Source organism: Acomys russatus, chromosome 14, assembly GCF_903995435.1.
Source record: "Acomys russatus chromosome 14, mAcoRus1.1, whole genome shotgun sequence".
NCBI lineage: Eukaryota > Metazoa > Chordata > Mammalia > Rodentia > Muridae > Acomys > Acomys russatus.
Genome location: NC_067150.1, coordinates 35,903,428 through 36,038,253, shown reverse-complemented (window position 1 = coordinate 36,038,253; position 134,826 = coordinate 35,903,428). Strand labels below are relative to the sequence as shown.

General features: G+C 48.5%; 12 protein-coding genes across 18 annotated transcripts in view; 6 read left to right on the top strand and 6 right to left on the bottom strand.

Moving 5' to 3' along the window:
• The window catches only part of Foxr1 (forkhead box R1), an 8,605-nt gene extending 8,426 nt beyond the window's left edge, over nt 1–179 (bottom strand). The window contains exon 1 of the mRNA XM_051155719.1: nt 104–179. Coding sequence (XP_051011676.1) covers nt 104–164 — 61 coding nt within the window. The 5' untranslated portion in view covers nt 165–179. The remainder of the gene's footprint in view (nt 1–103) is intronic.
• A 14,167-nt stretch (nt 180–14,346) lies between these two features.
• On the top strand, nt 14,347–23,442 carry Cenatac (centrosomal AT-AC splicing factor). Its single transcript, XM_051156296.1, has 11 exons — nt 14,347–14,539; nt 14,615–14,778; nt 15,223–15,321; nt 19,495–19,561; nt 19,633–19,695; nt 19,979–20,043; nt 20,165–20,270; nt 20,720–20,750; nt 22,755–22,844; nt 22,995–23,127; nt 23,295–23,442. The coding sequence occupies exons 1-11, from the start codon at nt 14,420–14,422 to the stop codon at nt 23,353–23,355; spliced, it is 999 nt and encodes a 332-aa protein (XP_051012253.1). The 5' UTR covers nt 14,347–14,419; the 3' UTR covers nt 23,356–23,442.
• On the bottom strand, nt 23,362–26,425 carry Rps25 (ribosomal protein S25). The gene is made up of 5 exons (XM_051156295.1): nt 26,305–26,425; nt 25,977–26,072; nt 25,223–25,406; nt 23,601–23,699; nt 23,362–23,506 (listed from the first exon to the last, which is right to left on the bottom strand). Exons 1-4 carry the CDS (start codon nt 26,305–26,307, stop codon nt 23,605–23,607), a joined length of 378 nt encoding a protein of 125 aa, XP_051012252.1. The 5' UTR covers nt 26,308–26,425; the 3' UTR covers nt 23,362–23,506; nt 23,601–23,604.
• A 279-nt stretch (nt 26,426–26,704) lies between these two features.
• Trappc4 (trafficking protein particle complex subunit 4) lies at nt 26,705–30,488 on the top strand. Of its 2 annotated transcripts, none has more exons than XM_051156294.1 (5): nt 26,705–26,948; nt 27,114–27,285; nt 29,050–29,153; nt 29,759–29,885; nt 30,118–30,488. In XM_051156294.1, the coding sequence occupies exons 1-5, from the start codon at nt 26,774–26,776 to the stop codon at nt 30,194–30,196; spliced, it is 657 nt and encodes a 218-aa protein (XP_051012251.1). In that variant the 5' UTR covers nt 26,705–26,773; the 3' UTR covers nt 30,197–30,488. The 2 variants fall into 2 exon arrangements, with proteins under 2 accessions (XP_051012251.1, XP_051012250.1); XM_051156293.1 differs by having other exon boundaries at nt 26,707–26,948; nt 27,111–27,285; nt 30,118–30,485.
• A 1,001-nt stretch (nt 30,489–31,489) lies between these two features.
• Nucleotides 31,490–37,912, bottom strand: Slc37a4 (solute carrier family 37 member 4). Of its 3 annotated transcripts, none has more exons than XM_051156291.1 (10): nt 37,824–37,912; nt 36,080–36,422; nt 35,128–35,360; nt 34,600–34,843; nt 34,020–34,178; nt 33,755–33,840; nt 32,770–32,883; nt 32,535–32,597; nt 32,101–32,239; nt 31,490–31,973 (listed from the first exon to the last, which is right to left on the bottom strand). In XM_051156291.1, the coding sequence occupies exons 2-10, from the start codon at nt 36,225–36,227 to the stop codon at nt 31,807–31,809; spliced, it is 1,353 nt and encodes a 450-aa protein (XP_051012248.1). In that variant the 5' UTR covers nt 36,228–36,422; nt 37,824–37,912; the 3' UTR covers nt 31,490–31,806. The 3 variants fall into 3 exon arrangements, with proteins under 3 accessions (XP_051012248.1, XP_051012247.1, XP_051012249.1); XM_051156290.1 differs by lacking the exon at nt 37,824–37,912 and adding an exon at nt 37,384–37,762; XM_051156292.1 differs by lacking the exons at nt 32,535–32,597; nt 37,824–37,912 and adding an exon at nt 37,384–37,760.
• Nucleotides 37,913–41,972: 4,060 nt separating this feature from the next.
• Hyou1 (hypoxia up-regulated 1) lies at nt 41,973–54,194 on the bottom strand. Its single transcript, XM_051156289.1, has 26 exons — nt 54,120–54,194; nt 53,127–53,224; nt 52,830–52,923; nt 52,621–52,699; nt 52,345–52,499; nt 52,171–52,247; nt 51,493–51,674; nt 50,943–51,058; nt 48,983–49,175; nt 48,698–48,832; nt 48,510–48,592; nt 48,268–48,400; nt 47,918–48,105; nt 47,536–47,674; nt 46,470–46,530; nt 46,236–46,315; nt 45,676–45,861; nt 45,380–45,552; nt 45,208–45,295; nt 44,983–45,105; nt 44,694–44,827; nt 44,493–44,577; nt 44,093–44,333; nt 43,944–43,994; nt 42,473–42,523; nt 41,973–42,359 (listed from the first exon to the last, which is right to left on the bottom strand). Exons 2-26 carry the CDS (start codon nt 53,215–53,217, stop codon nt 42,295–42,297), a joined length of 3,003 nt encoding a protein of 1,000 aa, XP_051012246.1. The 5' UTR covers nt 53,218–53,224; nt 54,120–54,194; the 3' UTR covers nt 41,973–42,294.
• Nucleotides 54,195–62,426: 8,232 nt separating this feature from the next.
• Vps11 (VPS11 core subunit of CORVET and HOPS complexes) lies at nt 62,427–79,112 on the top strand. 2 transcript variants are annotated; one of them, XM_051156287.1, is made up of 15 exons: nt 62,427–62,659; nt 65,193–65,337; nt 65,429–65,564; nt 66,785–66,948; nt 67,562–67,809; nt 69,036–69,237; nt 69,587–69,738; nt 70,710–70,896; nt 71,307–71,453; nt 71,568–71,756; nt 71,858–72,019; nt 72,883–73,225; nt 73,322–73,493; nt 78,110–78,332; nt 78,614–79,112. In XM_051156287.1, the coding sequence occupies exons 1-15, from the start codon at nt 62,469–62,471 to the stop codon at nt 78,776–78,778; spliced, it is 2,826 nt and encodes a 941-aa protein (XP_051012244.1). In that variant the 5' UTR covers nt 62,427–62,468; the 3' UTR covers nt 78,779–79,112. The 2 variants fall into 2 exon arrangements, with proteins under 2 accessions (XP_051012244.1, XP_051012245.1); XM_051156288.1 differs by lacking the exons at nt 62,427–62,659; nt 65,193–65,337; nt 65,429–65,564; nt 66,785–66,948; nt 67,562–67,809 and having other exon boundaries at nt 69,052–69,250.
• A 4,857-nt stretch (nt 79,113–83,969) lies between these two features.
• On the top strand, nt 83,970–91,902 carry Hmbs (hydroxymethylbilane synthase). Its single transcript, XM_051156286.1, has 14 exons — nt 83,970–84,165; nt 86,085–86,138; nt 86,461–86,533; nt 86,824–86,873; nt 86,962–87,017; nt 87,320–87,397; nt 87,834–87,911; nt 88,002–88,077; nt 90,438–90,551; nt 90,761–90,799; nt 90,980–91,099; nt 91,337–91,390; nt 91,491–91,577; nt 91,656–91,902. The coding sequence occupies exons 1-14, from the start codon at nt 84,133–84,135 to the stop codon at nt 91,827–91,829; spliced, it is 1,086 nt and encodes a 361-aa protein (XP_051012243.1). The 5' UTR covers nt 83,970–84,132; the 3' UTR covers nt 91,830–91,902.
• A 1,328-nt stretch (nt 91,903–93,230) lies between these two features.
• On the bottom strand, nt 93,231–93,841 carry LOC127198036 (histone H2AX). Its single transcript, XM_051155838.1, has one exon. It carries the CDS (start codon nt 93,781–93,783, stop codon nt 93,352–93,354), a length of 432 nt encoding a protein of 143 aa, XP_051011795.1. The 5' UTR covers nt 93,784–93,841; the 3' UTR covers nt 93,231–93,351.
• Nucleotides 93,842–95,985: 2,144 nt separating this feature from the next.
• Nucleotides 95,986–102,020, bottom strand: Dpagt1 (dolichyl-phosphate N-acetylglucosaminephosphotransferase 1). Of its 2 annotated transcripts, XM_051156285.1 has the most exons (9): nt 101,705–102,020; nt 101,064–101,184; nt 100,588–100,801; nt 99,773–99,919; nt 97,457–97,541; nt 96,971–97,159; nt 96,583–96,670; nt 96,261–96,416; nt 95,986–96,180 (listed from the first exon to the last, which is right to left on the bottom strand). In XM_051156285.1, the coding sequence occupies exons 1-9, from the start codon at nt 101,863–101,865 to the stop codon at nt 96,115–96,117; spliced, it is 1,227 nt and encodes a 408-aa protein (XP_051012242.1). In that variant the 5' UTR covers nt 101,866–102,020; the 3' UTR covers nt 95,986–96,114. The 2 variants fall into 2 exon arrangements, with proteins under 2 accessions (XP_051012242.1, XP_051012240.1); XM_051156283.1 differs by lacking the exon at nt 95,986–96,180 and having other exon boundaries at nt 96,269–96,416; nt 96,564–96,670; nt 101,705–102,019.
• Nucleotides 102,021–110,446: 8,426 nt separating this feature from the next.
• On the top strand, nt 110,447–120,990 carry C2cd2l (C2CD2 like). Of its 2 annotated transcripts, none has more exons than XM_051156282.1 (14): nt 110,447–111,208; nt 113,061–113,156; nt 113,991–114,110; nt 114,271–114,378; nt 114,475–114,591; nt 114,686–114,797; nt 114,928–115,036; nt 115,653–115,717; nt 115,981–116,108; nt 116,205–116,379; nt 117,047–117,148; nt 117,295–117,428; nt 117,514–117,799; nt 120,145–120,990. In XM_051156282.1, the coding sequence occupies exons 1-14, from the start codon at nt 110,855–110,857 to the stop codon at nt 120,354–120,356; spliced, it is 2,118 nt and encodes a 705-aa protein (XP_051012239.1). In that variant the 5' UTR covers nt 110,447–110,854; the 3' UTR covers nt 120,357–120,990. The 2 variants fall into 2 exon arrangements, with proteins under 2 accessions (XP_051012239.1, XP_051012238.1); XM_051156281.1 differs by having other exon boundaries at nt 117,292–117,428.
• Nucleotides 120,991–126,468: 5,478 nt separating this feature from the next.
• The window catches only part of Hinfp (histone H4 transcription factor), a 12,421-nt gene continuing 4,063 nt past the window's right edge, over nt 126,469–134,826 (top strand). The window contains exons 1-2 of the mRNA XM_051156280.1: nt 126,469–126,558; nt 131,311–131,645. Coding sequence (XP_051012237.1) covers nt 131,474–131,645 — 172 coding nt within the window. The 5' untranslated portion in view covers nt 126,469–126,558; nt 131,311–131,473. The remainder of the gene's footprint in view (nt 126,559–131,310; nt 131,646–134,826) is intronic.

The window sequence follows — 134,826 nt, the reverse complement described above, 5'->3', positions numbered from 1 at the left end:
CCCAGTGAGGTGGTGAGCGTGGGAAGCCACGGGTGGCCAGGCCACTCGACAACGCCGCCGCCGCCGCCACCCACGCGCCCCTCTCCCCCACAGCCCCACTCACGTTTCTGCGTGGACAAGGACAGGTGTGATGTGGTAAAGGACAGGAAGCACTCGTTACCCATGTCCCAGTCCAGCAATCCCGGGACCTGGCCATGGAGGCTGGCCCAGAAATCCCGGTCCTGAAGTTTGAGGTCCACTTTCAAGGATGGAGGACTCCCGAGGAGTCCCAGAGGCGGAGAGGCTCGCGTTCGTGGAAGGTGCTTCCACAAATCCCTCGCGCAACCGAGCGGTCAGGTGTGCCAGCACCCTGCAGAGACTCCTGATGACCTCAGCATCCACCCCGCGCGCGCTCGCCCCGATCACCCGGCTTTCCTCAGCCTGAGGATGTGGCACAGCTGGTAGAGTGCCTGCCTGGCAAATTCGAAGCCCCACACCGCCCAAAACCAGATTTCGTGCTACACGCCTGCAATCACACTGCTGTAGAAGCTCAAATTCGAGGTTACCCTAAGCTAAGGAACCCAGTCTAAAAAACCCTGGCCTCCCAGGCGTGGGTGTCTTCTGGGTGGGTGGGCTAGGGAGTGGAGGGGGGTGGAGCGTGAGTGAAATGCGGGGGCGTGGTGGTGCAGGCTCGTGGTGCGAGACTAGCCTGTCTTTAAAAAACAAAAAAAAACCAAAAAAAAAAAAAAAAAAAAAAAAAAAAAAAAGGAAAGAAAAGAAAAAAAGAAAGCAGGGTGTGGTTCCGCTCTTCAGGCCTGAAGATTCCAGCACTCCGGAGGCAGAGGCAGGCAGATCTCCGAATTAAAAGACAGCTAAAGCCACACAAACTAGACCTCGTCTAGGAAAAACAAAAAAGATCGTGGGTGGCTATGTGTGGGCGGAGGAGTAGGGAGGGGGCGGAGGGCGGTGGAGGAGGGAAGAGTGGACGAGGGGGTGTGGGGTGGGGGGTTTGTGAGGGGCGGTGGTGGAGTATACCTTTAACCAGAGCACTCTGGAAGAAGAGACCTGAATCTTGACTTTGAGGCCGTCCTGGTCTCCAGATCTTGTTTCAGGAATCGAGGCCCCCCACACAGAAACTCTGTCTTGAAAGAAACTAAGAAAAAACTAAATAAAAAAATAAAAGAAAGACCCGGGCGAGGGTGGCAAACGCCTTTAATCCCAGCACTTGGGAGGCAGAGGCAGGTGGATCGCTCCTGAGTTCGAAGTCAGCCTGGTCTACAGAGCGAATCCAGGACAGCCAAGGCTACACAGAGAAACCCTGTCTCGAAAAACCAAAAAGAAAGAAAGAAAGAAAGAAAGAAAGAAAGAAAGAAAGAAAGAAAGAAAGAAAGAAAGAAAGAAAGACCGAGCAGGCCACGGTGGTGTACACTTGTTTGTTTGTTTTTTGGTTTTCGAGACAGGGTTTCTCTGTGTGGCCTTGGCTGTCCTGCACTCACTCTGTAGACCAGGCTGGCCTCGAACTCACAGAGATCCTCCTGCTTCTGCCTCCCAAGTGCTAGAATTAAAGGCGTGAGCCAGATTTCTTTGTTTTGTTTTGTTTTTTAATTTTTTGGGTTTGGTTTTTTTCGAGGCAGGGTTTCTCTGTATATCCCTGGCTGTCCTGGACTGGAGGCTGGCCTCGTACTCAAAGAGATCTACCTGCCTCTGCCTCCCCAAGTACTGGGAAAAAAAAAAAAAGAAAGAAAGAAAGAAAAGAAAAAAAAAGAGAAAGGTTTTTAAAGCTTATCTAGAATTTTACAAATTTTATTTAGTTAATTCATTAACTAAGTTTTACTCTTTTTTTTTTTTTTTTTTTTTTTTTTTTTGTTTTGTTTTGGAGCCGGTTTTGCTGTGTATCCTTGGTTGTCCTGGTCTTGATCTGTAAACCCGGCTGGCCTTAAAAACTCACAGAGATCCGCCTGCCTCTGCTTCCCTGAGTGCTGGGATTACAGGGTTGCTCCACCATGCCCGGCTTTAATTACGTTTCTGGAGACAGGATTTCTGTCTGTGTTAGCCCTGGCTGTCCTGGAACTTTCTCTGCAGCCCAGGCTGGTTTTGAACTCATAGAGATATGCCTGCCTCTGCCTCCAGAGTGATGTACCACCACTGTCCAGCTATATTTTCTTTTTTCTTTTTTCTATTTTTTATTTTTTATTTTGAGACGCAAGTTTAGCCTTGCATCTAAACTTGTTTTGTAGACCAGGCAGGCCTCGAACTCACATTGGTCCTCCTGGCTCTGCCTCCCGAGTGCTAGGATTAAAGGTGTGCACCACCACGCCCAGCACTTGGCTTTATATTTTATTTTTCAATACATTTATATTTCAGCCGGGCGTGGTGGCACACACCATGTCTCAAAAACCACCACCAACAACAATTAATTTATATCTCAAAATTTTAAACAGTTTATCTCAGATTACAACATTAGTGGGTGGTAGAGCTGAAATTAAATAGCAATTTGATTGAAAAAAAATTTTTTTAATTTAAAATTTACAGAAAAATTCTATATGCTTTAGAAATTTCTTTACATCCTTATTAACTTTTATTCATTTGTCTCAGTGCTGGGAACGGCGAACCTTGCACACGCTAGACAAGCACTCTACCATGAGCCATATGTGAATATGTATACACTGTATACACACCCATTTTTCCTTTTTAGTTGTTTTTCTGTTTTTGTTTCTGTTTGTTTTCGTTTTCATTTTCTTGAGACAGGGTTTCTCTGTGTAGTCTTGGCTGTCCTGGACTCACTTTGTTGACCAGGCTGGCCTCAAACTCACAGCCATCTGCCTGCCTCTGCCTCCTGAGTGCGCCACCACGCCCGGCTCTTTTCAGTTTTTCTTAAATTTATTTATTTATCATATATACACAGTGTTTTGCTTGTATATACACCAGAAGAGGGCACCAGATCAAAGGTGTGCGCCCAGGTCAGAGTGAGACTCTTGACTCAAAAAGAAAAAGGGTGGTGGTGGTATGGGGTGAGGGAGGGGACAGGGTGTGGCTTAGTTGGTGAGCCATTCACAAAGTCCTGAGTTTGATTTGCAGCACCGCATAAAACTGGTCCGTACCTGTAATCTCAGCCTTCTGGAGGTGGAGGCAGGAGTACCTGAAGTTCAGGGTCATCAGCTGAGTGAGTTGAAGGCCAGCTGAAATACATGACTCTGACTGTAAATAAGAACATAATCCAGGCTCAGTGGTGCACACCTGCAATCCCAACACTCGGGGAGGCAGATGCAGGAGGATCGTTGTGGGTTCGAGGCCAGCCTGGTCTACAAAGTGAGTCCAGGACAGCCAAGGCTACATAGAGAAACCCTGTCTCCAAAAACAAAAACACACACACACACAAATATAAAAAATTTTAAAAAAATAAAAAATAAATAATAATAAAAGGAATGTGTGGAGTTTATGGCTTATCAGGCTCTCCCAGATACTGAGTGTGCATTCAAAAGCCCTATCTCCCCTAGACTGATCTGAACATCCTGTTCGGCATTTCCCCACTCAAGGCGGGGCTCCAGGTCCCGCAGCTGCACTAAAGGGTCGCCTTCCTCTCTCAGCGCAGGCAGTCCACTGCAGTAGCTCCTACTTCCTCCTTCCAGAGCCTGCCTTGGATAAGGCCTTAGATCAGGAAATGGAAGCGTTCTCAGACTGAAAGGAATGGGCCGAGGAGCTGTGTCTGGTACAGAGTCTGGCTGTTAGTGGGACCTAAATGAAAGGCAGATGTTTTAGTTAGTTAGTTTTTCGAGACGAGGGTCTCTCTGTGTATCCTTCACTGTCCTAGACTCTCTTTGTAGACCATGCTGGCCTCGAACTCACAGCAATCCACCTACCTCTGCCTCCCAAGTGTTGGGATCAAAGGCATGCACCACCACTGCCCAGCCTGTTTTACTCTTTGTTTTATTTTTGGTTTTTGTTTTTTTGAGACAGGGTTTCTCTGTGTAGCCTTGGCTGTCCTGGACTCACTTTGTAGACCAGGCTGGCCTCGAACTCACAGAGATCAGCCTGCCTCTGCCTCTGAGTGCTGGGATTACAGGTGTGCGCCACCACCACTTGGCTATTTGACTCTTCCTCACTGTGATTTCTCCTCCTTCCAGGAGGCTGATGGACTAATCATGCCCTGGATCTGCTTTTAGTCCAGATGATTCCTATTGATAACTTGGACCTACATGTTGCTTAGCAACATTTTTAGTTTTGTCTTTGACACCCCTGTTGGCTGTCTGAGTAAATGACCTGCCCGGAGGTGAGCTATGCCTTTGGCACATGTTTTCACAACACTTTAAAGCCTGTTTCCTAAAAGCTGGGCGTGGTGGCGCACGCCTTTAATCCCAGCACTTGGGAGGCAGAGGCAGGCGGATCGCTGTGAGTTCGAGGCCAGCCTGGTCTACAAAGTGAGTCCAGGACAGCCAAGGCTACACAGAGAGACCCTGTCTCGAAAAACCAAAAAAAAATAAAAATAAAAAATAAAGCCTGTTTCCTCAACATGTAAAGTGGGGATAATGAAATAAAGGGATTTGAGAACTAAGTAGGAAGATCATGGGAAGGGTGTAGTGTGGTGCACTAAGGAGAAGAAGGCTTCCTCAGCCCAGATGTCATTCTGTGTGTGCTGTTGGACATCATGAACCCCAACACCTTAACGAGCAGGGGCTGCTCTCGGTCCCTCTTTGCTGGCTTGTTTGTGTATGTGTGTGTGTTTAGGAGACTGGCCGAGTGCACGTGAGTGTGTACACACACCACACCACACCGTGCAGGTGGAGGCTAAAGGACAGCATTTAGGGGCAGAGGCTCCCCTTCCACCATGTGGCTTTCAGAGATTGAACTCAGGTCTCCAGGTTTGGCAGCAAGTGACTTTATCCACTGAGCCTTTAATCCCAGCACTCGGGAGGCAGAGGCAGGCGGATTGCTGTGAGTTTGAGGCCAGCCTGGTCTACAAAGCAAGTCCAGGACAGCCAAAGTTACACAGAGACACTCTGACAGGAAAAATAATAAATAAGCAAATAAACAAATTTGGGTCTGGAGAGATGGCTCAGAGGTTAAGAGCATTGGCTGCTCTTCCAGCGGTCCTAAGTTCTATTCCCAGCCATCACATGATGGCTCACAACCATCTATAGTAAGATCTGGTGCCCTCTTCTGGTGTGCAGACATACATGCAGGCTGAAAACTGCATATGTAATATGTAATAAATCTTTTAAAAATAAATAATGTTTTTTTTTTGGTTTTTCGAGACAGGGTTTCTCTGTGTAGCCTTGGCCATCCTGGACTCACTTTGTAGACCAGGCTGGCCTCAAACTCACAGCGATCCGCCTGCCTCTGCCTCCTGAGTGCTGGGATTAAAGGCGTGGGCCACCGCGCCCGGCTATAAATAATTTTTCAAAAAAGCAAATACAATCTACATTCTGGTTCAAATTTTATTATCAAATAAACTTATTTCTTCATTTAATTTCTAATTATATGTGTGGGAATATGCATATTCATGGTGCTAGGTAGAGCTGGGGTTACAGGCATACACCTGAAGTGGATGTTGGGAACAGAACTGGGGTTCTCTTGGAGAACACAAATGTTCTTAACCACTGAGCCATCTCTTCAGTCTTTAAACAGATTTTTTAAAGTTAGTATTGGGGAGCCTGCCATGGTGGCACAAGCCTGTAATCCCAGCACTTGGAAAGCAGAGGCACATTGATCTCTGTGAGTTCAAGGCCAGCCTGGTTTACAAAGTAAGTCCACAGCCTGGTCTACAAAGTGAGTCCAGGATGGCCAAGGCTACACAGAGAGACCCTGTCTCGAAAAACCAAAAAACCAAAAACCAAAAAACAAAACAAAACAAAAAACAAAAACAAAGTGAGTCCAGGACAGCCAGTATACACAGAGAAACCATCCTGGGAAAAGGGGAAAAGGTCAGTATTGAGAATATAGATGACAAAAAAAGATAGTTAAACCGGGCTGTGGTGGAGCACACCTTAAATCCCAGCACTTGGGAGATAGAGGCAGGTGGATCCCTGTGACTTCCAGGCCTGCCTGGTCTACAATGCAAGTGTAGGACAGCCAAGGCTACACAGAGAAACCCTGTCTTGAAAAAATAAACAAAAGCCGGGTGTGGTGGCGCACGCCTTTAATCCCAGCACTCGGGAGGCAGAGGCAGGCGGATCGCTATGTGTTCAAAGCCATCCTGGTCTACAAAGCGAGTCCAGGATGGCCAAGGCTACACAGAGAGACCCTGTCTCAAAAAAAAAAAAAAAAAAAAAAAGAGAAAAGAAAAAAAAAGAAAGAAAAAAAACAAACAAAAGATAGTTAATACAACAAAAATAATTTCTGTTTACTTGAATATCATCTTTGTTTTAGTTTATTTACATGCACAAGTCTAAGCAGCTCATACATGTGTTTTTCCCCCCATACATGTTTTGTATTGTTTTATTTCTTTTTTTTCTTTTTTCTTCCTTTTTTTTTTTTTTTTTTTTTTTGTTTTTCGAGACAGGGTTTCTCTGTGTAGCCTTGGCCATCCTGGACTCACTTTGTAGACCAGGCTGGCGTCGAACTCACAGCGATCCGCCTGCCTCTGCCTCCCAAGTGCTGGGATTAAAGGCATACGCCACCATGCCTGGCCCCCATCTCATATTTTCTTTCTTTTTTTTTTTTTTTTAAATAAGATTTATTTATTATTTATACAGTATTCTGCATGCCTGTACACTTGCATACCAGAAGGCACCAGATTTCATTACAGATGGCTGTGACCCACCATGTGTTTGCTGGGAATTGAACTCAGCACCCCTGGAAGAGCAGACAGTGCTCTTAACTACTGTGCCATCTCTCTAGCGCCCATCTTAAATTTTCTTTCTTTTTTGTTTTTTGTTTTTTCCAAGACAAGGTCTCTCTGTGTAGCCTTTACTGTCCTGAACTCCCTTTGTAGACCAGGCTGGCCTCGAATTCACAGTGATCTGCCTGCCTCTGCCACCCAAGTGCTGTGATTAAAGGCATGCGCCACCACTTCCCGGCTTCCATCTCATATTTTCAAGTATTATGAAAGTAATTTTAGGGCTGAAGAGATGGCTCAGAGATTAAGAGCAACGTCTGTTCTTCCAAAGGTCCTAAGTTCAATTCCCAGCAACCACATGGTGGCTCACAACCATCTGTAATGAGAGATCTGGTACCTTCTTGTGGCAGGCAGGCGTATATGCTGGCAGTATAAATAATAAATAAATCCTTTTTTTAAAAAGTAATTTTATTCTTCAGGCTCAATTGTTATCTGGGAGGCTCACTACCTCTTTGTACTAGCCTGGGCCTAGTCTTGGAAGCTTCTAGCCTCTGTACAATCAAACCTAGGCCTAGAATGTTTTAGCCTCTGAGACTTATTGCTGAATAAGCTCACCCTTACTTGTTCTTTCTGAGCTCTGGGCTGGCTGCTTCAACTCAGCTGCTCTGGTTCAAACTCCTCTCCCAGCAAATTTATTTAATCTAGCCTCTCTCAGTCCAGAATTGCTCTGCTTGGCCTCAAACTAACTCAGCCATCTACTCTAATCTTCTGGCTGCTTCTCATTTTCTCACTCATTCTGTCTTCACCTGGGTTCTCTCTCTGCAACCCAATCTCTCTATACTGTCTTGGTAAAACTCCTTCTTCTCTCTGAAAAACTGCCTCTTAAGTAGACTCTTCTCATGAGAGTTGGGCGTATATTCTGTCAAATCTTCCCTGATTCATCACTTTCTGCCACTCAGACATCATTTTCAAACGGAGGTGCTTCCTTTTACAAACTACCTTTGTTTGAGATTAAAGGAATGTACCATCATGCCTGGACCTAAGCTTTTCTCTACCTGATATTTGCTCTAAACCAGGCTGGCCTTGAACTCAGATCTGTTGGCCTCTGTCTCCTGGATTAAAGGTATGTCTGTATTCCATCCGGCCACCACACAGACTTAGAAGGTTTTGGATGTGATCTCTTGCCAAAACAGCCATGTTCTGAATTAACATTTGTCTACAAAGTACAGTTGTCTACCATTGCAATGTCTTTCATTAATTTTCCTCCCTTTGTTTTTTTGTTTTGTTTTGTTTTTTGTTTGTTTGTTTGTTTGTTTGTTTGAGTTAATTCAACTAGGGAATTAGAGTGAGACTGGCTTTGCTTTCCTCTTATTGAGATGTCCAAGTGCTAGCAGTGCAGGCATGAAGCCGCACACTTGGCTCTATAATAAGGCTTTAAAGGCTACGTGTGTGGTAGGTTACTCTGTCAGTAACAGTCATTTCAGAGAGGTATTTGCTCTGGCCTTGGCCTAAGGCTAATGGCGTAGAGCCACTGAGCTAAGTGGAATAGAATATACAGCTCTACCCGAGAGGGGCTCCTTTTCAGTGCCCTGGCAACCAGGGAAGACAACACAAAGGAATAAGTGATGTTCAGGTCCGAGTCCTCAGAGCCTAGCATGGAGTCTGCTAGGTTTCAAGGCCTCACCATTGGCTGTGACTAGGTACATCTGTAACAGACGTAAAGGCTGAGGAGTGAAGAGCAGAGATGGGAGGGGCAAACATGGAGTTTACAGATGTTTACTGGCTGTGTCCAGATAAAAGGGTTTCCCCCACTGTAAATCGGAAATGCACTGAATGCTTCTCACACAGAGGACTTCCTGATTCACCTCAGAGCATGGGTTGTCTCTCTCTTGGTGCCAGGGCTAACTGGAGCTGTGGCTCGTGCTGCTGCCCACTATCAAAAGAAAAAAAGATGGCGGCTGGAGGAATGACTTAGTGGTTAAGAGTACTTCTAGGTGTTCTTTCAGAGGACTTGGGTTCAATTCCCAGAACCCACATATATGGCTCACATCTGTAACTTACTCCAGTCCCAGGAGAATTGATGCCCTCTTGTGGCCTCCAGGGGCACTAGCTTGCATGTAGTACAGAGACATACATACACATAAAAGAAAAATTAGAAATTAAAAAGCTGAACATGGTGGCTTACATTTAGAATTCCAGCACTCAGAGGCTGAAGCAGGAGGATCACTGTGAGTTAAGAAGCCAACCTAGAAATCAGGAGGTGGTGTTGCATGCCTTTATTTTATTTCCTCTTATTGAGACGCCCAGCACTCAGGAGGCACTGTGCGTTCGAGGCCAGCCTGGCCTACCAAGCAAGTCCAGGAGAGCCAGGACTACACAGAGAAGCCCTGTCTCGAAAAAACAAAACAAAACCAAAAAGAAGCCAACCTAGGTTACATAGCAAAATCTTGGTGAAAGAGAAGGGGAGAGACAGAGACAGAGAAAATGAGAGAGAATGAAAAGGCACTCATGGGCGCTAGAGAGATGGCTCAGAGGTTAAGAGCACTGCCTGCTCTTCCAGAGGTTCTGAGTTCAGTTCCCAGCCACCACATGGTGGCTCACAACCATCTATAATGTTATCTGATGCCCTCCTCTGCAGATAAAGCACTCATAAAAATAAATAAATAAATAAATAAATCTTAAGGAAAAAAAAAGGCGCTCATGCTGGACAGATGGTTCAGTGGTGAACAGCATCTGCCGCTCTTGCAGAAGATCCATGTTCAGTTCTCAGAACCCTCAGTAGCTCACAACCCTCTCTCTGCAACTCCAGTTCCAGGGAATCCAAACATCCTCTTCTGGCCTCTGAGAGCACCAGGCAGAAGTGGCCCATAATCTATGCATGCAGGTAAGATATTCATATGCATAAAATCAATAAATATTTTAGAAGAAAGAGAAACTAGACATAGTGGCACATGCCTATAATTCCGGGGGAAGTTTTTTGTTGTTTTGTTTTGTTTTTTGGAGACAGGGTGTCTCTGTGTGGCCCTGGGTGTCCTGGACTGGCTTTGTAGACCAGGGTAGCCTTGAACTCACAGCGGTCGGCCTGCCTCTGAGTGCTGGGATTACAGGTGCAGGCCACCACGCCCGGCAGGAGGGAGTTGAAGTATTTGAGGCCATCCTGATATTTTCTTTCTCTTTCTTTCTTTCTTTTCTTCTTTCTTTTTTTCTTTTTCTTTTCTTTTTTTTTTTTTCTTTTCTTTTTTTTTTTTTGAGACAGGGTTCCCCTGTGTAGCCTTGGCTGTCCTGGACTTGCTTTGTAGACCAAGTTGGCCTTGAGCTCACAGGGATCCACCTGCCTCTGTCTGGACAGAGTGCTGGAATTACTGGTGAGCCACCACTCCTGACCCATTTTGAGTTTCTTTTTTCTTTCTTTTCTCTCTTTCTTTCTTTCTTTTCTTTTATTTTTTTTTAAGATTTATTTATTTATTAAGTAAACAGTGTTCTGCCTCTGTATATGCCTGAATACCAGAAGAGGGCACCAGATCTCGTTTTAGATGGTTGTGAGCCACCATGTGTTTGCTGGGAATTGAACTCAGGACATCTGGAAAAGCAACCAGTATTCCTAACCTCTGAGCCATGTCTCCAGCCCCCCATCCTGATTTTCTTTTTTCTTTTTTTGGTTTTTTGAGACAGGGTTTCTCCGTGTAGCTTTGGCTATCCTGAACTCACTTTGTAGACCAGGCTGGCCTCGAACTCACAGCGATCCACCTGCCTCTGTCTCCCGAGTGCTGGGATTAAAGGCGTGCGCCACCACGCCCAGCTCATCCTGATTTTCTTAAAGGAATGAGAGACTAGGGTGTCATGTGACAGACAAGACTTTTTCTGGGAGACACAACACACATGTAGTGTATTAATCTCTGTTGGGGGGCCCACGACAGTGCAGATATCACCGAAGTCCAACTTAGTGAACCCTAATGAGCTTTATTGGGGTTACATACAGGAATATGGGTGACGGTTACTTACAGGAGCAGAAATCACTCAAAGACAGCCTCATCACCAAAGACACCAAAGGGAGAGGAAAGAATAATTAATTCTGGAGTTGGTGATGTCTCTCAGCAGTGGGGTCCTGGTTTGGTTTAGTGAGGCCTTGAATTCCATTCCCAGCACCATAAATGGATGAATTCACATACACAGCTACAGAAGGCTCACAACATGGTTGGCATTAATTTAGTAAACATTTAGAGCTTCCTGTGTGCCTCATAAAGCCCCTTCATTGCAATTACACTCCAGATCAGAGTTCAGAGCTTTATAGAAGAGAGAATGTGTGACATAGGTTTGGGAAAAGGTCAACTCCAGGCATAGGAAACAGAGGGCTAGAGATGCTATAGTCCATTGGCGAAATAGGACTATTGAATACAGCCGGGCGTGATGGTGTAGGCCTGTAATCCCAGCACTCAGGAAGCAGAGGCTGGCGGATCTCTGTGAGTTCGAGGCCAGCCTGGTCTACAGAGTCAGTCCAGGACAGTCCAGATAACCCAGAGAAACTCTCTGTCTACAAAAACTTAAGAGAGAGAGACAGACAGACAGACAGACAGACAGACAGACTGACGGACTATTGTCTGGAAGAAAGGTGGAGGCCAGTGGAGGGGAAGGGGTGAACCAAAGAAGTTGAGAATCATCTGGTAGGAGGTTTTGAATGACATGCAGGGGAGGATGAGGCTTAGTCTGGAGGCAATTTAGTTATTAGTTACTAAACTAATCAGGAAAATGGATTTGCAGAGGATAAGTGAACTGGGAAGCAACCAAATACTTGGAAACCAGTTAGACTGTGGGAAGGAGTAAGCTTTGTCACAGGTGGGAGCAGTCTTGGTGGGCTTTACCCTTGGGCACCCCATGAATACCTTGTGACAGACTGAGTGGAGCCATTCTGGGTTTGGAATTCTGGAAGCAGACCTGGGAACCCCACCTGGTCTATTGTCTTTCTAATGGACCCTCACCGGGAGAAGGAGCCGGTCCTCCCCACGTGACTGAGGGAGTTGGGGAAAAGAGAAAAACAAAGTCGGCTGCAGGGAGAGGGTGCAGGAGCAGTGGACAAGCTGGATCAGCACGCCGGCCAGAGAGACACCTAAGGATCCGTCCCGTGGAACGGCTACCGGAAGGTTCACTCTTTCGTCCCTTTAACCTTTTTCCTTCTTTTATAAGCTAGTTGGGTTGCATAATAAAGTTTAATTGCTAAGAAACAGAGTCAACATTAGACCTTACATGACTGGTGAGCCCAGGGATATACACAGCTATAAATCCAGCACTTGGGAGTGGAGGCTGGACAGTCAGGAGCTGAAGGTCATTTTCAGCAAAATAGAAAGATCGAGATCATCCTAGGCTACATGAGACTCTTGTCTCAAAAAAATAAACACAAGAAAGATGGTCTCTCTTTGCCTCTACTGAACTGGCCATCTGCAGTCACGCTCAGGACACCATCAAGGGTGTCACACTGGACTTACGTTACAAGACAGGTCTGTGTATGTTCACTTCCCATCAATGTTGTCACTCAGGAGAATGGGTCTTTGGTTGAAATCTGAAGTTTCTTGGGTGAAAAATATATCTACAGGGTTCAGAGGAGGACAGGTGTTGCTTGTTCTGTCTTTCAAGCCCAGAAGGATGAATTAATCCTGGTTTTTGTTTGGTTTGGTTTTTCGAGACAGGGTTTCTCTCTGTAGCCTTGGCTGTCCTAGACTCACTTTGTAGAACAGGCTGGCCTCGAACTCACAGCGATCCTCCTGCCTCTGCCTCCAGAGTGCTGGGATTAAAGGCGTGCACCCTCCCCCACCCCATGAATTAATCAATCCTGGAAGGAAATTATGCTGAACTTGTTTCAAATTCAGCTGCTCTGATCCAGCAAGCCACAATAGTTAAAACCACGGATATGAGAAAGTTTTTGGATGTTATCTATGTGTCTGAAAAGGGAACAGTGCAGCAGGCTGATGAATAAGACAGAAGTTACCCAGTTCCAGAAACAAGATCCAGAATTCTAAGTACCATTTGTGTGTCTTTGGGAACAATAAAAGATTTATATTGAAAACACACACACACACACACACACACACACACACACACACACACACACACACAAAACAAAAGATTTTACCTGAATCCAAGGAAGAAAAGAAAGGAAGTGAAAGAGATGGTGTACAATTTAAAATGGAGGATGGGGGCTAGAGAGATGGCTCAGAGGTTAAGAGTACTGACTGCTCTTCCAGAGTTTATGAGTTCAATTCCCAGCAACCACATGGTGGCTCACAACCATCTATGATTTGATCTGATGCCCTCTTCTGGCCTGCAGGTGTACATGCAGGCAGAGCATTCTATATATAATAAATAAATCTTTAAATAAATAAAATGGAGGATGGTTTTAGAACACTCAAGAGGGCTGGGCCAAGAGTGCAGCCAAGAGCTGGGCAATGGTAGTGCATGCCTTTAATACCAGCACTTGAGAAGCAGAGACAGGTGGATCTCTGTGAGTTTGAGGGCAACCTGTTCTACAAAGCGAGTCCAGGACAGCTAAGGCCAACACAGAGAGATTCTGTCTCAAAACAAAAGAAAACCCGAAACAAACAAACAAACAAACAAACCACAAAAGAACACTTCAGGAGTCCAGTGACTAAGAAAGAGTGGCTGTGGGACTGAGCATAAGCGCTACAGCTCTGAGGGGAAAAGTTACCCAATACACAAACTGCCCCAATTTATATGTTGCAGTTCTAAAGGAGAGAGGTTTACTGGGAAAGAGGTAAGAGGCAGGCATTATATAGGGTTTCTGTGGTGAGCAGCGATTTCTAGGATGGTCTGGGATTGGTGGGATTTTGTGGCCTGATCTTGGGGCTAGGTCAGGGATTGGTGGGATTCTGTGGCCAGATCTCGGGGCAAACTCTGGGATTGGTAGGATTTTGAGGCCTAATCTTGTTTGTTTATTTTCCTGTAGGGCGCCGCTTCAGTTCTCAGAGGCTGGAAAACTCCTACAGTTCTTAGCGTTGTCTCCTTCGGAGACCCACACAATCCCAGTTCAGGTGAGAAGTGAGCACTTGGTGGAGGAGACTGGAAGGGAAATACTTTTTTGTTTGTTTGTTTTTGGTTTCTCACAGAGACAGAGTTTCTCTGTGTAGCGCTGGCTGTCCTGGGCTCGCTTTGTAGACCAGGCTGGCCTCGAACTCACGGAGATCTGCCTGCCTTCTGAATCCTGGGATTAAAGGCGTGCACCACCACGCCCAGCCTGTGGAGCACTTTTAAAGATTAAGGCTATTACAATCACTTAGGCCACGTGTCCTTTCCCTCGTGTAAAAAGCCAACAGTGCCACACCACAAAGCGTCATTGCAAGGATTCAGTGAGGTCGTTAATACAAAGCTCGGGCACACAACGTGGGCCCTATAATTGCCAGCTCTGATTTGTTACGCTGTCTCCTTTGGGTCTTCATCAACGCAAATAGTCTGAGGTCCTTTTTCTCCGGCGCGTGGGAGGGGCAAGGGAAGATAAGCGTCTGCGCAGCCGCAGAACGGATTGCAATAGCGCTGACTGCCTCTAGGGGAGCCCGGGAGCTCCAGTGTTCGCCCCGCCCCGCCCCGCCCTGAGAGGTCAGGGGTCAGTGGGTGGTGACAAGCCGGCTGCTGGTGGCGGTCATCGGTGGTCTCGGGTCTATGGCGCCACCGCAGCGCTGTCCTCTGTGTCGCCAAACCTTCTTCTGTGGTCGCGGACACGTCTACAGCCACAAGCACCAGCGGCAGTTGAAGGGAGCTCTGGAGCGGCTTCTACCGCAGGTGCGGACGCGGCGCTGGGGGAGGCCCGGGATGTGGGCTGTGGTTTCAGGATCCGAGCTGACTTGTGTCCCGCAGGTGGAGGCCGCCCGCAAGGCCGTCCGTGCTGCCCAGGTGGAGCGCTACGTCCCCGAGCACGATCAGTGCTGTTGGTGCCCGTGCTGTGGCTGCGAAGTGCGAAAACATCTGAGCCATGGGAACCTGACAGTGCTGCACGGGGGTCTGCTGGAACACCTGGCCAGGTGACAGCCGGGGAACGCCACCTCCCCCTGCACACACACACACACACACACACACACACACACACACACACACAGACAGATCGACGCCTGTGTGGGATTGGAAAGTTGGAATTGGGGAGAGGAGGGTCGCTTTTGTGACTTAATTGGGGTATGGATTGAGTTACCTGGGCAACCTTGGAGCGTAGTGTGTTTTAGCCCTCCCGTGGTCCCAGTGGTGTAGGAGGTTTTGCTAGGAAAGCCAGCCCTTCCCACCACCTCATACTTTATTGGGAAAAAAAAAAGGAGTCCTGAGATGGAGATCTCGAAGAGGTTGGTAATAAATAATACTCCTCTCTCTGCCTTCTCCATGGAAACAACCCTGAGGCCAATCTGTATTACTTACTTAGCGCCTTGATACCGTGTTACTGTCTTAATATCTTGCTAAGATTATTCTTTCATTCTCAGCCCAGAGCATAAGAAAGCCACCAACAAATTCTGGTGGGAGAATAAGGCCGATGCCCAAATGAAAGAGAAGTTTCTCATCTCCCCCCAGGATTACGCAAGGTAAGTTACCTGGAAAAGACGATATAGGGCTGGTGAGATGGCTCAGAGGTTAAGAGCACTGGCTGCTCTTCCAAAGGTCCCGAGTTCAATTCCCAGCAACCACATGGTGGCTCACACCATCTATAATGAGATCCAGCGCCTTCTCGTGGTGGGCAGTTGCCGGCTGACTACTGTATAAATAATAAATCTTTTCAAGAAATAAAGGGGCTGGAGAGATGGCCCAGCGGTTAAGAGCACTGGTTGCTCTTCCAGAGATCCTGAGTTCAATTCCCAGCAACCACATGGTAGCTTACAACCATCTATAATGTGATCTGATGCCCTCTTCTGACATGCAGGTGTACATGTACGCAGAGAACTGTATACATAATGATAAATAAATATTGAAAAAAAAATAAAGAAAAAAAGAAAAGAGGAGGTAGCAGAGTGAACTCTCCAGATCTTTGTCAGGCACAAAAGCTTCTATCAGTTGGACAGTTCTGAGTGAGTGTCTGTAATCCCAGCATGAAGGAGGCTGAGAGAACATTCTTGAGAGTTCAGAGCCAGCCTGGGCTGCAGAATGAGGCCTTATCTCAAAACAAGAGCAAATTGGGGGAGTTCAAGTTAAGTACCTGAATTAGGAAGATCCAGGGCAGCCCAAGCTATGTCTCAAAATACCAAAAATAAGCAAATGTATTGCAAAGTCTAGTGAGGATTTCATTATTATTTAGTGTTTTCATAGCACTTTTTATTAGTATACGTTTCAAGTTCTATATTAGACACACATACACACTAAAGATGTGATGACTGGGTATGCTGGCTGGCAGGAAGTCCAGCCTTATTCTGTCCCCTGCTCTTTGATTGGCTGTAAGCTGCCTTATTGACATATCAGGGGGACAGTTGGAGAACAGAATTAGTACAACATTTAGACAGGAAATTCTCAGAACAAGGATTGCAACCAGAAATGGGTGCGTGTGTGTGCTCGTGCGTGTGTGCATGCAGAAATCAGCCTTTGAATTACACAATAACTTTATGCCTACAGAGCCTTATGCCTACAGTTCCAGGTGTTTGGAAAGCTGAGACAAGAGGGTTGCTAGTCTCAGAGGTGGAAGAGGGCATCTGATCCCCTGGAACTGGAATCACAGATGGTTGTGAGCTGCTGTGTGGGTGCTTTAAACTTGGGTCTCTATAAAGCAGATAGTACCCTTAACCTCTGAGCTATTTCTCCAGCCTCCAGCGTATGGTGAATGAAGACATTTATTTATTTATTTATTTAGTTTTTGAGATAGGGTCTTTATGTAGCCCTGTCTATCTTGGAACTCACTGTGTAGATCAGGTTGTCCTTGAACTCACAGAGATCTGCCTGCCTCTGCCTCTTGAGTGCTGGAACTAAAGGCATGCACCACCACATTTGACTCACCCTTCTAAGTAAAAAAAGGAAGAAAAAAAAAAAAATCAAGGTGTAAAAGAGCATAGGAATACATGTCTACACCAAGGGGGCAAAGACAAGAGGATTGCCTAACAGTGTTTTGAGACAGGATGCCACTATGTAATCCATGCTGGCCTCAAACACAGGATCTTCCCGTATCCACTTCCTCAATGGTGGTATTAGTTAAGATTTCTTTTTCTTTTTCTTTTTTTTTTTTTTTTAATCTGATTTTTTTTTTCTTTTCTTTAATTATTTATTATTATGTATACAGAGCTCTGCCTGCATGTACACCTGCAGGCCAGAAGAGGGCATCAGATCACATTATAGATGGTTGTAAGCCACCATGTGGTTGCTGGGAATTGAACTCAGGACCTCTGGAAGACCAGGCAATGAGTGCTCTTAACCACTGAGCCATCTCTCCAGCCCTGATTTTATTTTCTTAATCAAAAATAAGTATACTTGTGTTAAATTTAGAATATTTAGCTTTCTATTGATCTCTCAATACCTGCCAGATAGATACAGTGCTCAGAACTGTGAGAGTTAATGCCCAATACCACATTTTCTAATAAGTCCCCCAAGGCATTCGTAATTTTAATTTAAAAGTACAAGAACTTTAATTAGCATTTTTGTTTGTTTGTTTGTTTGTTTTTGGGACAGGGTTTCTCTGTGTAGCCTTGACTGTCCTGGGCTCACTTTGTAGACCAGGCTGGCCTTGAACTCACAAAGATCCACCTGCCTAGCCGGGCGTGGTGGCGCATGCCTTGAATCCCAGCACTCGGGAGGCAGAGGCAGGCGGATCGCTTAATCTCCAAGCCAGCTGTGGTATTTTGTTTTTGTTTTTTGGTTGTTTTTGTTGTTGTTTTTGGAGACAGGTTTCTCTGAGTGGCCTTGGTTGTCCTAGACTTGCATTGTAGACCAGGCTGGCCTCAAACTCATAGAGATCTGCCTGCCTCCGCCTCCCGAGTGCTGGGATTGAAGGCGAGTGTCACCACTGCCCAGCTTTTTTTTTTTTTTAAAGAATATTTTATGTGTGTATATGTGAGCGTATGTATGTATGTATGTATGTATGTATTTATTTGGGTTTTTCGAGACTGGGTTTCTCTGTGTAATAGCCCTGGCTGTCCTAGACTCACTTTGTAGACTGGGCTGGCCTCAAACTCAGAGAGATCTGCCTGCCTCTGCCTCCCAAGTGCTGGGATTAAAGGTGTGCGCCACCACTGCCTGACCAAGATTGACTATTTTTTGTGTGTATATATATGTGTGTGTCTGTGACTGTATTTTTAAGGTTGACTGTTTTGTGTGTGTGTGTATATATCTGTGTGTGTGACTGTATTTTTAAGGTTGACTGTTTTGTGTGTATATATGCGTGTGCCTGTATCTGTGTTGGGTATATGCACGTGAGTGCTGCTGTGCAAGGAGGCCAGAAGCATCAAATCCCCCTGAGCTGGAGTTACAGGTTGTTGTCAGCTGCCCAACATGTGTGCTGAGAACTGAATTTGATCCATTGGAAGAGTAGTATGTACTTTTTTAAAAAAATGGGTGGTTTTATGTGGATTTTGTTGTTGTCTGTTCTTCTTTTCTTTCTTTCTTTTTTTTTTTTTTTGAGACAGGGTTTCTCTGTGTAGCCTTGGCAGTCCTGGGCTCTCTTTGTAGACCAGGTTGTCCTCGAACTCACATCAGTCCTCCTGCCTCTGCCTCTAGAGTTCTGGGATTAAAGGCGTGTGCCACCATGCCCAGCTTGTGTACGGTTTTCTACCAGCATGTTTATTTGCATAGTATTTGTGTGCCTGGGGCCCTCTAAAGCTAGAAGAGGGCATTAGATCACCAGAACTGAGTAGTCTCCATGAGCCACCATGTGGGTGCTGGGAATCAATTCTGAGCTCTCTAGAGGAGCAGCCGGTGCTTGTAAGCTATCACTGAGCTATCTCTCCAGCCTTTCTAAGTACTGCAGTATAAAACAAATACTAATAATATATTGTTGGGAACCAGAGTTTGCACTGTGGCCAAAGGAGATACATTTAAGGAATGGTGGGATTTAAATAGAAAATATCCTACAAATTCATTAGATATAAATGTTAAGTGGGCCAGGCAGTGGTGGCGTACGCCTTTAACTCCACTCAGGATCCAGAGGCAAGGGGATCTCTGAGTTCAAGGCCAGCCTGGTCTACAGAGTGAGGAGTTCCAGAACAGCCAGGGCTACACAGAGAAACCCTGTCTCACAAAAAAAGGGGGTTGTGGTGTGAGGGAGGGAGTGGTGGCACACACCTTTATTTAATCCTAGGACTTGAGAGGCAGAGGCAGGGGGATTTTTGTGAGTTCAAGGCTAACCTTGTGAGTTCAAGGCTAACCTGGTCTACAAAGTGAGTCCAGGACAGCCAGGACTTATGAGAAAGCCTGTCTTAAAAAATCCAAAATAAATAAATAAATAAAATTTTAAATAGAAAGTAAATGAAGAATAGTGGCCCTGTGTAACAGTGTTGCCAGTACCCTGGTGAAAGGCATAGGTGCCCACTGCTCACTTTACCAGTTTTGTTTTTGTGAGTTGAAAATTCTCAGAATTAAGCTGAGCATGGTGGTTCATCTCTGTATTGTCAGCACTCACATGGCTGAGGTGGGAGTTCTATGCTAGTCTAAACTATAATCAGGCCCTGTCAGTTTTTCCCTCAGAATTAAAAACTCTCCTGGAGTGTTCTATACAACCGGTGGGGCTGAAGTTCTGGGCTGATTTCTCTGTCTTCATTATTTCTATATAATTCTTACACCTTTAGGTTTAAGAAATCCATGGTGAAAGGCTTGGATTCCTATGAGGAAAAGGAGGATGAGGTGATTAAAGAGGTAGGAAGAAAGGCTTCTGGAGGCCCTCTCCCTGTGGTCCTGAGCCGACCTAAGCATTCTCTCTCCCACAGATGGCAGCTCAGATCCGTGAGGTAGAAGAAAGTCGACAGGAAGTGGTCCGAACTGCCTTAGAGGTTGGTTTCCCTCGGAGGACCCAGAGCAGTATCCAAACCCACTGATGCCCGGATTTCCAGTCCAGCGTTTCAACTCAAGAGAGCTAATGGGTCACAAGTTCATATGCCTCAGTTCCCTTCCCTGTCCACTGGGGCAGACCACTTGAGTGGAGCTGTGGGCAGAGCTGGGAGTTGGCATATGGGCAGTATCCTCCATAAGTCACTGCTGTGGGGGTGGGGGGGCATGGCCCAGGCAGGCTCCTAAGCACTTTAGACACATTTATTTTTCCTGAATCAAACTCAGCCTCAGGCAGAGCTAGATCCAGAGGAGGGCTCTTCAGCTGCTGGGAGCTGGAAAGCAGCCAATGGGTAAGTTACCAGGGAACGTCGTGAGGTGGAGGTGGGGCGGGGGGCATGGGAGCAGATCTGACGCCTGCCACCCTCACTGCTCAAGGACCTCATCTGCCAGCCTGTCTTCCCTGTCTTCCAGCCACATAGCCTCCAGCTCACAGCAGGTATCACATGTGGACCTGCAACCTGTTCCTGAGCTTGACTGGATGGAGACGGGACAGCACCTAACATTCATTGGCCATCAGGTACAATGGACAAGCAAACCAGGAGAGGGCCGCTGACCCCTCAGGTCCCATTCTAGCCATCTCCCATCTTCTCTGTGGGGTTTCCAGTACTGCACCCTTCTCTGGCAGTGTTCCTAGACTCTTGCAACTGTTCGTAACTGCTGCCACTCAGGAGTATCAGCATCTCAGCCTACTCTTGGTACAGGGAATCCACACTTGGGTACTCACAGGGATTTGAGACCATTGAGTCCGAGCACCTCCTTCCATTTCCTGTGTTGCCGTATAGCTGAGGTATTTACAGACCAATACCTCAGTTCCAACTTGGGATTGTTCTCAGTGATAGGTGAATTCTTCAGAAGTAGCGCTGTCAGAAGTTGTGTTCCTCTTCCTTAAAGTTTACTGTCTCTGGCTATGAGTATTCGATCCCATGAATTTCTTAGATCTTACTTTCCTCCCCCTTTTCACCACAGGACACACCTGCAGCTGGTAACGTCCACTCAGGTAAGTTTTTGAGCATTGTTTCTGTGTCTGCAAGACTTTCTGGTTTTTGGTCTTGTTTAGACAGGGTCTTACTGCTAGGGATGGCCTGCAGCTCTGCCTATCTCCTTAGTGCTGGGATTAAAGGTGTGCATCACCACAAATAGCTATTTTCATAGTTTAACCCTTAGCTCATGTTGGCTTTGAACTCCTAAAGTGTTAGAATCAGACAGATGCCATATCTCATTAGTTTGCTGTTTTCTTTTTATTTTGGTTTTTCAAGACAGGATTTCTCCGTGTAGGCTTGGCTGTCCTGGACTCGCTTTGTAGACCACGCTGGCCTTGAACTCAGAGATTCGTCTGCCTCTGCCTCCCCAGTGCTGGGCTTAAAGGCGTGTACCACCATGCCCTTCTCCGTTTTCTTTTTAAAGCCTTAAAAAAATTATCCAAAATAGACCAAAACTTGCAAGAGCTGAGGAAATGGCTCAGTTAGAGTTCTTGCTGTGTAAGCATGAAGACCCAGCCTCCAGCCCTCAGAACCAGAAAAGCAGCCAGGTATGACCTTAACCCTAGCATTGTGGGATGGAGACAAAAGAATCCCTGCTGCACAGAGACCCTAGCTGAAGCCAAGTTTGTTTTAGTTACTGGCATCTCATCGCAGCAAGACAGACAGCAACAGAAAAGCCCCTATGTCCAGTCCTTGGGAGGCTGGGGCAGGAGGATCTTGATTTTGAAGCCAGGTTGAGATATGTCCTCAAACCGGGCATGGTGTTCCATACCTTTAATCCAAGCACTGGGGAGGCAGAGGCAGGCAGATCTCTGAGTTGGAGGCCAGCCTGGTCTACAAAGAGTCCAGGACAGTCAAAGCTACACAGAGAACCCCTGTCTCGAAAAAACCAGACAGAGAGCTGGGCGTGGTGGCGCATGCCTTTAATCCCAGCACTCGGGAGGCAGAGGCAGGCGGATCGCTGTGAGTTCGAGGCCAGCCTGGTCTACATAGTGAGTCCAGGATGGCCAAGGCTACACAGAGAAACCCTGTCTTGAAAAACCAAAAAACAAAACCCAGACAGACAAGGCAAAGGGAGGCTGGGCATAATGATACAAAGCCTTTAATCCCAGTATTCAGGAGGCACAGGCAGGGACACACCTTTAATTCCAACACTCAGATCTCTATAAACTCAAGGCAAGCATGAATATATATTGATTATATATATATAATTCCAGGCCAACCAAGAATACAAAGTGAGTCCCTGTCTCAAAAAAGGCCAGGCACGGTGGTGCATACTGTTAATCCCAGCACTTGGGAGGCAGAGGCAGGTGCATCTCTGTCAGTTCAAGGCCAGCTTGGTCTACAAAGTAAGCCTAGGGCTGTCAGGGTTGTTACAGAGAAACCCTGTCTTGAAAAAACAAAATAAAAAAATTGGGGGAGGGGTAAGGGGGGACAGCAAGCTGATTCAGCAGGTAAGGCACTTATCGCCAAGCCTAATGATCTTCTGAGTTTTGATTCCCAGAACCCACACAGTGGAAGAGAAGGATGAACTCCCAGTTATCTTCTGACTCTACACATAAGCCATGGTGTGCTCACACTACACACACACACACACAAAACAAACAAATGTCAATGTGTGTCGCCATCCATCTGCACCCTCAAAAAAAATGTTTAAGGAGGTCTGAAAAAACCAAAAGGGAAAAAACAACAAAAACCCAGGTGGTGGTATTGTATGCCTTTGAATCACTTGGGAGGGAGGCAGGTGGATCTGAGTTCCAGGACAACCAGGGTTACAGAGAAACTTTTATATCCCTTCCACGCCCCCAAAGCTGCCCTCTTGTGATTTCAATAGACACGAGGTATATACATGGTACAGCTATATACACAAGCAGAACACTACTATACACAAAAATGAAAATGTACAAAGGCACTAGAGACTGGTGGGCTGCCTACTGCCAAGCTCCAGAATCCCTGGGCTTAACTTTAAACGCATAGCAGGATCCTGTTTGACCTATATTAAAGGGCCGTGTTTGTTCTAGGTGCTACACCACCCTGGATGATCCAAGAAGAGGAGCACAATTCTGGAAGCCTCCTGATAGGACCTTCCTATGAAGAATTCCTTAAAGAGAGTAAGCAGCAGCAACACACAAGTGTCAGGTCTTCACATCCAAAGCCATTACCTAGCTGCAGTGTAGTTGTGTCTACAGACCCAGCTACTGTTTAAGACAAATCTACTTGAATTCAAGTCCAGCCAGGCCAACATTATTTTCTACTTGCAGAGGAAAAACAAAAGCTGAAGAAACTCCCCCCAGAGCGAGTTGGTGCCAACTTTGACCACAGCTCCAACACCAGTGCAAGCTGGCTGCCCTCTTTTGGCAGAGTCTGGAATAACGGGCGCCGCTGGCAGTCCAGGTATGGATGGACAGCTACCTTCCTACAGACTTTGTATTCTTTATTTTTTGAGACACAGTTTCTCTGTGTAGCCTTGGCTGTCCTGGACTCGCTTTGTAAACCAGGCTGGCCTCGAACTCCTGATTTTCTATTTCTGTTGACCTGGCTAAGTCCTCATTTCCTTTCAGGCATCAATTCAAAACTGAAGCAGCAACAAGAAGCAAACAGTCACATAAAGCAAAGAGCTGAAGATTCCCAGTCTGGTAACTTCTGATCTCAGCCAATGAGTACATTCCAACTAAGACCAAAATGCTTTCCAGCTGCCTTTTAAAGGAAACAGAAGCACCCATTCATTTGATTTAATAAAGTTTTATTTTCCCAAATGTACAGCTGATTTAGCCTGTTAAAAAAAAAAAAAAGGAAATAAATTAGTCATAATCTGAATTCTCCTAAGGGGAACACACAATACTTCAAAACACCTTTGGTTCTCTCACCTGCTTATGCATCTTCACCAGCAGCTGGGGCATCTCCACCCTTTGTGTTTCTTGTGTAAATTACTTGGGCTCTGTGCTTCGAAACCAGCTTGATAAGTCCTAAGAAAAAGGGCAAAGTATTTAAAATTCAATGTATCTGAAGGTTCTTTCTGCATGAGTATATGTGCACATGTGTGTACCTGGTATCTGAGGAGGCAGCCTGATGCCCTGGAACTGGTATTACAGATGGTTTTGAGCCATCTCTCCAGCTCCAAAGGCTTTTTTTTTTTTTTTTTTTGAGTCAGGTTTTTCTGTGTAGTAAGTCTATTTGGAAAAGAAATGGCAAGTGACCTGGGCATCATGCAACCTTAAATCCCAGCACTGAGGCAAAGGCAAGTGGATCTCTGATCTCAAAGCTAGCCTTGACAGCTACACCTACACAGAGAAACCCTGTCTTAGGAGAAAAAAAGTAGCAGCAAACACATGAGCATCTGCTGTATTAAAAATGTTACATTCTAGGCCGGGCGTGGTGGCGCACGCCTTTAATCCCAGCACTCAGGAGGCCAAGAGAGGCAGATAGATCACTGTGAGTTCGAGGCCCGTCTGGTCTACATAGTATAGGACAGCCAAGGCTACACAGAGAAACCCTGTCTTGAAACTTATATTCCCTGCTGGGCGTGGTGGCACAGGCCTTTAATCCCAGCACTCTGGAGGCAGATGATCATTGAGTTCGCGGACACCCTGTCTAGGGTGGGAACATACCATCGACAGTGTGAGCTACCAATGTAGTTTGTGTGTTTAAGTGCAGGGAGTCAGTTTCCCCCTGCTGCTGCCCAGCAGTATAGCAGGCTAGCTGACCACGAGCTTCCCGATGACTCTCCTGTACTGCCTACCATCTTGCTATGGAAGTGTTCAGCTTACTGCATGAGTACTGGTATGTCTCTCCAAGGTTATCTTCCAACTCTTACCACACCAGACCCCATCACTTAGGTCAGTGTATTTAGTAGAAATGACTATAACCAAAACACTGAGGCAGGAGGATAATTTGCCTGGACTACATAGTGAAATGGTCTCCCAAAGTAGCAAGGCATGGTGATGCTCGCCTTTATCCGGAGAAGCAAAAAGGGTCCGGAACTAAAGGCCAATTATAAAGTTAGAACAACAGCAGTAGGAGAGCAGGGTGTCAACCACCTTTACTCCCAGCATTTGAGAGGCAAAGGCAGGTAGATCTCAAGGCCAGCCTGGTTTACAAGGGAGTTCAAGGGCAACCAGGGATATGGAGAGTTCCTATTTCAAAACAACAAAAAAAGCAGTAATCTTTTCTCTAAGTCTATGCATTTATTCACTTGAAGGAGCCTTGTGCTTCTCTGAATTGCATAGGTTTCCATGGCACTAAAGCGACTAAACATCAATTTCACATCTGAGAAGACATATAAGCCAGACTATGCTAAAGTTTTCCCAATGGCCAGGCATGGTAGTGCGTGCATGCCTTTAATCCCCGCACTTGTGAGGTGCAGGCAGGTGGATCTCTGTATAGTCCAGTCTGGTCTACACAGAGAAACCCTGTCTCAGGAAGAAATTTTTTCTTGGTAATGCTACCAACAAAACAAACCACTCAGGAAAACACAGGCTGCATCTCTTACCTTTACTAAGCAGCTCCTGAAGGGCTGCCCTGGCCAGCGAGCCGCGGATCTTCAGTCTCTCAGAGACAACAGCTGGAGTAATAAGCTTATAGTTGGGAACTTCCTTGCAGAGTTTGTCGTATGTGGCTTTGTCAAACAGGACTAAATTGTTGAGCTTGTCCCGAACTTTGCCTTTGGACCACTTCTGCTCATAAGAGATAAGACTAGTCAGGACTCCAGGAAGAACCATCCTCTCTCCCCCAAATAACACAAATCTGAAAAACCCCTCAGTCAGCACCTCGGGAAAATTAAAGACTTCAAATTCAAAGTAAGTGGCATTTCTTTAGGGTCTAGGAACAAGGTAAGCTCTAGAACAACTGTTAGAATATGTTATGGATTGAAACAGACTTAACACACTCCCCTCCCCCCCCGTTGTTTTAAAGCATCGGCTCTCAACGTTTGTGTCGCAGATCAGGCATTTTCTACGATTCATAACAGTAACAAAATTATGAGGTACCAACGGAAACAGTCTTATGGTTTGGGGTCAACACTCTATGGGGAACTGTATTAAAGGGTCGTGGCATTGGAAGGGTAAGAACCACTGCTTTAAAGGAAGATACACCACCGTATTCCTGAAGTATTGATAAAAGTGAGTAGAGTTAAAGGCAAAGCCAACAGTATGGTTCTAGACTCACGGGGGTGAAAATCACAGCACACGCGTTCCCGAAAGGCCTCCCCGCCCAATTTTCCTCTATAACAAATGGCTATACCTTACCTTCTTTTTGGCCTTGCCACCAGACTTATTTACTGGGTCTTTGTCTTTTTTGGCCGACTTCCCAGCATCTTTCTTCTTCTTGTCGTCCTTGGGCGGCTAGGGAAAGAAAGCGGGAGGGCAGGCTGGTCATCGGGTGGCCCCATGCGCCCCGATGGCAGTTCTTCCCCTACCCACGGCGGCGGAGCCGGAGCACATGGACGCAGTGCCTGCGGCCGCCGCCGAACACAAGCCCGCAGAGCACGAAGCCCTCCGTATAGGGTCGCCTCCCCCATCTGCCAGCCCCGCTCGGCCCTCTGAACCCCCGTTGCTCAACACTAGGGAGCCTCACCATGGCGAAGCTAGGAGAGTGGCGACAACCACTGCAGCCTCACTAAGATGTCGGAGAAAAAGGAAGCCCGCCCGGCCAACAGTCCCAAAAACCTCCGCCTCGAGAGAGGACTTCCGGGGCAAGGGGTGGGGCCACGCTTAGACTAATCTCGGCCTCACCCACTTGTGAGAGGCGGAAAAGGGGAAGGGGCTTCCAGTCTGCAAGCTACGCCCCTTAGGGGTAGACTCTGCTGCAGGCGACCCGGCAGCCACTAATTCTCTTCTCTGGCACTGAGAAATACCGTAGACCAGTTCTCAGAAATTTGTTTTTTTGGAGCTGGGGCGGGGGAAGAAAAGAAATCTTGGTTTGCGCGTGCGCTTCAGGGGGGCGGGGGGGGGAAACGGGGCCAGGGGGCGGGGCTAGGACGCCAGTTCCGGGGCTGGGCTGCGTGGAGTAGGCTGGGTTGTAGCGTCCCATCTGTAGCTCCGTAATGGCGATTTTTAGTGTGTACGTAGTGAACAAAGCCGGCGGCCTGATTTACCAGTGGGACAGCTACTCGCCACGGGCTGAGGCTGAGAAAACCTTCAGCTACCCGCTGGATCTGCTGCTGAAACTGCACGACGAGCGTGTGCTGGTCGCTTTTGGACAGCGCGACGGCATCCGGGGTGGGCTGGGCTCGAGGGCGGGGCCGGCCTGCGGAAGTGGAATGGTGGGAGTGTGCAGAGTGGGAGTGAGAGGAGTGGTGAGGGTCGAATGGGAGTGGGAGTCAAAGGAGGGGTGGGGAGTGGGCCCGGCCGTCTCTGATCCTTAGCCTCTCTCGTCTGTAGTAGGCCACGCAGTGTTGGCCATCAATGGCGTGGATGTGAACGGCAAGTACACGGCCGACGGGAAAGAAGTGCTGGAGTATCTGGGTAACTCTGCCAATTACCCGGTGTCCATTCGATTCGGCCGGCCCCGCCTTACCTCTAACGAGAAGCTTATGCTGGCTTCCATGTTTCACTCGTAAGTGCCCTTTCCCCTTTAACCTCTCCCCAGACTTTCCTAGTGCACCTGTCTCTAGGCCGGCTAAAGTGTTTGTGTGTGTGTGTTCTGACAGTCGTTTTGTACCTCTTAAGTGGCAGAGCTCTTGTCATGAAGAAATAACTGATCAGCTATATCCAGGCTTGATGTAATTTTGATTTTGCCTGATCGGCTTCTGTTCTCTTAGCCCTGGTTTCTTTCTTTCTTTTTAAAGACTATTTATTATACAGTGCTCTGCCTAACTGTACAACTGCCGGCCAGAAGAGGGCACCAGATCACATTATAGATGGCTGTGAGCCACCATGTAGTTGCTGGGAATTGAACTCAGGACCTCTGGAAGAGCAGACAGTGCTCTTAACCACTGAGCCATCTCTCCAGCCCCCAGTCCTGGTTTCTTCATCTTTTTTGTTTGTTCTGTTTTTCAAGACAGGGTCTCAAAAAACCTTTAAAAAAGGAAAGAAAGAAAAGAAATTCTCTTGAGTGGCTCCAACAGCTAAGAAAATTGACAAATGACAAATGGAGTCTTTTTTTTTTTTTTTTTTTGCTTTTTCAAGACAGGGTTTCTCTGTGTAGCCTTGGCTGTCCTGGACTGGCTTTGTAGACCAGGCTGGCCTCGAACTCACACCTGTCTTCCTGCCTCTGCCTCATGGAGTGCAGGGATTAAAGGCATGCATCACCACCACAGCCTGGATAAGTAATTGAATTAAATGGACATTAAAAGTCTTCCTGTGGGGCTGGAGAGGTGGCTCAGAGATTAAGAGCACTGCTCTTCCAAAGGTCCAGAGTTCAATTTCCAGCAACCACATGGTGGCTCACAACTATCTGTAATGAGATCTGGTGCCTACTTATGGCAGGCAGGTGCACATGTGGGCAGAACACTATATAAATAATAAAGAAATTAAAAACTCTTCTATGATTATGGTATAAGATGTGTTGACATAGGAATAGCCATGTACTAGTATTCTCTAGTATGTTGGATTTAGCTAAACATATTTAGTGTAAAATGTTTAATATTGGGGCTGGAGAGATGGTTCAGGGTTAGCTGCGCTTGCAGAAAGCCAGCATCCATATTGGTGGCTCACAGCTGTAAGTCCTGTGCCAACGGATTCACTGCCTTCTGTCCCCTATGGCCACCAGGCACCATGTGGTACGCATGCATAGATGAGACAGAAACACTCATACACCACCAGAAGCCCATTTTCATTTTGTCCTTATTGCTACATAAAGCAGCCTACAAAGGAAGTTAGCGATGAGGTGACTTCTCAGGCACCACATTACCAAGGGACCAGGCTTGAGACCATAAATAAAATGAATAAAAATTAAATAACTCTTAGGGAAACAATGTTTTATAGCAAATTATATAATGTACAATGTATATAGAAGGCAAATGAACTTTAAAAGTTTTGATGTGGGAACTGGAGAGATGGCTCAGAGGTTAAAGAGCATTCAGAGGTCCTGAGTTCAATTCCCATCAGCCACATGGTTGCTTACAACCATCTATGATGAGATCTGATGCTCTCTTCTGGCCTGCAGGTGTACATGCAGGCAGAACACTATACACAATATATAAGTCTGAAAGAAGAAAAGTTTTGATGCTCCTGCTAGGCAGTTCACAGTGTTTCTCCTGACTGTCGCAGGCTGTCAAGTGAATTCCTCCAAAGATTGGGTACTTGAGTGGAAGCGTTTGAAGAGCACTTTTCATTTGTATCACTTGTACATTCCCACCTTTACCTCCTTCGCATACAGGCTGTTTGCCATTGGTTCCCAGCTGTCTCCGGAACAAGGCAGTTCAGGCATTGAAATGCTAGAGACAGATACATTCAAACTGCACTGCTTCCAAACACTCACAGGTATGTGTCTGCAGAGCTCACAGGGACAGGTGGGGCAGATTGGACCAAGGGATTGACTTGAGAAAGCTTTGGTAAACAGCAACAGGGATGGTGTCAGGTTTTTCAGGCACAATTGTACAAACACATCATCTGCTTTGCAAAGCCAAAGCCAATATTGAACGAGAGGCTGATTTTGTTTATGTCAGCCAGTGTGCTCAACTCTGGTTCTCCTGGGTGTGGATAAAATCCACAGCAATGTTAGGTTTCTCACATTTTGGAAGGTGTGTTCTTTTAAATAAAAACCGAAAGGCAAATAGACATGCCCTTTGGAGCCTGCCTGTCGTCGCTCACTCCTTGACGCAGATCACTGACCTGCCAGTCTGCCCAGTTGTCCTGTTTCTCTTGAATGCCAAGTCTGAAAAATGGCAGTTGACCTCCACTCATTACCCAGTGACAGTGAAGTCACCTCATCTCTGGCCTCCTTTGTTAGCTGCTTTATGTTGCAATAAGGACAAAATAAAAATGGGCTCATGGTAGTACTTTACAAAACTGAAAGGGCTGCAAAAATACAGAAAGCTGTTTGCTGCATTCTCTGTCCTTGGGTAACCATTCCTGGCTTTCCTCAGGGATCAAGTTTGTGGTCCTGGCAGATCCTAGGCAAGCTGGAATAGATTCTCTTCTCCGAAAAATTTATGAAATTTACTCAGACTTTGCCCTCAAGAATCCATTCTACTCCTTGGAAATGCCTATCAGGTAGGTAGCCCCATGCCCAGAGCCTGCCAGAGCCTTGTGCTGTCTCCCACGTCATTTAAAGTGACCACGTGTCATTTTCAAGTAAAGAACAGTGACCAGCTCTGTTTATCTTGCGAATATAGGGTTTCCTTGTGTTTCGTGTCCTTCATGTAGTTTCTAATGGTTCTGCCTCTACCCTTTGTGGTGGGAGTGTCATACCTCACAATGTCTTTGTCTTCTGGGTCTGGCCTAGATGTGAGCTGTTTGACCAAAACCTGAAGCTAGCTCTGGAGGTGGCAGAGAAGGCTGGCACTTTTGGACCTGGGTCATAGGCTGAACCTGGAATGGACCCCTAAGTTCTGAGAAATGCTGTAAAGGGCTTTGCTGTTTCTACTCCAGTGAGGATCCTACTGCAGCAGCCTTGCTGATATACTTGAAAGTGGGAGAGCACTGAGCCTGGTGATGGGGACGGGTCCTGGGGTAGACTGCCACATTCGCTGCCCTTCTGTATATATTACAGCCCTGTGCCCCACTCTGTACAGATTTATTTATGGGGGAAGCTGGCTTAGCAATGCTGTAATAAACATTCCTTTGTTCTAGTGTTTGCTGTCCTAACTGATGGTTTGGGAAAAAGGCATGGGAGGGGAAGGCAGAAATGGTAAGGGCATTCTTCATAGGTGAGGTAATCTCCTTTAGTAGAAAACAAAACAAATTGATGTTCATTAATATAATAGGCCAGGCACATCGGCGCACACCTGTAATCCCAACACTCAGGAAGGCAGAGGCAGGTGGATCTCTTTATGTTCAAGGCCAGCCTGGTCTACAAAGCCAGTCCAGGACAGCCAAGGCTACACAGAGAAACCCTGTCTCAGAAAAACAAACCAAAACAAAAAAACCTTAACATAAGAGTTTGACTCTTGAGCCTTAGATGTGATCCCAAGAGCTGCTGACTTCCTTGGAGCCTGAGGAGTGGGGTGGTAGATGATGGACTCTTATTAGCACTTATGAGTCAAGCTAAGTTTTATCTCAGTATACACTCTGACCCCAGGATTGTACGTTCTGTTACACACAGAATTTAGCAAATTACAAAATACCTGTGCTTCAAAATCCTCAAGGCAGTTTCTGACGGCCTGAGTTTGGACCCCTGCTTTCTGACCACCCTCCATCAAGTTATTTGACCTACTTGCAACCCAGAAGTGTACAGTGCTCAGCTGAATGCTGAGCTTGTTTTTTTGTTTTGTTTTGTTTTGTTTTGTGAGACAGGGTTTCTCTGTGTTGCCTTGGCTGTCCTGGACTTGCTTTGTAGACCAGGCTGGCCTTGAACTCACAGAGATCCACTAGCTTCTGCCTCCCGAGTGCTGGGATTAAAGGCGTGTGCCACCACGCCCAGCTTTTAAAAAAATTTTTTTTTCTAAAAAGAAAAGAAAGGATAAACCACTAATTAGTATCAAATCTAGTTTTATTAATCTATAACAAGTCGGCTTGCCCTCTGTGTTCCTCCCTTCTGTCCCAGGGAATTGATGAGCATGGTGGCCGCTCTTCCCTTAGGGAGTTGGCAAAAACTTTGCTCCCTGCCCAGAAGCCTTAGGGTACAACAGAAACTGCAAGCCATTAGAGTTCTGCAGAGACAGATTCACCTCACTAGGAGATGGGGACAGGACCTAGGAGGGATGAAGGGTAGAGGAGACACCCTGAATGCAGGAGTTGTCCGTCGGCTAGAAGATAGAAACAAGTTGATGGAGTCTAAAAACAAACATTTAAATAGAGCATAGGATGGGGAGCTGGGATCTCATTAGCCACCGATAACTCGCAGCACCATGGATATTCAGGGAGACAGTGTAGACACAGAAAGGCGAAGGTTCTATGCTGGCCAGAGCAGCGTCTCCCTCTCTGTCCTGCGAGCCAGGCTGCAGCTGGGGACGCTCCACAGTGAGTACTTTCCTTACTCTGCCTTCTTGGGTACCCGGCCCATCTTGGTGCGGATATTTCGAAGTAGAAAGAAGGCAATTGTGCTGGCTATACAGATCATTTCTGCCACCCAGAAGGCTGTGCTCCAGCTATAGTGCTTGGCAATGGTGCTGAAGGGCAACCCAGCCAGAAATCCGCCAACTGTTGTGGAGAAGAAGAGCCTGAGCCACACGTGAGGGGGATTAAGCAGCTAGGCAGGGCTGCCTCAAATAGGCTGAGCAAGGCAGGGAAGGGAGGGGAGGCAGCTGTTCCAGAAAGCTTCACTTACCATTGGCCATGAGTCCCACGATAGCATGAGAGGTGCCACACAGGTTGGGAGGTGCACTCTCATTGGCTATGACTCCAAACAAGGCAATGGGGCCATAAGAAGAAAAACCAAACACAGCTCCCAACACCAGGATCCAAATCTGCAAGGGCAGTGAGAGGCAGCGTTGAGAAATGGAAAGTGCCCACAAGTGCCTAAGGAGGAACAGATTAGTCAAGGCACAGTCAGTAGCCACCTTCACCCCACTCCCCAGTACAACTGGCACAATGAGTGAGCCAGCCCCAAGGGCCTAGGTGGGCAAAGGAGATCGAGTGATCCCTCTGTGTTGGATGCTAGTTAGCTCAGAATCTGTGCAAGCTGGGTTGGTTAGGGGCAAGATGAGGGTGAAACAAAAGTGAGACAGACCAGGAAGAAAACCAGAGATATCTTTAAGGCACCTCGTGCTCCGTAAAGCCTGTGAGCTCAGCCAGAGGATGGAGAGCAGGAGTCCAGAAAGCATCCTAGAGCGCAGAGGAAAGAGAAGAAAACCGGGCCCAGAGTGGAGGCGGGACACAAAGTACAGAAGAGAGAAAGTAAGGTACTAAAGAACAGCAGAGGGAGAAGGAGCTGGCTCAGGGGGAGTGTCCTGCTTTTTCTCCTTGTACCCTGCAGCCAGCCAGGCACTATATTTACCTTGGGTGAGTCACTGGTCACCGTTACCCGGAAGAGGAACATGGATGCTGCCATGCCAGCCATCATGAACAGCAACAGGCCATGGCGAGGGTTCCCATACACAGACAGCCCTGCCTGAGGATACAGTGCCAGCCACATCAGGCCCTCCGAGTGGGACAGAACACCCCCACCCCTGGACTCTGACACAGCAGGACTGTTGCTGACAGGTCTTTGGCAATGTGTCACAGTTCCTGGCCCCAGACAGCTCTGGGAGGCCCTGGGAGCTGCCCGGTGTTCTGAGGCCAAATTCCACAACATCCCTTCCTCCACCTTGGGGCAGGCAAGGGACACGTGCTAGGGTGCTGCACCTAGTCTAATGCCACCCCTGGTTTTCTTGAGGGCCAGAGAAGCCTGCTGACTAGGGAGAGATTCTGGGTCTGTTTGCTGTTAGAGCTTTTCCCACAAGCCTTATCTCCACATCTCTCTCTCTCTCTTCTTTCTTTTTCTTTTGGTTTTTCGAGACAGGGTTTCTGTGTAGCCTTGGTTGTCCTGGACTCACTTTGTAGACCAGGCTGACCTTGAACTCACAGCAATCCCCCTGCCTCTGCCTCCAGAGCGCTGGAATTAAAGGCGTGTGCCACCACGCCTGGCATGTCCACATCTCTTAAGGCAGGTGAGATAAGTCTGGAATCATTCCCCACTTCATCAAACTAATGTGCCAACCAGACCATACGCCAGGACTCCCATCTCTCCACTGACTGGCCCAGCCATGCAAGGAAGACACAAAGGACCTCTCTTTTTTTTTTGTTTGTTTGGTTGGTTTTTGGAGACAGGGTTTCTCTGTGTGGCCTTGGCTGTCCTGGAACTTGCTCTGTAGACCAGGCTGGCCTCAAACTCACAGAGGTCTGCCTGCCTCTGCCTCCCGGAGTGCTGGGATTAAAGGCGTGCGCCACCACTGCCTGCCTTCAAAGGGTCTCTCTCTCTACAGATCCTACTGTCCACTCACCTTTGCCATGGCCCGGTCTGACAGGTAGCCAGCTGCGATGCTGCCTACAAGGCCTCCGACTTCCAGAGCACTCACGTAGGAGCTACCTGCATGGGGGATTGTGGGGAGAAGGGAGGGAAAAGATGTTTTCCCACTGAAGGTATCCCACAGCAGCCCCCACCTCAGAGAAGCTGTAAGTGGAGAAAAGGAAGCGAGGCCTGGGTACCCTGCCTCCTGCGTTGACGCCTGCTTTTCACACCCTTCCCTGTCCAAACACTCATCTTACCCACAAGGGCAGTCTGCCCTCTCTCCTGGATAAGGAAGAACTGGCCCCAGTCTGTACAGCAGGTCTTGACTCCAAAGACCACAAGGTAGCCGGTGGACAGCACCCATAGATAGGGGGACAGCAGCAGATCCTGTAGGGTGCTGTCCTCCTTTGATGAGCCTACAAATGGGAAACGGCCAGGTAGGATTTGGGCTCTGCCCCCACTGTACCACTACCACTCATTCCCCGGTGTCAGGACAGAGCCTGTGGGCACAACCAGGACTGATGTGAAAGGTAGCTCTCCTCTCCCCTACCGTGCTGCAAATGCCTCAGCAAATGAAAGGGAAACTGAGGGCTGGTGTGAATAGAGGGCACCCAGACCGGTAATGCTTGGGGTGTTGTGCTGTCGGGGAGGGGCCAGGATGTGCTGGCTTTGGCTTTCAGAATAGAATTTTGCCTTTCCACCCCAACCTCCATTGCCATTCCTTCCCTTACATCCATTGGCGAGCACAAGGCAAAGCAAAAAAGACCAGACTGACAAAACTGTGCCAAGTAAAGGGTGAATGAAGGGGCCCCAGGCATCACCTTGGTAGAGGCTCACCCTTTTTGCCCTTGGAGGGGGTAGGGTCCAGATTTCGGAGTCCAACGTCAGCAGGTTCATTGTGGATGAGCAGCAGACAGAGGAAGGAGACAGCCACGCACAGTGCCCCAGACAGGGCCAGCGTGCTACGCCAGCTGTAGCTCTGGGCAAGGACTGTTGCCAAGATAGGGCCCAAACCTCCAGCCAGGTTCATGCTGGTTGACAACACAGCCCACCAAGTGCCAAACTGGGATGGCTCAAACCACTGTGAGACAGAGCGGGCAGTCCACAGTGAGGGAGCACCTCAAGTGCGCCAGACCTAGAGATTCACATTACAGGGAAGAGGGAAAGAGCCAATTCCCTCATCTGCCACCCGATCCCACCACTCTCAGGCTCCCAAAATATCCCGACAGCAGCAGGAGCTGGCAGGGAACTCTTCAGCAACCTGCTGTGGGCTAGGGAGGAAGGGGTGTGTACGAAGGGGTTCTTCTTCCAAGTGCTCGTCAGGTACCCTCCGCCACTCCAGGCAGGCGTGTCAGATGCACTCACCTTCCTGAGGATCTTCCCACAGGGGGGCCAGCCTAGGCCCTGGGCCAGGCCATTAAGAAACCAGAGAGCAGCAAAGGCTGACACTGTAGAGCTCCAAGAGAAGATTACGTTGACCAGACCAACCAGGAGCAGCCCAGAGGAGAAGAGCCAGCGAGCACTCATCTGATCAGAAAGCACCCCACTCACAAACTTGCTGATGGCATAGGCTGCCGACTGGCTGCTTGTGATGAGCCCTGCAGCAGAAGAGGAGCGGGAGCAGGACACCTGAGGGGTTAGGGACAAGGCAGAGGCACAGGAGGGGTGGAGGAAGGCAAGGGGGTCAGGTGTGTACAGGTGCCTGGCAGGGGGAAACAGGTTCCTTCCCAGGTTAACAGGAGGACCTGTGCTGCAGAGCTGACATTTTCCTGCCTGCCGAGCCATGCGTCATAGGCCCAGACTAGGCTGACTTGGGACTTCTCAGCCTCTTGGATTTCTATCTGTAGCTGTCTGAATTAGAAGGGCAACATTTTTTTTTTTTTTTTCTCCCTGGAATTTGCAATTCCCACCTCACCCTGAATGCCAGCAGAAGGCCTCAAGCAGCTCTGCTGCCCCACCATGCCTGAATGTGGGGTGAAGGGCTCTAGCATAGACTCAAAGATCTTGGCAGGCCACACTAAATCATGGGGCTACCTGGCCAGTGCTCACTGTAGCCTCTGGGAGCAGCATGCACTTACAGGTGGTATGAAACCTTGCTAACCCCTTCCGGCAAGTAGTGCCTCCTGGGCACACGTGGGTCACAGGCATGCACAGCAGATAAGCAGTTGGCCTCAGTCCTTCACCCACACCTACTCACATGGAGCGCGACCTCTGCACCTAATGCGTGCTAGAAAGCCTCCATGGACACATCATGTCTGCCTGCACTATACTCCAAACAGCGTAGCCCACAGCACCACCCTACCCTTCCAAGGCTCACCCAAATCATCCTTGTCCAGAGCAATCTCCTCCACCAGCGATGGCATGACAAAGGAGAAGGTTTTGCGGTTGAAGTAGTAGAGGCTGTAGCCCCCAAACATGGCTGCGAATATGACAGTGCGGTAGTAGCCATAGCCTTGGGCTGCCATGGTGGACAAAGCAGGCCCTGCTGGCCAGGTCACAGTGCTTCTGAGCGCAGCCTCTTGACTGCTCCTGCTTGCAGCTCCCTTTAGTGCCTGGTTCTGCTGAGCTGTGTTTTTCTGCTCCCTCCTCCACCCGGGCTCTTTATAGCCACCTTCTGGACAATCATTAAGCCTGGGGCAACAACCAGGGAACCCAGTGTCCTGAGGGAGACAAGGAAACAGTAGATTACTAAGAACCTAACTGGGGGAGGAAGAGAGGGTCCCTGAAGAAGCCATGCCTGTCCCTAGGATTTCTGCTTTTCCCTTTCCCATGTCCTCCTGCCTGTAAAAGCAGCTGTGATTAAAGGCTCAGCCTAATTACTTTTGTCTGCATGAGCCCAGGGGAGGCTGGGGTAGGATGAACAGAGCTGAGCTACTCCCTTAGTCAGTGAACTTTCTCATTCAAGTTCACTGAGGGTTCCAGGTTGCTAGACCTCATGAAAGGCACTAGACTAGTTTCTACATTCAGCCTCTTTCAAACAGCCCCATACCCACTCCCGAGCTTTCTAGAGCTGACTACCCAATGGGTATAGTTTCCTAACAGGTATCCCCTTCATCAGCGATACATTCCGTGTCCCATTCATGGTGGTAGTGAACAGTGTATACACTCCTTACATTTATTATTATTATTATTATTATTATTATTATTATTATTATTATTATTATTATTATTTGGTTTTTTTCGAGACAGGGTTTCTCTGTGTAGCCTTGGCCATCCTGGACTCACTTTGTAGACCAGGCTGGCCTCGAACTCACAGCGATCCGCCTGCCTCTGCCTCCCGAGTGCTGGGATTAAAGGCGTGCGCCACCACGCCCGGCTCCACTCCTTACATTTATATACAGTGATAAAACGTAAATATATAAGTCGGGCCTAGAAAAGAATTAATAAAATACAATGCACCATAATAAAAGTTCCTAAGCCTAGTGTTTATTTCTGGAATTTCCCACTTCATTCGGTCACTGAAATGTGCAAAGCACAACAGTGAATAAGAGGGAGTTACCTAACTTGCAAAATTAATTGGGGACAAGGCCCCTTAGTTGGCTCACAGCGATTCCCAGAAGGCGCGCTAAGGGCTCAGGTCAGGACGAGAGCCCCTTGGAACTGCATCTGGGTCCCTATTACCCCGCAACATTAGTCGGGCTTCGGTACTGCAGGGGTGTGGGCCCTGTAGCACGCCGCCGTTCCGCTCGGTTGCGCGGCCGCTGGAGCAGAAGGGGTAGGCGCGAGGGAGCTGCACGTCGCCTCGGGAGCCTAGGCTCGGCCAGTCAGGATAGGCATTCGGCACCTGCCCAGCAGCACCCTATGTCCTCAAGCCACCCAGGACACCCGACTCCAGGCTGGGAACTGCGGGTCCTGGGGGACAGGAGCAGGAGAGCTGCGGAGATGGAGCGCTGCAGCCACGAGTGCTCGACCGCCGTCCCTAGGCCATGGAACTGTCGCCATCCCGGAAGGGCAGTCACAGGGACAGCCTCCGCCGTAGTCGGAAGTGAGGGGTACCCCAAAGCTTTAGACTGCCCTCCAGTCCCGCCCTCACATGCCCCACCCTCGCATGCCACCCCTACCTGGAAGGAGGCGGGGCTCGAGGAAGACTGGTGCGCACGCACAAAGGTGGGCGGATCAGCCCTGTGATGAAGACGTCATCCAGCCTGTCACGCAGCTCCCTGGCTAAGGACAATGACGTTTATAGGCTGAGCACCACCCGTACGTACCATTATACTCAATTCACCAGTTTCTATAGGATGCCTTCTGGTACGGCGCATATTCAGAAAACTAAAGAAATATTCCCAGCTTGTAGAGGCATGGCATTTTCTTCAAGAAATAAATGCAGCACAGTTTGGAGTTTTAAGTCGAGGTCAGGTTAGTGGGGACAGAGACAAAACAATACAGTCCCAGTATTTAAAAGACAGAATCCCAACGAAACTTCGTGTTCTTTTAGAATCCTTTTAATGGTCTTGTGTGTTTGTGTGTGCCTGTGTTTAGTTAAGTTGTAACAAAGAATCTCCCCTTAGGCATAGGCATAGTAGCTCAGACTTGTCATCTTAGCACTTGGAAGACAGAGATGGATCAGCAGTTAAGAGCACATACTAGTGCCAGGCGTGGTGGGGCACACATTTAATCCCAGCAGAAAATTTAATCTACAAAGCGAGTTCAGGACAGCCAAGGCTACACAGAGAAACCCTGTCTCAAAAAACCAAGAAAAAAAAAAAAGCCACAGCCCCCCCCCAAAGAAATCTAAGTATGTATGCTTGTGTCTTTCCACAATATTGAAATTTATCACAGTTCAAAATCACTAGCCGCCTGTTTCATTGGCTGTCAATCACCAATGAATGGTTATTTCCCTTCACAGACATGAACTGCGTCTCTGTGTTTCTCAGTTCTGTCTGTCCTCAGATCTTGATCTGTCTGGTTGGGTTACACTCCACTTGTGTATGTTATTTTGCTTTGTTATTGTTGTGTAAAATAACAGTATAGTTTTTTTTCTATTACCTGTCCTAGCTCCCAAATAATGACACAGACACCTGTTAAATTTATCAGTAAGCTTTAAAGTACCACAGGTGGGCAGATGTTTATTCTAACCCATCTATACTGACCTAGCCACTTCCCGGTCACTTGCCCCACGTTACTTGTCATCTTAGTCTTGCCTTGGCTGTCTCTGGTCCATCTGTCTTCAGCGGTCAGCAAACTCATGGATCCCCCCCCCCTTGGGTTTTTTTTTTTTTTTTTTTTTTTTTTTTTTTTTTTTTTTTTTTTTTTTTGAGACAGGGTAGGTTTCTCTGTGTAGCTTTGGCTGTCCTAGACTCACTTTGTAGACCAGGCTAGCCTCGAACTCACATTGACCCACCTGCCTCTGCCTCCCGAGTGCTGGGATTAGAGTCGTGCAGCTGGATCCTTCTCTCTGTCTCTGCCCAACACACACACACACACACACACACACACACACACACACACACACACAGACTGGGACCGGAAGTATTGCCTCTTGTTCCCTCTTGCCCAGTTATAGGCTGATCAACTTCTTTATTAACCAGTCAAAGATGATGAACATTTTTTTACACCTTGAGACAAGACATTCTTCATAGAAATGACAATACCCATGTCTGAATTGTAACTCTTGGGCACATCAATCAGCATCTGAATACAACGCAGGGAAGACCATCCACCAAAATTTGTTGTTTTTCTGCAACAGGGTCTGTGTAGGCTTGTCGGTCCTTAAATTTGCTCTGAAAACCAAGCTGAACTCAACAGATCCGCCTGCCTATGCTGAGATTAAAGGTGTGGGCTTCCACCTCCCAGCTTTTTTGGTTTTCTTTGGTCTCATGGTGTGGCTCTGGCTGTCCTGGAACTGGCTATGCATGCTAAACTAGGCTTAAACTCAGGGAGTGGTGAAAATCACCTTTGATCCCAGCACTTGGGAGGCAGAGGTAGGCATATTGCTGAGTACACGGCCAGTCTGGTCTACAAAGTGAGTCTAGGTCAGCCTAGGCTACAGAGAAACCCTGTCTTGAAAAACAAGCAGGGGCTAGAGAGATGGCTCAGAGGTTAAGGGTGTCCCCACCTTCCAGAGGTCCTGAGTTCAATTCCCAGCAACCACAGAGTGGCTAACTTCTATAATGAGATCTGGTGCCCTCTTCTGGCCTGTAGGTGTGCATGCAGGCAAAACACTGCATACATAATACATATTTAAAAAACAACAACAAACCACCTCAAGGAGATGTCTTCTGTCTGCAGAGTGCTGGACTAAAGGCTTGGTAAGGTTTTTTAAAAAATATATTCATTTATTTATTATGTAGATGAGTATGCTGTCTTCATGTACACCAGAAGAGGGCATCTGATCATAATACAGATGGTTGTGAGCCACCATGTGGGTGCTGGGAACTGAACACAGGACCTCTGGAAGAGCAGCCAGTGCTCCTAACCACTGAGCCATCTCTCCAGCCCCCCTTGGTAAGGTTTTAATACAGATTAGGAATAGGCGAGTAAGACTCACATGGACCTTAATACCTGTGCACACTGAATTCTTGCTGTTGGTTTCTCGTGCGATTCATTTAAAACAGACCATTTTTAGCCGGGCATGGTGGCACACGCCTTTAATCCTAGCACTGGGGAGGTAGAGGCAGGTGGATCACTGTGAGTTTGAGGCCAGCCAGTCCACAAAGTGAGTCCAGGACAGCCAAGGCTACACAGAGAAACCCTGTCTTGAAAAAGCAAAACCAAAAGCAAGCATTTTTGTCTTTTGAGACAGGTTTTTCTGTGTAATAGTCCTGGTTGACCTACACTCGTTTGATAGACCAAGCTGGCCTTGAACTAAAGAGACCTGCCTGCATCTGGCTCCAGAGTGCTGGGATTAAAGGTGTGTACCACCACACCCAGTGACCATGTTTTTTTTTTAAAGGATTTATTTATTTTATGCATATGAATGCACTATCTGCATGTATACCTGCATGCCAGAAGAGAGCACCAGATCTCATTATAAATTGTTGTGAGCCACCATGTGGTTGCTGGGAATTGAACTCAGGACCTCTGGAAGAGCAGACAGTGCTCTTAACCTCTGAGCCATCGCTCCAGCCTTAAAAAAATTTTTTATTTAAAGATTTATTTAGCAACCATGTTTTTAAAATACCCAAAACTCAAAATATAAAAACTGTACTTGGTGGCTCACAATTATAATTGCAGCATTGGACAAGTGGGAGGAAAGAGGTAAGTCAACCTCAGTTATGAGTTAGAGGGTAGCTATAGGTAACCTACAGATTACCTGTTTGGAAACAACAAACAAAAAGGGAGGGGGGAAGGGGAGGAAGCAAAACATATAATCTATAGAAAAGAATATTTTATTGAAACAGCTTCTCAATTAACAATGGAACAAAGTACAATTTGAATCACACCTGTCCAACCAGCCTGAACTGCTAATGAAAGAACTCAAAACACATAGGAGGTGACTGTAGGACCTTTAGGTCCCTCTGCCAATGTGGAAAAAAAAAAAAAGAGGTGGGGGGGGGGGTACAAAAGACAAAATGACTGACATATCAGGTTTGCTTTGCCCCGGTACTGGGGTGGCCCTAACTCTTGCTACAGGTGCAATACTGGAGGACAGGCACTCTAGGTATAGTTATACGGGAAAGGGGCTCTCCTTCCTAGTAAAGTACACTGGAAGTTGAGCCCTGACCCCTCTTCTTCAGCCATAAAGCCTGCCGGAGAGTGAGGTGGCATTTTTACATTCACACCATGGTCTCTCTGTCCCCCAGGGTCTTGAGAAAGGGGCTCACAGTAGATAGCACTTTTTTTGGTCAGCCCAGGGGGAAGAGGAAAAAGACCATGAAGGGGTAGGAACTGGGGATGATAGGGATTGCAAGAGTCGGCCGTGTATCTGCATCCTTGCCAAGCACTCTTCTGATTTGTACTTTCCTGGGCCCAACAATCCATAGTAGGAACTACAGGGCTTCCCCGTCTTATTTGGTCTGGCCACCAGGGGTCGCACAAACCGTGAGAACATATTTACTCTAGATAGTCCAGATGCAAGGCTTGGGCAAAAGACCATAGCCCAATCTGTACTAGGAAGGCAAGGACAGAGAGAAGAGCCAAGGAGTAAGAGCAAGGGAAAGACACAGGAGAGAAAAAAGGCTCTCAGAACCAAACGATGACTGAGGCTCTGGGGACACTGATTTTATGGAAGAAAGGATGACAGGATGCTCAGAAGACTGGGCATTCTGTCCCGTGACATCCTTCCCACTACCCAGTCTCCAACAGCTACTGGCAACCATTCTCTTACCCACAGGCAAAGAATTAAGACATAATAGTGATTTTCCCCAAAAACAGAGCCAGAGAATAGGAGACCAGAGGGTGGGGCTGGGGACACAACTAGAGCTGGTTTCCCCTATGGAGCTACTCCAGGGACATGGAGCAGCTACCTTCTGCCCCAGGTGAGAAAAGGAACTTGAGGCCCTAAGGGCACCAACCCCCACTCCAACCCTGACATGTAATAAATAGAGGTTGTAGGAGAAGGGGCTGGAGGCAAGTGGGAAGGCAGGAGGCAGGTTATAATTCATCATTCTTCAGAGGCCTCTTCTGTCCAGCTGCCTGCTGCTCTTTCTCTTCAGATTCTGTTGGGTGGTCGGGAGAAAGGGGGGGGGGAGAGTGGTGGTATAAGGCTCAACAGTCTGTTCTTTCCCTCCATCCCTAAAAAAACTACCCCTCACCCCCAGCTTCCCCTTACCTGCTCCAGGGCCTCCTAATTCCAGAGACTCGGAGTCTGCTGGCTCCACATCTGCATTTAGAAGGAAAAGGCCAGTTACTAAAGAAGGGAGATGCTAACACAGGGCTACATGTCCAGATGGAAAATATTACAAGTGTGTGAGTCACGGTGCAGTCTCTGCCTTTTTTTCTTTTTTAAATTTTTATTTAATATTTATGGACCTTTTGCCTACATGTATGCCTCTGCACTATATATGTGCCTCAGAGGCCAGAAGAGGGTGTCAGATCCTCTCTGACTGGAATTACAGACATCTCTTCAGCCCTTTCTCCCACTCATCTTCAAAATTTCAGTCTAGTCCAGGACCACACAAAGAAACCGTCTTGAAAAAAAAAGTGTATTCATTTTAGGTGTTTTGCCCAGATGTACGTACACACGGGCACCACATCTCTGCTTGATGCCACAGAAGTCAGAAGAGAATACTGGGTCCCTGGAACTCCTTACACTTGGCTGTGAACCATCACATAATGGCAGGAAATTAACCTGCGTCCTCTGCAGGAGAAACAAGGGTTCTTGGTTTTGTGTGTGTGTGTGTGTGTGTCTTTTTTGAGACATGGTTTCTCTGTGTAGCCATGGCTGTCCTGGACTCATTCTGCAGACCAGGCTGGCCTCCAACTCACAGCAATCCACCTGCCTCTGCCTCCTGAGTGCTGGGATTAAAAGCATGTGCCACCATGCCAAGTTCTGCAAAAGTGTTCTCAACAACTAAACCATTTCTCTAGCCCTGCCTTGGTATTTTGTTTTTTTTTTTTGAGATAGGGTCTCACTGGCTGTCCTACAACTTGCTCTGTAGACCAGGCTGGCCTTGAACTCAGAGATCCCCCTGCCTCTGCCTCCCCTGTGCTGAGACTAAGGCATGTGCCACCATGCACAGCAAATTTTGCTTAAAAAAAAAAAAAAAAAAAAAAAAAAGTGTTGCCAGGTGGTGGTGCATACCTTTAATCCTAGCATTTGGGAGGCAGGGGCAGGGAGATCTGAGTTTAAGGCCAGCCTGGTCTATAGAGATAGTGTCAGGACAGCCAGGGTTGTACTCTCAGAAAAAGTCATGAATGCTGCCCCCATCCCCCAAAAAAGTTTGTTTTGCCCATGCACGTGGAGGCCAGAGGCTGATGAAGGGCTTCTTTCTTGTTCTTCTCTTATATATTGAGGGAAGGTCTCTCATGTGAATCTGGAGCTGGCGACTCATCCAGAGAGTAAGCGGGCACTGTGCCTGCCTGGCATTTACATGGTGCTGGGGATCCAAACTCTGATCCTCACATTGTGCAATTAAACACTTTCCCTACTGAGGCTGTCTCCCCAGCCTGTCTACATGCTTTTAAAAACTGAAGGCCACCAACAATTCATGGGCTGAGCAGAAGAATGAGGCGATGCTTGCCAGTTTGCCTGCCCCCAGACTAATGAAATGCACCATTCCCTACCAGGCTCCTCAACTCACCAGGCTTTTCTTTGTCAGGTTCTAAAATGGGCTTTGCCTCTTCAGTCTGACCTGGAGAGAAACCAAGAGTTAGATGCAGCCCCAGGAAAAAGAGTAGGTGGTCGTCTCTTTGCCTACAGTGACTAGAGCCAAGCACCCTCTCTCCTCACCTGCAGGTGGAATGACCTTTTCCCCTTGGTCACCAGCACTAGCATTGAGGGGAGGCTCTGTCCGGTTGCCATTCTTGTCCTTGGGACGTGGCCGGGGTTTGGTAAACTTGGCTTTATTGAGCAAGTACTGCACCTCACGGTCCAGGGCCATCATCTTGGCCTCAATGTCTTTTGAAAGCAGTACAGGCTTCTCTGTGGCAGGAAGCTTGGCCTGCTCGGCCAGAGTTGCATTCTTCCAGGCCTGTGGATGAGGCCAGGCAAGACTCAGAACTAGCCATGGATGTGGCAGGTATCACCCTCAGCCAGTTAAAGCAAGTCCTGCTGACTGCAAATCACCCTGCCACCCTTATCGTCCCAGGGTACCAGCTAAAGTGTCCAGTTACATAGCGAAAGAGATTACCCAGGTGTCATTGATGACTTTCTCTAACGTTGTCATCTCCACCTCAGTGAAGATCTGGTCCATCTCAGGGATGAGCCGGGCACCCCTAAAAGCCGAAGAGGAGAAGATCAGCCTAGGGCAGAGGAACAGGAAGCTGACAGAAAGGGGACTCATGGCCTCGGCAGGACTGAGTAAAGAAGAAAGGGTGCAGGGAACACTCACTTGAGGAAAATGCTGGAGTGGTTGAGGAGATTATCCAGAGCTGAAAGCCGTTCTGGCCATTTCTTGCGTTCTTCTACCCGAAAAAACAGCCCTTGGCACAGCTTTCTCAGTTCAGTCAGCTTCTCCTTCAACATCTGACCGGCATGAGGAGGAGGGTTGAAGGGTGGCACGAGTGTCCTGGACCCAGCCCTGTATCTTGCTTCATGGCCCGACACCCCAGCCCTCCTCACTCTGACTCTAGAGAAGTCAGCACTCCTATGTGCCTCAAACATCCCAGAAGGCAGCTCACCACAGTGGTAGCTCCGAATCCCTCATCCTCCAGCCAGGTGGACGTGGCGCTGAGCTTCCCAGAGATCTCCTCCCGCTGTTCCTCAGTGGACACTTCTTGGTATTCAGGTTGGTACAACTTGTCCTGTAAAGGACACAAATCCATGTGTGCAGTGCACTCTGGGGAATGGATCAGAGAGCCACATGCTTCTAAGCACAAGTGTCAGGGGAGGGAGTGCCTGCTCACCTGGGTCTCAAAGATAAAAGCTTCCAAGCTGTTGGCAGCTTTTTCTCTTTCTTGCTTTTCTAGGTCTCGCAGGGTCAAGTCTTCAAGTCTGTAGGATGAACAAGAGGCAGGGGTGAGGTGGGGTTGGAACTGGGGGCCCTTTCTGGATCACCTTTCTACACCCAGCACTTACTTCTGCACAGAGCGAGCCAGCTCATCCTCTGGCAAGTCTGGCAGGTCCAAGGTAGCCAGCTCCACACCTATTTCCTCCACCATTTTCTGTTTCCGGGCAGGTTTCTGCTTTTTTTCTTCCTCAGGAGTTGGAGGGACACCCTCAGGCCCTGCCTGTCCCTTTTCACTGGGCTTCTGAATAAAAAGAGCAGCGATTAAGCAAAAAGATTAGCTGTCTCCTCATCCGTAAAGCATAAACAAGCTTCCGTGCACACACCAGCCCCTGGACACCACTGTTTTCCTCAGCAGGGAGCTCACCTGGGCCTCAGACTTGTCCCCACTTTCTTTTTCATCAGGTTTTTCTCCCTCAGGGGCTGCATCACCCTTGGGCTCAGAGGGTGGAGGCTGAGAGGTATCTTCCATTGGGGCTTCAGCTTCCTCCTTGAGCTCCCCCTGCTCTCCAGGCTCATCCTTGGTCCCCTCAGCAGGGCTCTCCTCTTCCTCCTGGGAGACAATTACAGGAACCCCAGAGGTTACACATACCATGAGCTGAGCCTGTGACCACACTCAGCCTTGACCATGTCAGCTCCTCTGGGAACACACAAGCTTGGGGTCAAGCAGATGATGGCTGGAGACAAACAGTCAGGGACTGTTGGGATCGGCAGAGATAGAGGGAAGGCAGCTGGAGTGAGAACACTCAGCCTGAGGCTCTGTAGCGGCTCAAGTCTAATGGAGCAGGAGTGGGGCAACCTGCCGTAGGTTGTGAATTGACAACCACCAAGGTTCACTCAAGTCCACGCAGCTGGGAAGCCCCCAGATTCTGCTTCTGCCTCCATCACCCCAGTTGCTTGCTATTCTCCATGCTTCTCTGTCCTTACCTGTACAGCATCGGTACCATTTTCTTTGGCATCTGATGAGGTGCCACCTCCAAACAGGCTGGAAATGGTGTTCCCAAGTTCTAGGAGGAAGGGAGCCAAGAGGTTCAAGAGGCAATCAAGCAGCAAATGCACTTCCTACCCCAGAACACCACTACCTCCCCCAAGCACCAAAGTGTGTTTATTCTTGCTTGCTCACACACACTTGCATGCACACAGGAGTCATGTTCATCTTACTGGTAAGAGTAGATTCTTCCTCTGGGCTGTCCTCTATCAGGGTCTCAAATACAGACTCCACCTATTTTAAAATGGGTTCAAAATAAAGAACTGCATAGTAACCCACACTGTTCCATAAGCTAGTTGCTTATGCATACATTAGGAATACAAAATGACTTGCAGCCCTGCGTGCCTACTCGCACCTTCCTTTTCTGAGACTCCCAAATGGCCACACCCACTTTAAGCATCAATCCTTAGAGTCCTCCAGGTCTCCACTTGGAAATACAATATACTACTGTTTCCCAGTGTGCCAGAAAACACTAACTCAAAATTACTTTTTATTTGGGGGCTGAAGAGATGGCTCAGCAGCTAAGAGCATGGGCTGAGTTTCCAGAGAACACAGGTAGGATGCTCAGCATCATGGTGTCTCTCATAACTCCAGTTCCAGAAGATCTCCCTCTTCTGGCCTCCTTGGGCATCAGACACATATACGATGCAGACATACATGCAGGCAAACCATCCATACACATTTTAAATTAAAAAAGAAAGAAGTTTCTCTGGGCTGGCAAGATGGCTCAGCAGGTAAAGGTGCTACTCTCACCAAAGACAGAAGGAAGAAAACCAACTCACTTCCTGTTTCTTCTTGCCTCTACATCTGCTGTGACATGCCTAAGTCCCACCCTATTATATACACATAGTCAAAAAAATTGTAAGGGGTTGGAGAGATGGCCCAGCAGTGAGGACCTGAGTCCAACTTCCAGCATCAACATCCATCTGTAACTCCATTCTAGGGACCCAATACCCTCTTTCAGCCTCTGTGGGCACCAGGTACATAACTGGTGCACAGACATACACCCATATACATGTGTTTAAAAAAAAAAAAAAGTTCTGTACTTCCCTCCAAGCAAGTTACAGTGACCATCAGCACATGCTGGCCACGAAGAGGCATTGCTGCATTGTGTTTAAAGGCAAGCTCCATCAAATCAGCTTCCCAAACGCTTTGTGTTCATGCTGTGGAACTCACTCTGGGAGAGGCCAGTGCGTCCAGGGTTCACCCCTACCCTGTAAGGGTTCCCTATTCTCTCACCCTGTCTAAACTGAGCACCCCACTCTCATCCAGATTGAAGTGGGCCTTGATGCCTTTGGACTCATAGTCAGGATACTTCTTGAAGCTCTCTCCCACACCTTTTAGCTTCACTGTGGTCAGGTTCTGGGAGCCAAATACCCTGGTAGGGAGGAAAAGCAAAAGAGTTTGAGACTCACCTGGCCCGACCCCAGATCACATGGCCTACTGGGGCCCTACGAAGGACACTCAGAAGAATGGACCCTCTCGCTGAGGCAGGCTGTTCACAGCTTGACCCTAACCCACCTTCAGCCCTTCAAGTCTCACATTCCCCTCCCCATCCTTAGGTCAACTGGCGGGCACACCTCCCACTCCCTGGAGGTGCCATCCTGCCCCCGCCCCTCACCGAAGATCCTCAGGCCCCAGGAAGCCCAGGTCACCGTAGTTGATGTGAAAGTTGAAATCATGGCTGTAGCGGTTAAAGGTGATGACTTTGCGCTGAGGGTAGGGCCCCATCCGGGAGAACAGCACACGTTTATTGTGCTTCAGGCTTCGAACCCCAGGCTCGTCTTCCACCTCCCGTGTGAACTCCACCTACACACAGGCAAAGAGAAGGTGCACTGGAGAACCAGGGAAGGTTCTGTGGGTAGGTGTGGAAGAGTGGGATCTCTCTCAGCAGAAAAAAAAGGGGCAGGCTGAGGTGAACAGAGCTCTCTCTCAGAGAAGCAAAGGGAGCACGTCCCTGGGCCAGCTTACCAGGATGGGGTAGATGACGGCATCGCGCACAACAAATGGCTTCACCTTGAAGGCCTTGCTGAGTGCTGCTGCCTGGTACACGGCCCCCATGGCAGCCGCTTCATCGGCATTGATGTTCTTTCCTAGTTCCTCCCTAGCAGACACAAGCTGCAGCATTATCCACTGGGCGTGGCCTCCCCTCTCCCTTGTCCCTGTAGCCACCCAGCCTACAGCTCCATGCCTAGCTCCGTCGCCATACTCACTTGCCCACAGCCTTTAGCAGCACCTCTTGAACTTTGGGAACACGAGTGGCCCCACCTACCAGGATCACTTGCTCAATTTGATCCTGCGGAAGGGGAGGGTGAGATGCAGGAGTTAGTGCCCTTCTCTCTGACACTCTGTGGGGCTCTATCTTTTCCCGCAGGAACTTGTGTCTCCTTCATGCCCGTACCAAGTTCATCTCAGCACTTTGGAGGGCCTGCTGTACAGGCCCAGGCACTCGCTCAAACAAATCTGCACAGAGCTCCTCAAACTCCACTCGAGTAACTTTTGCCTTGAAGTCCACATCATCCACCAGGCCCTCAATCTGTGGGGAGAGGAATCTGTTAAGACGGTCTCACTAGATCTACTCTCTAGGAAAGAGAAGACAGAATTCAAGAGAACTTAGGGGGAAGAAAAGGTTTTCCACCCATGTGGGAGCCACAGCCTGCCCTCTACCAAGCCCCCATGTGGGCACCTGTGCCATGTGATCAGCATTGGCACTCAGGACAGTTTTAAGCCGATTGGCTTCCCGAAGCAGCTTGGCCATGGCACGTGGGTTTTCCCGAACATCCTTGGCTTTCTGGCCCTTGTGCTGCTCATTGAAGAGCCTAGCCAGGTGTTCTCGCAGCCGAAGCTCCATCTCCAGGCCACCCAGGGTGCGGTCAAATCTGCTCAAGAAAAGGAGCAGGTGAAGTGTGAGGACACAGCTGGCCCTCCCACTGGCACAGGAGCATGCTGCCTGCAGCCGTATTACTGAGTATCAACTATCTGAGTATAAGTGACAGGAGCAGGGGAGGGGACAGCTTCCTGCCGCCAAGGAGTTTTTATAATCTAGTAAGACAAATAACCTCCTAAATATGAAATTATACACACGCCATAAAGTAGTGCCCAGCATTAGGGAGACTGAGGCAGGTGGATTTCTGTGAGTTTGAGGCTAGTCTGCACTAAACAAAGACTCCTGGGCCAACAAGGGCTATATAGTAAGACCCTGCCTCAAACTGAATGAAGAAAAGCAGACAAGGCGAGTGGAACTCGCACAGGAGTCAGAGGAACCTTCCTGAATCAGCACTCAAACTGAGAGCTGGAGTTGACTAGCCAAAGAGGAGAGTGAAGCACATTCTAGACACTTACATTGCTCAAGACCCAAGGAAGAAGGAGAGTGCATGGAAAGCTCAAGGACAACAAACATATTCCTTAAGAATAAGAGGAGCCAGGCACGACGGTGTGTAAGTTCAAGGTCAACCTGGTGGACATAGAGAGTTCCAGGACAGCCAGAGCTATGTATTGAGAACATCTCCAAAAAATAAAAACAAAAGAGAGTAAGGCAGTTCAGCCACGGCTGCAGCAAGCAGGGCTCAAAAAGGTGTAGGGAGAAGTGAAGAAATGGATTACGGTCACATTGGCATTTCACTTCTTTATCTCTTTATTGGTGCTACAGACTGAGTCTGGGGCCCATGGCCACCACGAAAGAACCCCCACTATGGATCTACTGCCCTTACATTGTTTTGTCTGTCTGTTTTTTGAAACAGGGTTTCTCTACATAGTCCTGGCTGTCCTGGACTCACTTTGCAGATCAGGCTGGACTTAAAGTCACAGAGATCCGCCTGCCTCTGCCTCCCATGTGCTGGGATTAAAGGTGTGCACTACCACACCTGGCAATTACATCAGTAATTGAGAACCTCCTAGTTGAATACTGAGGAACTAAAAAAAGGAAAGTTCTAGAATTAAGGAGGTTTTAGTTTTTTTCATAGTGTCTCATGTACTCTATGTTGGACCAGGACTCAATACTAAGCTAAAGATTATTTTGATTTTCTGATCCCCTTGCCTCTACCTCCCAAATGCTAGGATTATACTCCAATACCTTGTTTAGAAAGAATTTTTTGGTTTGTTTTTTAAATTCTGTAAGTGGGGAGACAGAAGTAGGACTGGCAGAAATTTTGACCAACCTGGTCAACACGGTAAGTCCCAGGGCTATCAGTAGCAGAAGCGTATGCAGCATGTGTGAGACCCTAGAGTCAACCTCAGCAAAAATAAAGGTGTGGAGCACCGCCTTTAATCCTAGTATGCATGAGATAAAGGCAGGAGGATCTCTCAGTTCCAGGCCAGCCTGGTCTACAGAGCCAGTTCCAGGACAGCCAAGGACATGGAGAAACTGTCTCAAAACCGAAAATCCAAACAAAATTTAAAGGGGGGGCGGGGGGGCGGGGGAGAAGGCCGGTAAGAGTGACAGAGATAACCTCGATAATTCAATCCAAGAATCAATTGTACCTGACAACTTATATCTTCTTCCTGAACTGCCCCACCCTCACACATTTCCTCCTGGGGAGCAGCCCCTACAGTAACCAATGCTGTGTCCAGGAGTCTTCCTTCAGGGAATCAGAAAAAAGGCACCCGAAATCCAGGAAGAAACCCTTCCTGAGGTCTTAGTAACCTACCCCACGCCCCGGATCTGCAGCTGTGGTTGCATCCCAGCCTCCTTAGTCTTCATTGTTTGGTAGGTCACGATGGTGCATACAGTGCTGCCTGAGCCCATGTCATAGAACATGACATTCTGTGGAGAGACCAAGGGCACTGTCATGGGAACTTTATCAAATGTCCAAAGCCAAGCTAGTTGTGGTGGTGTATTCTTTTAATTCCAGCACTCAGGAGACAGGCAGGTGGATCTCTTGAGTTCAAGGCCAGCCTTGTCTACACAGTGAGTTCCAGGACAGCCAGGCCACACAAAGAAATCCTGTCTCAGCCCCACCTCCCTAACAAAATGATCGATGATTTACCAAATAGGGGAAGCCAGTCCACTTGTCTGCCTGAAAACAAAAAGCTGTCCAACATAAACCTGACCAATTCCAATGGGGACTGAAAGAAGGCTACTGTCACACTTTGTCAAGGGAGAACCATGCAAACAAGATGCAAAATGGGCCAAGGACCCTCCCATCCTCAGACTCTGCAACTCTTGTACCTAGCGGTCAAAAGGCCTCCCTGGCTCACCTGTGCAGTGGAATTGATATCTTTCCGGCGGAAGACACCATAGCTGAGGGCTGTGGCGGTGTTGTCATTGATGAGCTGCAGCACCTTGAGGCCAGCCATTCGAGCAGCCTGCAGCACAGCTCGACGCTCAGCCTGGTTGAAGAAGGCTGGCACGGTGATCACTGCATCCTTAATGGGTTGTTCTACAGAGGACAAAAGATCAAGATTTCACCAACTCCAAACCCCAGACCAAGGTTTCTGAACTCAGGACCACCGACACTGAGGCGGGTAATTAATGCTCTCTTGTTGGGCCAATCCTCTACAACACAGGGTGTTGACTAGTCTCCCTATCCTCTACTCAGTAAGTGCTGGTAGCACAAACCCCAAGTTTGTGACAATCAAGCATGGTCCAATTTTCTTTACTTTTCTTTTTTATATTTTATTTATTTTATGTAGGAATGCTCTATCTGCATGTGCATCTGCAGGCCAGAAGAGGGCATTAGACTCCAGTATAGATGGTTGTGAGCCACCATGTGGTTGCTCGGAATTGAACTCAGGACCTCTGGAAGAGCAGACAATGCTCTTATCCACTGAGCCATCTCTCCAGCCCAGCATGGTCCAATTTTCAATGAGAAATAAAAGTGCCTCTGCTTGACACTCACTGCAGATGTTGGGGAGCCTTGCTGCCACTGTCCTCACCTGCAAAATCTTCAGCCAAGGAGCGAGAGTAGTTCAGAACCATGCCCAGCACCTCCTCAGGGGAGAACTGCAGCTGCCTGAGAGAGGAGGAGTTGTGACAAGGGAAGGCAAACACTGAGACCAACAAGGAGCCCAGTAGGGTGGCTGAGCCCACTTTCCCTTCTGGACACTCACGGACTGATCTGGAAGCGCACAGTCTGCCTCTGTGGGTCGACACTTAGCTCATGTTCTGGGAAACGGGATCGATAAAGGGCGACATGAGGGTTATTCGCCTGTTTTCCTAGGAGGTGCTGGAAATAACGGAGCGTCGCCTTTGGGTTCTTGATGGCCTGAAAGGAGAAGACCCAGCAGGTTCTGAGCCCACACCCAGCTCAGCCTCCTCTACTTCAACAAGATACACAAAAGGCTATTCTCTTGGGGAGCCAATCTGGGGAAGGGGCTGCTGCTTACCATGCCTGCTGCACTGTCACCTAGAAACCTCTCATTTTCTTTCAAGGTCACAGTCACTGGAGTTTTCCTCCGAGATTCCCTAATAAAAAAGCAGCATTAGCCTAGCTTCGAGCAGTAGAGGATGACCCCAGGCGCCTCCAGATCGCACGCTGCCTGTTTTGTGAGTGACAAATTATACACACACCCCTGACACACTTCTCTCCCCTTACTTGTTCAACACGATCTCCATAGGGACTCCAGGCTTGACAATGGCCACCTTCATGGATTCACTGCCTAGGTCCACGGACATCACAGCCAATGTGTCTGAAGGGAAGACAGAAAGTAGGTTTATGTCTTATTTCTCTGCTTGCCACACTTTCCCGAGTTAGATTGGAGCAGCCCTACTTTCTACGGGAGAGAGGTGGCAAAGACAAAATAAAAAGCCTAACCCACCAAAACGACGAGTGGGCGCCTCCGGCTCTCTCCTTACATGTTACTCTTCTTTGATCCCTTTGCCGGGTACTCACCGCTCAGTGCCAAAAGGTCTGCCAAGAGGATAGCCACCAAGGCCCAACAGGGTAGCCTCCGTGGCCTCTGCCTTCTTACTGTGGCTGCCATTGTGACCCTGGCAGAGAAGGAAAAACACGTGTAAGGATGCTAAGTGAAGAAGGAAATAGAACCACATCCCAGAACATACAAGTTCTTATCTATTCCACTTCTGGCTGAAGGCAGAGCAACCTGACCCGCTTCCCTTCCTTCCTCATTAGTTTCAATCATTCTAAACATCCTCCCAAGTGTCCCACATTCGAACCTAGACCAAAGGGCCCTCAACAACATCTTTAGACAAATAGGAAGGAGGTTTGACCTTTTTTTCCGTGCACACACAAGTAAGTAACTGGCGCACCACAGCGCGGCACCTGTCAGACACCTGGAGCGGAGCCAGGGACCCTCGAAACCGGCTCAACAACCTCACACCTGGAGCTTCCCTGATGGTGGGAAAGCCAGGCTGGGTTTGGACAGGAACTGGAAGGTGATGACGTTGGGGACGGCTGGCATGGAAGGGCCCTTTCCCTCCTCTGCATCCCTTGAGCATTGTCCGGCCCACCGTCTTTGCCCATCTTGCTCCTGGCCTCCGCTGCCTCCGCAGACGCTATGCGGGCTAAGGTTACTGGGCTGGCCAGTGTTCACCTAAACCTCACCTGACGGAAGCGGATTCCGGCCCACCCCGAGAGCGAGGGGGCAACCCAGAGCCTGAACTGCAGGGCCGAAGGCACCGGTGTCCGTGCGGCCCTCGCTCCTGCTACCGGCCCGCCCCCGAAGCTAGCACGCTGCCTTCCCCTAGGAGCCGCGGCCCGGCTGCTGCTCCATCCTCACCCCCGCTCCCTCTGGCCTTCAGCTCCTGCGGCCCTCGCTCCGGGATCAACGCGCTGCGGACGTACTCACAAGGCCAACAGCACGACCCCAACCCCAGGCCCTTCACAACTCCCCTCCGTTTGCAAACTGTTACAGTAACCACCAACCTCTCCCCGGCGTCTCGCGCACCAGCCGGCCCCGGACGCGGCGCACGCTCATTGGCGCCTCCGCCGCCCGGCCGTGCGCCGCGCACCTGGCCCCGCCCCCGAGGCCGGGCGCGTGTTTCCATTGGGCCACGTTTAGGCCCGCCCGCCCCTCTCCGGCTCCGCCCACCCCAGGCAGAAGGACTGCCTGTGAACCGGTTGAAACGAAACTGCCTGAACCGGCTGCAGATTGGGCCACGTCACGGTTCGCGGCCGGGTTGTTCCTCGCGGGACTTGTGCCAGCCTTGGTGCTAGACGCTTCTTTGCCTGGCGTATAACCCCGCGCGCGTGCAGGTGCTGTCGCGGGTGGCGAAGTGAGCGGGCTTCTTCCGGTTACCCGGGGCGTCCGCGCGGAGGAATGGCACTCCGCTGCATTTGCTGTGGCGATGCGTAAGAGGCGTGTGCTTTTGGCAGCGCTCAGTTGCCCTGGGCTTGGGTTAGACGCCAGAGGACTGCTGCGTTACTCCAACCTTCCTATTTCATTGAGGAAACCTAAGCCACAAAAATGATGTTCGCTGATGAGCCGGAGATAAACCGTGTTTGTGACAGAACTTGGCTTTTAGCTCTGAACCCCATTAGTAGGAGAGACGATATTACAAACTAAAACAAGTTTTTAATTGGCTTGACCGTATTATGTACGTCATCCATCCGTTCCTTTAGGTCTTGTGTTGTCCTTTCCGTGTAACTGCTTGGGTCATGCAGTTAAATGATGCACCCATCTTCCCAGCTATCTTCACTCCTCACTCCCCCTTCTATTAAGTTACGGTCTAGTGGAAATGCGGTCTTTGGAGAGTGCACATATTTTACAGCACCAAACAAAAGATTAGTATTCAGGTGATATATAAATTAGAAAAAAAGAGTCGTTTGCTTAGAGATTTGTTCTCACTATTGAAACCAGTGCCTCCAAGGATCATTCGTACTTCTTTTTTTTTTTTTCTTCCATTCTAGCAGATGAAACCCTGGTGCCAGGTTCTGCAAAGCCTGAGCTTAATGAACTCTTACTTGTTCTCTTCTTTACGGTTTCATATTTAAAAGCTAAAACAATCTGGTATCAGTGCCTAGGGAAACCTTTGGTACTGTCACTGGGCAGGCTATTTTGTTTCTTTTTAGGAATGGTTCAGGGCTGGAAAAGTAGCTCAGTGAGACATACAGCTCTTGCCTAGCATGCCTGAGACTCTGACTTCCATCAACAACACTGTTCAAGAACAAAAAAAGAAAGAAAAGTAAGCAGGATTGGGTGGTAAAAAAAATTAGAAGCAGGCTGGGCATGGTGGTGCAGACATTTAATACCAGCACATAGGCAGAGGCAGGTGGATCACTGAGTTCGAGGCCAGCCTGGTCTATAGAGAAGTTCCAGGACAGCCGAGACTACACAAAGAAACCCTGTTTGGAAAAAACAAAACAAAATATAAACAGACCTTTGCTTAAAGTCATAACAGTGTAATCACACCAGAGGACACAGATACAGTCTTGGAAAGATTTATAAATAAAAAGTAAATCCCCTAGGCCAGGTGTGGTAGCGCACACATTTAATCCCAGTACCTGGAGGCAGAGGCAGGTGGATCGCTGTGAGTTTGAGGCCAGCCTGGTCTACAAAGTGAGTCCAGGACAGCCAAGGCTAACACACAGAGAAACCTTGTCTCAAAAAACCAAAAAAAGAAAAAAAACCAGAAAAAAGCTCCTGACATCAACCACAACCTCCCACTCTCATCTGTACCATGACACATCACTTTTCTGCTCGTTTTGGTTTACATATACATGTTTCTTTCAGGAAATACACAATTTTAAAAAGGATTTATTTATTTTACTTATATGAGTGCTCTATCCATGTACACCTGCCTGCCTGCCAGAAGAGGGCATCAGACCCCAGTATAGATGGTTGCAAGCCACCATGTGGATGCTGGGAATTGAACTCAGAACCTATGGAAAAGCAGACAGTGCTCTTAACCACTGAGCCATCTCTCCAGTCCCCCAAATGTACAATTACATTATTTGCTATTTTTCCTTTTGGGGGGTTTTTGTTTTGTTTTGTTTTGGTTTTGGAGACAAGGTTTCTCTGTGTAGCTTTGGTTGCCCTAAACTTGCTTTGTAGACCAGGCTGGCCTGGAACTCACAGTGATCCACCTGCCTCTGCCTCCCGAGTGCTGGGATTAAAGGTGTGTGCCACCAATGTCCGGCTTTGTGGGGTTTTTTGTTTTGTTTGTTTGTTTTTTGGTTTTTCCAGACAGGGTTTCTCTGTGTAGCCTTGGCCATCCTGGACTCACTTTGTAGACCAGGCTGGCCTCGAACTCACAGCAATCCACCTGCCTCTGCCTCCCGAGTGCTGGGATTAAAGGCGTGCGCCACCACGCCCCGCTTGTTTTTGTTTTTTTAATGTATTATTTATATAGTATTCTGCCTGCATGTGAACTGTCAGGCCAGAAGAGGTCACCAGATCTCATTAGAGATGGTTGCAAGCCACCATGTGGTTTCTGGGAATGGAACTCAGGACCTCTGGAAGAACAGACAGTGCTCTTAACCACTAAATTTTTTTTTTTTTTTAACTTTTTTTTTTTTTAATGTGACTATTTTCATCTGGACTCAGCTCCTCATGCTTGTGCAGGGCACCTGACATCTCTCTAGTGCACCTTCCCTCCCCTCCCCCTTTGTGTCTTGCCCCTTCATGTTTTGTTGTTTTGTTTTTGTTTGGTGTTTCTCTGTGTAGGTCTGGCTGTCCTGGAATTTGCTCTATAGACCAGGCTAGCCTCAAAATGAGAGATCTGCTGTGTGGTTTTTTTGTTTTTTGTTTAAACAAAGTCTCACTATATAGTGCTAGTGTGTGCCAGAGAGGAATACGGACTAGTTTGGCTATGGGCCATGATTTGAGGCAACCCTCTTGCCTAAAATTCTGCCTCTTGAGTGTTGGGATAATAAGTATATGCTACCATGCCCAGCTTCTATTTTGTTTGCTTCTATTTTGGTTTTTTATTTTTGAGACAGGGTCTCGTGTAGGCTGGCCTTGAACTCACAGTCCCCCTGGCTCCACCCCTCAAGTGCTTAATTGCAGGGGGAAAGATTTTGTCTCTCAACAATAACTCCACTTTTGGCCAAAGAGGCAATAGATTGAATGTTCCATCTATTTTGAAGAACTGTGTATTTAACACGCAGTAGGCCTTTGTGATGGGCAAGCAGCATTCTAAGTGCTAGGGCTCCAGAAAGGGTCATGAATTCATCTTTGCCCTCATAAAAGTTACAAATATGTCCAAAGGCTTCATATATTTATTTAAACCTATCAGGTGATGGCTAACTGGAAGCCTAGCCTCCTGTTCTTAATGGAACTCTTGCCCCCAGAATACACTTGACAGAAGCAATGCAATTGCCATGACAGACCTCAGCCTGGATATCTGTTCCTCTGGGAGGTGCAGCAGGTGTGATTGCTCTGGGTAAGTGCCTGTTTTGTTCTTCAACCAGAAAAGAGAACAGTATTTCACAAGAACAAGTTGTAGAACAATGGAAAATTTTCCTGTAAAAATGACTCATTTGGATTGACCTTGGCTGGTAAACTCCCTGCTCCAAACCAGAACAATGAATTAAGATAGCCCTTCTCTGGCAATGTGCAGAAATCTGAGAAAAGACCATTTCTGTCATGCATGGATAGGGGCAAAACTGACCAGATTAAACTGGGCACAGATTGAGTACAGCAGCACAGGCCTGTACTGGAAGCCGGCAGAATGAGGCAGAAGGATCTAGAGTTCAAGATCAGCATAGGGTAACTAGCCAGACAGAAACCCAGCCAAAGTATCCACGCCGTATGTTCACTCATTTGGTTTTTTGTTTGTTTGTTTGTTGTTTTTTGAGATAAGGTTTCTTTTGTAGTCCTGTCCTGGACTCATTTTGTAGACCAGGCTGGCCTTGAACTCACAGTGATCCCCCTGCCTCTGCCTCCTGAATGCTGGGATTAAAGGCATGTGCCACCACGCCTGGCTAAATTTTTACATTAAAAAAATAAAAATAAATGGTTGTGAGTCACCATGTGGATGCTGAAGGGAACAGTATCTGCTCAGGAACCCTAAGACCAAGTTCTCAGCACAAAGGAGGTTTATTGGCCCCAGAGGGACAAAGGGCAGGGAATAAGAGACAAAGATGGGCTGAGAGATGGCTCAGAGGTTAAGAACCCTGACTTCTCCAGAGGTTCCTGAGTTCAATTCCCAGCAACCACATGGTGGCTCAGAACCATCTATTCTGGGATCTGATGCCCTCTTCTGGCATGCAGGAGTACATGTAGAAAGAATATATAAAAAACCAAACCTTTTAAAAGAGTATCTTTATATTTATTTTATATATGTATAGGAAATTTTGCTGGAATTGATGTATGTGCATTGAATTTGCAGTTCCTTAAGAGGCCAGAAGATGGTGTCAGATCATCTAGTAGATTCAAGGACTATGGTTATAAATGGTGGTTAGTTACCATGTGGCTGTTGGGTCCTCTGCCAGAGCAACAAGTGCTCTTAACTGCGGAGTCATCTCTGTAGCCCCTCTTTAAAAAAATTAATTGAGCTGGGCAGTGGTGGCACACATTTGGGAGGCAGAGGCAGGTGGATTGCTGTGAGTTGGAGGCCAGCCTGGTCTACAAAGAGAGTCAAGGACAGTCAAGGCTACATAAAGAACCCCTGGCTCGAAAAACCAAACCAAACCAAACCAAACCCCAAAAAAAACTTGAGACAAGGTTTTGTCATTTAGTGTAAACTGGCCTTAAACTCACTATGTAGCTAGCGTACATTGGCTCCAAAGTTACCGTGATCCTCCTGGCTCAGCCTACCAAATGTTGTGATCCTAGGTGTATTTTACCATGCTTTGCTTCAGCATTTGACTCTGAATTGTAACTTCTTTACACCCCCAGTGAAGGTGGTTGAAACTAGGGCCACCTTCATACAAGGAAAGAGCTTGACTGTGCAGACACATCTTTAGCCTTCTAAAACTATTTTTCAAGCTGGGCATGGTGGCAAATGCCTTTAATCCCAGCACTCGGGAGGCAGAGGCAGGTGGGTTGTTGTGAGTTTGAGGCCAGGCTGGTCTACAAAGCAAGTCCAAGACAGAAACCCTGTCTCGGAAAAACTACAAAAAAAAAAAAACCCCAAAAACCCTATTTTTCAAAATGTTTTATTTTATATAAATGTTTTTCTTGTGTGTATGTTTGTACACCACCTGTGTGCTGAGGTCAGAAGAGGCTTCTTTTCAAGAGGACCTGAGTTTGAGTCCCGCACCCACATATTGGCTCACAAGTCTGTAACTGAAGTTCCAAGGGCTCCAGCACCCTCTTCTGGCATTTGCGGGCACCACAGGAACATGGCGCACATACATCCAGGCCAAACACCCATATAGATAAAATAGTAAAGTAAGACATTTTATAGTTATATTGATTTTTTTTGTTTTGTTTTTTTATATATTTTTTGGAGACAAGGTTTCTCTGTATAGTCATGGCTGTCCTAGACTCACTTTGTAGACCAGGCTGGCCTCAAACTGACAGCAATCTGCCTGTCCCTGCCTCCCAAATGCTGGGATTAAAAACGTGCACCATCAGACCCGGCTGTATTGATTCTTGAATTCCTTCAGAGCTGGCGTTCTCAGCAGGCACTGTTAGTGAATCTGTACACACCGTCCTTCCCTGTTGCTCTTCCTTACCTGCCTGCCATTCCTAGCTTCAGGAAAGCAGAACTCATGAGCAACTCCACTGTGTGTTCTGACAAGTGTACCTTAGCCTCCAGCCCAGAAAAGTATGTAATTAAACATCAGGCAAATGAAGAGCTCTTGTTTTATTTTCAAATAACTTTGATGTTTTTGGCCAGAGAATCACTTCTCCCTTAGGATAATTATACCTCTTTTTGCTACAAGGATTCTATGAAAAGCAAGAATGCTGTTAGGTGTAATTTGCTACATGAAATTGAGGTCTGGTTACTGCCTCTTTTTTGTTTGGAGACAGAGTCGCTTAGGCTAGCTTGAACTCATGGCAATCTTCCTGCCCCGAGCTTCCAAAAAACAGGCACGAGCCACCATCTCTGGCTACTGTCTCGCTTTTAGTGCCTGTTCCCTAGGGTGGTGGTCAAGGATCACCTTTTGCTTCTTAACCTTTTGGGCATTTAGTACAATTCCAGAGTGGGTTGTGTGGAAAATATATTTGTCAAGAAGTAGAAAAGCAGCTGGGCATGGTGGTGCACACCTATAATCCCAGCTCGGGAGGCAGAGACAGGCAGATTGCTGTGAGTTCGAGGCCACCTTGGTCTACAACGTGAGTCTAGGACAACCAAGGCTAACACAGAGAAACCCTGTCTCAAAAAAAAAACCAAACCAAACCAAGCAATACAATAACAACAACCACAACCACAACAACAAAAACAAAAACCAAACCAAAAAGTAGAAAAGCCAAGTAGTCGGTGTACAGAGGTGTCACGGGTTGCTCTGGCAGGCCAATTTTTGCCTTGCTATCATTCACCAATAAGGCAGGGCCAGATCCAGATCCAGACATCAGAGAATAAGGCCCTATAGGTACTGGCAGGGCCAGATCCAGACACCAGAGAAAGAAAGACTTCTGCCATTTAGCAGGATGGGGAGCACATGCTGGAACGCTTCGCCCTGTACTGTTTGTTCCCTCCCTCTCCCCCCCCCCCCCCCCCCTCTCGGTTTTTCAAGACAGATTTTTCTGTTTAGTCTTGGCTGTCCTGGACTCGCTGTATAGACCAGGCTAGCCATCCTTCACTCCTCTTCTTCTTCCTCCTCCTCTTCTTCTTTTAAATAGAATTTATTTTTATTTTATGTCCATTGGTGTTTTTCCTGCATGCATGTCTGTCAGGTTGTTAGTTCCAGCACTGGAACTGGAGTTACTTACAGTCAGGTGTGAGCTGCCCTGTGGTTGCTGGGAGGTGAACCCAGGTCCTCTGGAAGAGCAGCCAGTGCTCGTAACCACTGAGCCCTCTCTCCAGCACTGACACTGCTTCTTGAGAGCATGTTTGGAGGTTGTAGTAGGGGAGCTCAGCTCCTCCTATGCTTGACCTGAGAAATGGTTCTCCTCTGTCATGGAAGGTCAGGGCCTTCAAGTGAACATGCTACAGGAGGCCACACATGGAGTGATGAGAGAAGGGACATCTGCCTAGACAACAAAATAAAGGAAATCATTCCTGGTGGCCAGAGTTGCTATTGTCACTTTCCTCGCCTTCTTTTGACACAGACTTCATGGTTCCTTCTGTCACACAAACAGGACACAGAGCTGTCTCTACGAAGAACATTGCTGGAACAGCCATGGCACACCTTAACTTACCACTTACTAAATCACTCTGCTCTCAAAGCTGGTATTTGCTACTGCTCCCCGGCCCCCATCCCCCCCAATATCCTGCCTCTATAGAAAGGATGAGAAGGCTAAAAGGGTTTTGGGAGTTTCCATTTTAGCAGTATTTCCCATTCAACAAACATGTATTAAGTGCTACACACTGACAGATGCAAAAAACTGATATAACACACAATGGTGTTTCCAAATGTGTAGGTGGCAGACATAAGCTTGTATTTCTCCTTTCCAGCAGTTGAAAAACCGGTTTTATATAGCTGCTTTCTTTCATTTATGACATAAAATATTTGACAGGTTAAAAACATAACCCATTTAGGTACAGCAAGCTACACGGCACAAAATGTGCCACATCCTTCATCAAGAGGTACCAAAGTCTGAGAATTTTATTGATTTGTCTGTCACACACACACCCCCCCCCCACTCCCGCCGCAAATAAACAAACAAATCCCAAACTTTCTTTGTTGGAATAAGATTTCTGACTGGTATACAATGATTGCATTTATTATAGGGAATATGAACAGAAATTACGTACGACCCATGTACTTGCCTGTTGACAGAATAATTCCATTTGTACAATTTTATACATCTAAAAATCTTTGATTTTGATCGGGCTGTCTATTAAACCACCTCTGAAAAGGTGACATTTTTATTTCAGCTCTATTTTACAGCATTAAAAAGCTGATGCATTAGGTAGCTTCCAAAAACATTTCTCTGCACAGCGACACCGAACAGAAGGTTTTAGTTTTCAGACACAGTCTCGCTGTGGAGGGCGCCGTGCCTACGGAACGCGCAACCGCACGTGGGAAGAACCTTGGCACTCCCAACAAGATCAAAGCATCCGAGAGCTACCGAGCAAGCTCCCTCGCCGAAGCTGCGCGAAGCAGGCACCGCCTACTCAAGCGCGTCTGTGTGCGCATGCTCCGGGAGGCTGCCGCTCACGTGACTCGCCGGTGCGGTTCACGTGATGTTGCTTCCGGAGGCGGGGACCCACGGTCAAGATGGCGGCCTACCTGCAGTGGCGGCGCTTCGTTTTCTTTGAGAAGGAGCTGGTGAAGGAGCCGCTGGGTAACGATGGGGCCGCTCCTGGGGCCGCGCCGGCCTCTGGATCCTCTGCCTCCAAGTTCTTCTGTCTCCCTCCCGGCATCACTGTCTGCGACTCAGGCCGCGGAAGCCTGGTCTTTGGAGATATCCTTCTTTTGGATCTGTTTCTTTTCTCAGAGGATGCCGGAAGAGATCCCTCCAGCTGGGATGGAAGCTGTCAGTGGCGCTTTGCACGCTCGCCACTTACATGCGAGCCCAGACTTCTCTGTGGTCTGATGGAGGAAAGAAGGAAGTTCATTTTCTAACTTGTCAGTTGAGCAGCCCTGGGCAAGTCGTTTAGCTCTCAGCTTCAGTTTCCTTTTCTGTAAAAAGGTGGTTAATGCCAATTTGACAAGTTTAAGATCGCTCTCCTCGCAAGTAGAAGCAACTTGCCTTCGAAAGATGTGTGTGTGTCAGCCAGGTGTGGTGTCACAGGCAGAGGCAGGCGGATCGCTGTGAGTTCGAGGCCATCCTGGTCTACAAATCGAGTCCAGGACAGCCAAAGCTACACAGAGAAACCCTGTCTTGAGAGAAAAGAAAAAGTGTGTGCAAGGTGTTACCCTGCCTGTCTAATACTGTAGGCAGGGAGGTCAGCGAGACAAGGAATTTGTTTGCTTTGTTTGAAAGATTTGTGGGAAAGCCCTTGGAATGTTTAAGGAGGGTATGTGCATATTGGTGTTACCTGGATTCTGAGTAAGTACAGTGAGGCCCCAGAAGCCACAGTGACAAACTACTTAGGCGCTGCTTTTTCCAACTTACGACGGGGTTGCACCCAGGCTAATCCATTATAAATGGAACATATTTTTAAAAAAGATTTATTTATAGCCGGGCGTGGTGGCGCACGCCTTTAATCCCAGCACTCGGGAGGCAGAGGCAGGCGGATCGCTGTGAGTTCAAAGCCAGCCTGGTCTACAAAGTGAGTCCAGGATGGCCAAGGCTACACAGAGAAACCCTGTCTTGAAAAACCAAAAAAAAAAAAAAAAAAAAAAGATTTATTTATTATTTATACAGTATCCTGCCCATATGTGTGCCTGCTCAACACAAGAAGCCACTAGATCTCATTGTAGATGGTTGTGAGCCACCATGTGGTTGCTGGGAACTGAACTCAGGACCTTTGGAAGAGCAGACGGTGCTCTTAAACCTCTGAGCCATCTCTCCAGCCCCATGGAACGTATTATAAGCCAAAAATGCATTTGATATGCCTAGTCTACCAGTCTAGATAGTAGCAGAGTCACTGCACTTCTCTTCTGAATCCATTGCTGACAGGAAGTAGTCCTGACCAGCAGCACAAGAGAGAATCTTGTTTGTTTTGTTTTTTGAGACAGGGTTTCTCTGTGTAGTCTTGGTTGTCCTGGACTACTTTGTGGACCAGGCTGCCTGCCTCTGTCCCCACTGGGATTAAAGGCTGCCCTCCAAGAGATGTGTTGCCCATATTACTAGCCCAGGAAAGGCTGGCAGTTAGAAGTATTCCTCCTCTAGTGCTCTGCCGCTCAGACCTTCAAAGTAGGATTTCTACTGCACATCATTGTAAATTAAAAATGGCTAAGTCAGTGACAACACATATTGACCATACCTTTAATTCTAAATTAAACTTAGCTGGGCTGGAGAGATGGCTCAGAGGTTAAGAACACCGACTGTTCTTCCTAAGGACCTGAGTTCAATTACCAGCAACCACATGGTGGCCTCTTCTGGTGTGCAGGTGCATATGTGGGCAGAGCAATGTATATATAATAAATAAATGAATAAATAAATCTTTTTTAAAAAATTAAACTTAGTAGGAAATTAGCAACGATAATTCTAAAACAGAAGTCGTAACAGTATCATATGATTGAAGTTGTGTGAATGTGATCTCTCTTAAGATGTATGTATGTGTTTCATTTCCGTTTCTCTTTTTAAAAATTTTTCAACACAAGATCTCACATAGCTCACATATAGCCAAGGGTGACGTTGAACTCCTAACCCTCTTGCCTCCCCCTCCTGAGTACTGTGATTACAGACATGTGCCACTGCACCCAGTTACATATGCTGCTAGGTATCTAACCTGGGCTCTTTTACGTGTTAAGTAAGTATCAACCGAGCTACATCTCCAGCCCTGGCTTCTCATAAAATATTTTATCTGGTATTTTTTCTAAGGATTTATTTATTGCTGGGCAGTGGTGGTGCATACCTTTAATCCCAACACTCAGAGGCAGAGGCTGGCAGGTTGCAGTGAGTTTGAGGCCAGCCTAGTCTACAAAGTGAGTCCACGACAGCAAGGGATATACAGAGAAACTCAAAGAAAGAGAGCGAGAGAGAGAAACCCTGTCTCAACTAACAAAAGCTTTATTTATTTATTATTCATACAGGCAGATTTATTCTGCCTGCATCCCAGAAGCGGGCACCAGATCACATTATAGATGGTTGTGAGCCACCATGTGGTTGCTGGGGATTGAACTCAGGACCTCTGGAGGAGCAGCCAGTGCTCTTAACCGCTGAGCCATCTCTCCAGCCCTCGTGAAATATTTTAATTCCTGGTTGTACTATAGTAATGCTTTCAGAGTTTCGTTGTCTGCAGGTAACTTAAAGCAGTGCAGCCACAGACAAGAAGGTGGGGTGGGGCTTGTTGCTCCTTGAAAGGAGGCTCCTTGACTGCCTGCACATATGGAGGGCCAGATCTGGTTCTTGCCACGTTCCCTACAGCTTACAGGGTTCCAGGCCTACAAACTGCGGGTGACACACCTCTATCAGCTGAAGCAGCACAATATTCTGGCATCAGTTGGTGAGGATGAAGAGGGCATCAACCCCCTGGTAAGTCCCAGAAAAGAAAGATCCAGAGGCGAGGGGCTGGCTTTGGTTGGAGGGAAACTAACACTCATGTGTGTCTGTGATCTGTCGCCAGGTAAAGATCTGGAACCTGGAGAAGAGAGATGGTGGCAATCCACTCTGCACTCGAATCTTCCCTGCCATCCCAGGAACAGAGCCAACTGTTGTGTCATGTTTGACGGTCCATGAAAATCTCAACTTTATGGCCATCGGTAAGCAGAAAGGAGGAAAACCCAGCAGTCCTAGGTCTTTCTAGAAATGACTTATTTTCATTTTATGTACATTGGTGTTTTGTTTACATGTCTGTGTGAGGGTGTCAGGTCCCACAGAACTGGAATAACAAACAGTTGTGAGCTGCTGTGTGGGTGCTGGGACTTGAACCCAGATCCTCTGGAAGAGCAGTCAGTGTTCTTAACCACTGAACCGTCTCTCCAGCCCCCATTGCTAGGTTTTAAAATGTATTTTCCCTGAAGTAGTTTTTGCAGTTCATATGTGTTGTTCTCAGGGTACTGATTTGAGGCGTTGAGATTTATTAAAATTTATAGTGGGGCCTGGAGAGATGGCTCAGAGATTAAGAGCACTGTCTATTCTTCCAAAGGTCCTGAGTTCAATTCCTAGTAACCACATGGTGGGTTACAACCATCTACAATGAGAGCTGGTGCCCTCTTCTGGTGTGCAGGCAGAATACTGTATAAATAATAAATAAATAAATAAATCTTGTTTTGTTTTTTGAGACAGGGTTTCTCTGTGTAGCCTTGGATTCACTTTATAGACCAAGCTGGCCTTAAACTCACAGCAGTCCACCTGCCTCTGCCTCCCGAGTGCTGGGATTAAAGGTGTGTGCCACCACGCTGACATATAAATAAATCTTTTTTAAAATTGTAATGGGAAGATATTTACTTTTGCTCTTTTTAAATGAGTTAGTGAATGGGCTGGGTGTGATGGTGTACTACCTTAATCCCAGCATTCAGGAGGTACAGGTAAGCAGATGCTGGAGTTTGAGGCCAGCCTTGGCTACATAGTAAGTTCTAGGACAGCCAGGACTGTGTAGAGACCTTGTTTAAAGAGGGGGTGGGGGGACAGGGGAAGAGAAGACAAGGTGAGCCAGGGAATACATGTACTGAGGTACCATGCTAGTGAGGCATGAGGAGAACACTTGTCATTGCTTTCTTTCTTTCTTTTTTCTTTTTTGGTTTTTCGAGACAGGGTTTCTCTGTGTAGCCTTGGCTGTCCTGGACTCACTTTGTAGACCAGGCTGGCCTCAAACTCATAGTGATCCACCTGCCTCGGCCTCCTGAGTACTGGGATTAAAGACGTGCACCGCCATGCCCGGCTCGCTTGTCGTTTCTTACAAGTGCCCCAGTGGCCTTATTCTCTCTTTCTGTTTCCTTATCTTTTCATCCACACTGAAATACTGCTTTCTGTTTTCCAGGTTTCACAGATGGCAGTGTTACTCTGAACAAGGGAGATATCACCCGGGACCGGCATAGCAAAACCCAGATTTTACACAAGGGCAACTATCCTGTTACTGGACTGGCCTTTCGCCAAGCAGGAAAGACCACTCACTTGTTTGTTGTGACAACTGAAAATGTTCAGGTATAATTAAGGTCATACTCAAGGGGAACCAATAAGGGCCTCTCAGTGCTCAAGGAGAGGCTGGGGAGTCTTAAGTGTTTTATCATAGAGCCTTGAACCATTTGCCCCATTTAATATTTTATTTCTTCATGTGGGGGACTAAGAAGAGGTAGACTTAGGAAAAGAATTCTGCTTTTAATAGAGTAATGCGATTCTCTCTTGTTAGGCATACTTAGATAGCTTTAACTCAAATAGCTGAAACTCTGGAGTTACAGGCAGTTGTGAGCTGCCTTTGGAAAGTGTTTGGTACCAAGGATGGAGCCCAGAACCTCCTGTTTACTGTGCTCATACCGTTGCTGACCTGCCTCCCCAACCTAGGAATACACTTTAGATAAAACAGAGAACCGTTGCATTTCTTTAACTTGAAGGATTCTGGTGGTGGCTTATGACTGTGGCCCCGCAGTACATTCTCTATAGCAAGGTGACAGTGATGGAGAAGGCAAGTCGCTGAAGGGAAACTAGAGAGCCAAGTGGAGAGATGGTGAGAGGGTCAGGCTAGACCAGGAATGGCTGTATGAAGGCGTAGGCGCTGCCTCTTCAAAGGAGCCTGCTAACGTTTTCTTACCTTTGGCAGTCCTACATAGTTTCTGGAAAGGACTACCCTCGTGTGGAGTTGGACACCCATGGCTGTGGGCTGCGCTGTTCAGCTCTGAGCGACCCTTCTCAGGATCTGCAGTTCATTGTTGCTGGAGATGAGTGTGTCTACCTTTACCAGCCAGATGAACGTGGGCCCTGCTTTGCCTTCGAGGGCCATAAGCTCATCGCCCACTGGTTTAGAGGCTACCTTGTCATCGTCTCCCGTGACCGGAAGGTGTCTCCCAAGTAAGACTCCAGGGAGAAGGAGAGGACTAGACTTGTCACCAGAACTGTGATCTTTTTAAATCCTCATGCCGGGACCCAGCCAGTTTCGCTTGAGTTTTATGTCGCTTGCTCTTCCACTGCATTTAGTTAGCTATTTTTATGGACAAATGTATTTTTGCTGCAGACATCTTCTGTAAAACTCCTCTGTAAATGTGAGGTGCTCAGGGAGTCTGACCTGGGATTGGGTTATTTTACTCTTTGGCTAAGGTAAGTTAGGTAGAGCCAGAAAGGACGAGTGTCAGAGGAACTGCAAAGTGCTTGGAAGTATATGGCATGGGTTTCCCAGAGAATTGAAAAGGGAATGAGGAGTCTTCTGCATAGTGAAAGCACTCCCTGTTGGGCTTGTGTGTGCAGGTGCATATATGTGTGCATGTGTGTAGAGGCCATAGGACAACCTTAGGTGTTATTCCTCAGGCACGGTCCACTTTGTTTTAGAGACAGAGTCTCTGACTAGCCTGGAGCTCACCAAGTGGATAGGCTGGCAACCAGGGAGGCTCCAGGATCTGCCTGTACCCACTTCCCCGGCCCAAGTATATGGCACCACACCTGTTGTTTTCATTTCTTCTTATCTTTAGTTACGTGTATAGGTTTTGTGCACATGTGTGCAGGTGCTCTGGAAGTCAGAGGCATCCCATCCCTTAGAATGACAGGTAGTTGTGAGCTGCCTGATAGGGGTGCTGGGAACTGCACTGGGGTCTCCTGAAAGAACAGTAAGTGCTGTTAACTGCTGAGCCACTTCCAAGCCCTGTTCCTGGGTTCTTTCCTGTTTTATTTGGTTTTAAATGTGGGCTCTAAAGATTGAAGTAAGGTCCTTGTGCTTGCAAGGCAAGTACTTTATCCACAGCCCTCTCCCAGCCTCTCTTGGATTGTTTTCATTCCGAACCCAGCACACTGTCTAACATTCCAGGCGATGGGTGATGTTTCTGTTGAGCAGACATCTGATGCTTGACTTTCTACTCTGTTGGCTAGGATTAATGATAGGATGCTGAAGGGTAAGACCAGGATTATGTGTTCTTTTCTACAGCCGTCAGCACAATTCTGCATGTATGAGATGAGCTGCCGGAGGGGCTAATGAGGTGATTTGTTCTAACCGGAGTGGGGCAGCACCAAAGTTGTCATGGGAAGGAACCATAAGGGAACTGAGACAGAGGTGGTCTAAACAGTGGGTGCTTTTCTTTCCTGTGCAGGTCAGAGTTTACCGGCAGGGACACACAGAACTCTGACAAGCAAATTCTCAACATCTATGACCTGTGCAACAAGTTCATAGCCTACAGTGCTGTTTTTGAGGATGTGGTGGATGTGCTCGCTGAGTGGGGCTCCCTGTACGTGCTGACGCGGGATGGGCGGGTCCACGCATTGCAGGAGAAGGACACACAGACCAAACTGGAGGCAAGGCCACCAGGTTCTCAGAGCTGGCATAAGCATCTATAAATGGGTTTCTTAGGCCCTGGGCTCAGTGACTTTTCTTTCCTTTGGGTCACAGCCTTCTTCAGTTTCCTTAGAATCTAAGATGTGGCCTTAGAGGGAAGTAATGGCTGGGAGCCAGGCCACCCCCCAACCCCCCACCCCCGTCTACAGAGACCTGTAGGTGAAGTGTATTGGTGTTGGTTTGAGGTCTTTGTCTAGACTGTAGGTAGGTTGTAACTCCAGGGCTGTCTCCTGTGTCTGTTGTGGGGATGTTTTGGGAGGGTATACCTCAGAACTGCTTCTACCAATGCCCTGATCTCTCTTCTTCTAGATGCTATTTAAGAAGAATCTGTTTGAGATGGCAATTAACTTGGCTAAGAGTCAACATCTGGACAGCGATGGACTGGCTCAAATCTTCATGCAGTATGGAGACCATCTCTACAGCAAGGGCAACCATGATGGAGCTGTGCAGCAGTATATCCGGTTAGTCTGGATGTGCTGTGGGATGTAGCTCTGGATGCAGAATAGACAGCTAGGTTGCTGAAACCCATGCTGGAAGTGAGGGCACAGGTGGGGGTATTGTATTTCACCAGGAAGTATTCACTTTTCCTATGGAAACTGTGGTACTGCCAGTGAGAGGACAGCTGGGCGTGGTGAAACATGCCTGTAGTCTCCGGACTGACTACAGCAGGAGAATTGTGAGTTCAAGACTAGTCTGTGTACACAGTGGACCTATCTTAAAACACAAAACCCAGCATGGTGTCACATGCCTTTAATCCCAGCACTTGGGAGGCAGAGGCAGGGGGATCTCTGTGAGTTCAACACTAACTTGGCCCAGATAATAATTTCCCAAGGCAGCCATGACTACATAATGAGACTTTGCCTCAAAAACAGTAAGATCAGAGGGCTGGAGAGATGGCTCAGAGGTTAAGAGCACTGTCTATTCTTCCAAAGGTCCTGAGTTCAATTCCTAGCAACCACATGGTGGCTTATAACTGTCTACAATGAGATCTGGTACCCTCTTCTGGTGTGTAGGCACACATTTGGGCAGAATACTGTATAAATAAATTAATAAAATCTGGGGAAAAAGAAAAGCATTGGTGGCATACACTTTTAATCCCAGCACTTGGGAGGCAGAGGCAGGAGGATCACTGTGAGTTTGAGGCCAGCCTGGACTACAAAGTGAGTCCAGGACAGCCAAGGATACACAGAGAAACCTTGTCATGAAAAACCAAAATAAATAAATAAAAATAAAATAAAATAAAATAAAGCCAAAACCAACCAAACAAAATGAAAAGAGCAAAAGAACCAGTGTGTCAGTCAGTCTTGTGTGACTGATAGCAACTTGACTGTTAGAGGTGAGCAAGCCAAGACCCACTCACAGGTCTGCAGTGATGCCTCTACAGCTGACTTGACCAAGCACTCTAATCCTGATGATATTGACATTTCTCTAGAACCATTGGAAAGTTGGAGCCATCCTATGTGATCCGTAAGTTTCTGGATGCCCAGCGCATCCACAACTTGACTGCCTACCTACAGACCCTGCATCGGCAATCTCTGGCTAATGCTGATCACACCACCCTACTTCTGAACTGCTATACCAAGCTCAAGGACAGCTCCAAGTTGGAGGAGTTTATCAAGGTGAAGGAAGTGTGGTGTTGGATGCAGTGGTTCCTAGAAGCCTCACTGAGCCTGAGGTGGCTTTACCAGGACTAGCTGTTCTTTAACAGGGCATAGAAAAACCGAGGGCCAGCTTTACTTGGGAACCAGTGCTCTCCTCTAAAGAAAGAAGTGTAGCTGTTCCTGCTAGCTGTCTAGAACACTCCATGGCACTGAAGCCCAGGAAGTACCATTAAGGAAGACTTTGGACCCTAATGACAGGGACAGAGGAAAGCCTTGGGTCTTTAAGCAGAATTGCAGGGGCTGGCTACCGTGTTTTCAAAGCCAGCATGTAACTGCCCTTTAGAAGTAGGCCTTAGTGTCCAATGCCTGTTCATCCCCCTTCTGCAGACACTACCATGCAAATGTTTTGTTTAATATCTTGTTGGCAGACAAAGAGTGAGAGTGAGGTCCACTTTGATGTGGAGACAGCCATCAAGGTCCTTCGGCAGGCTGGCTACTACTCCCATGCCCTCTATCTGGCTGAGAACCATGCACATCATGAGTGGTACTTGAAGATTCAGCTAGAGGACATTAAGGTGGGTGACGTTTGTTCTTGCATTGGGCAGAATGCAGCTTTGAAGACATACTGGGAATGATAGAAATGCATCCTGGTAGAGGAGGTACTAGCTCACTTTTTAACCTCTCCACAGAACTATCAGGAAGCCCTTCAGTATATTGGTAAGCTGCCTTTTGAGCAGGCAGAGAGTAACATGAAACGATATGGCAAGATCCTCATGCACCACATACCGGAGCAGACAACCCAGTTGCTGAAAGGACTCTGTACTGACTATCGGCCCAGTCTGGAAGGCCGAGGCGATCGGGAGGCTCTAGGCTGCCGGGTGAGACCTTGGGAAATAGTTTTGAGTGGCAGGGATCAGCTTAGAGGCATGTGAGTACTGAGCCATGTTAGCCACTCCCCTCTTCCTTTCCTTTATCCTAGGCCAACTCTGAGGAGTTCATCCCCATCTTTGCAAACAACCCAAGAGAGCTGAAAGCCTTCCTGGAGCACATGAGCGAAGTGCAGCCAGACTCGCCCCAGGGTATCTATGACACACTCTTGGAGCTGCGGCTGCAGAACTGGGCCCATGAGAAGGATCCACAGGTAACACTTGGCCAGAGCCATGGGAGGTGCTGGAAAAAAAACAGCTGGGTGCTCACTGGTGTTGCCCTGGTGGCGAATAAGGAAAAGTTAGTTTCTCTTATGCCTGCTCTCCAGCTTTGTGGCTGCCTGTGTTGCTTTATTTAGACTAATGGTTCTCAACCTTCCTGATGCTGCGACCCTTTAATACAACGCCTCAGTTTTGTGTAATCCCCAACCATAGAACTATTTTGTTGTTACCGGTTTTTCTTTTTTTTTCCTTTTCTTTTCCTTTTTTTTTTTTTTTTTTTTTTTTTTGTTTGTTTGTTTGTTTGTTTGTTTGTTTGTTTGTTTTTGAGACAGGGTTTCTCTGTGGAGCCTTGGCTGTCCTGGACTTGATTTGTAGACCAGGCTGGTCTCGATCTCACAGAAATCTGCTTGCCTCTGCCTCCCGAATGCTGGGATTAAAGGCATGCACCACTGTGCCCAGCTTGTTGTTGGTTTTTCAAGACAAGGTTTCTTTGTGTAGCCCTGGCTGTCCTGGACTCACTTTATAGACCAGGCTAGCCTTGAACTCACATTGATTCGTTGCCTTTGCCTTCCAAGTGCTGGGGTTACTGGCATGCACCACTGTGCCCAGCTCCCATAGACTATTTTTGTTGCTACTTCATAACTAATTTTGCTGCTTTTATCAATTATATAATGTAAATTATTTTGGAGATCAAGGTTTTCCAAAGGGGTTGTAACCCCAGGCTGAGAACTGCTGGCTTACAGAGAGTAGCACCTTACCTGTGGGGCTAAATGGGCTTTCCTGATGGGAAATTGGACTGAGGGAGACACTTGATTTGCCTTCTGATGACTAAGAGCCCAACCATTTTCTCCTGTAGGTCAAGGAGAAACTTCATGCAGAGGCTATCTCCCTGCTGAAGAGTGGCCGATTCTGTGATGTGTTTGACAAGGCGCTGGTCCTGTGCCAGATGCATGACTTCCAGGATGGAGTCCTGTACCTCTATGAGCAGGGGAAGCTGTTCCAGCAGATCATGCACTACCACATGCAGCACGAGCAGTACCGGCAGGTGGTCGCGGTGTGTGAGCGCCATGGGGAGCAGGATCCCTCCCTGTGGGAACAGGCCCTCAGCTACTTCGCCCGCAAGGAGGAAGACTGCAAGGAGTATGTGGCGGCTGTCCTCAAGCACATCGAGAGCAAGAACCTCATGCCACCTCTCCTAGGTACTGGGGAAGACAGGCTGCCCCAGTGTGGGCTCTGTTCACAGAGTGCTGCTTGGCTCATGACCTTATTTCATCTTGCCCCCGCCCCAATCTCAGTGGTGCAGACCCTGGCCCACAACTCCACAGCTACCCTGTCCATCATTCGAGACTACCTGGTCCAAAAACTGCAGAAACAGAGCCAGCAGATTGCACAGGATGAGCTTCGGGTGAGGCGGTACAGAGAGGAGACCATGCGTATCCGGCAGGAAATCCAAGAGCTCAAGGCGAGGTACCATGTTGGGATGTGCAGAGTGGTGCGGGCATGACTTGGGCTGTCAGTGTGCTGGGGGCAATGCTTTCCTGGACAGAGGATTCATAAAGTGGGTTTGAGCTCCCCTCTTTCTAGAGTCTGACTATATAGCTCTAGCTGTCCTAGAACTTCCTGTGTAGGTTGGGCTGGCCTGAAACACACAGCAATCACTTGCTTCTGCTTCCTAGATGCTAGGATTCAAGGGGCTTCACACCATACCTAGTCATAAATCTTATTTTTTAAAAAAATATTTATTTTATGTATATGAGTACTCTATCTGCATGTATGCCTGCATGACAGAAGAGGGCATCAGATCACATTATAGATGGCTGTGAGTCACCATGTAGTTGCTGGGAATTGAACTCAGGACCTCTGGAAGAGCAGACAATGCTCTTAATTGCTGAGCCGTCTCTCCAGCCCCCATAAATCTTATTTTTAAAGATTTTTGTGTGTGTGTGCATGTGTGTGTGTGTGTGTGTGTGTGTGTGTGTGTGTGTGTGTGTGTACACAAGTATGCTTGTGCTTGAATAAGAGGCCAGAGAAACTATTGGATTTCCTAGAACTGGAGTTATAGGCCCTTAATGTAGAAGTTCTCTTCAAAAGGAATGTGTATGTTTAACCAATGATGCATCTCTTCAGCCCTATTACTCTTTTTTTATTTTCTTTGTTTTTGTTTTATGAGACAGGGTTTCTCTGTGTAGTCTTGGCTGTCCTAGACTTGGCTTTGTAGACCAGGCTGGCCGAGTGCTTCCCGAGTGCTGGGATTAAAGGCATGTGCCACCACTGTCCAGCCCTATTACTTTTTAAATTGTTTATTCATGTTTAAATTATGTACATGTGTGTGAGTATGTGTACTTGAGTGCAGGTGCCTGCAGATGACAGAGGTATCAGGCCCCAGGAGTTAGAGTTACAGGCAGTTCTGAGCCCCACCTCCACTCCCCATGTATGCTGGGAACTGAACTCAAGTCCTCTGCAAGGGCGTGTAGAGCCACCTTTCCTGCCCCATAAGTCTTTAATGGCCTTGGGAGGTTATTTTATGGCTAGTACTTCTCTGCCTACATAATATTTATCTTTTCTGAGCAAACATCTAAATTGTGAAACTGTTCTGAAATATTTGATTTTAGAAAATGCAGAAAGTGGATAGTTTAATTTCAAAATTTTTGTTTGCAGTTCTGGAGATTGAACTCAGTGCCACTTAAGTGCTAGGCAGACACAGTGCCAATTAGCTGTACCCTCAGCAATCTCAGAAAAATTTTTTGTTTTTGTGTGTGTGTGAGTGTGGGTATGTGTGCCACAGGGACGTGTGGAGCACAGAGGGCTGCTTTCAGTAATTCTCGCCTTGCTGAGGTAGGGACTCTTATTTCTGCCATGCTGCGTACTCTAGTCTGCCTGACACACAAGTTTCTACCTCTAAGAGTGCTGGTGGGATCACAGGCATGCACTGCCACATCCTATTTTCCCACATGGGTTCCAGGGCTCAAACTCAGCTGTCCAGCTCGAATAACAAGCACTTTCCTCTGCTGAGCCATCTTACTGCCCTTTTAGTTTTATGACAGGTCTCACTAAGTTTCCTGGCCTCCTCTTGCACTCATGAACTAACGATTCCACTGCCTTAGCCTTCACAGTAGCTGTGGTATAGGCCTATTCCACTAGGCTTGGTTTGTTTTTACTTTTTTCATTTTACTTTTTGTGGGCATTAGTGTTTTGCCTGCATACATATGAGTGAGGATGTTGGAACTAGAGTTACAGATGGGTGTCATGTGGTTGTTGCTAGGAATTGAACCTGGGTCCTTTAGAAGAGCAGTCAGTGCTCTTAACCTCTGAGCCATCTCTCCAGCTCATATTTTGCTTTAATTTTGAGACTTAAGTCTTATCCTGTGGCCTGGGCTGGCCTGAACTCAATTCAAAGCAATCTTTCTGCTTCATCCTCCTACGTGCTGGGATTGCAGGAATATCATGCCTGGATAGAATTATTAATAGTAGAAAGTATTCTCAAGTGTTAAATCTTCAGGGGTTTCTTTGTTTGAGACAGTCTCATGTAGCTGAAGCTCGCCCTGCACTCCTTACTCTCCCTCAAGTATTGGCATCATAGGCATCCACTAACATGCCCAGCTCTCCAGGGTTCGGTCTGCTCTGCCCATTACACTGCAAAATGTTTATTACGAATGCTGTCTTCATTCCAGTTAGCCTTTATCATGTCCTTCCTAATAAAGCCTTTCATAAATAATAGACAAGTAGCCCTGCCTTCTGGGCCCTCATGTCCTTGAGACATACCTTAACCTGTTTTTTGTTTTGTTTTTTTAAGATTTATTTATTATGTATACAGTGTTCTGCTTGCATGTACACCTGTGCAGCAGAAGAGGACACCATATTACTTTACAGATAGTTGTGAGCTGCCATGTGGTTGCTGGGAATTGAACTCAGGACCTTTGGAAGAGCAGCCAGTGCTCTTAACCTCTGAGCCATCTCTCCAGCATTACCCCCCCCCCCCCTTTTTTTTTTTTTGAGACAGGGTTTCTCTATGTGGCCATTGGTTCTCCTGGACTCACTTGTAGACCAGGCTGGCCTCACACTCACAGAGATCCATCTGCCTCTACCTCCTGAATGTTGGGATTACAGGTGTGCGCCACCATGCCAGGCTACTTTAAACATTTTAAATAAGCAGAATCCAGGCTGTAGAGATGGGGCTCAGCAGTTAAGAGTGCTTTCTGTGCTTGCAGGGGACCTGGGTTCAGGTCCCAGCATCCACATCATGTGGCTTACAACTGCCTGTGACTCCAGCTCCAGAAAATGTGATGCCTTCTTCTGACCTCTGCAGGCATTCACAGTCGGGTGGTGCACATGCACTCACTCAGGCATACACTTAACACATGGAAGAAATCTAGAAAAAAATAGGTAGATGGTTACAGTGTTTGAAATTGTTGTAAATTCTGAGAAAATAAATGGAGAAAAAGAAGGAGACTAGAGAGATGGCTCAGGGATTGAGAGCATGTCCTATTCTTGCTGAGGACTCAAGTTCAGTTCCTAGCAACTGCCTATAACTCCAGCTCCAGGGGATCCGGACCCTTCCTCGGAACTCATGTGTACATAACTTAAAAAAGAAATCTTAAGGCCGGACGGTGGTGGCACATGCCTTTAATCCCAGCACTCGGGAGGCAGAGGCAGGCGGATTGCTGTGAGTTCGAGGCCAGCCTGGTCTCCAAAGCGAGCCCAAGACAGCCAAGGCTACACAGAGAAACCCTGTCTGGAAAAACAAAACAAAACAAAACAAAAAAGAAAAAGAAAAAAAAAGTGGCAGAGGTGGCTAGAAGATGGCTTAGTGGTTAAAGCTCTAGCTGTTCTTGCAGAGGACCTGGGTTGGATTCATAGCACCCATATGGTGGCTTACAACCATATATAACTTCAGTTTTATGGAATCCAACACTCTCCTCCGGCCTCTTGTGGTATACATACTTACATAGAAAAAACACTCATATTCATAAAATAAAAATAAATCCAGGTATAGAAATCTTTAAAAGGCTGGAGAGATGGCTCAGAGGTTAAGAACACTGACTGCTCTTCCAAAGGTCATGAGTTCAATTCCCAGCAACCACATGGTGGCTCACAGCCATCTATAACAAAATCTGGTACTCTCTTCTAGCCTACAGGCAGAATGCTGTATACATAATAAATAAATAAATTTAAAAAAATAAATCTTTAGAAATAACAAAGGGAGAAAAACAATATGTGTGTGTGTGTGTCTGTCTGTCTGTCTGTCTGTCTGTCTTTATGGGCGTGGGAAGACCCTGGGCTAAGTAAACACTGCTACTAAACTAGGTCTGCATCTCTCATCTTCCCCTATGGCAATTTTAGATAAGGCAGGCAGGAAAGGCTCCTTTAAAAGGATTTGGTGAGCCGGTGTGTTGGTGGATGCCTGTAATCCCAGCACTTGGGAGGCAGAAGCAGGCAGATCTCTGTGATTTCGAGGCCACCCTAGTCTACAAAGTGAGTTCTAAGACAGCTAAGGCTACACAGAGAAACCCTGTCTCAAAAAACCCAAAAAATGAAAAAGAAAAAAAGATTTGGTGAGAGTTTGAAAACTGAAGGAAAGCGGTTATCCTTCTGGATGACTTGCAATTACAAACGTCACTGCAGGTTGGAGCCCCCACCCCCACCCCCAGACAGAGTTGCTTTGTATACCCTTGGCTGGCCTTGAACTCACAGAGATCTGTCTGCCTCTGCCTCCGGGGATTAAAGGCTACCACCTGGCACAGGTTGGAGATTTTTGTCCGTTTAGCTCCCTTTGGGTGATAAGAACAGGAGGGTTTCTCAGCCCTTCTCAGGGACCTGTTGTTGTTGTTGTTGTTTTTGTTTATTGAGACAGGGTTTCTCTGTGTAGCCTTGGCTGTCCTGGACTCATTCTGTAGACCAGGCTGGCCTCGAACTCACAGAGATCCACCTGCCTCTGCCTCCTGAGTGTTGGGATTAAAGGCGTGCGCCACCATGCCCGGTGCAGGGACCTTCTTCTACATCCTGTTTCTCCACTGGGTGTGTGGCTATCAGTCTTTACCCTAACCCTAACAGTCTTTACCACTGTTTATGTCTCCTGCCTGTAGTCCAAAGATTTTCCAGAAAACCAAGTGCAGCATCTGTAACAGTGCCTTGGAGCTGCCTTCAGTCCACTTCCTGTGTGGCCACTCCTTCCACCAGCACTGCTTTGAGAGTTACTCAGAAAGTGATGCTGACTGCCCCACCTGCCTCCCTGAGAACCGGAAAGTAATGGATATGATCCGGGCCCAGGAACAGAAACGAGATCTCCATGATCAGTTCCAGCATCAGGTGGGGATGAGGAGCAGATTAAAAAAGGTGGGGGACAGGGCGGTGTGGAGAGGGCTCAGTAGTTATAGCACTTCCTGCTCACTTCCAGAGCTCACTTCCTGTTCTCTGGAAGGCCTGAGTTAACTTCCCATTGCCCACATCAGGAGGCTCACCATGCCTGTGGTCCAACTCCATGGTATCCAATGCCCTCTTCTGGCCTTCATTGGTCAGTCCAGAGGATTTGTTCCCTTTTCAGTTAGCACGAGAGCAATGCAAGTCTAATTCCTCCTCTTTGCTTCTAGCTCAAGTGTTCGAATGACAGCTTCTCCGTGATCGCTGACTATTTTGGCCGAGGGGTTTTCAACAAGTTGACTCTGCTGACCGACCCTCCTACAGCCAGACTGACCTCCAGCCTGGAGGCTGGCCTTCAGCGGGACCTGCTGATGCACTCCAGGCGGGGAACTTAATTAAGGAGCTCCTGGGAAAGCCTATAGCCCTGGGCCCCTGAAACACAGACAGAGAGCAAGCTGTGGTAGCAGACATGACCAGTTCTAGACCCTCGGGACTCAAGAAGGGATCTGCTTTTCCTGCCTCCTCCTTTTGCCAGCCTGCTGTCCTCCTGCTGACCAGCAACATAGAGTGTTCCACACCAGTGAGGAAGGGCACCTCGGCAACCTCTCTGTGGACAATAGCTGCTTTGTTCTCCATTCAAGGGCACCAGGCTGTGCTTGGGTCCTTGCTCTCAACGCCTATAAATAAAAGAGTATAATGGCATGAGGGCTGAATATTTTCAGGTGGTTTTTTTTTTGTTTTTGAGACAGAGTCTGTGTAGCCCCGAAACTTGAACTCCCAAAGATCCTCCTGCTCTGTCTCTTGAATCTGGGATTAAAGGCATGTGCCATCACACCTAGCCCTCAGGTGACTCTAATTTGTATCTAAGAAGCTCCCTGAGTTCTAGAGCTCTAGGTCCCTGCCCCAGGTCCTCCTATCTGGTTGGCTTCATGTCATTTCAGTAGGGGGTGGGGCCTGTGGCATCTAGGAAAGTTAAGCTCACTGAAAAACTTTATTGTGTTGGAACTTGAACACAGGGCAAGTATTTCACTAAGCTATGCACCACCATCCTTCTGAAGAACCTTGTCAAAAGGCCTAGTGATGCTGGGTGTGGTATCACACACTAGTAAACAAGAAACTGAGGCAGGAGGATCACAAGTTAGGAGCAGCCTTCACTACGAAGACTTCTCAAAACAAAAATATTACTGAACTTCAACTGCAAGGGCATCCTGGAGCAAGACATACGAAACAGCTCTTGCTTAGTCAAACAGAAACTGGGAAAGACTCTCCTCCCATGCCTGTAACCCAGAACTTCTGAGGTGGAGACAGGAATTTAAAGTCAGCCTTGAGCCGGGCGGGGTGGCGCACGCCTTTAATCCCAGCACTCGGGAGGCAGAGGCAGGTGGATCGCTGTGAGTTCGAGGCCAGCCTGGTCTACATAGTGAGTCCAGGAAGGCCAAGGCTACACAGAGAAACCCTGTCTCAAAAAACCAAAAAAAAAAAGTCAGCCTCAACACAGTTCTCTGTGGGCTGGCTGCCTGAGCCTGTCTCAAAAACTACAGATCCCATGAGATGACGACGGCCTGATGATCTGAGTTTGATGCCTTAGGGCCACAGGGTGAAAGATCTCCCTCAGGTTAGCCTCTTCCATCACACACAAACACATGCATGCACACACATGTAATAATCATAAGGTGTTTTAAAATAACAGAAGGCAGATAGCCTTGAGCCTAGACAGATTAGTATCCTGCTGTATTCAGTATCAGATAAACAAGATAAAAGATCTTTTGTTCAAATGTTTTTCCCCTTTTGAAATTCTCAAGTTAAAGGTTATATTACTGTGCTTATGTTATTTGGGGCCCTGTCAGCAAATTGCTCCCTTGAGATTGTTTAAAGAAACACAAGCAAGCTGGTGGTGCACGCGGTACTGAGGAAGATCTCCCTGAAGTCCAGGCCAGCTGGGGCCACGAGAAAAATCATGGGCACTGTGATTTGGGCAGCTTTGTTAAAGAGGCAGCATGGTAGATGTTTTCCTGGGTTTGTACAGTTTACAAAGCCTTTTTTTGTTGTTGTTTTTTTTTTTTCTTTTTTTTTTTTTTTTTTTTGGTTTTTCGAGACAGGGTTTCTCTGTGTAGCCTTGGCCACCCTGGACTCACTTTGTAGACCAGGCTGGCCTCGAACTCACAGCGATCCGCCTGCCTCTGCCTCCCGAGTGCTGGGATTAAAGGCGTGCGCCACCACGCCCGGTTTGTTTTTTGTTTTTCGAGACAGGGTTTCTCTGTTTAGCCTTGACTGTCCTGGACTCACTTTGTAGTCCAGGCTGGCCTTGAACCTACAGCGATCCGCCTGCCTCTGCCTCCCGAGTGCTGGGATTAAAGGTATGCGCCACCACGCCCGGCTTTTGTTCCATTTTTTCAAGACAGGGTTTCTCTGTGTAGCCTTGGCTGTTCTAGACTCACTTTGTAGACCAGGCTGGCCTCAAACTCACAGAGACCTACCTGCCTCTGCCTCCCTGAGTGCTGGGATTACAGGAGTGCACCACACTGTCTTTCAGCTAATCTTAAATTTTTCTATTTACATTTGTTTAGTGTGAGTGATGTGGAGGTGGACTAGGCATGTGATGGAACACATGTGGAGGTCAGAGGCCAACTTTATGGAGTGGGTTCTCTCCTACCTTTACCATGGATTAAAACTCGGGGGTCAGACTCAGGTCACCATGACTGTACCGTTACGTGCTTTACCCACGGAGCCATTTGGCAGCTCCAGGGCCATTCTCTTCCATTTTGAGATGGGCTCTTCCTGTGTTGTCTAGGCAGGTCTTGAACTCCTGGGCACAAGGCATCCTCATCCTGTCTTAGCCTCCTCAGTAGCTGGAGTCAGATGTGTGTACCACTCCTTCTAGCAACTTAGGGCAATTTCTACTTTCTCAGAACCTCTTTTTTTTTCCAATCTGGACATAACTTTGAACAGCAATTATGACTTAAGAAACAAATGGCTGTCTATGTCTGTCTGTACAATGCTCAATTCATTATTATTAATCAAAGCAGTGGAAAGAACCATGCATGTGTGTTTCTTGGGACTAACCGAAGACCTTGGGCATGCTATACTGTGCTGTGCATGCCAGTCCAGCATGTGTTTGTGTGTGCTAGGGTTCTTTTTGTTTGCTTTTGAGATAGGGTCCTGCTATCGAGCATGGCACTGAACTGAGAATCCTTTTGCCTCAGCCTCCCCAGCGCTGGCACACACCTGACAAACACTTTCTAGGCTAGGGATATAGCTCAGTGGTACAAAGTACACCTAGGACACATGAGGCCTTGAACTTCACCCTCATGAGTGTTGGCACACCCACTTGTCTCTAGTTGCACTCATACCCACACTCCCACTTGTCTTTAGGGTTCCCCCCGACTCATTTGTGTTTAGGGTTGCACCCCCCCCACTCACTGGTCTTTAGGGTTGTGCACTCCCCCACACTCACTTTCGGGGTGCATCTCCCACCACACCCACTGTCTTTAGAGTTGCATACCCTCCCCATACACACACTCACTGTCTTTAGAGTTGCATACCCTCCCCATACACACACTCACTGTCTTTAGAGCTGCATACCCTCCCCATACACACACACTCACTGTCTTTTGGGTTGCACATTCCACAATACACTTTTTCACTATATAGACCAGTCTGGCCACAAACTTCACAAACTTGCAGAGATTTGTCCCTGTCTCCTGAGTGCTGGGAATAAAGTCATGTACCACCCCATCTAGCTGGATTTCCCCCCCACCCCAAATCTAGATAGGGTCTCTTGTAGCCCAGACTAACTTCAAATTTACTGTGTGGCAGCTGGGCATAGTGATGCACTCCTGTAACCCCAGCACCTTGGGAGACAGAGGTGGGTAGATCTCTGTGAGTTCAAGGCCATCCGGGTCTACAGAGTAAGTCCAGGACAGCCAAGGCTACATGGACAAAGCCTGTCTCAATACCCTGCCCCCCCCCAAAAAAAAAAAATTACTCTGTGGCTGAAGTTGACCTTGAGATCCTGATCTAAATGCTGGTATTGAACACCATAAAGCCTGGCTGTCGGTATGATCTTTTCCTTTAGGGAAGTTGTTTTTATTTTACGCATTTGTGGGTGCCTAGCTGCATATGTGCGCACCTCATGCATTTCTGGTACCAGGGGAGATCAGGGGTAGGAGACAGAACCTCTAGGAAACCTGCAGTTAAAGGTGGTTGTGAGCACCATGCTAATGCTAGGAATCAAATCCAGGTCCTCTCTAAGAGCAGCAAATACTTTTATCCACCGAGCCAGCTCTCCAGACCCGGACATGATCTTTTCTCTCTCTGGAAATTCAAGCTTGGTGGTATGTGCTGTAATCCAAGCACTTGGGGGGGGGTAGAGTTCAAGGTCATTTTGGGCTACACAGTAAGTTTGAGATGGTCTCAAACAAAAAAACAAGAAATGGGAGGCTGAGGCAAGAAAATGGAAAACTTCAAGGCCAGCCTGAGCTCATAGTAGCTCAAACTTTGCCTAAAAAACAACCACCTGACACAGGCTGGGCGTGGTGGCGCACGCCTTTAATTCTAGCACTCAGGAGGCAGAGGCAGGCGGATCTCTGTGAGTTCGAGGCCAGCCTGGTCTACAAAGTAAGTCTAGGACAGCCAAGGCTACACCGAGAAACCCTGTCTCAAACAAACAAAAGACCCCAACAACAACCACAACCAAAGCCACCTGCTTACCTGATGACTATAGCAAAGCTTAAATAGAGTAGAAGAAAAGCCACTGTTACACTAATTGCTTATGCCAGTGCTGGAGAGGTATATGTACATATTTGTTGTTGTTGTTCGTTTTTGGATTTTTGTTTTTCAGAGACAGGGTTTCCCTGTGTAGCCTTGGCTGGCCTCGAACTCTTGAGAGATCCAGTAGCCTCTGCATCCCAAATGCTGAGATTAAAGGCGTGCACCACCATTCCCGGCTGAAGCTATAAAATTCTGAGGCGCCTTCTGGGGCTCTTTTATTTGTCAACAATGAAGGCACCCTAGCAGGCATGGTAACTTGTTCAAATAATCTGGGACACAAAGGGGAGCAAGAAACGACTCCCTCAGATTATCCTCTGACCTCTCTACGCACGCCACGGCAGACGTGCAACCACACTACACACATTTAATAAATGCAATATAAAATAGCCGGGCGGTGATGGCTAAAGCCTTTAATCTCAACACTCAGGAGGCAGAGGCCACGTGATCTCTGTGAGTTCAAAGCCAGCTTGGTTTACAGCGCTTGCTCTAGAACAGCCAAGGATAGACAGAGAAACCCTGTCTCGAAACACCGAAAACATGAGTAAACCGGACGTGGTGGCCCACGCCTGTAATCCCAGCCCTAAGGGAGGCAGAGGCAGGCGGATCTCTGTGAATTCGAAGCCAGCCTGGTCTACAAAGCGAGTCCAGGACAGCCAAGGCTACACAGGAAAACCCTGTCTCGATAAACTAAAACACAAAACAAAAAAGTTAAAAAAAAAAAAAATCAATCTGGTAGTTTAGTGCAGTGGCCCAGCAATGAAGCCGGCTATGTCGCAATCCTAATTCCCGCCCAGAGGAAGGTGCCGCCCCTTCGAGGGAGGGCAACGGACGTGACGCAGAGCTCAGCAGGTCGGGCAGCCCGGCTGAAGTGCGGGCTCGGGCCCCATGTGCCTTCAGTCCCAGCCGGCCCAGGTCGGCGGCTTCTGCAGACCCCAGGGGACCGCAGCGGCAGGGCCGCGCTTGCGCCCTGGGCGGAGTCATGTCCGGTAACGGCAGCGCGGCTGCAACCGTGGTGAGTCCCGAGCCGGTTAGCCAGCACTTCACGGGACTTTCTGGGTGCAACGATTGGTCCCGGATTGCCATGCTCGCCGGCTATTGGTCAGAATAGCTAGCTGTCATTCTTATCCCCTTCCGCTAGACTTTTTAAAGGGCCAGTAACACGGTTGCCCTTAGGGAAGGGGTGATCCCGAGCAGTTGTGGCGAGGCTGAAACTGGAAATATGGCCCATGGTGGAATTCCATCTCTGTGGGCTTCTGGCGGATTTCCCGTGGCTCACGGGTTAGTGATCCAGCCAGAAAAGGTGTATACACAGACTTGATTCTTTCACGAAGTAGGGGCCGAGGTACCTTGGAATACGATCCACTTGATTCAGGGGAGAACTGTCTACAAATCTTAGAACTGTATACAAACATTTTGGAGGTGTGCACACCACCTCCCGTTCTCCGTTATAGAAGTCACACAGCCACCCACAGAGTCCCCAGCTGAGACACACCTCAGCTACTACTGTGAGTGGGGCACCACCCCTGGGCCTTGTCATTTCTCTCCTGCCTAGAAAGCCCGGGACTTGTGGGCAGGCCGCCTGAGATAAAGGCCGACCTGTGAAACCTGCTTATCTCCTGCCCAGGCTGTGAGCTGCGTGAGCCTTTGCTAATGAAGTCATTTTAGGTGCAAGATTTGGATTCCAGCGCCCACGTCTTGCCTTTTTCATAGCTGTGAGACTTTTAGCTAGTAATTTGACCCCACTGCATCTTTGCTTCTGTGACACTTGGGGATGTGCCAACCCTGTCTAACCTAGTAGGGCTGTTGTGAGGACAGTGCAAGGACGATGGCGCAAATGATGGGCTCAATTAATTTAAAGAATCAGTTAAGCAGAGAAAGGAATGGCAGTTCCTTTTTATGGGCTCCCTGTGGCCTAGGCCTTCTGTGTTATTTCAAGCCTAGCTAAATTGCAAAGGCCATCTCAGAGCCATTTCTTGGAGGAGTAATCATAGTGGAGTAGATGGCATCCAAAGCAAGTTTTCACCTCCTCCAGTGACTAAGAACCTGGGTGCCTGGCAACGGAAGAGCCTGTGAGGTGAGCAGCCCAGTGCAGGAAAGATGGGCAGTTTCTACAGAGGCTCTGCTCAGCAGGAAGAAATAAGATCTTTGTGTCAGCCTGCAGAACCCAGTTCTACCTGCTTGGCACTGAACACCTTTGTCCGAGGCACCTTGACAGGAGGAAGAGGTGTGTCCCTTTGAGCTCTGGGAAGCCTTTAGCCAAATGAAGTCTGGGCACTTTAGCCTTAAAGTCTTAGGGGACATCTTGAAGCATTAGGTGCCATGTAACTAACTTAACAGGCCCTTGATTGGGTGATGTCCCCAAAGTCACCAAGCCAAGACGAACAGGAGTATCCCATTGGATTGGTTGACCTCAATCTTTTTAGGGTGCATCCTAGTGCAACTAAGGACTACTTAGTGTCTCACCTGCAGGCTGGGGTGGCTTTCTCAAGTGCCTTTGTTCTTGTGGACCGTGAGCCTGTCCTGGAGGGATGGGATGTGGGGGCTCTCCTGCCCCAGCCTCTTGTAGGCCCCGCCCTCCAGCCGGGCCCACCCTCACTGTGCTTAGACTGATGGGCCTTATCATGTAACCCACCTGGCTGTGTGCAGCCCTGCCTCCCACTTTGGACTGCCTTAGTCAGGCTGGGCTTTGGGGCTCAGTGTCCTAGCTGCTGCCACCGCCACCACAACAGAGCCAATTACAGCTTTTCTTTGGATCCTGGAGGAGGACAAAAGGTACCAGGGGAAGTTAACGGACCAGTTGTGGGAGTCTTCTCCGACTTGCAGGTTCACCTGGCCAAGGGCCTGGGGGGATCCTTTCTCCTAAGCCTGTGGTCCTGGTTCTTGGATAAGGTGTCGTGGAACAGACTGTAACCTGGGGACTTTCTTCTGCAGGAAGAAAACGGCTCAAAGATGAGGGTGATTCGAGTGGGTACCCGTAAGAGCCAGGTGAGTACAGGCAGAGCGCGTTACCGGAGGAGGTCTGACTGACACAAGCTTACCAGTTGAGGGGACCCAAAGGGTTAGTTCCTAGTATAAAGCAAACAGAGTGCCTGGGAGTTAATTTCATGGGGATCGGCAACTTACTTCCTCTGACAAAAAGGTCCCTGAGCCAGGGAAGGGGTTGGGGTACAGAGGATGGGGTCCCAGGCCAGGCCCTTCTCCATGTGAGAAGTCCAGTCCTTTTCATATCTTCCTTGATCCATGTAAGGATTTGAACCTGGGGCAGTGGCCAGGGGAGGGCAGGAAACATCTGAGTCTCTGTCCCCAGCTGGCTCGAATACAGACCGACACTGTGGTGGCGATGCTGAAAGCCCTGTACCCTGGTGTGCAGTTTGAAATCAGTAAGTTTTCTTGAGAGGAGCGAATGGGAGGACACAGCGTTTTCTGGCTTGTAAAACTCTATTTTGGCTGCTTGCAGATGGGAGGGCTTGCCTCCCTGTGAATATCTTCACCTCCAACTGCCTGGGCTAGCCTGGCATTTAATACCTTCTGCCTTGGGTCTTTTTATGAGCGTGTCTGCCTTTTCTGTCAGTGTGTGTATCCCTGGAGGGTAGGAGCTAGGGTATGTGAATGCGGTGCAGGTGGCTCCATAGACGTTGCCTAATGAGTACCTGATTGACTCTCTCCTCAGTTGCTATGTCCACCACTGGGGACAGGATTCTTGATACTGCGCTCTCTAAGGTAATGACAGTCCCCATCCCTGCTGCTAGCCTGTCTCCCCACTTGCTCCTACAAGAGGTTCACTCTGAGGTTCTTTATTCCCTGGCAGATTGGAGAGAAGAGCCTCTTTACCAAGGAGCTGGAAAACGCCCTGGAGAAAAATGAGTCAGTGAAGTTGGGAGAGTGTGGTACCCCTCCAGACTCTTGCTAGAATCTCAAAGTGGCTCTCCAATATTAGCGGGACTATTGGGTTAGGCTAAGGAGCTCATAGGCTTCCACAAAGGAGAGTGTCTTGTTTTGGAGTCACCTAACTGCCTGGGGTATAAGATTGGTGGGGGGGGGGGGGGGGGAGGGGGGCTGGAGCAGGTGAGGCCTCAAGGCTCTCAGGCCCTGGGATGGCTGCAGTCGATGCTCAAGTGGGTGGAAATGAGTAAGTCTCTCTCCGTGTCCTCCCCTCTTATCTCTAGAGTGGACCTGGTCGTTCACTCCCTGAAGGATGTGCCTACCATACTACCTCCTGGCTTTACCATTGGAGCCATCTGCAAGTAAGAGTCATGCGCGTGACGGGGCCTGGGCAGGGTTGGTCCTACCATGGGGGGGTCTTTGATTTTTTTTTTTCCCCTGGGCTACAGAGTGATTTAAGTCAGCCTGAGGAACTTAGTGAGGTTATATCTCAAGGTATAAGTGTGCAAGAATATTGGCTTAAGATGGATTAGCTGGTAAAGGCATTTGCTGCCAAAGCCGATGACCTGAGTTCAGTCCCTGGGGTCCACAGGGTAGAAGGGAGGACTGAACCCCAGAGGTTGCCCTCTGACTCGCACACACATGGCACAGCATGCATATGCTTCTCACCTCACAAATAAAAATTTAAACAGTCAAGAGAGTGAAATAAAAACATAGTAAATTTTAGGTCAGACTGGGCAAGAGTTAAACTCTGTCTCCAAATAATAATAATTTTATATCATCATTTGCTCTCTCCAGACGGGAAAATCCTTGTGATGCTGTTGTCTTTCACCCCAAATTTATTGGAAAGACCCTAGAAACCTTACCAGAGAAAAGGTGAGTGGGGCCTGGTATACAGAGGACAAAGGGATGGACAGTGGGGAACAGTGGACAGCCTGTGCTTAATTTTAAACTCTCTCTGAGCAGCACTGTGGGAACCAGCTCCCTGAGGAGAGTGGCCCAGCTGCAGAGAAAGTTCCCACATCTGGAATTCAAGAGTATTGTATCCTTTCAGAAGAGGGAAGGGCAGTGGCCAAAGAGGAAGAGAAGTTCTGGAGACTCTGAGAGACCTGAAAATAGAAGGGCCTTCCAAAGCAAGTGGGTCTGTCCAGGCAGCGGGTTGTCTGTCTTTCCATCCATCATCTATGGTCCTTTAATGTTTTTCTTTCTTTCTTTTATTTTGTTTTTGTTTTTGTTTTTTTAGCCAGGGTTTCTCTGTGTAGCCTTGGTTGTTCTAGACTCTTTGTAGACCAGGCTGGCCTCGAACTCACATTGATCCGCCTGCCTCTACCTCCCAAGTGCTGGGATTAAAGGTGTGTGCCACCAATGCCCGGCTTATTTATTTATACAGTATTCTGCCCACGTGTATGCCTTCACGCCAGAAGGGGGCATCAGATCTCATTATAGATGGTTGTGAGCCATGATGTGGTTGTTGAGAATTGAACTCAGGACCTTTGGAAGAACAGACAGTGCTCTTAACCTCTGAGCCATTCTCCAGCCCCTTTAATGTTTTCTTAAACCCAGGCAGGTGCCTGGCAACCAGAATCCTTGTGAAATGGACATTGTTCCTGCTTATGTAGAGTTGACATGTTAGCTAGAGACAGACAGGCCTTGGCAACACAAATGATGACGTCTGGGTGGCAGGAGTGGAAGCAAGCGGCTTCCGTTTTTACTTTCTATGCTGCCAGGTGGCTTTGATTTTTACAGTGAATATGTGGGATGCTTCATAAAACTAATTTTAAGTTGGGCATGGTGGTGCATGCCTGTAATCCCAGCACTCAGGAGGCAGAGGCAGGAGGGTCTCTGTTAGTTTGAGGCCAGCCTAGTCTACAAAGTGAGTCCAGGACAGCCAGGGCTACACAGAGAAACCCTGTCTCGAAAAACCAAAAACCAAAACAAAACAAAAACCCTAATTTTAAAAACAGTATGCCCTGGGGATGGAGATATGGCTCAGTGGTTTAAAGCACTGGCTGCTTCTCCAGAGGACCCTGGTTCAACTCACATGGTGGCTCACCAGTCTTTCTAACTTCACCTGTAGGGGACCTGATGCCCTTTCCTGACCTCCACACACATGCGTGCATTCAAAACACCCACACACATAAAACAAAAATAAAAACTAGTGAGAGTATGTCCCAGCCCAGCAAGGCGGCACATGCCTTTACTCCCAGCACTCTTGGAGGCAGAGGCAGGTTGATCTTTATGAGTTCAAGGCCAGCCCAGTCTACAGAGTGAATTTCAGGACAGCCAGCACTACACTGTGAGATCCTGTTGAAAAAAGGGTTTTGTTTTTTGGGTTTTTTTTTTTTCCTTTTGTTTTGTTTTTTTTTTTGGTTTTTCGAGATAGGGTTTCTCTATGTAGCCTTGACTGTCCTGGACTCACTTTTGTAGACCAGGTCGGCCTCGAACACATTTTTTTTCCTTTTTTTGAGGGGGCAGGGGGTTTTCGAGACAGGGTCTTTCTGTATTAGCTTTGGATGTCCTGGACTCACTTTGTAGACTAGGCTGGCCTCGAACTCAAAGTGATCTCCCTGCCTCTGCCTCCCGAGGGCTGGGATTAAAGGTATGTGCCACCACACCCAGCTTTTTTCTTTCTTTCTTTCTTTCTTTTTTTTTTTTTTTTAGTTTTTTCGAGACAGGGTTTCTCTATGTAGCCTTTGCTGTCCTGGACTCGATTTGTAGCGCAGGGTGGCCTTGAACTCATAGTGATCCGCCAGCCTCTGCCTCCCTAGTGCTGGGATTAAAGGTGTGTGCCATCACTCCCGCTGAAAAAAAGTCTGTCTTCTTTCTTTTTTTTCTTTTTGTCTTTTCTGAGACAGGGTTTCTCTTTGTAGCCTTGACTGCCCTACACTTGCTTTGTAGACCAGGCCAGCCTCGAACTCACAGCGATCCGCCAGCCACTGCCTCCCAAGTGCTGAGATTAAAGGCATGCACCACAACTACCCGGTTCTTTTTTCCTTTTTTTTTTTTTTTTTGGTGATAGGGTTTCTCTGTGTAGCCCTGGCTGTCCTGGAACTCACTCTGTAGATCAGGCTGGCCTTGAACTCATGGAGATCCATTTGTCTCTGCCTCCAGAGTGCTGGAATTAAAAGCATTTATAGCTACCACAACCCAGACAAAAAAGGTCTTTTAAAAAATTTAGCTACAAGCTGGGCATAGTGGCACATGTCTTTAATTCCAGCACTCAGGGAGGCAGAGGCAGGTGGATCTCCCTGAGTTCGAGGTCAGCCTGATCTACAGTTGAGTTCCAGGGCAGCCAGGGCTACACAGAGAAACCCTGTCTCAAAAACAAAACAAAAAAAAAAGTGGAGGGAAGCGAGGGTGCTCTATGTGGGTCGGTCGTATCTCCTTAGCGTCTCTCCACAGCGGGGAAACCTCAACACCCGCCTGAGGAAGCTGGATGAGCAGCAGGAGTTCAGTGCCATCATCCTGGCTGTGGCTGGCCTACAGCGGATGGGCTGGCAGAACCGCCTGGGGCAGGTAGGGGCCGCCTCTTGTCTGCCTTTGGTGTATCTTGACCATTCTGCCAATAAGACTACGAACCAGAAGTAAAGTGGTGCTAGGGAGGTTGGAATTAATGGCCAGACTCCTGCTTTCCCCTCCCCCAGGCCTCCTAGATTGGCAAACCCTAGGTCACTGCTTTTGGACGCCCCATCCCACCATTCTGTGTGTTCTGTCTGCCTCCCCAGATCTTGCACCCAGAGGAATGCATGTATGCGGTGGGTCAGGTAAGCTTGCCTGGAGAGGGCTTTGCTGATGTGCCCCTTCAAGAACCTTGGGTCATAGCCTTTGGCACCTGCTTCCTATGGAAGTCAGTGTTCTTCGGGGAGGCGCAGGCTTGGCATGCAGAAGCCCCTGGAGGCAGGCGGAGGAGGGGTTTCCCACATGTGGGTCTGTGGTACCCTTAGGGAGCCCTAGCTGTGGAAGTCCGAGCCAAGGACCAGGATATCTTGGATCTAGTGAGTGCGCTGCATGACCCTGAGACGCTGCTTTGCTGCATTGCTGAAAGGGCCTTTCTGAGGCACCTGGTAAGACTTGGGCCTCTTCCCTGGTGGAGTGGGGGCCTGGGGGAACCTAGGAGGGCAGTAGGGAGATTTCTCAGGTAACTGCTGTATGTGACGTTTTGTATGTGTGGTGAGGATCTTGTCTGGCTCCAGCAGCCTTTCTCAGTTATATCTTCAGATATATATAAAGACCTATACCAAATTATAGGTCAAAAGTGGTATTAAAGGCCATTAGAGCTCAAAGGAATTTTATCATTGCAGGAAGGAGGCTGTAGCGTGCCAGTAGCAGTACATACCATGATGAAGGATGGGCAGGTAAGCAGGGAAATGAACGAGGGGGCGGGACTGGTATTTCTGTGTACACCAAACTTCCAAGCAGTTTTCTCTAAATGTGCTGGTCGGTTTTGTTTCCTAGCTGTACTTGACTGGGGGAGTCTGGAGTCTAGATGGCTCAGATAGCATGCAAGAGACCATGCAGGCTACCATCCAGGTCCCTATCCAGGTACTGACTGGGAGGTGAGGGATAAACAGAACCGCTTGTGAGCTTCTGGCTCACCAAATTCTTACCGCTGTCATCCAGCATGAAGACGGCCCAGAGGATGACCCACAGCTGGTTGGAATCACCGCCCGGAACATTCCAAGAGGAGCCCAGCTAGCTGCTGAGAACCTGGGCATCAGTCTGGCCAGTTTGTTGCTGAACAAAGGGGCCAAGAACATCCTGGATGTTGCAAGGCAGCTTAATGATGCACACTAACTGGCTCTAGGGCATAGGAATCTTGGCTGCCACTTTCCAGTGCCTCCATCTGGCTTTCAAGTGCCCTGTGCTTCCTAAGGGGGTGACCATCCCAGGACACTGAAGCACAGGGTGTTGAGACTTCCAGAGACATGCCTCACCTTGGGGCCTTGATGACTCATTGCCTTTCAGTAGTTGGGGCTTTTAAGTCCAAGCCAATATTTGAATGTAACCAATGCCACTAGCAAACCGCCTCTGAATGTGGTTGTTTTGGTGGAGTTTGGGAAATATTAAATAAACCCAAAGCCCTTTTAAGCCTGAATTCTGAGTCTGGGACTTTTCTGTTTTAAAACATCCTGTGACTGCCTTATGTTCTGGGAATGTAGCCCCAGGAAGCACCAAGCAAGCAAAGAGAAAACAGCAGCCATCAGTTCCTACAGACTGTACAGTGACAGGACCTTTCCACAGCCCTTCCCACTCCCCGTCTGAAGGGAAGTTACCCTACAGTAACCCACTCCCACCACAACTCACGCCACTAGCATGGCTCTACCTTGGAGCTATTTACATCCCCGCGTCGGGCCTACAGCAACTCAAAAATCAGACACAGTTTTCTAAAAAACCAAACAATCCTTTAATAAAATTAACCAATTGAAACGCCCCACTACCTAAGGTTCTAGACTTAGAATAGCTGCAAAATTCCAGTTCACAAGCCAACAAAGGCTCAGTCCAGACAGGGACCCACCGACTTGTGCTGGTATCTAGGTGTATGGGTTGTAGTTGAGTCGCTGGGAAAGGGGAGGATGGTTAGGCCCGGCTGCCAGAGTCCTGCGGCAGAACGCAACTCCTCTTCTGTCCACAGGCCTGTAAGCGTCTCCCAGAACCTTTCCAGGAGGCATCCTGGAGAAAACCGGTTCCTATTAGTGAGTTTTGTCCCGATCACTCCACACACCGTCCTATGAATGAATATGAGGGGGGAGGGAGGGAGACCGGTATGAAAAGCCAGCAAGGTTGGTGGCGGGTGGGGGCGCGACACACAGGACCAAACAATGCGATACACTCCTCTTCACCGAAGCCTGGTTTATCAAGTCACTTCTGGAAGGTCCAGGAGAGGTCTAAGCACCAAGCGGAAGAAAAGACGCCCAGGTTGCGGCTGCGGAGGGACTCACCTTCAAGCCCACCTCGGCCCGCACGTCACAGCCAAAGAGGCCGCCCGAGACTTCGGGAAGGCGGCCCGGCCTCTCTCCGCGCGGCCCACCGACGACGACCGGAGAGCGGCGGAGGCTGTGTCTTCCGGGATGGGCAGGTGCCGGCGGCGCCCGCGACCTCCGTGGCGGACCCCGAAGGGGCAGGGAAGGGGAGAGGCGGAGAGACGCGCGCGCGAGAGGGGCCGAGAGGGGGAGGAGACGGGAACGCGGCGGTCCGGGGCGGCTCGCAGCCCGAGGTGGCTCAGCTCTCTCCGTGAGGGGTGAGGTGGCCCTTAAAAGGGCCGTTGTGGAGGTGTGGGGAGGGCTGGGGGGCCGCGGCGGCGCGGGCGGGCTCCCGCTCAGTACTCCTGAGAGGCCTGGGTGGCCTTCTTGCCGCCCGCCGGCGCCTTGGGCCCCACGGTGGCGCTGGTCTTCTTGGGCAGTAGCACGGCCTGGATGTTGGGCAGGACGCCGCCCTGCGCGATCGTCACGCCGCCCAGCAGCTTGTTGAGCTCCTCGTCGTTGCGGATGGCCAGCTGCAGGTGGCGCGGGATGATGCGCGTCTTCTTGTTGTCGCGGGCCGCGTTGCCCGCCAGCTCCAGGATCTCGGCCGTCAGGTACTCGAGCACCGCCGCCAGGTACACCGGCGCGCCCGCGCCCACGCGCTCCGCGTAGTGGCCTTTCCGCAGCAGCCGGTGCACGCGGCCGACCGGGAACTGGAGGCCGGCGCGCGAGGAGCGCGACTTGGCCTTGGCGCGGGCCTTGCCGCCGGTCTTGCCGCGACCCGACATGGTGAACGAGGTAGAGAAGGACGAGAGCGACGCCAACGGGAGACGAGCCGCCAACCGCTGCAGTCAACTGTCGCCGCGCGCGGGCGGGCCCGCCCTTATAAGCCACCAGGACACGCCCCCCGCTCTCCTCTGATTGGCTCTTTTCTTTAGTACCCGCTTGTGGTTGGTTGCGATTAACCCCTCCGTGACGCGTCTCGGCGGGGAGAGCGCGCCCAGCGATTGGTCCAATTTGAAAACCTTTTTACCCGGGGAAGAGGGCAAGGCGGAGTGGCCTCCGAGCTGGCTGCTAAGTCACCCGTGGAAATGGCCTATCCGTATAAAGCGCGCGAAATTTAAACGCTACCGCGCGACACCAAACCCGGAAGGCAAGAAGGGTGGAGTTTGGAGCCACCTCTTTAGTCCCTGGGAAATCTGAGCTGGCCTAGGGTTTTAAAGAAAAAGGATCTGCAGTAAAACCTTACACTCCCTCCTCTGATCTGGCAAAGGGAGGGCTTTTTTTTTTTTCCGGGGGAGAGGGGTATTTCAGGACAGTGATTTTTTGTTTTTGGGGGTTTTTTTGCTTTGTTTTTTGTTTTTCAGGACAGGGTTTCTCTGTGTAGCCTTGGCTGTCCTGGACTCCCTTTGTAGACCAGGCTGGCCTTGAACTCAGGCTATCCGTCTGCCTCTGCTTCCCGAGTGCTGGGATTAAAGGCGTGTGGCACCACGCCCGGCCCCGAAACAGTGGGTTTTTCTGTATAGCCCTGAATCTCATTCTGTAGATCAGGCTGGCCTTGAACTCAGATCCACCTTCCTCTGCCTCCCAAAAACTGGGATTAAAGGTGTGCAACATTGCCATCCAAGCTTTTGTTTGAGACAGGCTTTCTCAGAGTAGCCCAGGCTGTCCTCAAACTCAAGAGATCTGCCTGCTTCTGCCTCCCTAGTGCTGGGAGATAAAGGCGTGTACCAACCAGCATGGCTGCAAAGAGAAGGTTTAAAAGAAACCTCGCCTGGCGTGGTGGCGCACGCCTTTAATCCCGGCATTTGGGAGGCAGAGGCAGGCGGATCGCTGTGAGTTCGAGGCCAGCCTGGTCTACAAAATGAGTCTAGGACAGCCCAGGCTACACAGAGAAACCCTGTCTCGAAAAAAACAAAAGAAAAACAAACAAAAAAAAAAAGAATGAAACGAGAGCCGGGCGTGGTGGCACACACCTTTAATCCCAGCACTCGGGAGGCAGAGGCAGGCAGATCGCTGTGAGTTTGAGGCCAGCCTGGTCTACAAAGTGAGTCCAGGATGGCCAAGGCTACACAGAGAAACCCTGTCTCGAAAAACCAAAAAAAAAAAAAAGAATGAAACGAAAGCTCCTCAGAGTTTAATCCTAGCCAAAGCCGAGCACTGTGATTCTTTGTGCTACTATAAATTAGTACCTTAGGCAGGCATAGTGGCACAGGCCTTTAATCCCAGCATTTGAGAGGCAGAGGTTGGTAGATGTCTGTGAGTTTGAGGCCAGCCTGGTCTACAAAGAAAGTCCAGGACAGCCAGGGCTACACAAGAGAAAGCCTGTCATGGGAGAGGGGGGAAGGGGGAAGTTAATACTTTAATATTTATTCAACATGTTCTGTCTGGTCTTGGTTCTGTTACTTGGTTCTGTTGCAAGAAAGGGTCTGATGGAGCAGAGGTAAGTACCCTATCGGACTCTAACTCTTCCAAAATATCCTAAAATGCCCATACGAAAAACAAATATACCAGGCTGGGACTACCGTTCAGTGGTAGAGCACTTAAGTACAAGGAAGCCCTGGCCTCAGTCCTCAAGCACCTCAACCCGCTGAAAAGAAAAAACAAAAAGGGGGAGGAGTGGATATACCTACAGGAGCAAGCAAAAGGCAGTCCTTTATTGTCACTGTTTTGAGCACATGGCCCTGCCTCTGCTCTTCCCAATCAGAACACTTAATTTCATAGTCAAATGTGAGGTTTCCTCGGAGTATATGTTGCCCTAACTCTAGCCCTCGCCCAGGTTCTCTCTCGAGGTCCAGCGAATTCCTTTAGGGTTAGGGCTCAGAAAGTTGAGCTGTGACAATCTGCATAAAAGATCCCACAGCCCCCCCACCCCCACCAGACGGGACAGAAAGGGAGAGAGTGGTAAGCTGAAGAAAGCCGTAGGCGAAGTCCAACTAATGGACTAAGTCTGATAAGGTCCTCCAGGACGCCAGGAATCACAGATGGGAGAAAAACAAAATCTGAAAAAAACGAACAGTCGAGAGACCTGGACCAGAAGGCAGTCTTGGATCAGTGAGAGGTTGGCCCCGGGTGAGGTCCTGTGGAGACTGTGTGGTTAAGGGCGATCGTCAGGGAACTCAGACATCATAGAAAAGTCGGACAAGCTGGTACCGAATGGAGAAGGTGACAGCACTGCTCAAGACCTAGGAGAAACGGACTGGAATTAGAACCGAGGTGCGACAGAGACAGGGCAGTGTGCATAAGCCCCACCCTCTGCTTTTACCTGTAATAGCAGCAAGAGCAGTGTGAGGTTTCTCTCATGCGTGGGCCCAAAGACTTTAAGCAACAAGTTGATGAGGGTCATGTTGTTGCATTCAGTGAAGGCCCCGTCCTCACTTTCACCTCGGTGAACTGTCACTAGGCGGAGGCTCTCGGCTACCTGGAAGGACCAGAAGCGAAGGCAACTTCAGTGACATTTCATCAAGAATCTTCCTGATGTTTCCCAAACTCCCCCTTGGGCCTGGGAAAACCTAGGTTAACTCTTTTTTTTCCCCCTCAAGTTAAGGATGGCGGCCTGGGGCCTTACCTCCTTGCTACCTTGTTACCTTTAAAATAAAGGTGCCCAAGCAAGAGAGGTTCTTGGTCTTGAACTTGGAATAGCTCATCTCCAGTTTGCCTGTCTTAGTGTTGAGTCTGCAACAGGAAGATGATTTCACGTGATTGAATCAAAGAGCTTCTCCACCCTGTGGTTACTAGGAAGGGGACTGAGGACTTGAGCACTGAAGTTTCTTCCTACGTCCGGGAGAGCCAAACTGTTGTGAGCATCACACATGATGGGAGCAAATGAGCTTTGTAAAGGATCACATGCCACCCACAGACAGTTATCCCGTCTTCCCCCCACCCCACTCCTTTTTACACAGGAAACGTATGGGTCGGCTTTAGCTACCTCAAGCAAAAAGCTACAGTGACGCTCTCAAGCCCCACAACAGCTACCTGGGCATGCGGTGTCGAGGACAAGGGATGATATGAAAGAGCTGAGGCAGTGAGTACAGGAAGTTGACCACTTGTGGCATAAAGAAGAGCAGCATGGTCTTGCTGAAGTGTCCCAAGATTCCCACCACAGCAAAGGTCATGCCAGCAAAATAACAGAAGGTATCTCCCACAAACACCTGTGACGGGTACCTAGAAGGGAGAGAGGATCTGAGCCACGGCAGGAGTCATTACTGACCCTTTCTTTCACGTGACCCACACTCAGCAACAGGCTACTCCTGACCCTAAGAGATCTCTGCAGCATGAACACACACACACACCACGAATGCCTGTGTTCACACACACCAACACCAGGACCGGCGAACCACTCTGGGAAGACCCAGAGAATACCCAACAAGAGTATTTTAGACATCGGAAGCTGGGTTATGTCAAGACCATCTCTGCCGCACACACCAGTCACTTTCTCCTTATCCACAGAGGTCTACTTACCAGTTATGGTACAGCAATCCCAAGGTGGTGAAAAAAAATGGTATCATGAAGTAGAGGGAAAAGACATGATCATCCCGGTAGTCACCTTTGGAGCAGAGGAAAAAGAAGAAAGTCGGTACCTACCCTCCCTACGTTCCTTGGTCTCATCTGCATCCAATTTATGCTCCCAGCCATTGGGAACATCTCACCCAAGTCACTTTCAAGACTAACTCTACCCTATGCCGCCTCTGCTGGCCGCCAACTTCCTATATAGCCAAGCCTGGCCTCTACCTCCCATGTGCTGCGATTACAAGTACGTCGCCACCATGACCGCCTCTAACATCCGTGTCTCCCAAACAACTCCCAATACTCTATCACGTTCATCGAGCCTTCAAAAAAGCTAGTGATGAGCTGGAAAGAAGGCTCAGTGGTTAGAACTAGCAGCTGCTTCTGAGGTCCTAGTTCGATCCCCAGCACCCACATGGAAGCTCACAACCATTTATTACTGTAGTCTCATAGGATCAGATGATATTTTCTGGTGTACAGATTGACGTACATGCAGATAAAACATCCACATAAGTAAATATTAAAAAAACAAGCTAGTGACTCCAGCACTCAGGAGACGGAGGCAGGCGAATCTCTGAGTTCAAGGCCAGCCTGAGATACACAGTGAGTTCCAGGACAGCCAGGGCTACACAGAGAAAAAACAACAAAAGCTAGTGGTTGTCTTAAGTGTGGCTTAGAAATTCCAGCTGGGCCGGGTGGTGGTGGTGCAAGCCTGTAATCCCAGCACTTGGGAGGCAGAGGCAGGCAGATCACTGTCAGTTTGAGGCGAGCCTGGTCTACAAAGGGAGTCCAGGACAGCCAAGGCTACACAGAGAAACCCTGTCTCAAAAAGCCAAAAAAAAAAAAAAAACAGATTCCAGCTTGGGTTTGAATACCAGTTTTACTTTTTAGCTGTATGAATTTGAATATGACACTGAATTTCTCTAAGCTTCCATTTTCTCATCTATAAAACTGGGTAATGCCAGTTACATAGAGTCATCATTTGATGTAAATGAGATAATGCTTAAAAAGTGCTTAGCTTAAAAAAAAAAAAAGTGCTTAGCTTTAGCTGGGCGTAGGGGGGGTGCACTGGCCTTTCATCTCAGAACTTGGATCTCTCAGTTTCAGGGCTATGTGCTTCAGCCTCAGAACAAAACAGTGCTCACGCTTAATGAACACTTGTTGATGTTCATCAACTAAAGACAACCAGAAATGACAGAGAGTGAACTTGGACTCACTTAGAGACGAAGACGTCTGAAGTCACATGTGACAAGGAGTCGTAAGCCATTTCAGGCAAGGGCGCTATGAGGTGCTCCTGTTAGGGTCGGTTTGGGGTCATTTGGGAGAGGATGACAGGAAGTGGAGATGTGCTCTGAACTGGGAGCTCTCAGAAGGCACGAGTAAGTTTTAGTATTTTTTTGTTTAGTTTTGTTTTGGGAGGGGTTTGTTTCTGTCTTTTGTCAGGATATGGTTTCTCCATGTGTAACCCAGGCTAGTCTCAAACTCACAGACCTCTGCCTGCCTCCCAGGTTTGTTTGTTTATATATACACACACACACACACTTTTTTTTTTTTTTTTTTAAATAAGTAGGAAGAGTCAGGTGGTGGTGGCATATGCTTTTAATCCCAGCCCTCATGAGGCAGAAGCCGGCCGATCTCTGTGGCAGCCTGGTCTACAGAGATAGTTTCAGGATAGCCAAGGCTACACAGAGAAACTCTTGTCTCTTTTTTGGGGGGGGAGGGGGTTTGAGACAGGATCTCTCTGTGTTAGCCTTGGCTGTCCTGGACTCACTGTGTAGACCAGACTAGCCTGGAACTCACAGAGATCTGCCTGTTTGTGCCTCAGTGCTAGGATTAAAGGTGTGTACCTCCATGCCCGGCAAGAGTGACCCTTTCTATTGCTAGGATCCTGTGAAAGTAAATCCAGTAGAAACCATTGGTCCAGGCCAGCCTGGTCTACAAAGCGAGTCCAGGACAGCCAAGGCTAACATAGAGAACCCTTTCTCAAAGAAAAAAATAAAAATAAAAACACCAAAAAAAAAAAAAAAAAAAAAGAAAAAAAAAGAAACCATCCGTCCTGCTATGCATGACAATCAAGCTATAAATGACAGCATTGCTGTTTTTCTTTCTCATGCTTAATAATTCCTTACTGCAAAACTCCTGTTTGCAAAGTAAATATCTTCCACTCTAAAATGACTTTTGTGTTGTCCCCTTCCCCCAGGGATTCTCTAAAATCAGGCAAGTCCCTTAACATCTAGGCTTCTCTTTCCCCTGGTCCCCAGTCCCACCTACCTTCCAGCTCCACCAGGTTGAAGACAATGATAGAAGCAGAGATGACTAGTGACTGACCGGCCTCTAGGCCATTAATCCCTGCGAGGATGTTGATGGCATTGGTACAGAACACTGCAAGCAGTCCCATGTAGACATAGTACAGGATCCCTGGGGAGACACAGAATCAGTAGCGCGAGGAAGCAGGATTTGGATTGACTTATTATTTAATTATTCCTTGAGAGCAGACGGCAGGATGGATGAGCACCAAAAGGGATCTGAATAAGCAAGGCCTGGTAGCACAGGCCTGTAATTCCAACTGCTTGGAAGGCTGGCGATAGGAGGCTTACCAGTTTAAGGCCTGCCTGGACTAAGGTAAGTGCAAGGCAATTTATTGTGTGATCTTGTTTTGAACTTTTGTAAAGAGAGAGAGAGAGAGAAAAGAAGAGAAAGGAAAAGCTTTGATATAGCTCAGAGTGCTTGCCTAGCCAGCATGAGGAAGGAAAGAAGAGATAGAAAAAGAGAGAAGGGAAAAGAGAGAAATCTGAGCAGACACAGAAGCAGAAAAGGAATACTTTTTCCCTCAGAGATAGGGTTTCTCTGTGTAACCTTGGCTGTCCTGGACTCACTTTGTAGACCAGGCTGGCCTCGAACTCACACTGATCCGCCTGCCTCTGCCTCCCTGAGTGCTGGGATTACAGGTGCGTGCCACCGCCCGGGGCAGAAAAGGAATATTTGATGGAGAGATGGACCACCAGGAGAGGTCTTCTACTGGGATCTCAGAAGGGAGGGTACCCCGAAGTAGGTACCACAGGGGCAGTAGTGACAGGGCTACTCACCCAAGTCCAAATGCAGGCCGAGAATCCATCGGAAGGGCTTGGGCACCACAATGGTTGTATTGCCAAAGTTAGTGAAATAGACCATGAGGAGAGGTAGTGAGGCAGCTGTGGGCAGCAGCAGTTTATGGCGCCAGCGCAGATTGAGTACGTCATCAGCGAAGCCCAGGAAGATCATGCAGCAGATGGCGAGGAGGGCACCTATTAGGGCCACAAACTGGGGAGGCTCGGGCAAGTCACGACTCAAGCCTTGTCCTATGCCGCCTTTCAAGAATTCCTCTCTCTCCCATTTTTTTTTTCCTTTCGGAGCTAGGATTGAACCTGGGGCCTTCCGCAGACTAGGGAAGTGCTCTACCACTGAGCTATATCACCAATCCCAGAATTCCTTTCTTGGGTCCACAAGCACCCTCCTTCCCAAATCCGAATAACCCCAACCCAAGCGCCCGGCCCCAGCCAACAGTCGCCACTAACGCACTTACTTCATGGTGGGGGAATGCCTTACACTGCTCCTCCACAAAGCAGCTCAGGAAGGGGAAGGGGATGAAGCAGAAGAGGATGATGAGGAAAACTGCACCGCTGATCACTCCCTGGGACTCTGGTCTGCAGCCCAGCAGCAAGGGCGGAGGAGGAGGAAGAAGAAAGGGGCGTGGTCACTCACTATAGTAGGGGTTTCCGTAAACCAGAGTGGCTTTCTTTCCAAGTATTTTGTAGTTTGTGACGGAGTAGGAAGTGTGCACAGGGGAAAGGATACCACTGCTGGAAGTCCTGATAGCCAAAGGTCCCATTACGTCCTTCCCAGAATAGATTACTTTTTGTTTTGTTTTGTTTTGTTTTTCGAGACAGGGTTACTCTGTGCAGCCTCGCCTGTCCTGGACTCACTTTGTAGACCAACCAGGCTGGCCTCGAACTCACAGCCATCCACCTGCCTCTGCCTCCCAGAGTGCTAGAATTAGAGGCGTGCTCCACCGCGCCCTGCCAGGATAGATATTTCTATCGCCTTCCAGAGTTCTGGGTTGCCTGAGTTAGCTCTCCGGCCAGCGCAAAGCCAAGCACCGCAGCCCTCGCCCCTGCACAACCTAGTCCCCTAACCCAGGACACTCGTGTGCCTGCGGTTACTCACATCTGCTGCCGGCTGAGCTTGTTGAGGTCCTGGCCACAGAGGCGCGCGGCGATAAAGTGGCTACGGAAGGCAGGGATGAGGGTGACAGTGGCCACAAATCCCAGCAATGAGCCGATCAAATTCACCAGCAGCGGCAGCGGCAACTCCGGGAAGGCCCACATGGTGACCTGCCAGGGGCCGCCGCTCCGCCGCCTACTCTGCTAACTGGCAAGCCGGGGACACTCCCGAGGCCTCGGCAGCCGGCAGTGCCGCTCCCTACACGCAGAGTACTCCCGCTCCAGCAGGAACAAAACCCAACTATGACCTGACCCTCCCTTCTGACCCGCAAGAGGCTCTATGAAGCAACCTCGGCTCTGCCCCGCTGCACCTACCCATTGTTTCCACCCGGATCTTAATTGCAAAAGAACTATCCCTGCTGAAGACCGAGGCACCATTTTTGAAAAGGGCACTAGAGACAGACGGGTGGTGTTATCTTAAACCAAACTTTTGTTCTAGAGGAGCGGCATCGTTAGAGTTTTTGGAAACTCAACTGAAGAAAACAGAACGGAGACTCTCGAAACATCAAATTGTACAGCTCAGAAAGGAAATACGCTTTGCCCTGTTCCAACATGAACGCTGCCTTGTATGAACCACGTGGTTGACACCGCTTGTTCTATGGTTCCACGTCGTCCCCCGCAGGTCCGGTTTAAAGGGCTAGCAGCCTGAGTTCAATCTGGGATGCCCTGGGGCTGGAAATACGGCTGCAGAAAGGCGGCAGCGGTCAGGAGAGATGAGAGCGTGGAACCACACCTGCTCTTTGCAGGAAAACTGTTGCTCACACTTTAGGAAGCCGAGGTTAACACTGTTTCCAGAAACGCAGCCATAATTTGAAGAGATTTTATAAACTCGAAAGCTCAGACACTCGAAAAGCCCCTCCCACTACTTTTTTTTTTTTTTCATTTCTCTCCCCCTCCCCCACTACTTTTCTTGTTCACGATCCAGGTACTTTCCCCTCAACATCCCACCTACCTTCTGCCTCCACTATAGCAGAGTGTTGCTGGGCAACCTACCGCTGCGTTTCGCCACTGAGGGAGCTGTTTGTGCGTTGGATTTAAGCAGGAACTTTAACTTGGTGTTGGATCACAGCACTGTGTCAAGATCTCAAAACACGAGACAGAAACTGAGGCATTGGAAAGAACTGAGGCAGGAGGGCATGTCCATACCACCGATGAGCTTGTGGGTCTCCCAGTTAAGTTTCTTTTCCCAAGTCACTTGCCTTTTGACACCTGTGCCTCTGCAAGTAGTTGTTTGCTGGATTATTGTTCTCTTGGTGGCAAATGTTTTCCGTTCCTCAGAGAGGAATCCACTACAGAGAGTCAGGGAGTTGACAATAGCAGGACATTTTGTCCATCACTTTTGAATACTGCACACTCCTAGAGTAAGGATGCAGTTAACACTTTTTAGGTCAGAGATAGCCTTTCCCTTTCCTCACAACCAGCTTTGAAGGGGCAGGAGAGAAGGCTCAGTGATTAAGAGCAGTGTCTGCTTTTCCTTAGTGCGGGAAGGAGTAAGCTTTGTCACAGGTGGGAGCAGTCTTGGCGGGCTTTACCCTTGGGGCACCCCATGAATACCTTGTGACAGACTGAGTGGAGCCATCCTGGGTCTGGAATTCAGGAAGCAGACCTGGGACCCCACCTGGACTATTGTCTTTCTAATGGACCCTCACCTGGAGAAGGAGCCGGTCCTTCCCACGTGACTGAAGGAGTTGGGGAAGAGAGAATAACAAAGTCGGCTGCAGAGAGAGTGCGGGGGCAGCGGATGAGCTGGACCAGCACGCAGGCCAGAGAGACACCTAAGGACCCGTCCCGTGGAACGGCTACCGGAAGGTTCACTCTTTTGTCCCTTTAACCTTTTTCCTTCTTGTATAAGCTAGTTGGGTTGCATAATAAAGTTTAATTGCTAAGAAACAGAGTCAACACCAAAGTCCCAGGTTCAATTCCCAACTCCCACCGGGCAACTTACAACTGTCTGTAACTCCAAGACATCTGACACCTTATTCCAATGCATATAAATAAAATAATTTTAAAAAACAAGTGTGAAGGCCCAATGTCACTCGGAGAAAGGATAGCGGACTACCAAGAAGAGACCTGATAGCCTAGCACCATATTCATGGGGAGGAGGTCCCCTCGGTCACAGTCATAGGGAAGGGGGATTGGGGTGAAAGTGGGAGGGAGGAAGGAATGGAAGGATGCATGGGATGGGATAGAAAATGAGATGTAATATGAATTATTTTATTTTTCAATAAAAATGTGTTTAAAAAAACAGGTGTGAAATGTCCCTTCTATTTGACGAAGGCTCTTAACACTAAAAGCTCCATATGTCTGTCTGTCTATCTGTGTCTGTCTGTCTCTCTCTCTGCCTATCTGTCTCTGTCTGCCTCTCTCTCTCTCTCTCTCTCTCTCTCTCTCTCTCTCACACACACACACATACACACACTTAAGAGTATACTGGTTTGCTTCTCTGTGTGTGTACGAGTGCAAGCAAACACCAGGGAGGCAAATGTTTTGCTTTCCGCTGGTGTCCCCTGAGGCACAGGGCACAAAGATAATCTGTGTATAAGGCATCATCAAACACGATGAGTGAGTCATGTGCACATGGAATTGAGCGGATATTATCTTACAGTATTTCTGTGGCGAGAGGGGAATGGTCTTCCAAACCAGGAGATGCAGGGAACAGGTGGGAAGGCGGAGCTTGCAAGGTCCCCAGAGGAGGGAGCTTTCACCTATCTTGTTGATCAGAAGTAGGTTGAAACTCCCTGGAGGTGTGAGGGATAGTCTATATCTTTTTTTGTTTTTGTTTTTTTTTTTAATTTAGAGGCTAGTCCTAATAAAATTTCTTTTCCAACCTGGCTTAAGTCCTAAAATCTCTTTATGTCTTTCTTCTCCAGAGATCACGATCTCATCCACCAGCCACCCAGGAGGGTCTAAGGACTTGTTTAAAGACAAGAAAGACATTAGGGATTTATCAGCTGCATGGACCTGTTCTCATCAGATGGCATGCTGCTCCCTTGATTAACAGAGAAAGAAGGAAATGTCTGACTCACTTGAACCTTTGTGTCTAAAGCATGTGCCTGAATCCCGGAGAGCCATCACTGGACGCTGGGATGTACTGAATTGTGATTGTCCTGGGCCGGGCAGGCAGCATACATGTAAGCAGCCCCGAGTGCCTCCCAGTAAGCAAGGCCAACCCGCTATGAAATCAATTGCCTGTCAAAGCCTGGCTCAGAAATGTTTCAGCACTGTAAAAAGACCACAAAAGAGGACTGGAGAGATGGCTCGGCTCAGAGGTTAAGAGCACTGTCTGTTCTCCAAAAGGTCCTGAGTTCAATCCCCAGCAACCACATGGTGCCTCACAACCATCTACAATGAGATCTGGTGCCCTCTTGTGGCAGGCAGATGTACATGTGAGCAGAATATGTATAAATAACAATTAAATAAATATTTTTTTAAAAAAAGACCACGAGAGAACTATGCAAAGTATGGGGCTCAGGAACTTGCAAGGCCTGCCTGTGGCCCTGTTCTTTTTTTCTTTTCTTTTTTTTAAAGATTTATTATTATTAATTATCATCATCATCATCATCATCCAGTGCTCTGCCTGTGTATACACCTGCAGGCCAAAGAGGGAATCAGATCACGTATAGATGGTTGTGAGCCACCATGTAGTAGCTGGGAATTGAACTCAGGACTTCCAGAATAGCAGTCAGTGCTCTTAACCTCTGAGCCATCTCTCCAGCCCCCTGTGGCCCTGTTCTTTTCTTCTTTCCTTTCTCCTTCCATTCTGGCTAGTAAAAGTCACCAACTCGAAGTAAAACCCAACATTGCCCACTCCTTTGAAAAATGGACACACTGTAGAAAGCCCTAGTGCCCACTTGGCTGGCCTGGAACTTACTATGTAGAGCAGCAGCGTGACCTGGAGCTGGCATTACACCACGCCTGGCTGAGCATACTGATTCTTAAACTTGACTGACAATAGGTGTTCTAGAGAGGTTGGGAAAGACGATCAGATTTCTGAACAGGCAGAAATTCCAAATATTCCTACAAATAAAGGGAGGAGAGTATGTATTCAGGCGATACAATTTTTCTTCTTTCAAGAGCTAGGTCAAAGCTGGGTGTAGTGGTGCACACCTTTAATCCCAGCACTCGGGAGGCAGAGGCAGGCGGATCGCTGTGAGTTCGAGACCAGCCTGGACTACAAAGTGAGTCCAGGACAGTCAAGGCTACACAGAGAAACCCCGTCTCGAAGGAAAAGAAAAAAAAAAAAGAGCTAGATCAAAATGAATACTAACAGAGGTCAGCCTGAAATTTAAAATGCATGGTAATCATCAACTCAGATTTATATGGCTCATGATATTTGTCCTAATGTTCTTTGTAGTGGATGTCTTGACTTCTCTAATTTCTGTTTCTTTGTTTGATTTGAGAGTGTGGGGGGGCACAAAGGGGGGAGACTGGCTCTCTTTATGTAGCCTAGATTGATCTTTTTTGTTTGGTTGGTTTTTGTTTTGGTTTTGGTTTTTCAAGACAGGGTTTCTCTGTGTAGTCATAGTTGTCCTAGACTCACTTTGTAGACCCGGCTGGCCTCGAACTCACAGTGATCTGCCTGTCTCCGCCTCCCAAGTGCTGAGATTAAAAATGTATGCCACCTTATCTGGCTCCCTAGATTGATTTTGAACTCAGAATCTGCCTCTGCCTCTCATGAGCATGCTGAGATTATAGGTCTCAGCCACCATGCCCTACCCGAAGGAAAGCTACCTTCTGAGGTGATCTGAGCCTCAACCACTGAGGTACTACTTATTGTATGTCTCCTTGATGTGGCCTTTTTAAATTTATTTTTGTAGTGCTGGAGACGGAACCCAGGGGCTCTACCATTGAGCTATATCCCAAACCCTTTGGCCTTTCCATTAATACTTTTTTTTTTTCTCCCAAAACAGGGTTTCTCTGTGTAGCCTTGGCTGTCCTGGACTCCCTCTGTAGACTAGGCTGGCCTCGAACTCACAGAGCTCCGCCTGCTTCTGCCTCCCCAAGTGCTGGGATTACAGGCTTGTGCCATCTCACCCAGCTCCATTAAGACATTTTACATATTCCAAGCTGGGTTTGAATTTCCTAAGTAGTCCATATTACCACCCTGACCTTGAACTTCTGATCTTTATAACTTGCTTCTGCTTCCTGAGGGTTGAATCATTGGTGTGCACCACCATGCCTAGTGTACGCGGTGTGCGGGGTTGAACTCGGGGCTTTGTGTATGCTGAGTGATACTCACTAATTGAGCTGGACTTCCAGCTCCTAAATAACTGAGGTGGGGGAGTGGTGGTGCACCCCTTTAGTCATGGCACTGGGGAGGCAGAAGCAGGAGCACTTCCATGAGTGAAAGGGCAGTCTGATCTACAAATGAGCTCCAAGCCAGCAGGTAAGACCCTGTCTCAAAAGGCAAGACAAAACAAGAAAAATGACAACTGGCAAATCTCTTTGGTGCAAGTAACTCCTAAGTGCTACAGGAAATACAATGATTAAAAATGCAGTTACAAAGCTGGGCGTGGTGGCGCACGCCTTTAATCCCAGCACTCAGGAGGCAGAGGCAGGCAGATCGCTGTGAGTTCAAGGCCAGCCTGGTCTACAAAGTGAGTCCGGGACAGTCAAGGCTAACACAGAGAAACCATGTCTCAAAAAACCATAAAAACAAAACAAAACAAAAATGCAGTTACAGGGCTGGAGAGATGGCTCAGTAGTTAAGAGCACTGTCTGTTCTTCCAGAGGTCCTGAGTTCAATTCCCAGCCAACCACATGGTGGTTCACAACTATCTATAATGTGATCTGGTGCCCTCTTCTGGCCTGCAGGCACATATGCCAGCAGAATACTGTATAAATAAATAAATAAAGTCCAAAAAAAAAAAAAAAAAAAAAAAATGCAGTTACAGCTGGGCACAGTGGTGCACGCCTTTAACCCCAGCACTCAGGGAGGCAGAGGCAAGCTGATCTCTGTTAGTTCAAAGCCAGCCTGGTTTACAAAGCTAGTCTAGGACAGCCCAGGCTACATGGAAAAACCTTGTCTCGAAAACCAAAACTGCATTTGCTTCCTGATTGAAATTATGGCAAGAAGTTAGGATATATAAATACAGATTTATAAGGAAGCTGCGGAGAGAGGAGGGGGAGGAACCAAAATATCTGGATTATATAGTGAAAGGCCTCTGGGAGAAGGGAAGCCCCGCCCCTGGGCTAGGAAGGGAAGCCCCGCCCCTGGGCTGGGAAATTCAGGGTAAAGGGCGTGCAGGATATGCCAGCTAGGCTGTGCAGCAGATAAGACCAAGGGATGCCTGACACTAAGCAACTACTCTAGCATAACTCAGATGCATTCACTGAAGATAAATGATGTCGCAACCATTTCTATATTTTGAGTTTCCTGATGAGCGCTCATATAAACATCCAGCTAAACCATAAAGCAAGATGCAATCAGTACTCAAAGGCTACGTAAGGGGTGGAGGGGAGACGGGGAAACCAGGGGGTTGATATCAAGCAGGATCTGCAAGACGGGACAAATGTCCACTCAAAAACTTGCAGAAATAAACCTAAGATAGTGGAGAAATGCCCCTCTCCCCCCTTTTGAGATAAGGTGTTAATGTACAGCTTTAACTGGCCTTGAATTCTCGATGTAGATCAGGCTGCCAACAAGTGATGGAGACCAGCCTGTCTCTGCCTCCTCCCTGCCTCCCACCCTTGTCGCCCCATCATCACGCCCCACCTCCCCAGTTCTGGAACTAAAGGCATCAGCCACCATACCTTGCTTCCCTATATATTCCAGGCTGACCTTACTCAGCCTCGGAGTGCTGGGCTGGAAGGTGAGTGTATCTCTTCTCCTTTCCCCTCTCCCCTCCCCCATTGCCAGAGAACAATTGTTCAGAGGTCTAAATGGACCTCAGGAAGGGTTCTTGGTGGAGAAGGGCCTTGCATTTCTACATTTTCTTCCATCATTTGTTTCCCTGATGAATAAATAGCCTTTCTCCCCACTGACTATTTCCTCCTAGGTTATATATACCCAGAGTTCTCTCCGCCCTTGAGGCCATGCCTTTTGCTCTTAGATTAAAGACTGAGACTCTTGGGGTCTCCATTAGCTTTGGAGTTCACTGTGCATGGTCAGGGGCACAGCAAGGTTGCCTCATCATCTCACGTCTGCCCATCATTCCTTGCAGTGAAATCGGGGCTATCTCCAGCTACAACATAACCTTTCCTCTTCTGGGTCAGAGACTGTTGCTGACCTTCAGTGTTTCACCTAGCCCCACAACCCTAGACCTTGTAAAGCACTGTTTACTCTCATAGGCTTGTTCGTTAGACAAATGGATTTGAAAGACGTTTAACATCTCCTCAATCCTGTCTTGTGTTTAGAAGCAACTGTGTCAAAGACCTCACCATATGTCATGAAGAAGGGCTCTTATGCACTAGAACACCTCTGAATCCTTTTGTCTCCTCCTCCTCCTTCTCCTCTGAATCCTTTTTAAAAATTTGTTTATTTATTATTATGTATAGTGCTCTGTTTGCATGTACACGTGCAGCCCAGAAGAGAGCATCAGATCACTTTATAGATGGTTGTGAGCCACTGTGTGGTTGTTGGGAATTGAATTCAGGACCTCTGGTAGAACAGACAGTGCTCTTAACCTCTGAGCTGTCTCTCCAGCCCTTCCCCTGATTCCCAAGAAAGATGAGCTTCAGTCTTCCAATGATCTAAAGGAAAGGGTACAGCTTGAGGCAGTCACTTGCATAGTGTTCCTAGAACACCGTCTCTTTGGAGTTGGGTGGCATATCGTATATTTGGTTTGTGGGGTGGAGTTCGCTTGTGACAAGGTCTCATCCATGTTGGTTTCAAACTCCTGGGCTAATGTATCATCCTGTCTCAGCCTCCCAAGCAGCTAGGACTCCAGTCAGGTGGCACTGCACGAGCTGCCACATATTTGGATGAGAGTCTTTTAACCAAATCTATTGATAGTCCAGTGCTACAATGCCAGCTCTCTTCTCATTACCATCCCTTCTACACGTGCTCCACAGGCAAGAGCTGTTACTATGGAAATGTATTATTTTTAAAAACAGATTCAGCCCTGGGCTTGGGAAATATCTAGAGAACAAACCCACGCAAGCAAGGAGGTTCATGGGGCGCCGGGTGGGGGTAGCGCGCGAGGTGGGGGGCGGGGTTCCTGAAGCCTAGCTCCTAGGGAAAGGAGAACGATGGTAGTGTTCTGTTCTCAACTTTTTACTTGGTTTAGGTTGGCTTAGGTTCATTGTTCTCGCCGTTGGTAACTGCTAGACTTTTACCAGGCACCTCTATCTATCTAGAGGCGATACCTTACCCCCTCCGTTCCCAGTGGCTAGCTTCAGTCAAGGAGTAAGATCAGAAGATGCTGAGCTAGGAGGTGTTGGAAGTGGGTGATGATTTCCACAGGGGCCAACTCATTCTTAACCCCACAGCCGCCACCACCTGCAGAAATCTAAGAAGCATAGGGGAAAGCAGGCGGGATCTCAGATAAATGAAGCTCCCTAGCCTGGTAGCGAAGGGGTGCGCCCGGATTTCAGGACGGGGCGGTTCGGTTAAAGACTCCGCCTATTTTCCTCCCGGAATCCTTTACGTGTGCGGCTTCAAGCCCCCGCCCTCCTCTAGGCTTTAGGCGCCCAGCTGGCTCGGCCCCGCCCGGCGAGGGCGCGGCTCCTTTAAGGGCGGGTGGGGGCGGGGCGCCGGCGGTGTTGTCAGTGTCAGTTCTGCGCACGCAGACCTCCTGGAGCCGGTGCCGGCCCGCGAGCCCCAGTGTTTCTGCAAACTGGTCCCCGCCGGGGTCTGGCGGGGCCCGCGCCGTGGGAGGAGTCGGGTGCTGGCTGGCTGGCGACTAGCTAGGGTCACCGCCGGTCCTAGCGACCCGGATCCCCGGCTACAGAGACAGAGCCCGGGCGTTGCTACCCGGGAGGACCTCTTCTCTATCCGTGGCACCTACTGGTCCTGGGATCTCGGCAGCGCCGGAGAGCCCCGGAGCCCGCGCGCTCAGCCCCGGGGGAGCTCGCCCACGCCCCGCGGTCCATCCGGGCCATGCTCCCCCGGGGCAGCGGCTGAGCCGGAGCCGAGACCCGAGCCCGCGGGAGCATGGATCCTGGCTGGGGGCAGCGGGACGTGGGCTGGGCGGCCCTGATATTCCTCTTTGCCGCCTCGCTGCTCACGGTATTGGGCTGGCTGCTGCAGTATGCCCGGGGTTTGTGGCTGTCGCGGGCCGGTGGGGGCCGAGACTCCCGACCTGCTTCAGCCTCCGAGCCCGGGGGTTCACTCCGCGAGCTGGGTGTGTGGCGTTCGCTGCTGCGTCTGCGGGCGACCCGGACTGGCGCCCCCGAGGAAGCCGGCGTCAGAGGCCTCCTGGCTTCGCTCTTTGCCTTCAAGTCTTTCCGGGAGAACTGGCAACGGGCTTGGGTGCGAGCCCTGAATGAACAGGCCTGCAGGGACGGGGTGAGTCGCACGGAGCCCCTGAGTCGTCCCTTTAGCTTTGCCTTCTAGGGAAGAGGTTGCTTATGTTAAGAGAGCTGGATTAGGGCTGGGGAGCAACTGGAGAACCCTATAGCTTTCTCTTTCAAATCATAGAAAAGCGTGCACGTTAGACTGGGGCTTGTAGAAGTCCAGTTATGTACCAAATTTTCTATTTTTATGGGCAGTATATTCTGGTTCCAAACCCAGTACAAGTTTCTGTTTCATAGCAACGCTAATCCGTGTGCCTGAGGGCACTTCCGCCTAGACTGAGCTGGCTGGGCCAAGAGAGACCGGTGCACCTGCGGAAGGAATTTGCCTGGTCCTCATGCCACCCCACCCAGTTAAGATTTCAGGCTCCCAAACCCTGGTGGTCAGGTAGAACCCCCAGGGTAACTGAATCATTTCTTCGTTTATCAGCAATTTCACTACCTCCAGGTTGGCCAGCAGTTGAAGGGAAAGGATCTCAGCTAAAGGACGAATTGATAACCTACGTCCTTTCTAATAAATGAACTTGGGCTGCCCCTTGAGGGTCAGTCATAAACCAGCTTAGCCTACCTCCCCGCCCACTGCACCATGGGTATCTGACCTCCCAGGAAATGGGCAGGAAACAGAGTCATGAGACTGAGGTTGAGTGGAAGGCAGAGGTCTCTCTTTTTCAGGACCATTTCCCTCGTGATGCAAGCAGCGTCTCTTGGCCCTCAGTCTGTCAGTTCCTTGCTCAGATGCCTCTCTCTGTGTTTCCAGCCATAAGAGCTTGGAGTCTTTGCCCTATTCATCCAGATGCCTAGAAACAGAAGTGGCCCTGAGAAGTTGTGTCCTGTTCCCTCTTCCCAGCTGGCCAGTTGACATCTGTCCCTTCACACATTGAACCCACTCCTCCAGCCTTCCTGTACTTTGTCCCTGGGTCAGAAGCCACTTGCTGGGGCAGCTGACTCAGCTGGACACTGGCCTCTCTTGCAAGGGGAGGAGAGATAGTCCCTAAGCACTGGTCTCCCCACTTTGGTGTGACTTTTGAAGGAGACAGCTACCATAGCAGGGAGGTTTTCCTCCCCCTGGTTTGCCAGGGAAAGTGAGTGAACTCTGTGAAAGTGTTTTCTCTGTCCCAAGCTTTGAGGACACATTGCCGTCACTCCTCAATTCTTCCATTCTGCTCTTCTCCACTGCTGTAGGATTAGGGAGTAGCTCTTTGGAGAGCTAAGCTAATCGGCTTTCTGTTCCCTAATACCCCTGCTGTCCACCTTAAGGAATTAACCAGGCCTGGGACCTCTGAGCTAGCTCCTTTTCTCCGAGGAGTCACCGCTAAGTCAGTCCTCGTTTCTAAGAATTTACCTAGGATGATACCTTTGACCATTCCACACCCAATTTGTTTGTGAAAAGGCTTAGCCTTATTTCTCCATCATCTTATAGCAAATGACACAACCATTTCATCCTTAGCCCAGCCCTGCCCAGCTACAGACAGCAACGAACGTGCCAAGTTTTGTTAGTTGTTATTTTCCTGTGATTAGAGTTTCTGTGTGCCTTAAGGACCTAGAATGAAGGGTTTGGTGAAGAGGAAATCGGGGAGAACAGAGAGGTTCCTGGGATTTGAAGAGGTATCCAAGGTACAAGACATGCTGGCCTCTAGGATAGTTCAGCCTCCAGGTCCTCAGCAGCCCCAGAAGCTGCAGGTCTCTGGAGATAGCGGGGCTTGAGGGAATACTTTCTGTCTCAAAGTCCTGAGCCAAGGAGTGCCCTGAGGCCTCTGCAGTGCTAGACTCCAGCCAGCAGTTGAGCAGACCAGCCCTGCAGGGGACAGCTCCAGAGACTTGATCTTGTGCCCACATTACTTCCTCAGAGCTCCATCCAAATCGCCTTTGAGGAGGTATCCCAACTCCCACCCAGAGCCAGCATTAGTCGTGTGACCTGCGTAGACCAATCAGAGCGTACCATGGTAAGGGTCTGGTGGGTGCTACCTGATGGGGCCAGGGTGAGCTGACCCCAAGGCTCCTTTTTAGTCTGAGGGTTCCTTTTTGTTGTTGTTGTTGTTTTTGGTTTTTTGAGACAGGGTTTCTCTATGTGGCCATGGCTATCCTGGACTTGATCTGTTGACCAGGCTGGCCTTGAACTCACAGAGATCCACCTGCCTCTGCTCCCGAGTGCTGGAATTAAAGGTGTGGGCACACCACACCAGGCCTAGTCTGAGGGTTCTTTCTTTTTTCCTCCCCGAGACAGAATTTGTGTGTGTGTGTGTGTGTGTGTGTGTGTGTGTGTGTGTGTGTGTAGCCTTGGCTAGACTAACTTTGAAGACCAGGCTAGCATGTGCCACCATGCCCAGCTCAGTCTGAGGGTGCTTAATTTGGAGTTTCTGTGTGCCTTAAAGACCTAAGGGTTTGTTTCAGGAGGTCTGAGAATCTCACTAAAGTGATTGGCAAAGTGTGTGTGTGTGTGTGTTATGTCTGCCTTTTTTTCTAGGGAGAGGAATTTTAGCCCCCACCCCTTCCCCAAGACAGGGTTTCTCTGTATAGCCCTGGCTGTTCTGGAACTCACTCTGACAACCAAGCTGGCCTCGAACTCAGAGAGAGATCCACCTTCTGAACACTGGGATCAAAGGTGTGAGCCACCAGCACTCGGCTGAGTTTTTGGCTTTTATCTAATTCATTGAGAGGCATAGGGCCCCCAAAAGGTGACATCCCAGGGAAAGCAGAAGTGGGGAAGGGTCTCCTGAACCGCTGTAGGGCAGGGCTGAGCAAGTGTCCTCCTCAGTGCCTCATACCCACTGTTCCAGGTGCTGCACTGCCAGCTCTCCGCTGAGGAGGTGCGCTTCCCCATCTCTGTGACCCAGCAGTCCCCCGCTGCCGTCTCCATGGAGACCTACCACGTCACTCTGACACTGCCACCAACCCAGGTGGGGGGAAATGTGGGAAACTGAGTTAGTTGGGCAGGGGGGGCGGTTGAAGCGGGGCCCAGCATTTTCTCTTTGGCTCATCTCTGGGATGAAATTTGGAGAGGAAGGGTCTTTGGAAGAATGGGGCAGGTCGTTTAAATCCTCTTGTTCTTGTCTGCAGTTGGAAGTCAGCCTGGAGGAGATCCCAGATGAGGGGCTGCTGGTGTCATGGGCCTTCACTGACCGCCCAGATCTCAGCCTCACGGTGCTTCCTAAGCAGAGCAGGGAGGTAAGCAGGGGGCTGGGGGGGGGCGGGCGCAGGCAGAGGTGAGGCTGAACGAGCAGTGCAACAGAGCAGGGGCTCCACCTCTTCTCCTCTCTGCAGAGGGATGAGGGACAAGCAGAACTTTCGACGGTCGAGGAACTGGTCAAGGATACTATAGTCAGCACGCAGCCCGCCATGATGGTCAACCTCAGGGCCTGCTCTACCCCCGGAGGCCTGGTGAGTGGACACCCAAAGGAAAAGATTTGCATGTACTCCACCCCCAGGATGCCATATCAAGATTATTGCTCTTTTTGCCTCCTTCTGCTCTTAGGTACCCGGTGAGAAGCCACCGATGACGTCCCAGGCCCAGCCATCCATCCCCAGACCTACCCGGTTATTCTTACGGCAGCTTCGAGCATCTCACCTGGGAAACCAGCTGGAGGGTAAGGCTTCTTTCTACTTGCCTTAGTGGAAGGGGGGGGTCCCTTTCCCTCTAGTCAAGGACACGGCTTCTCTGTTCCCTGGACTTCGTTTCTTCCGTCTGAATATCCTCTAACTTCTGTTTCCTTCCAGGCACTGAGGAACTGTGCTGTGCCGCCGAGCTCGATAACCCCATGCAAGAGAAATGGACCAAGCCCGTGAGGGCTGGTCCTGAGGTGGAGTGGACAGAGGATCTGGCACTGTAAGTCACGCCCTGCTCCCGTGGGCAGTCAGGATGAAGGAACCTTTGCAGTCAGCCCTGATTCCGGTAGCCTTTAGTACGGACCGCTATTGTATGCCAGAGCCTGGGGATACGGACAAGGAGTAGGTCCAGTCCTACCTCTGGGTGGATCACAGGCCTGAGGCAGGGACAGATGGGCAAGCGCACCAGTTGAGATTAATGCACTGCGTGCCATGGGCGTGCCTAGGTAGGGGACATGAAGTCTTCTAATGGACTGAAGACCTGGTGAGGCTTCATGGAAGAGGTATGTTTGAACCTTACCTTCAAGCAAGAGTAGTCTTCTTGACAGTGTGATCAGCTTGAAAACACAGACAGGGAGGGCAGCTTCAGACCCAGCGAGACACCAGGTGGAAGAGTGATGGGGAGCACCTGGCTGAGGAAAGTGGCTTCCACTCTTGACATGCTCCATGCTCCTGGGAAGATGGGCAGCTTGGAGGACGGGGTGGGCTGGAGTTGGTACTCTCTTCCGTAATTACCCACATCTCCATCTCTAGCCTTTGACTGACTGACTCAAGGGTCAGTTCAGTTTGCTAGGCTCCTCCTTCTTTTACCAAGCTGTTTGTCTTTTGGATTTCAGGGACCTGGGTCCCCAGAGCCGGGAGCTGACCCTCAAAGTGCTCAGGAGCAGCAATTTTGGAGAGGGTGAGTGTGGTGGGGCAGAAGGGGCACTTAAGAGTGGGTGCTGACGCCTTTAATCCCAGCACGCGGTGGGAGGCAGAGGCAAGCGGATCACTGTGAGTTCGAGGCCAACCTGGTCTACTGAGTGAGTTCCAGGACAGCCAAGGATACACACAGAAACCTTGTCTTGAAAAAACAAATAAACAAAAACCCAAAAATAACCCCCCCAAAAAACCAGAATGGGTCCTGCTCTTGGGCCCAGCTCACAGTGTCACCCTTGTCTCCAGCTGAACTCCTTGGCCAAGCCACACTGCCTGTAGGCTCACCCTCTAGACCACTGTCACGAAAACAAGTGTGCCCACTAACTCCAGGGCCCGGGAAATCCCTGGGCCCAGCAGCCACCATGACAGCAGAGGTGAGGCGGTGACCACTGTGGGGAGATGGGTAAGCAGCCTAGGCTGGGCAGTCTCTTGAGATCCTGATCCCTTGCTCTCTCCTCGCCATTTGGCAGCTGCACTATGAACAGAGCTCCCCTCGGAATCTGGGCACGCCCACCTCTTCCACCCCTCGCCCCAGCATCACACCTACCAAGAAGATTGAGTTGGACCGGACCATCATGCCCGATGGCACCATTGTCACCACCGTCACCACCGTCCAGTCCCGGCCCCGAGTAGATGGCAAATTAGGTAAAAGGGAATAGCTCTAGTCAGGGCCTTAGACCACAACCCGTTGCCTGACAAGGAAAGGAGGGGGGAAAGCCTTAGTGGCAGCGTGTCTTGTTCCTGATGTCCCGTTCTGACCCATCTGCTTCTTCCTCATCCTTGTCTCTCTGACTTTCCCCAGCGCCTCTCCATCCCGTCATCCATCCTCTCACCCTTCAGTACTTTGGACTTTCCTCTCCGCTTGCTCTAAGTTCCCACCTGTCTTTTTCCTTCCTTGAATCTAGCCCCAACTGGTTAATCGTCCCACCTCTACTCCCAACCCTGCAGTGGTCTCTGGGGAATTCTAGCAAACCCAGTGGCTTCTGTGGCACTTTTCTATCCCCAGTGGCCTTATATCACTTGTTGCATCTCTAGGGATCCTATGGCAATTTCTTTATCTCTAGGGGCCCCTAAACATTCTCCATATATGTTTGGTACCTCTCTATACCCTCAAGGGGTCCCCATGGCACGTTCCCACACTGTCCTTGGTTCCTGCAGCATCCTTTAGAGTCTTTTTAATCACCCTAGTGATTAATCCCCCTTAATCATCCTTGCCCTCTGAGTGGATCAAAGTCTGCATCTCTATAAAGATAGTTGGGGTGGGGCCATTCTAAAGCACCTCCCAGCTCACTGACCCTCCCCCACCCACCAGACTCCCCCTCCCGCTCCCCGTCCAAGGTGGAGGTGACTGAAAAGATGACAACCGTGTTGAGTGAGAGCAGCGGCCCTAGCAACACCTCCCACAGCAGCAGCCGTGAGTAGGGAAGGGGAATGAGTGAGCACTGGTGGTCCTAAGGCCCCTGTATGTAGTCAGGAGTGACTTTGGGTGGTGCAAGAGCAGTTCAGATCCAAGAAGGAGCCTGGTAGAAGTCAAGCCGTCTATCCTCTGTCCCCCAGCAGGGGAGAGCCACCTTTCCAATGGCTTGGACCCAGTAGCAGAGACAGCAATTCGCCAGCTGACTGAGCCCAGTGGGCGGGCAGCCAAAAAGACACCCACCAAGCGCAGCACGCTCATCATCTCTGGTGTTTCCAAGGTAACAGAGCTCTCGGGAGAGAGCTAAGATGGGGAGAAAGCCCTCATGGGTCATTCTTGCCCAATAAACCTGTCCCTTCTGGCAGGTGCCCATCGCTCAGGACGAGTTGGCACTGTCCTTGGGTTATGCAGCATCTCTGGAAGCTTCAATGCAAGATGATGCAGGAACCAGTGGTGGTCCTTCGTCACCTCCCTCCGACCCATCAGCCACATCCCCAGGACCCCTGGATGCCCTCTCCAGTCCCACAAGTGTCCAGGAAGCAGATGAGACGACACGTTCAGACATTTCTGAGAGGCCATCAGTAGATGATGTTGAGTCAGAAACAGGGTCTACTGGTGCCCTAGAGACTCGAAGCCTCAAGGATCACAAAGGTGAGGAGCGACGACAAGTTGTCCCCCTTACTGCTTTTTGAGAGGGCAGGGCTGAGACTGAGTCTGGCCTGGAACTTTCTATATAGCCCAGCCTAGCCTCAAACTTGTAATAATTCTTCTGCCTCAGTTACCCAAGTGCTAAATTCTAGGCATGGGCCACCACACTCGGCTGTCTACTGGTTTTTAATATCACCATATTGTAGTCTCAGTCCTACTAGGCGGCCTCAGCTAACTCCAGTCCATCAGAAAACTTGGTGCCTCGGTTCCTAGCTTGGATATGACAAAGGAGAGTGATAGCAAGGGAAGTGCCATGTTTCCCCCCATTCTGAGCTAAAGTGCTTGTTTGCTTTCACTTGTTTTTGCTGTTTGAAGATAGGGTCACATGTGGTCTAGGCTGGCTTAGATTTGCTGTATGCCCAAAGCTGGCCTCAAATGTCTGATCTTCAGGCCTTCACTTCCGAATTGTTAGGATTATAGCTTTTGGCAGCCAACAGTTTTTACTTACTGAGACATCTTTAACAATGTTTTGGTTTTTTTTTTTTTTTTTTTTAATGTGTATGGGTGTTTTGCCTAAATGTATATCTGTACATCACATGTGTGCCTGGTGCCTAAGGAGGTCAAACATTGTTGGATCCCATGGCTCTGGAGTTATAAACATTTATGAGCCACTTTGTGGATTCTGGGACTCAAACCTTGGTCCCCTAAGCAGCAAGTGCTCTTAGCCAATGAGCCATCTCTCCAGCCTCCTGCTGAGATAAATGCTGACTCTAGTTTTTGTTTGTGCGTTTGTTTTTGTTTTGAGACAGCATCTCACACTATAGCCAAGCTTGGCTCAGAGCTCCCTTGGGGCATGGTGGCTCACAATTATAATCCCAGCACACAGGAGGCTGAGGCAGGAAGATTGCTGTGAGTTTAAAACCCTCATATATAGCCTGGGTGTGGTGGTGCATGCCTTTAATCCCCGCATTCGGGGAGGCAGAGGCAGGCAGATATCTGTGAGGCCAGCCTGGTCTAGAAATCGAGTCCAGGACAGCCAAGGCTACACAGAGAACCCCTGTCTCAAAAAAACAAAACAAAGATTGTTCCTCTAAGCAGGTCATAGTAGCACACTCTTTAATCCCAGCACTCAAGAGTCAGAGGCAGGTGGATCTGTGAGTTCAAAGCCAGCAGCGTCTACAATGAGAGTTCCAGGACAGCAAAGGATACTCAGTGAGAGCTAGTTTCAGAAAGGAAGGAAGGAGAGAAAAGGAAAGAAAAAAAGAATTGTTCTTTTGAGCCAGGCATGGTGGCAATGCCTATAATCCCAGTTTGGGAGGCTGGAGCAGCAGTCTGAGTTGAAGGCAGTTTACAGGTCACATATTGATGCTGCCAAAGAAGGAAGGAAGGAAGGAAGGAAGTCATACTCCCTCTCGGAGTGACACGGGTTGCAAACAGTTTTTCTAACTTCAAAGGACAAAGAGTTTGCGCTGTCTTCACCCTTTGTCGACCAATGACCCTGTCGACTGTGATCTACTTATGATTTAAAAACTATCATGGTAGTCAATCCCACTGATATCTCAGTACTTGACAGTCTAAAGCAAGAGGTTGGCTGTGAGTTTAAAAATCAGCCTGGGTTATGTAATGAGTTCAAGGCCAGCCAGAGCTACAAATCCAGATTCTGCTTCCAGCAAAACTAACAAAAAAGAATCTTCGGCCAAGCATGGTGGCACATGCCTTTAATCCAGGCAGAGGCTTGCAGACGGATGTGAATTCGAGGCCAGCCTGGTCTACAAAGTGAGGCCAGGGCAGCCAAGGATACACAGAGAAATCCTGTCTGAGGGGGCAAAAAAAAAAAAAAAAAAAAGTCTTCAGTTTGTGGCTTGCATCACTTCTTGAGATAATGGACTCTTTGGTAAGTCAGAAGCCTGCTGTGTGAGCACCCTCCTCTCTCTTACTCACCTCTTTGAGGTTTCTCAACTCCCCCCCCCCCCAATGCAATATGTTAACCCACCTTTCTTTTTATGATTTGTAGGCTTTAAGGAACACCCTCTGTGCAGCCTTTGTCTTTCCACAGGAAGGAGGCTCACTCCCAGAGAGTCCTCCCAGAGCAGCAGGCCCTCCCTATGTTATTCCTCCTGGGGGTGGGTTCAGAAGCCTACAGATCCCTCCCCTAGGACTAAGTGTGTTCCTTCCTCAGGATGGGGGAAGGTTCTTTGTGCTTCCACTGCCTTTCCTGAGAAAGGCAGGCGTTAGATAAGAGGCTGTTTCCGTTCTTCATCCTCTGAACTAACATCCTAGGTCTTTTCTCCAGCTACACCCCAGCCCTGTGCCCCTTCATCTGCCTCAGTTTCCCTTCTTCCCCACAGTGAGTTTCCTGCGCAGTGGCACTAAGCTCATCTTCCGCCGGAGGCCCCGACAGAAGGAAGCTGGTCTGAGCCAGTCTCACGATGACCTGTCCAACACCACAGCCACACCTAGCGTCCGGAAAAAGGCTGGCAGCTTTTCTCGTCGCCTTATCAAGCGTTTTTCCTTCAAATCCAAACCCAAGGCCAACGGCAACCCCAGCCCCCAGCTCTGAGAGCCCTCCTGAACTAGGAGAGGGCAAGAGTTCTCTCAGTCCGTTCCCCACCATCCCCTTCCAGTACCCCTTCCCAGATTCCCAGTGCTGGGCCCAGGAAAGCCCTCGGGTTCTAAGAAGCCCCGGCACTCTGGGCTGTGGGGTGAGTTAGAAGGGTGTTTGACCTAGGAAGCATTTGAGAGGCGGCTGTACTTGTTGCTGTGGGCATAGAAAAGAGTTTGGCAGCTTGGGAGTAAGGGGCAGGCTCTGTTTTGGCATGTGTGGGCATTCTTCAGAAGCCTGTGCCCTCTGCTGGTATTGCCCCCAGGGAGGAGCCCCAGGGCACTGTCTCCTCAGCAGACCCTTCTCCTTTATTTATTCTCTTTTCTATTTATACTTGTGGTCTGGGACCCTTGGCAAACAGATGATAGAGGGCATCTCTCTCCCAGGGGACCCTTTTCTGTCCCAGGAGGATAAGGCAGTTCCCAGGAGGGGTTTCTACTCCTCCCTTGGGGGTCCTCACTTAGACCAGCACCAATGTCTGCCTTCTTCGGAAGGCATTGGCAGATCATAGGAAGCCCGGCTAGTGCCCGGGATTTGGGGGGCCGGTACTCCCCACCTCCCTACCTCCCACACCGCTCCTCTTCTCTCTTCTCTCCTCTCTCCTTCCCCTTTCTTACCATTTTGTACTTGATGCCTTCTCCAGGAGCAGTGGCTCAGCCGGAAGGAAGGAGCCAGGAAGCTGGGAGGAAGCCTTCCCTAGAGAGCTAGCTTTAGGAGCTTTTAAAGACAGTCTGATCATAGAGCAAGGCTGCACCTCTGTATGTTGGGGGTTGATGATGTCCATTGCTGTGTGATGGCTTGGAATTTAATTTATTTAATTAAAATCAAATTGGAGTTTATAAATGGGAACTGCTGGTTATCCTTTGAAAAGCAAACAGGCTGAGAGGCTGTGGTGTTGCTAGGGCAAGAGCCCCACTGACGGCAACCTAGGCAGTCAGGTGGGACACATGCTCTTGGACCCAAGGACACAGGAAGGGAGGTCTGAGTGACAGCACTGAAAAGTCAAAGCCAATCATCCAGTTCACTCCTCTTCATGCCCTGCCCCCTCACTCCCCTCACCCCCCCCCCCACAGTGAAAAAGAAATAACAAGAAAAGGAAAGGAAATGACTACTCCTAGGTACTTTGGAAGAGAAAGTTTATTATAGCTCCGTGGGAGAGCGTAGCCAGAGGCATACACATCTAGGAGAGTCTAGAGTGGTCATGACTTTGAACCATGTGGGGAGGAGGGGAGGGGAGAGGAGGGGAGGGGGGGGAAAAGAAGGGAGTCAAGTCCTGCAGCTAGCAGGCCCACAGAAGGGGCAGAGAGCAGGTAACCAGAACGCATTATAGAGGGAAGAGCCCCTGCGGGTGGGCAGCCCAGCCCACTGGCTAGAAAGCTCAGGGCAGAAGGCAGGGTATGCTAGCCATGCCCTGCAACAGGTAGGGACTGAGGGATGCTGGGAAAGCCTGGAGGCCGGGTCCGATTTGCTGTGTTAAATAGGCGCTTCAGCCACTTGTTCCAGCTTTGAAACTTTATTTTATTTTATTTTGTTTTTTTGAGACGGGGTTTCTCTGTATAGCCCTGGCTGTCCTGGACTCGCTTTGTAGACCAGGCTGGCCTCGAACTCACAGCAATCCGCCTGCCTCTGCCTCCCAAGTGCTGGGATTAAAGGCATGCGCCACCACGCCCAGCTCCAGCTTTGAAACTTAACACCCCTCAAATAAGCTGTTCTTTCTAGGCCATAACAGAGTCCAGAGTGTGGCCTCTGGGACTGGGCTGTTCTTATCTGAGACCCAGCTCCATTGGTTACCTTTGTTACTATGGCCAAGTCTGGTTGCTTTTGTTTGTTTGCTTTTGTCTCACCTATGTTGTCCTAGATGCTTGGAGCTCCTTAAGTAAACCAGGCTGACCTTGAACTCAGAGATCCACCTGCCCTCTTCCTCCTGAGTGCTAGGATTAAAGGTGTGCCCAACCACACCTGGCTGTATGCTCAGGTTTTTGTCTTTTTTGTTGTTTTTGTCCCTGTAAAATGGGAACTGTGAGCTGGGGACATAGCTCAAAGCTAGAGCACTGTCCTAGCATACCCAGGGCCCTGGGTTTTGTCTGTCGCACCATTTAATAAAATGGGTGGATCCAGGTGTGTTGCCACAAACCTTTAATCTCAGTACCTGGGAAGATCTTTTGTGAGTTCCAGGCTAGTCAGGGCTATATAATGAGACCCTGTCAAACAAAACAAAACAAAAACATATTCTTAAACATGGGTCAGTTTTCAGGTACCTATAAATATGTCTCTGTTTCATGTACTTTGGGGTATCACACAGGACTTGAACCAGAGAAGCTGCTCTAGGAGGTGGGGAGAATGCAAGATCAACAAGCTGGAAAACAGGCCCACCACAAATCTGGCCCAAGCTGCTACTTTTTTTCTGGACCCCAGTTTCTTCACCTCTAAAGTGAAAGTGGCCTTGGATAATCAGGTCACTTACCACCTTGATGTATAATTTACCTGGGCTTGGGCTCCTGAATAGCACCATGGATTTTTTATTCATGTGATACAGGGCCTTAGCCTTTCCTAGTGCTATTATACTTGGCTGTTACTTGTTTGGGATTTGTTTTTGTTGTTGTTGTTTTTGTTTTTTTGAGACAGGGTCTCTGTGTGTAGCCTTGGCTGTCCTGCACTTGCTTTGTAGACCAGGCTAGCCTCAAACTCACAAGAATAAAAGCAGACCCCACCACATCCTGGCAACTAAGATCTGGAAACATAGATCCATAAAATACTGAGATTTGTGTTGAGTTCACACATCTCTGTGACAAGTTTTTCTTCATTAAATTACTAAAAAGGCTAAGGACCATTTTCAGTGCTATAAATCCAAGTTAAAATGAGGGTTAGCAGCTAGGAGCCAGAGGCAGGCAGATTGCTGTGAATTTGAAGCCAGCCTGGTCTACAAAGGGAATCCAGGACAGCCAAGGCTACACAGGGAAACCCTGTCTCGAAAAAATCAGAAATTAAAAAAAAAGAGGTTTAGTATTTCATGAAGTAGTGCTAGAAATAGGAATTTCTAAATGAATAAGGTTGATAAAAAAAAACTAGGTGTGGTACATGCCTTTATTCCCAGCAATCTATAAAGGAGGGTGAGGCTGAAGAGAAGGTTCATCAAAAAAAGAGTACTTGATCCAGGCGGTGGTGGCACACACCTTTAATTCCAGCACCTGGGAGGCAGAGGCAGGTGGATTGCTGTGAGTTCAAGGCCAGCCTGGTCTACAGAGCGTGTTCCAGGACAGCCCTAGCTGTTACATACAGAAACTCTGTCTTTTTTGTTTGTTTTTTGCTTTTTCTTTTCTTTCTTTCTTTCTTTCTTTCTTTTTTTTTTTTTTTTTTTTTTTTGGTTTTTCGAGACAGGGTTTCTCTGTGTAGCCTTGGCCATCCTGGACTCACTTTGTAGACCAGGCTGGCCTCGAACTCACAGCGATCCGCCTGCCTCTGCCTCCCGAATACTGGGATTAAAGGCGTGCGCCACCACCCCCGGCTTGTTTTTGCTTTTCAACACAGAGTTTCTCTGTGTAACAGCCCTGACTGTCCTGGAACTTGCTCTGTAGTCCAGGCAAGCCTTGAACTCAGAGATCTGCCTGCTTCTGCCTCCCAGGTGCTGGGATGAAAGGCGTGCTCCACCATGCCTGAAACCCTATCTTAAGCAAGCAAGCAAGCAAACAAACAAAAAAAGAACACTTGCTCCTTTTACCAAGCACTGAGGCTCAGTTACCAGCACTCATCTGACAGTTTATAACTGTCTGTATTGCTAGTTGCTGGGGATCTGATTGATAATTTCTTCTGGTACCAGGCCACACATACGTTTAGTCGAAACACTTAGCTGAGCGTGGTGGCTTTAATCCCAGCACTTGGGAGGCAGAGGTGGGCGGATCGCTGTGAGTTTGGGGCCAGCCTGGTCTACAAAGTGAGTCCAGGACAGGCAAGGTTAACACAGACCCTGTCTCGAAAAAACAAAAAAAAAAAAAAGAAAGAAAGAAAAGAAAAGAAAGAAATCTTAGCTAGTTGTAGTGGCCACACCCTTTATCCCCTCGCTCAGAGGGCAGAGGCAGGCAGGTCTGCATGAGATTATAGAAGCCAAGCATCATGACTGCAGTTGCTTTCTTCTTTTGAGATAATGTCCCAATACATTACCTTGGGATCTTCCTGCCTCCCTAGCTGCAGAAGACCTGGTCTGTGAACACCTGCCTCAGCTTGACCTAGTTTTATGTTGTCTTTAAACTTATTTATGTAGGACAAAATTGTTGTTGTTGTTGTTGTTGTTATTGTTGTTGTTTTGTTTTTTTGAGAGGGTTTCTCTGAGTAGCCTTGGCTGTCCTGGACTCACTTTGTAGACAAGGCTGGCCTCGAACTCACAGCAATCCATCTGCCTGTGCCTCCCAAGTGCTGAGATTAAAGGCATGTATGCGCCACCATACCCAGGTTGACAAAATTATTTTTGAGAAAGAGTCTCATAGCCTAGGCTGTCTTGTAACTTACTATATAGTACCCTTCCCCCACACTAACCTTCAATTTATGATCTTTCTGCCTCCACCTCTCCAGCACTGGGGTTTACACGTGTGTGTGTGTGTGTGTGTGTGTGTGTGTGTGTGTGTGTGTGTGTGTGTGTGTGTTACCACACCAAGCTTCATGTGGTGCTTGGCTTGTTTGTTTTCTGACATGAGGTCTCACTGTGTAAGCCTGGGTGGCCTAGAACTCACAATCTAGACCAGGTTGGCCTGGAACTCAGAGGTCCACCTGCCACTGCTTCCCAAGTGTTGGGAGTAAAGCTATGTGCCTCTGTGCCTGGCAGTTTTAAATACTTACTGAGTTTCCCTCGCCTGGACTATGAGGTTTATAAAATAGACACAACTGTTCTTCCTCGCTGACTCTTGAAAAATGCAGTGTAGAAAACACACAGATGCAATACACGATAATAAGGAGAGCCAGTTCTCAGAGAAGGAACTGTCTCTGTTGAAACACGGAATAGCTAGGAAGTCAGTTACATAAGTGGAAGGGCAAAGGGGAGACTTTCAGGGGAAAACAAGCACAAACCTTGAGAAATAAAAGAAGGCACCGTGTGGCAAGGAAACTAAAATTTGTGGCTGAGGTGCAGGAAATGACAATTTGTTGTAGGCAGGGCCCAAGATGTTGGAGTTTAGAAATTTTCCGTTTTGTTTGGGCCCTTTGTACTGAAGGCTACAGAATGTCTTTGAATATTTTACCCCGGCGTAGTGACTTGATCAGGTATGGAGGTTTTTTGTAATTGGTGTTAAAGATCGCTTTGCTGAGCTCTGTGGAGGATGCCCTGTAAAGAAATGAGCCATGGGACATGTTAAGTTCGAGTGGAATTCTGGGATGGGTATTGTCCATGGACTAGAATGGAAGTGAAGATAAGTGAGTAGAGGTGATCTCGCGTTGAAGAAAGTAGTCTCGGGCTGGGGTTTGTGGCTATTGTTAGGGCGCTTGTCTAGCAAGTAGCAGCTCTTGATTGGCTCCTGGAGCACCACATAAACGGGGTGAGGTGGCAAAATCTATATAATTCAGCATGCTGTGGTAGAGCAGGTGGGTTTGAAGGTTAAGGTCACTGGGCAAATGTGTTGGCCTATGCCTTTAATACGAACACTTGGGCGGCAAATACAGGTGGACTTCTGTGAGTTCAAGGTCAGCCTGGCGTATATAGAACAGGGAAGACCAAGAAAATCTAGACCAAATTGGAGCTAGGGCCCCAGTGTGGATTAACCGCCCACCCAACTAACTTAATGAACTATACAGAAGCTGCGAGGCCAAAGACAGCCCAGCCCTAAGCGCATGCCCAATAGGCAGTTGGTGCGGAGCCTGCGCAGTAGAGGGCATTCGAGCCTCAAAGCTTCCCGCCTGCACACATCCTAGAGCAGCCCCAACCCCCTTGGCGAGTGACACTGACTTTTTCCACATCCGGTCGTCCCTCACTCTACCCCTTGGGAAACGGAGCCCTCTCCTCCCCACCGTTCCCGCCTCTTCCGTGTTTTGGTGCGCATGGTGTCCATTAGGCGCAGCGACCATTGGCTGCCGGTCGGCTCGAGAGTGGCGATTGGCTGTCGCTGGTCGTCGTTCAAGCTCCTCCGGGTATATGGTGAAGGTGGGTGGGGCGCTGGGCATCCCCGGGCGCTGGCAGGTGAGTGGGTCTCGGGGCTCCGGTGGCTTGGTGGCTAGGGTTGCCCTCGGGAGCCTGCGGGAGGCCGGGCGTCCTGGAACGGCTTGGTGAGGCGTCCAAGCCCGCCCTGCGCCTCCGCGCCCTCAGTCTTGGGGGGGGGGGTCGCTGCGGCTGGTCTCGGTCAGTGCCACGTTTGGCGTCGCTGATTGCGGGAAGCCCTCCGGGCTGGGCGCTCGGGGACGGTCTCCTTCCTCCTCGGAGTTCTGGCCATCCTCCGAAGCTCGGCTTTGGCCTCAGCGCCTAGGCGAGCCTGCCCACGGGCCTTGCTGTATCCAGATCGTCCTCGTCGTGCGCTTTGGTTTGGTTGTCGTGTTCAGCCATCAGATCCTCGTCTGTGAGTCCTTGTTTAAGACCTGGGTCTGTCTTTTTCTGGATTTATGGCTCAGAGTTCATTGGTGCCTAGCGATACAACGTACTCTCTTAGTATTTGTTGATGGCATGGTTTTGTACTGTGACAACTGATGAAGTGTTAGGCAGGGATCCTGTGGATTGAATGTCCCCCATCCCCGAATTAGCGCTCAGAAACAAGGATACTTGTAGCTAACCTTTACTGAGCTGTAGTAATGCGATAGTCCCACATGGGTTAAGTAATTTTTTTTTTTTTTTTTTTTTTTTTTTTTTTTTTGGTTTTTCGAGACAGGGTTTCTCTGTGTAGCCTTGGCCATCATAGACTCACTTTGTAGACCAGGCTGGCTTTGAACTCACAGCGATCCACCTGCCTCTGCCTCCCGAGTGCTGGGATTAAAGGCGTGCGCCACCACGCCCGGCTTGGGTTAAGTAATTTTAAGATCACAAAACTGAGGAGTTTCGTCCCATTTTTCTTTTTCTTCTCTCTCTCTCTCTCTCTCTTTCTCTCTCTCTCTCTCTCTCTCTCTCTCTCTCTCTCTCTCTCTCTCTCTCTCTCTCTCTTTTCCAAGGCAGGCTCTGTCTGTGTAGCCTTGCCTGTCCTGGACTAACATTGGTTTTTGGTTTGTTTGTTTGTTTCGTTTTTTGGTTTTTCGAGACAGAGTTTCTCTGTAGCCTTGCCTGACCTGGACTCGCTTTGTAGACCAGGCTAGCCTCGAACTCACAGCGATCTTCTCTCTGCCTCTCGAGTGCTGGGATTAAAGGAGTGGGCAACCATGCCCGGCCCTGGACTCACACTGTAGACCAGACTGGCATTGATCTGCCTGCCTCTGCCTCCCTGAGCACTGAGATAAAAGGCTAGTGCGGCAACGCGCGGCTCCTTTTCCCTCCACCAGTCTGATTCCCTCTTCAGACACATACACTCACATATAATATGTAGTACATAGCAGCTTCTTTTTTGAGACCTTCTTACTTTGTAGCTCTGGCTGGCCGGAAACTGCCAAGAGATCCTGCCTCAAATGCCAGTACCACACACACTGTGCGTGCGTGGACGCGGACACACACACACACACCATGCTCTGTAGACCAGGCTGGCCTCGAACTCAGATCCTTCTGCCCCTCTGCCTCCTGCCTTCTGGATGCTGGGATTAAAGCCATTGGCCTGTACCCCTAACCCCATTACCCTCTTTAAAAGAATTAATGGTGTGAGCAAATAATGAGATGGGGCACACACGTGCCAAGGTATGCATGAGGAGGGCAGAGGACAACTTTGCAGTGAATTCATTCTATCCTTATGTGGGTTCCTGGGCTCACACTCAGGTTGTCAGGCTAGTGTGACAAGAAGCTTTGTTTTTTGGGTCCCCCCTGCCCCCCCCCACCCATGTTCTGCAGAATTGGCCCTTTTAACATTCCTCCTAAAATATTGGCATGAACCTTTAACTTTGTTCTCATTTTTTCACTTCCCCCTGTTCTCATTTTTAGTTTTAGTTTTAGTTTTAGTTTTTTGGAGACAGGGCTTCTCTCTGTAGCCTTGGCTGTCTTGGACTTACTTTGTAGACCAGGCTGGCCTCAAACTCATAGAGATCTGCCTGCCTCTGCCTCCTAGGTGCTGGGATTAAAGACGTGGGCTACCACACTTGGCTCCTGTTCTCATTTTTTAAAACAAATATTTAAATATATATATATATATATATATTTTTTTTTTTTTTTTAAAGATTTATTTATTATTTGTATAGAGTGCTCTGTCTGCGAGTACACCTGCAGGCCAGAAGAGGGCATCAGATCTCATTATAGATGGCTGTGACACACCATGTGGTTGCTGGGAATTGAACTCAGGACTTGTGGAGGAGCAGTCAGTGCTCCTCACCACTGAGCCATCTTTCCAGCCCCCTTAACTATATTCTTAAGAATATTTAGCTGGCCATGGTGATGCCTTCCCAATGCTTGATTCCACCACTCCTCTAATGTTAAAATGAAAAATTCACCAGAATGTGGGAACCCTGTTTTCACTCTAACTTCAGTGTTTATAGTTTGCTAAATATTCTTTTTTTTTTAAATATTTATTTATTATTATGTATACAGTACTCTGCCTGCATGTATACCTGCACACCAGAAGAGGACATTAGATCACATTATAGATGGTTATGAGCCACCATGTGGTTGCTGGGAATTGAACTCAGGACCTCTGGAAGAGCAGTCAGTGCTCTTAACCTCTGAGCCATCTTCTAGCCCCCAATATTCTTTTTCTTTTCTTTTCTTTTTCCCGAGACAAGGTTTCTCTGTGTAGCCCTAGCTGTTCTGGACTCGCTTTGTAGACCAGGCTGGCCTCAAACTCACAGCGATCCGCCTGTCTCTGCCTACCAAGTGCTGGGATTAAAGGCGTGCACCACCACTCCCAGCTGTAAATGAGGTTTATATGGTGCCTGCCTCATAGGGTAGTGTCACCAATTACATGATGCAAATAAAATGCTTAATAAGAGACTAGAGAGGTGGCTCAGTCAGTAAAGTGATTGTTTCATAAACATCAGGAGGCCCTGGGTTTGATTTCCAGAGTGGTGAAACCACTTAATCCTAGCATTCTGGAGGTAGATGAGCGGGTCAAGGCCAACCTCTACTGTAAGAGGGCCAGTGAGTGTTTGTAATCCTATTTCTGGGAAGTAGAAACAGGAGGATCCTTGGAGTTCACTGGTCAGCCAGTCTAGCCTATTTGGTGAGCTCTAGGCCAACATGAAACTCTATATCAAAAGCAAATAGCCAGGTGCAGTGGAGCAGGCCTTTAATCCCAGCATACGAGAGGCAGAGGCTCTCTTGAATTCGAAACCAGCATGGGCTACAGAGTGAGTTCCAAGACAGCCATGGCTATTATACAGAGAAACCCTGTCTTGAAAAACAACAACAAAAATCCCTCAGATGGCTGATTCTTGAGGAACCACACAGGTCCACACTCCCTTCCTCCCATCCTCCTCCAAAAAAGCAAAACCAAAAAACCTCACACATCTAGTGCTTACTATGGCTGGGTTTGGTGGCACAAGATTGTAATCCCAGCTACTTGGGAGTCTGAGGCAGGAGGATCGCAGCACACTAAACTGCAGAGTGAGCTTAAGGTCAGCCTGCGCCACTTAGGGAATCCTGTCCTAGGTACCATATATAAAGTTCTAGGTTCAATTCTCAGTGTAAAAAATACACAAAATGCCAGGTATGGTGGCGCACACCTTTAATCTCAGTGCTCGGGAGGCAGAGGCCGGCTGATCGCTGTGAGTTCAAGGCCAGCCTGGTCTACAAAGCAAGTCCAGGACAGTCATGATAACATAGAGGAACCCTGAATCCAAAACAACAACAAAAATACACAAAACAACAACAAAATAGTATTTTTATTTAAAAAAAGATTTATTTATTATATGTATAGTGTTCTGCCTGCACACCAGAGCCAGAAGAGGGCACCAGATCTCATTAAGGATGTGAGCTATCATGTGGTTGCTGGGAATTGAACTCAGGACCTTTGGAAGAGCAGACAGCGCTCTTAACCTCTGAGCCGTCTCTTCAGCCTGTTTTTGATTTTTTTTTAATTTGTTTATTTTTATTTCTTTTTTTTAAGTTTTATTTATTATGTATACAGTATGCATCAAATCACATTATAGATGGTTGTGAGCCACCATGTGGTTGCTGGGAATTGAACTCTGGACCTCTGGAAGAGCAGTCAGTGCTCTTAACCGCTGAGCCATCTCTCCAGCCCCTATTTTTATTTCTTATGCAATGGGTTTTGCCTAAACAAAGGTCTGCGTGATGGTGTTGGATCACCTACAACTGGAGTTACAGGCACTTATGAGCTGCCATGTGGGTGCTGGGAAGTGAACCCAGGTCCTCTAGAGGAACAGCCAGTACTCTTAACCACTGAGTCACCTCTCCAGCCTTTTGAGGTTTATTTGTACTTTAATGGATGTGGGGTATTTTACCTGTATGGATGTCTGCAACGCCATCCGAGGGCAGAAGAGGGGGCTGCATTCCTGGAACTAGGGCTGTGGATGGTTGTGAGCAACCATAGGGTTATTGGGACTCTAACTCAGGTTCACTAGAAGAGTAGTCACGGCCCTTACCTGAATCATCTCTCCAGGCACAACAAAATAGTATTGTATCCTATGTATAGTAAGTGTGAAGTTCAGAACAAAACTTTTGTTATCCCCCCATTTTGGCCAAGGCCTCAGAGCTAGTAGGTGGTAAGCAGTGGAGTTTGGGTTTTAATTCTAGTCTCTGAAGCTGAGCATTGTTCTATTTCCCGTGGGAATATGCTCTGCAGCTATGTGAGAAACCGTCTGTTAAAGTGTTTAGCTTAGCGCTTGGCACGTGCTCAGTATTGTTCTCTCTTCTCAGGAAACCAGCCGGCCTCTAGGGCTGAGAAACTGCGGCCCATCCTTACGGAAACAAAGCACAAGATACTGAAGAGTACCTGCTGACTCCCAGCACGCTGCCTCCAGCAGCCCGGAATACAGACTGACAGCTCTGGGTTTCTTCCTCTTCCTGGAAGGTGAAGGCCATGTCGCCTCCTGGAAAAGTTGCCCGGAAAGAGAACCTGGGGCTCCAGTGCGAGTGGGGGTCCTGCTCCTTTGTGTGCTCAGCCATGGAGGAGTTCTTCGAGCACGCCACTCAGCACCTGCAGCAGCACATGCATGGCTCTAAGGAGGAAGACGAGGAAGAGGACCCACTTGGTAAGGGAGCAGGAAACAGCGCAAGGGCAGGTGGGAAATCCGACTCCTAGAGAGAGAGGACAGCTGGGAAAACAGATTTTTCTTTTTCCATACAGGGTTGCTCTCTGTAGTCCTTGCTGTTCTAGAACTCATTTTGTATTTCTGGCTGGCCTCAAACTCTTGAGACATCAACTTGCCTCTGCCTCCTAAGCATGCACCACCACACTTGGCTTTTTTCTTTTTTTGTTTTTACTTTCATGTGCTTTGGCATTTTGCCTGCATTTATGTTTGAATGAGGGTGTTGAATCCCTTGGAGCTGGAGTTACAGACAGTTGTGAGCCGCCATGTGGGTGCTGGAAATCGGACCTGGGACTTCTGGAAGAGTAGCCAGTGCTCTTAACCACCAAGCCATTTCTGCAGCTTCCTAGGTTTGTTTTTGTAACTATACTTTTCTTCATTCATAAAAATATCGTGAAGTCATTTATAAAGAATTCAATCAACAAGGATGTGTCGAATGATTACCATCAGAAACAATTTGTGATTTTGTGTGTATATGTGTGTGGGCACGTGCATGCTGTGGATCAAGTATGGAGATCACGGGACAACTCGTGGGCGTCTGTTCCTTCACCCGGAGGTCCCATGCCATCAGGGTTGATACAGCTTCCTTTCCCTGCTAACGCATCCTGCTGCACCTCTTTCCTTAAACATTTTTTGAGGGTGCGGATGGATGGATGACGTGTGTGTGTGTGTGTGTGTGTGTGTGTGTGTGTGTGTGTGTGTGTGTAGTGTGTGTGTATAGTGTGTGGGTAGTGTGAGCACACCGTGGCTTATGTGTAGAGTCAGAAGATAACTGGGAGTTTATCCTTCTCTTCCACTGTGTGGGTTCTGGGAATCAAAACTCAGAAGATCATTAGGCTTGGCGATAAGTGCCTTACCTGCTGAACCAGCTTGCTGTCCCCCCTTACCCCTCCCCCAATTTTTTTATTTTTTTTATTTTTTATTTTTATTTTTTATTTATTTATTTATTTATTTTGGTTTTTCGAGACCGGGTTTCTCTGTGTAGCTTTGGCCGTCCTGGACTCACTTTGTAGACCAGGCTGGCCTCGAACTCACAGCGATCCGCCTGCCTCTGCCTCCCGAGTGCTGGGATTAAAGGTGTGCGCCACCACGCCCGGCTTATTTTTTATTTTTTATTTTTTAGTTTTTCGAGACAGGGTTTCTCTGTGTAGCCTTGGCTGTCCTGGACTCACTTTGTAGACCAGGCTGGCCTCAGACTCACAGTGATCTGGCTGCCTCTGCCTCCCGAGTGCTGGGATTAAAGGCGTGCGCCACCACGCCCAACATATTTTGTTTTTTCAAGACAGGGTTTCTCTGTAACAGCCCTGGCTGTCCTAGACTTACTTTGTAGACCAGGCTGGCCTTGAACTCACAGAGCTCCCCCTGCCTCTGCCTCCCAAGTGCTGGGATTAACGGTGTATACCTGGCCTTTTTTTTTTTTTTTTTTTTTTGAGACAAGGCCTCACTTTTTATTCTTGGTTGGCCTGGAATTTACTGTCTATCTATCTAGACCATGCTTACCTTGAGTTTATAGAGATCTGAGTGTTGGGATTAAAGGTGTCTCCCTGCCTGTGCCTCCTGAATACTGGCATTAAAGGCTTTGTATCACTATGCCCAGTCTCCTTTTGCCTTGTTTTTCTGTCTGGTTTTTCGAGACAGGGTTTCTCTGTGTAGCCTTGGCTGCCCTGGATTCACTTTGTAGACCAGCTGGCCTTGAATTCACAGAGATCTACTTCCTCCTGAGTGCTGTAGTTAAAGGCATGTGCCACTACACCCAGCTAGCTCTTTTCCCTTTTTATTATAATTATTTGCATTTTTTGTTTAGATTTATTTATTTTATGTGTCTGTATTGCCTGCGGCGTGAATGAGCGCCATGAGCATGCCTGGTGCCTATAGAGGCCAGAAGAGGATGTTGTATTCCCTTGAACTGGATTTGTGAATGGTTATAAGCCATCATGTGTGAGCCAATCCCAGGTCCTCTGCAAGAGCAACAAATACTCTTTAACAGCTAAGCTATCTTGAGCCCCTGTTTACTTCCGAGAGGGGTCTCTGTAATCCAGCCTCACACCCACTGAAGTCCTGCTTTTGCCTCCCAAATGCTAGGGTTGCTAGCATCAGCCACCACACAAGGTTTTGGAGTACATTTATATCACAGCTAAGAAGATAACTGAACAGCTTTATTCAGTACACTCAAAAGTGCTCTTCATTCTGTTTTATTCTTTTTTCCTTTTCTTTGTCTCCTGTAGCCCTGACTGACTTTAAACTTGTTATGCAACTAAGGTGGAACATTTAAGTCCTGATCCTGCAGAGATTCTAGGATTATAGTTACGTACCCACACCTGTTTGCAAAGTCAAATAATACACAGAAGTGAAATTAAGAGGTGGTTTTACTTTTGGAAGTTTCAGCTTTTCCTTTTCTTTTTTCTTTCTTTTTTTTTTTTTTTTTTTTTTTCTGGAGACAAGGTTTCTCTGTGTAGCCTTGGCTGTCCTAGACTTACTTTGTAGACCAGGCTGGCCTCGAACTCACAGAGATCTGCCTGCCTCTGCCTCCCAAGTGCTGGGATTAAAGGTGTGTGCCATCACACCCGGCTCTCAGCTTTTCAAAAGAAGTGAATTTCTGTTAAATATTGGAAATGTGGTGCTTAGAGGGGCTGGAGAGACAGGAAGTGGGTTGAAATAAATAATGAGTCTGCCTTGAAGTAAGCAGAGTGGAAGGGAAAAGAGAACTGGAGTGTTGGGGCCCTGCCTTCCTCAGGGACCATGGGAAACTGAGGAGAGGTTGTGCATGTTTGCCAGGGATACCCTAACACCTTCTCCCTGGTCTCTGGCTCAGGCCTCTACCAGCTGTTCACCTCAGCCTGGAGTACAGGTCTCTTTTTCATTCGCTCTTAGCGTAGGGGCTTTGTGTAGCTGCAGTCAGCGTCAGGTTACTTCTGCTTACCACTTAGTTTGTGGCAGGGTCTTACTTTGTAGCTCAGGTTGGTCTTGAAATCGTGGCAGTTTGCCTGCCCACCCTCCTGGGTTCTGGTGTTACAGATAAGAGCCAGCATACCTAATTCTGTGTAAAACTTGTCTGGTGCCCATACCTGACCCCGTATCCCTTGCCACTAGTTGCAGTTATGTAACTATGGTTCTCTGAGAGCCA

Coding starts and splice junctions, on each gene's coding strand:
- Cenatac (XM_051156296.1), top strand. CDS start 14,420: ATGGCGCCACCGCAGCGCTGTCCTCTGTGTCGCCAAACCTTCTTCTGT. Junction 14,540..14,614: donor TGGAGCGGCTTCTACCGCAG/GTGCGGACGCGG, acceptor TGTGTCCCGCAG/GTGGAGGCCGCCCGCAAGGC. Junction 14,779..15,222: donor CTGCTGGAACACCTGGCCAG/GTGACAGCCGGG, acceptor TTTCATTCTCAG/CCCAGAGCATAAGAAAGCCA.
- Rps25 (XM_051156295.1), bottom strand. Junction 25,407..25,976: donor GTGGCAAGGCCAAAAAGAAG/GTAAGGTATAGC, acceptor TCTTATGAGCAG/AAGTGGTCCAAAGGCAAAGT. Junction 23,700..25,222: donor TCAGGAGCTGCTTAGTAAAG/GTAAGAGATGCA, acceptor CCTTTTTCTTAG/GACTTATCAAGCTGGTTTCG.
- Trappc4 (XM_051156293.1), top strand. CDS start 26,774: ATGGCGATTTTTAGTGTGTACGTAGTGAACAAAGCCGGCGGCCTGATT. Junction 29,154..29,758: donor CTGCTTCCAAACACTCACAG/GTATGTGTCTGC, acceptor GGCTTTCCTCAG/GGATCAAGTTTGTGGTCCTG. Junction 29,886..30,117: donor TCCTTGGAAATGCCTATCAG/GTAGGTAGCCCC, acceptor GGTCTGGCCTAG/ATGTGAGCTGTTTGACCAAA.
- Slc37a4 (XM_051156291.1), bottom strand. CDS start 36,227: ATGGCAGCCCAAGGCTATGGCTACTACCGCACTGTCATATTCGCAGCC. Junction 35,361..36,079: donor TCTGGACAAGGATGATTTGG/GTGAGCCTTGGA, acceptor CTTCTGCTGCAG/GGCTCATCACAAGCAGCCAG. Junction 31,974..32,100: donor CGTGGGACTCATGGCCAATG/GTAAGTGAAGCT, acceptor TCTCCACAACAG/TTGGCGGATTTCTGGCTGGG.
- Hyou1 (XM_051156289.1), bottom strand. CDS start 53,217: ATGGCAGCCACAGTAAGAAGGCAGAGGCCACGGAGGCTACCCTGTTGG. Junction 48,106..48,267: donor CCGTCATCTACCCCATCCTG/GTAAGCTGGCCC, acceptor GCCTGTGTGTAG/GTGGAGTTCACACGGGAGGT. Junction 44,334..44,492: donor AAGTCATCAATGACACCTGG/GTAATCTCTTTC, acceptor CCTCATCCACAG/GCCTGGAAGAATGCAACTCT.
- Vps11 (XM_051156287.1), top strand. CDS start 62,469: ATGGCGGCCTACCTGCAGTGGCGGCGCTTCGTTTTCTTTGAGAAGGAG. Junction 69,739..70,709: donor GCTGTGCAGCAGTATATCCG/GTTAGTCTGGAT, acceptor ACATTTCTCTAG/AACCATTGGAAAGTTGGAGC. Junction 73,226..73,321: donor CCTCATGCCACCTCTCCTAG/GTACTGGGGAAG, acceptor CCCCAATCTCAG/TGGTGCAGACCCTGGCCCAC.
- Hmbs (XM_051156286.1), top strand. CDS start 84,133: ATGTCCGGTAACGGCAGCGCGGCTGCAACCGTG. Junction 90,552..90,760: donor GGCAGAACCGCCTGGGGCAG/GTAGGGGCCGCC, acceptor CTGCCTCCCCAG/ATCTTGCACCCAGAGGAATG. Junction 91,100..91,336: donor GGGCCTTTCTGAGGCACCTG/GTAAGACTTGGG, acceptor TTATCATTGCAG/GAAGGAGGCTGTAGCGTGCC.
- LOC127198036 (XM_051155838.1), bottom strand. CDS start 93,783: ATGTCGGGTCGCGGCAAGACCGGCGGCAAGGCCCGCGCCAAGGCCAAG.
- Dpagt1 (XM_051156285.1), bottom strand. CDS start 101,865: ATGTGGGCCTTCCCGGAGTTGCCGCTGCCGCTGCTGGTGAATTTGATC. Junction 101,185..101,704: donor AAGCTCAGCCGGCAGCAGAT/GTGAGTAACCGC, acceptor GCTGGGCTGCAG/ACCAGAGTCCCAGGGAGTGA. Junction 100,802..101,063: donor AGGCATTCCCCCACCATGAA/GTAAGTGCGTTA, acceptor GAGCCTCCCCAG/TTTGTGGCCCTAATAGGTGC.
- C2cd2l (XM_051156281.1), top strand. CDS start 110,855: ATGGATCCTGGCTGGGGGCAGCGGGACGTGGGCTGGGCGGCCCTGATA. Junction 113,157..113,990: donor ACCAATCAGAGCGTACCATG/GTAAGGGTCTGG, acceptor CCACTGTTCCAG/GTGCTGCACTGCCAGCTCTC. Junction 116,109..116,204: donor CAGCCACCATGACAGCAGAG/GTGAGGCGGTGA, acceptor GCCATTTGGCAG/CTGCACTATGAACAGAGCTC.